At 43.0% G+C, this 144,179-nt stretch overlaps 5 protein-coding genes, 1 non-coding gene and 1 pseudogene across 6 annotated transcripts in view; 2 read left to right on the plus strand and 5 right to left on the minus strand.

Moving 5' to 3' along the window:
• The window catches only part of LOC124471859 (histone deacetylase 7-like), a 50,038-nt gene extending 45,503 nt beyond the window's left edge, over positions 1 to 4,535 (minus strand). Inside the window, exon 1 of the mRNA XM_047026484.1 lies at positions 4,364 to 4,535. Coding sequence (XP_046882440.1) covers positions 4,364 to 4,520 — 157 coding nt within the window. The 5' untranslated portion in view covers positions 4,521 to 4,535. The remainder of the gene's footprint in view (positions 1 to 4,363) is intronic.
• A 13,120-nt stretch (positions 4,536 to 17,655) lies between these two features.
• On the minus strand, positions 17,656 to 44,643 carry LOC124470726 (vitamin D3 receptor B). The gene is made up of 10 exons (XM_047024753.1): positions 44,061 to 44,643; positions 43,748 to 43,828; positions 29,425 to 29,572; positions 28,537 to 28,667; positions 26,751 to 26,947; positions 25,251 to 25,350; positions 24,256 to 24,439; positions 21,017 to 21,168; positions 19,277 to 19,393; positions 17,656 to 18,045 (listed from the first exon to the last, which is right to left on the minus strand). Exons 3-10 carry the CDS (start codon positions 29,568 to 29,570, stop codon positions 17,792 to 17,794), a joined length of 1,281 nt encoding a protein of 426 aa, XP_046880709.1. The 5' UTR covers positions 29,571 to 29,572; positions 43,748 to 43,828; positions 44,061 to 44,643; the 3' UTR covers positions 17,656 to 17,791.
• Positions 44,644 to 48,117: 3,474 nt separating this feature from the next.
• Positions 48,118 to 48,189, plus strand: trnaq-uug. The gene has a single exon. It is a non-coding gene; the product is annotated as a tRNA-Gln (tRNA).
• A 3,025-nt stretch (positions 48,190 to 51,214) lies between these two features.
• LOC124470761 (tensin-2-like) lies at positions 51,215 to 83,651 on the minus strand. The gene is given in 30 exon segments (XM_047024819.1): positions 51,215 to 52,876; positions 53,105 to 53,134; positions 53,622 to 53,690; positions 54,026 to 54,194; positions 54,746 to 54,823; positions 54,976 to 55,053; positions 55,273 to 55,365; positions 55,829 to 55,960; positions 56,309 to 57,375; positions 57,572 to 57,725; positions 57,862 to 58,735; positions 58,737 to 59,281; positions 59,502 to 59,618; positions 59,922 to 59,990; positions 60,585 to 60,633; positions 60,635 to 60,715; positions 61,089 to 61,164; positions 61,425 to 61,485; positions 61,866 to 61,947; positions 61,949 to 61,979; positions 62,195 to 62,278; positions 62,565 to 62,629; positions 63,334 to 63,456; positions 63,664 to 63,714; positions 64,363 to 64,546; positions 64,959 to 65,005; positions 65,196 to 65,255; positions 76,092 to 76,129; positions 76,624 to 76,729; positions 83,132 to 83,651. Coding segments are annotated over 30 exon segments (4,881 nt in total). The 5' UTR covers positions 83,255 to 83,651; the 3' UTR covers positions 51,215 to 52,731.
• Positions 83,652 to 92,640: 8,989 nt separating this feature from the next.
• LOC124470641 lies at positions 92,641 to 93,887 on the minus strand (annotated as a pseudogene).
• Positions 93,888 to 95,805: 1,918 nt separating this feature from the next.
• irg1l (immunoresponsive gene 1, like) lies at positions 95,806 to 103,044 on the minus strand. Its single transcript, XM_047025276.1, has 6 exons — positions 102,698 to 103,044; positions 101,886 to 101,940; positions 101,115 to 101,302; positions 100,867 to 100,959; positions 98,985 to 99,190; positions 95,806 to 98,293 (listed from the first exon to the last, which is right to left on the minus strand). The coding sequence occupies exons 1-6, from the start codon at positions 102,713 to 102,715 to the stop codon at positions 97,363 to 97,365; spliced, it is 1,491 nt and encodes a 496-aa protein (XP_046881232.1). The 5' UTR covers positions 102,716 to 103,044; the 3' UTR covers positions 95,806 to 97,362.
• A 124-nt stretch (positions 103,045 to 103,168) lies between these two features.
• On the plus strand, positions 103,169 to 109,966 carry si:ch211-153b23.3. Its single transcript, XM_047025275.1, has 11 exons — positions 103,169 to 103,245; positions 104,547 to 104,735; positions 105,558 to 107,036; positions 107,238 to 107,330; positions 107,530 to 107,634; positions 107,754 to 107,863; positions 107,970 to 108,158; positions 108,406 to 108,568; positions 108,767 to 108,932; positions 109,236 to 109,330; positions 109,434 to 109,966. Exons 2-11 carry the CDS (start codon positions 104,582 to 104,584, stop codon positions 109,517 to 109,519), a joined length of 2,640 nt encoding a protein of 879 aa, XP_046881231.1. The 5' UTR covers positions 103,169 to 103,245; positions 104,547 to 104,581; the 3' UTR covers positions 109,520 to 109,966.
• The last annotated feature ends 34,213 nt before the right edge of the window (positions 109,967 to 144,179 follow it).

Raw genomic sequence — 144,179 nt, forward strand, 5'->3', positions numbered from 1 at the left:
ACTAGGACACGCAAACCCCTCCACCGCGGTAAGGTGGTGACTCAAGGAGGGGATGAAAAAAAAATGAAAATGAAAATTCCTTGCCTAAGTTATTTTGAGTTGCTGCAGCTGTCACGTAATTTCTGTTCCTTTAGGGCACATTCTTTAGTTGATCAACGGTTTAAACTTGGGTTTAAATGATGGTTCATTGATGCCTAAATAAATAAATAAATGAAAATAAACAAAAAGCAAACCACCAGCTCAATGTGAAGCATTCGTGGCAATTTGACACCCCGAGGCCTGCAGGTAATTTGTAACAAATGGCTAACCTGTTCCCTTTTTGGAATACAAGGAACAAAATCGGGTGAAAAAGACGTCAGCGCAAATAGGAAGCAGGTTAGGAGTCCTTGAGGAATACAATGGGATCCGCATCATCTGGAAATATGAGGCACGCGTAGGCAGTTTAAAGACCTGTGGGAGGTGGAGGAGGAGAAAGGGTGGATCTCTTTATCTGGCGAATGACTTGATATGGATTCATAGTGGAGGAAAATTCTCAAAATGTAATTTTGCAGAACAAACCAAAATAATTGGCTGGATGCAGTATAGCCCAAATCATATCCAGTCAAAGCAAAGAGCAAACCCACTGAACAATAATACCTGGGGAGGACAGCACCTAAAAAATCACAGAATTTCTCGCTTAACCTTTTTGACTTTTAAATGATAAGACAATCGTTTCTACAGGAAAACCATGAAAAGGGCTTTAAGCTTGAATAGAATAGCTTTGACCTCCCCCCACATACACGATACTTTTTCAGATGCTTGTTTTTGTACCATTGAGTTCAAAACCACATGCACTTTTACTGCACACTGTACATTACTATCAGTATTCTCAAGGAACGGACACAGACAAGAACAGTGGATGCTGTTGGCTACAACAACCTCCCTGTGGAGCAAATATTCCTTGCTTCCCAAACAAACACACTTCCAGGAATTTTTGCTGTTGTGTTTTTTTGGCCGTCCATCAGCCGTCCCGACAAGCCGACCTCTCTTGCAACGACGGGACAGGAAGCGGGAGTTTCCGGAAAAGGTCAGGGTTGCGCCAGCCAGACAAAACAGATGCTAATTACGTTATTTGACTGCCTGCCTTCGATGTGTTTCCTTGTGTTGCCCTTTTCCTTTGTTTAGAATTCCTTAGGTTATTACCTGAGCCTGTGGCCAAAAAGAGGGACGATTGCAGGGTGGGAGGAAGTGAAAATATGAAGTCAGTGGTTGCAGCGGTTATCGGTGAAAGGCCCTAATGAGGCCCCACACTAGTCTTCCCCTCTCCATCTCTTTTCTCTGCTTTTTCCTTCTCTTTTTTTTCCCCTCTCTCACTCTATCAGTACTGTTTTCACTCATTCCGTCTCGCTCCCTCTCTCTGCCTTACTCCCAATCTGGTTCGGACAGGGCTAAAAATAGATTGAGCAGGAAAGTGCTTATGGGACCTGAGAGAGGGGGTAGGGGTCCAAAGGCACGGAGATTGGTGCAGTAATTTGCCAGAGACAAACAGCTGGGGGAAACACAGTGAGTGTGTTTGTCTGTGTGTGTGCTATGTGTGTGTGTGTGTGTGTTTGTGTTATGAGAATCAACTCAGTGCAGCTGTGGTCTGTCTTTCAGTGTCTGTATCCCCTTCAAATTGTTACATTGCCCATATCACACGCACATACGAGCACACGCACACAGCAGGAAAGAGAGTAATGGGTGCTTGACAACCAGAGCCCTAAAGAATGAAAGAATGTGCAACAAGAAGCAAATGAACAGCTGTAAAGTGGGAGGGTGAAGGAGAGGGGGAGACAGAGAGAGAGAGAGAGAAATAGGGATGTGGACAGTGTGAGGGAGGTGGGGTTAGAATTTGAACTTTTTCAGTGAGTATGGAGAGATGGAGAGGAAGGCAAAGAAACACAAAGAAGGGAAGGACACTGACTCGGGGTGTTATAAAATAGAAACATAAATGAAAAAAGTTCAAATTGATGTGGCAAAGAAAAACAACTGTGAGAGAAAGCAAGTGGGTCAAATTTGGAATCAATTTTTAGAACTTCCTCTGCCGAACGGAGAGCTCAGAGTTTGTCGGGGTCGGTTATCGTGGAACTGATGTGCCGTGATTCCCGACATCAAACCAGCGGAAGCCAAAATATCTGGACATTACCTCCAATTTGTGACGCCTTTACGCCAAAACAGCCTGGGTATCTGCGCTAAAAGGTGAAGGCTAGAAAAAAATCATACATGGCTAGAGAATAGAAAACTTCTCTCAATAGAGCCTGACAGATCCTGAAAAGAATAGAATCCAGTAGAAGCGGAGGGGGATAGACCAGCTCATCATGTTGCTAGACCACAGATCAACGTGTGTATGGGGGGGCTGGAAACACCGCCACGTCACGAAGTGGGACACTGGCTGTTTAGAGGCGATCAGTCAGGTGATTGTGTTGTTGCATTCACTGGAAAAATCCAGGTACAACTCAGAGCATACGTTGGCAATGCAGCGTGTGTGTGTGTGCTCCAAACTGCTGATATAGAGGAACATTTATCTCAATAAATGTATACAGATACACAAAGTAGAATCATGGTAATCAAGTTAAAGAAATGCAATTAAGGAACCTGCTTTGGTCTCTGTAACACAAGCTTTCATGAGAAAATGGACCCCGATGGTAAGAATCCATGACACTGAAACAATATTGAGAAATACACATGTAGACATATCTTCAAGGTCTTTCACATTGTCTTAACTTTTGGTGTGCGTTTATCTTCATCTCTGACAGAGTAGAGCCGAGAGCACCAGTGAACATCTGTGTGTGGTTTAGTCTCTATCTAGATACACACACACACACACACAACCAGACACCGCCACACAGAAAAAGGTGCAGCGTGTTTTGGGGGCTGCACATGTTCGTAGTAACTAAGCACGCGCAGTCTGGAGCCTCCTTCGTTAGCTCAACGAGGCAGACTGATGTCACCTTGCAGATAAAGCTGCTTGAAAGGCCCGTCTTCATGTGAAATCCCCTCTCTGTAGAAAAACGGTGGCTGCCTGGAGAGGTAGATGGGGCTTTATCACTTCATCAGTGTGTGTGTGTGTGTGTGTGTGTGAGAGAGAGAGAGAGAGAGAGAGAGAGAGAGAGAGAGAGAGAGAGAGAGACAGAGAGAGAGAGAGAGGTGAGAATGCCGACACACCTGCAGACTGCCGGAAATCAGCCCACCACAACATGCGTGCACACGCACACATGCACAATCACCAGCTGTGTTGACTGGCTCTTGCCATCTCTGGCGGTCTCACATAAAGACTTTGAAGCGCCATGTTCTCACACTTGTCACCACAGGTCTTTCTGTGTATCTCTATGTGTTGAGCATCAAACAAGGTTTCTCAGTAAGAGCATACATGCACACAAACACACACACATACACATCCAAAGAAGGATAGCATACCAAGCAATACAAAGTAGGTGCACCGAATTTTCCAGAATTCAATCATCTCATCCTGCACCTACTTCCTTCTCCCCTGACTTATCCTCAGGGATAGAGGTTGGGGAGGGGTACAGAGTGATATTTACAGTACAGGGTTGGGAAGGTCGGGAGGTGGAGAGAAGGATAGATAGGGTTGAATAGGTGGGGAGGGTAGAGAGGGATCCATACAAGGATGGGTTGGCCGGGAGGGGAACAGAGGGATAATACAGGGAGAAAAGTGACAGTTAGACCATGGCCGGTCACACTCCTACTTTGGTTCATGTCATTACGCCGGCACACAAGGGAAGACGTGCTGAGGTCACGCTCCATCTCTCAAGCTCTTTCTCTATTTTCATCATTTCACATGAAAATACACGGGGAGAGAGAAGAAACAAGCAATGCTGGTATTTTTCTAACACCCTCTCACGCCTGTGGTCTGCTAAACCATCTCTGGGTTGGATGGAACACGATCGACTGCTCACATATCTGGAGTTTTGTCAAAGTGTAGAAATGATATAATGAATAATCAGACCTCCTAAAAAAAACATGATTTGGTCCAATGAGGTTATGTGATGTGTGCAGACATACCCAATGTTTGGGGATCCTTTTTGGATTACATTTATAAGGTTTAGAAGCACAGTAACTTTTTCAACCATCAACTTGATTGACAAGCATAGACTTGCATGAAAATCTTGCTTGGGTAATTGAAATGATTTACTCATATTCTGCACTCAGGCAGACAATCCTAAAGTGATTCCCCTATTCAAACTTATCTGCTTCTCCCTATCTCACTTCTCTCTCTATCATCTCCCTTTTTTTCTATTGTTGCCAGGTCAACAAACCATTTGAATATCTCTCAATATAGCTTGAGCAATCTCCACCAGAAGCCAAAAAACAAGTAAAAGCTCACAGGTTTGGTGCACCCGTCGTTTGAAATGGAGCTTCCTTGTCTCATCGTTTGCCTTTTCCTTTGAACCTCTATGCGTGTGTCTGTGATGCATCTTGGGTGGTGTGACCACAGCGGCCGGTAGAGGAGCAAGAACAGGTGTCCCTCCACTTTCCCCCATCTGTGAAAAGAGCCCTGCGGTTTTACACAGAAAACACCTCGACGGCTACCCAATCCTGTGGCCCCGTCTGTAGCTCAACACTCCCACACGGACACCGACACACACTTCCCAGTCAGCCACCCCCCCAAGATAAACACACATACTGTATTTGGGACACACACACAAACTCTCCCTCTCCCCTCAGCAAGGTTGACCTGTTTGTGTTTCTCGCTAGTCAACTACCTGGTGGGAGAAAACCCCTATTCTCACAACCGTCCGTGGCACACGCTCACGCACGTGAACTATTTTCACTCGGTGTTTCGTCGAGAGTTCAGGAAACCACAGACGCACACAGCTACAGAATGTGACATTTAAGTGACACAATACTGTTCAAAGTAATAACCTTACAGTATTGGTTCTCATTTCATCCCCCCTATCACTCCCCCTGTATCTTGATGCCTTATTCCTACTGTATGAATAATACAATATTTGAAAAAGTGTTCATGATCAAATCTAGTGCATCTTTTTGGTGGTGGTAAAATTACATAGATGAGGTGTGAAGTGAGAGATTGTCAGTGCAGTCAATCAGCTGCACCTTCATCCTCTTCTGTTAGTCGCCACAAAGTTGTGGAGTCTTTACAACTTCCCATGAGCTCAGATGACAACGAAGTGATATGCTATCGTTTCCACTTTCGAGAACTAGCCTACACAGTCTCTCCTAACCCGAACCCCACTAGACACTCCAATACTGCTCTAGTCCAAACCTTTTTTTCCTCGTGCCATTTTCCCCCAGGAAAACCTCATTTTGTTGTTGTGTATTCAGACAGTTTATTTGAAAACCCGAGTGCAGGGCCCGAAGTAGGGGTTGATGGTAAAAGTGGTTTAAGAAGCAGACCCTCTGAGGCACCAAGGTCCAAGAAGACCACAGTCATTTTCTTGTTTCTGTGGTCAAAGCACAAGTACATTTACTAAGACTCCTTGAGGCAAGAAATAATTTTGAATGCAACCCAGCAGTAAAAAATACAAAAAAATAAAAGGTTCACTAAGAGGATGGTTCAGTTTGATGTGACGTACGTTTCTCCTGTAACACAAGTTACAGATGGTATTTTCCAGTCTCTAAAAGCCACTAGGTTTAGTTTTAGTTCCAGTACAAGTTAGTTTGTACACCAATAACATGGAATGAATGTTTAATAGCTGTAGCTGAATCAATAAACAGTGATAGAAATGAAAAGCTCTACGTGGCTAAACAGTGAACTCATTTGGTTTACAGCGGTGCACAGTACCATAACAACATTGGACATTAAACAAAGAAAACTGATAGACGCATAGTGTAAAGTATAAGTGTTTAAAGTACAAAATACAAGCATGGAGTTGAAGTTGGAGTTATGAGTTTAGCTGGTATCTCCATATTTGTTCTGTTTTAGGTATGTTGCTGCCCTGTACTATTGCAGAAAAACTCCAGACTGTCCTACAAACCTGGCAAGCTACCGAGAAAATTAATGGTGCTTCAGATGCGATTAGTGGAGGTGAAAGTTCCACACCCTCCCCACACAAATGTTGGTGGTAAGCTTTTTGCTCAGCCAATTTACCTAATGCCATATCATCTCCAATGAAATGTAGGGTCATGTACTTATAACTTAAATACAACTGTTATTACTTTTTCGTGTAGCCCTACATTGGCACCATGCTTTGAGCGGAACTGAAGCAAGAGTGAGGCCCAGTGCTTCTCTGCGACAGCCATGAGTCCAATGCTGATATCGAGTCTAACTACAACCGCATGATGTTGCCTGTATTCCCTTCTGTCCACAGAGCCCCGCGAACTCTGCTAAAACCACTGCAAAAACACAACTTTATTGATATTCTGTAAACGGTTCAAGTCTGTCTTGACCTTCAAGACTGAGAGGAGAGACTGTTATTTTGCCCCATCGAGGGGCCAGAGACTAAAGAAACATGCATGGGATCTGTGTGCGTTCCACACATTCTGCCGTCCACCACATGGTGGGCTTAGCAGTAATGATATTTGGATGACTTGCATAAAGGGCATCCAAAATCCAATCTAGATAAGTGGACAGGCGAATCAATGTAAAATGAGGGGGAGAAAAAAAAGGCCTCTCTCATTCTTGCTCCAACACGCACGTACGCAATACACATGCACACAGGCTGTCATTCAACATGAGCTTCACACACAGGTAATTCATAGCATGAGGCCAACATTACATGTCTTTTTAAATTTATTTTAATGCATCATCATTTTTCAATTTGTTGCCTTACAGTGTGCATGATAAATAGTATCTGCTGCTTGGACAAAAAAAACAAAAAACAAACCAAAAAAAACTGACAAAAAAACTATACACACACATCCTTATTATTACTGGAAAGCCACTACTGTTATACAATCTGGGCTGCACCATGCCAACTGAGCAGACATACCCAACACTAAACGGGCCACAAAAATAAAACAGTTCTTGTTATGCCCCGGCCCTTCTCAGTAACATGTACAGTTGCCAATTCCCCACGCACAGGGGCCTCTATCAAGCCAGCCCATAACCCCATCATGGCACTGAACACATCGGACTGTCTCTGATACTGAGGCAGTAACACCCCACTGTACGGTATTAATACCTTCTAGGTGGACAGGAATAAACTCATTTTAACCCAACCACGCCCTCGCTTCTCTGCACATCGTCCTCTCCCTTCTCTTCTTTATCTGGGAGCCTTTATCCGCCGGTGCCTCACCCAAAAAGACCCACAGTGCAAAGGCCTGTGGCGCACTTCCAAGAAACTGTCCTTGTGCGACCCTGAGGATGAGTCCTCAGAGAAAGAGAGAAGGGAGCGAGAGATAAAGGGGGCTATTGTGGAGGAAAGGCCAGTGCATGATGGCCGTTTGAGGTTCTCCCCCCGTGTCGGTTAATCATCTGGTCTCATGCATCGACTCACCTAGGCGTACAGAAGATTGTAGGTTCATTTGACAGTCTATCGAGAGAGAGCAAGTAGGAACCGTTTTTTTTTTTTTTTTTGATCCAGTCCAATACTAAAGAGGGCCCTCTTCTACCATCATCATCATTCGAGCGTACCTGATGTATTCTCTATCGAGACAACGGCTTAGACGAGTCTCAATGCAACGTTAGTCGTTTACCGTTACAAAAACGCCACAGGTCTCAAAGAGGCAGGAGCTGGTATGGAGATAATGCTCATTGCACTGAGAGCCCAGCCAACCGCCTCATCACCTAGATGATGAGCCTCAGCCCCGACTCAACTCCTTCCCCCTTAACCCCTGTGTGAGGTGGCGCAACGGCTCAGCAGACCGCACGGGCACTGTCTTATCAGCGCACAAAACAAGTGGCACCTCTCCGGACCAGCACTGACATTAACTGCCACAGCGATGACTGGATTTCTCTGATAACCATTTATTGTTCCCCCGACACGTCACATGTTGTACACAATCTCTCTCTGCATTCGGACAGGAGTGGGGGGGGGGGGCGGTGGGGGAATGAGGAGGACTGCAGTGGGGGAGGTGGAGACGTGACCAGAAATCTCTTCAGTATCTGGGGGCCATATGCTGAAATCAAACAGCGCTGTCTGTGGGGCTTCAGTGTGTGTGTGTGTGGGGGGACGGGGACTGTGAAGGCCAAAGAGCAGTTAGATGAATTTGAAAAGCTGTTCAAAATGGATGAGGTGCCTTAAATGTGGGGCATGTTCCAGTTTGTCACCAGCGTTACCACACACACCATACAGAAACTGCATTTATCTTCATAGCTTAGCATCTTGTTCAACAGGGAAAGTCAGTAGGTCAATGAGGTTTTACATGGGACAAAACACAATAAACGCTGCCCTCTACTGGCAACAGTCCCTTTATCCCTATCCAATACACTGCCAAAATATCAGCCACAACATGCATTCAAAAAGCATTCACTCATATCCCTCCAGAAGTCCTCAACAGACCTATTAACATTGGCTTATTCAGGCATTAACAAAGTCAAGTCACTCTTTGCTGGCTGTTGTTTTTTAAAGGGGTGATTGACAGTTTTTTGGGGGGGTATTTCACACTGTTCCTTAAGGTCTCCAAATAGGGTATGTAACGTGTACATAATATGCAATATGGGAGTCAGGTAGCTCGGTTAGGGAATCGGGCTAGTAATCAGAAGGTTGCCGGATCAATTCCCAGCCGTGCCTAATGCCTGTACTTACTGTAAGTCGCTCTGGATAAGAGCGTCTGCTAAATGACTAAATGTAACATTGGTTGGGCTGAAAATGGCCTGGGTGCTGTTCTATGCTTCCTGTGAATTTGTCCATGGAAAAAACATGAGTTTTTTTCCTTTAATGGTATGCTCATGAATATATAGATAAGCTGTGCGCTGATTGGTTGGTTTACAACGAGTGAAGCTGCGGAGCAAAGACGCAACACGGCCAACAGCACTCACTAAAACAAGAAGGTGGAGACTAGGGGTGCACAGATCCAATATTAAGATCGGATATCGGCCCCGATATTGACAAAATAGCTGGATCGTGGATCGGAAAAATTAACAGATCCACTGGCCGATCCATCCATAAGGTGGAAGGTATACAGTTTATTAATTCAACAACGGTATCGGATCAGTATCATGTATCGACAGATACACAAAGCCCAGGCATCGGTATTGGGACTGAAAAAGTTGGATCGGCGCATCCCTATTACAGACAAACATCATGTAGCAATGAAATTCTGCAAATTACCAACATTACAACGTCGAGCAACCTTGTTTAATTTGTTTAACATTTCTGAAAGTTTTTTTTTTTTACTTCAGTCAATAGAAAAACTAGCATGTTAACTAACGTTAACTCCAGATTAGTTTATGGTTGGTATGGCAATAAATAAAAAAAACAGCATTTTCTTTTTGTAGCTACTTGAAAAAAACATCCTTGTCATCACTTTCTGCCCGAAACAGACGCCTAGGTCTTAACACGGCCAAAAGCACAACATATTTCAGACCCAGATTAAGAAATCAAATGCTGTTCCACTTGAAATGCGTAAATAAAGTATGGTATTGCCTCGTGGTAGTTCTGGGTAATAGCTTGCTTATCGAGCTATAATCATGTTTGCAGAAGGATCTTTGTGACTTAATGCTATTATAGTCAGAGAATGTCTCATAAGGATGCTTTGGCCACTGAAGGGAAAACTTGGGCAACTCTGACTTACTTTCCTCTTCCTCGAAAAAAAAACCTCCTTATGTCCATCTGGTTTGTGGAACAGTCCATATCTTAAGTGCTAGCTGCAAGCGCGACGCTTCGATCAAAGAGTATGGGAGCTAAATCTGCGTGATTAAGCTGTAGAAAACCAGGATTTCTATTGCTATGGGTATTCCCCCTACTGATAACGTGGAACTGATTTGATTGTGGAGCAATGGAAAGAACACGGGAGTAGTAGACCAGTGAGCACTAATATTTTGATTGCAAATGTGGGGGGTTCCAAACGATTATTTTTTTAACTGAGGGGGACGACCCCCCCGCCCCCCAAATTATATTGTGGCGACGCCCATGCAAACAATGTTAGCTGGTCGGTTTTGCGGGGGAATCTCTAATATATGTACTGACTGTAAAATTAATCACGCGACTGAATTTTAGAGGACCTAAGCTTTCAAACAACGTAGGCCTATAACAAAGGCATATGCCCTGCAGTTAAATCGTTAGAACTTCTTTGTGGCTATGTAACGCCCTGCAATCTGACCGGCAAACGAATTATATAAACACTTAAAAGTCGTTTTCAAGCCATCCAGTGAAAGGGTGTATTGTTGACTTGTTGTAGCACACGAACATAGCACACCTGGCACAAATCCACCTAATTAATATTTTAGCAGCGGGACTTCTCGGCAGTTCTCCATTTGATATATCCCCGGTAAACCGGAAGTGCCAATACAACGGAAGTGCGAAAAGATGAAAAAAGTGGGCGGGGCGGAATAAGGCGCGTTAGTTCTACACAGGTTACATCTGCTCCGTTGCTTGCTTTCACTAGTGATGGGGGAAACGAAGCTTTCCGAAGCACGAGCTATTTGACACAATTGTGTCGAAAAAGTATTGCTTTTTCGAAGCGTTCGATACATCTTCTCCATAGGGACATCTGCTGGTCAGTTTATGGTAGGGCGACTGTATCGAGGGATGGTAGGAATCAAGTGACGTCGTCCTTGAGACGTCAGTCTCACCATCGTCATTGACAACTTGATAAATTAAGGTTATGTGACAAATGTTTCGATGTGCAATTGTCAAAAATATGTTATCATGTATCTTGTTGTATTATAAACAACTTAACGTCTTTTTCTACTTTACGTTCATAAGATATATTTTTAGGTTGTTATAACATTAATTTCACAATGAGAAATGATGAGTATGGCCCTGTGGTAAGAGCGCTGCCCCTCAGCTCGACGTAGTGAAATCGCAGCCCCCACCCCCCACCCGGTTTTAGTGGAAGGATATGCTAAATGAGTACATTTATGAGTAGGCCTACTCGACCTACGGTCTCGGTTAACAAACGTTTTAAACTTCGACAGAAATTTATTAATTCTCAACGTTTGAGATGAAATTGAACGTGATGAAATTAGATGTTGACATGTTGCAAAATGAATGCCAAGGCCACTGCGCAATATTGCCAATTATGTCTTTGACAACTCATGCCTTGTTTGTTAAGGCTCGGGAAGGAAAATAAACCACTAATAACCAACCACTATGTACAGCTGTTTATTATTTGATTTGCAACATCTGACAAAAATAGCATTACATGAACACCAATTTATAATAACTGTAATAGAAAAAAACATCTTAAAGAAGACAAAACATAGGTTAACATTAGAAATTTGATGAATTACTTTAATAATTATAGCCATATGTTGACATTGACAGGTAGTCATGGCAAGCAAATTCATCCAAATGTATGCATGTGTTACAAACAATACTGTAAGTGCTTTTGTTGTTTTCTGGCTTCCCATCGCACATGTTGGATTAAGCAGGTTTAAGAAGTTAGAAAGGTCCTGAAATTTCACTTTTTACTCCATTAAGACAGCTAAAATAGATGCATGATAACTGAAGTAATCTTTATAAGTGGCAGTCTTAATGAGAATATTTTCTGAAAATTGTTGTTCGACATAAACAAGATACCTAACTTTTTAATCCTGCTTTTGTGGAACATCCATCTGCTTGAGGTTCACACAGGTACTGTGCTCAGACTGTGAGAGGCAACAATGTCAGTATCCCTATCAAAAGCACTCCCTGTCAAAATTAAGCTCTTATTTTAGTTTTTTTTATTCCTAATTCAATTTAAGAAAATACTGTATCTCTTAACAAGGGTGTAGCACACTGTTTTCTCCAACAGTCTGGACAAGTGTTGTTGAACCTGCCATGGGTAAACGTACAGACACAATGCTAGGTGATGCTCTTGAAAGAAGCAGCATTAAATGGTTGAGCTTATCCTCACAGAAGGTCTGTCCCTTCCCAAATAAATCTAAGGATCAACGGGGAATGGTCGGATAAACTGTGGAGAGAAAGAGGGCGAGAGAGGGAGGAAGAAAAAATACACTGACTGGGGACAGGCAGTGGGTAAACTGGGGGGACACAGTGAGAGCTATATGTTGTGAGTAAAGACCATTGCTAACTGTACCAAGGGGAGCACACACGCTGGACTCCCAAACTGCAGCTCAATGATCCGTATGAGGTCACAGGCTGTATGGTCTCTGGTTGCACTGCATTCTGGGAAGTTCTATAATACCCTTTTCACTTGGTTCCAAGCTTATACAGAGCTGTTGGAACTGCTTGACTGTTGGACTGCTATCTATCGGGACCTACAGAGGATAAACCTGCCCCCCCCCCCCCCCCCCCCCCCCCCATCCCTCAGTCCCCCAGAAGCTGTGGATAAACTGGACCAAAAAGCAAAAATAACTTTAAAAATAATAAACAGCCTCTATATTAACGCATCCTGAACCTTGCAGGACAAAGTTCAGACATGATTTAAAATGACCCCGTGTTTGTGCGTTAAAAAAGGCCATGTTTATTTGATAAAAGGGGGTTAAAAAAAAATAAAAAAAAAAATAAAACACTATAAATGATTTTATTAGCTAGAGTCTCCCAATCTGCATGAGATATCTTTGAGGTAATCGTCAAAAGTATGATTCATTAGACAGCAATAAATATCAACATGAATACAAATATTACAAAAGTAAAAACAGAGGCAACTGCTTTAATGCTAAAGCAAATCTGTAGCTAAAAAGAGGTAGATTATTGTGCACATCCATCGTGGACACTCCTTTTTTATATTTGAAGAGAAAGAACTACATGAATTCATTCCATTACAATCCTCGTCCCTTTCTGGAAATGAATTGAAATGCATTTGATCAATAAATTGCGTATTGTGAACTATTAGTCCATCTGTGTTCAATGTCAATTCATTTCATTTAGGCAAGATTTGTAATGGTAGAGCTTTTACAACCTTTATAAAATAACACTTCAAAACTGTCCTTGGAAAAAAAGAGAAACTGTAAAGCTTGCTGGTGATAGATAGTGTACCATGATCTGTATTGTATGCATTCATTCTGTGTTTGTGTTTCAAATTCAAAACTAAAGACAAATGTCAAACTTCAAATAATTAAAGTCAAAATGATCCACGCTGTATTTGATATACATTGCCTTAAGGTCTTCACTTTCCAGTTTGGTGTTTAACAAAAATAAAAAACATACAGATAAGTTTAACTGTACGTTGAGCAGCTACAACTGTGCAAAACCAGAAACGAGAGATTTAGGGGATGCACGATATGTCCGCCATTGCAATGAGCAGAAATCGAATAAAAGATCCACGTTATGACAATTTTCAATTGGTTAAACAAGAGATTGTTTGAGTGGGAAAATGTCAAAAGGTTGAAATCTTCAGTCTGCAAAAGTTGTTAAAACATATTATGCATTTTCCATTATGTCTAAAATGACAAATAAGACAATTTTGTTGCTGTTGCATGAAACAAGCATATGCTTTCCGTTGCCATATTGGTCCAACACAGATATGATACCAGGTATCTCCTAACTGGTACTTTATCAATTGAAGGAACTATGGGACAACCATATTCGTGCATCCCAAGTGAATACCCTCCTTTACCCTGTACTTCTCCTGGCTGTGGCAGGTGTGTGTGTGTGGAGGGGAGAGGAGGAAGGGAGTAAGTCTGTGTGGCACTTGAAACCAAACTTCTCATACTATACAAACCAAAATCAATACTGAATACATACCTCTCACACCCTCAACCCCCCCCCCCCCCTCTCAATGTACACATTGATGTATGTATTGAAGAAAATCAACACCCAGACTTGAAAAAAATAAAATAAAAACAAAACATCTTCACCAAAGGGCGACCAAGCCCACTATAAACCTTCCCTCATCAAACTGACAAATACTCGTAAAAAGTGGTACTGAATAAGGAAATAAACTAGCCTATCGTCACATTAGATCACATGAGCTTAAAATGTTATGTACAGGACACAAATAATTATCAATCCCCTTAATGATAGCGGAGTTGTACTAAGATACTTGGTTCATCTGGTGCCTAGGCAGGTAAACTACTCCCACTATAGGTCTAATGTGACATGCTGGGAAATGTTGGCTTGGATCCAGCTTATAAACTAATCAACTTGCAAAATAAGTTAGATGCATCTAAAATGTTCCATATATCATTATATGCCAGCTGTGTTTGGAATATTTCCATGGTGAGTGACACAATAAGTGCTTCAACTAAGAGGCCTACTCTGTTCTCCCTCTCAAGTGGGAGTGAATGAGTGGGTTGAACAGGTTCTTGGAAGTACTACAGCTCTGCTTAATGTAAATGGCATGACAGTACAAAGCAATTACCAGGCATTCAGAGAAGGCCATCAGAGTTTAGGCATGCTCAAATTGATGTCTTTCTTTATCCTCCACAATAAACGTATCTGTGGTGTGTTGATCGTGTCATGATCAAGGTCCTGGATCCACAATTATTTATTTTTCAAAGACTGACACCCCCTTTTTTTTAGGTGTTCTCAAATAAGCTAAAAAGATTGCTCTTCCAAGCTCTCGTCTCAAGTGGAGAATAACTCAACTCCGGAGCAGATTGATGAAGAGTGGAGGACTTGAATGTCTCCAAGCTCATTTTGAAACCTCTTGTGTAAAAAAAAAGAAAAGAAAAAAAAAACAGCAATCATTGGGACCATGCAAGCAGCTACCTTGGCAAACAGCAAGGCCAACTGAAGCAGCATAAGCCTGCTGGCAAACATGATCAGAGGTCAGGATATACAAGATGCGGACCGCTGCCTGCTCATCTGAGTGATCCGTTTCCTTCTTAAAGGAACGTTTCCAGCTGAAGCAAATGATGTCAAGGCCACAGCAATGTTGCAATGAGTACTATTTTTTTTATTTTTATATATTTGTTATTTTTTACTACAATATTTTCTCTTTTTTTTGGATTCTCTGTGGAACTGTGTCTGAATGCGTACAATTAGTGGGCAGGCATATATTATATTATACTTGCTTACTGCTGCCACATTAAAAGTCTTACGGACCTTAAAGCCCTAAGCCATTTCATATTTTAGAGTAACTAAGTAAGTTCCATTTTGAGCTCTGCATAACATGATGATATCCATGATGCCCAAGCCTTATATGGCTCAGTAGTAAGATACTATAGGAGTCTTTCCCATTGTATACAAGTAATAATAGTCAGTGTTAGCCATAGATCTACATAGAGTACATTAGCTGTATGTATCTATGACCCTGGAATCATCAGCTTCATACCAAGTCGCCTAGATCTATATGGTGTCTCGTTTTGAACCCATTTGGTCATCTAAATGGCTTACATAAGAGCAGCACTGTGTGTCATTCAGCTTTGTAGACTCGAACATCCTCCTCTGAAACAGTTAAGAGAGAATGTCCCAACCGCCTCTACACCTCCGACTGAATCAATGTCACCGCAGACTAGGCCAACGCATGGCAAATTACTCATTCACACCCCAAAACATATACAAAGTCAAAAAAAGAGCATAGTGTCTCGAAGAGAGAGTGAAACGATTGGTGGAAAAAGGTCAATATCATATTTTGCATATATATTTGAGAATCTATCCGCCTTGGTAATATTTATGCAGCCCTATGTACAGCTGTGGACAGATTGACCTAGTATTTACACAATGCAGCCACTAGAGGGCCACTCAGTATACAACATCTAAACAAGAGGGCCTGAAAGGTAGGAGACGTGCCACGCGTCCAGGTCCTGACATTCTATCAAATCCACTTCCCAGTTGGAGAGAGGGGTGATATCTGAGGAGAGTTTTGAAGCAGCATGGAATACTCCGCCCGAAGACTCGCTGTACACTTGAGGAAAGAGGTACAATTCATAGAATTGTGTACGATGACGCCATGTCTGTAAAAGCATCCGTAGATGCTGAATCCTTATCTACAGTGCCTGTAGAAACTCTATGACCCCCCCCCCACCACCACCAATGAAAACATTTTCAGATCGTTTCCCAACAATCCAATCTGAATTAAAAAAATGGATTAAAACTAAATCTCACTTGTCAAACACACAATACCCAATTACAGACCCATTAATGCCTAATAAGGACAATTTGGAAAACATTGTATTAATGCCTTTAGCAGCGGTTACAGCGGGTCAAGACTTCTTAGGTATGATGCTACCATCTTTGTACACCTACGTTTAAAGTGACTGGTACAGAGTGTACTTTCTTTTCTCTAATTTCTCACACTGTGCTTCTGGGAACTTTCAATGCTTTGGAGATTTTTTTTAATCTTTGTCAAATGTCAAATACCTAAGAGAATAGGACAACATCTTACATTTTCAATCATTTGAGTTTTGTTTGAGTACTGTGAGTTGACTGGTGGGAAAACTCTATACCATTAACTCTCAAAAAGAATGTGTGGAAAAGAGTGGAGGGGTGTCGATATTTTCCATAGGCACTGTATATGCCAATTCATTGCATGGTTTGTGACTAACATAGAAATCTAGGCCTATTGACGTTTCAAATTGGCCGTCTTATACTATTCCAGTTAGATTTGGCATTGTAGCCCTTTGAAAACTGTGATGGAACACAAACATATACATATCAATACATAGGCAGCAGTAAATGTAATATAACAGTGCTTGGGATACATACAAGTGTAGCAATTTGTATTTACAGCGATAATTCAGAGGAAAGTTACAAACCAGAACACTGGCTTGGTTTGATTGACAGTTAACATTTAAAGTAGCTAGCACATTTAGTGGCAAATTTTTCACCTCAAAACATCTTAATTCACCCAAAGAATAAAATTGTACGCAGACTACAGACCTCACTGGGTGTGTTACACAAACCCGCATATAGACACTTCCTTCATTAATTCAGAGGGTAGTTAGCTAGCTAGGGCATGGCAACTTTGCATAAGAAGCCATTTTGTGGGTATGGTAGATTGGAAGCTTTGAAATAGTAGTTGATGATACCTTTGGCAACAAGGTGAAGGGCATTTGTTTGTAAACGTACTACCCTTGAGGGAAGCGGTTGAACAGAGAAACCCGAGAAAGTAAAGAATGTGACAGAAAATAATAGATAGGCACTGTTTTTGCACCAATAACATCGGAATAGTGACTGTATGAACCAGGTACCGTATCACAAAGCGTTTGTGAATACAGGAAAACAAACAAAAGTGATCAGAGGTAGGTCCAACTCAATGGCTAACTGTATGAGTGTGAATGAGTGAGTGTGCTTGTGCTTTTCCTGTGATTGGTGTTTGCTGCACATACACTGTCATGCAGAAAAGCACACGTACTGTGGTCTGCTGCACATAATATGCAATACTGGTGGCTTGTCTCTTTAAATACAGACATAAGCGCTATGTCAAATATCTATAGGCTGAAGGTCTATGTATGTCTGTATGTATGTATAGTTATAACAGTATGTAGGTTCCCTTGTTTGTGTTTCATCACCCTTATTTCTGCCATTCGTCAGTGGCTCTCGATCCAGCCCGGGACCCTCGACTTCAATCCCAAAACATGCACTAACGCACAGACACAAATCTCCGCCCTTCTCCTCTACTCCCTTCTTCGTCGCCGCTCTCCACATTCCACCCATCCCATTACCTCCCTCCTGACCACCGCCCACCCCCCCCCCCTCTCTCTACCCCCCACCCACCCACCCACACCTCCTCCTCCTCGCCACCAGGGATTTGGTCACCTTTTTTCCTTTCACGGTTCTGCCATCTCTCCAAAAGGTGACAGGGTGGAGGGGGGGGGGGGGGGGGGGGGGGGGGAGGGGCGGAAGGGGGGGTATGTTGTTTAGGACACCTCGCTGCCGAACACCTCCAGGACCAGCGGCGTGAGCTGCATGCTGTGCTCCGGCTGGAAGGACAGCGAGCGATACTGCTTGGAGTGCTCCTCGTTCAGGCTGCGCAGGTCGGCCAGCTTCTGGATCATCTTGGCGTAGAGGAGCCGCCCGTCGGGGTGGTGCAGCCGGATGTAGGCCTGGAGGGTCTCCGACATGCGGTCCTGGAGGTTCTCCACGCGGGCGTGGTCCTGGACCCCCGGGCGGTCTGCGGCGAGGGAGAGAGGGAGGAGGGTGAGCAGGGAGCATTGTGGTTCACCGTTGGGCGAGTGGGACCACTTTAGACCACGAGACAGGCTGTCGATACGGATCGCGTGCGCTTGTTTTTTGCGAAGACTCCTGGAAGTATAGGGTGTATTTGCGTTGCACGTGGTCGCTTATTTGTTCAAATCAGCTGATGGAAACTGCAGTCAGCCTATCTACGTAGAATCAAATCCAAATGTATTTGCATAGCCCTTTTTACAAGCAATGTCACAGAGGGCTTCACATATGCCCATAGAAGTGACCCTCAACCAACCTAAACACTCAAGGAAGACAAGGATTGCAGCTATCAAAATGATTCATTGGTTTGTTATTGCTCGTTTCAATTTGATTCCATTTCATTTCCACAGCCAGGGTTTTTGTACATATGTTAATATATAAACAGGGCCAGACAGAAACGTATTCCACTGGAATTTCTCCATCTTATATCTTATGTAAACGTGCCCATTAGATGGATTCCAGGCTGCGTGTTGGAGGGGGTAAAGCCATCTCTCTTCTCGGCACGCATGTGGACATTTGCATCCGCTTCCACAAGCTTTCACGTTTGCCTGCACATGCCTAAAATGGAACATGCAAGAGGATATGCATACTGTATAAGCTTTTCGGTCAATGGGAGCTGCACAGTTGTGACCTGTACAATAACAAAAAGCTAGTGTGTGTCATTCTAGACCTGCAGCGCCTTCTTAAAAGAATGTTTCAAGTACTGACACAAACATTTTAGATTGGAAGTTTTGAAGAGTAGAAGTCAATCCCTTTGATGACAAGGAGAAAGGCATACACCCCCGAAGCTCAAGATAGGCACGTAAACAACAGCATACAATTAAACAATTCATGAGGCGCGTTTTGGCACGTGAGCGCCACACGAAGGCCTATGCGCTGAGGCATGAAGTGGGTCGTGATTGAGCTGGTCACATGTCACGCGGTCACATGCATGTACTCAGCTTCACAAAGTGGGCCCAAATATGATATAGAACAATGTACACGTTCCATCCATGAACAAGCCATTTGTAGAAGGACTGGGTAAGGTAGCAGGCAAACGCATTCACCATTGGGGGGAAAAAGGAAATAATGCCGATTCATGCACACGTCCATACGCACAAACCTTTTCCTAAGGGAGTCAGTGGGTGGGTGGCGATGCGTGCACACACACACACACACACACGGAGGGATGTAGGTACCTGGGGACAGCAGACAGATGGCCATGAGCAGCACGTGTTCCTCCTCGTGAAGGTTGAGGTTCTTCAGGCCCACCTGGAACTTCACCAGTGGCTCCAGCAGCTCCAGCGTGTGGCCGGCTATGGAGGCAACCCCAGGGGACCATTTAGCTTCCCACTCTTAATCATTCCTTAGCGTTCCTTTGTTTGTTTGTTTTTTAAGGTAAAACCCTGGAGCTCTGTTTTGTGTGTGTTTGGATCTTATGAGTCAGACTACAGTAGGGCTGTCGATCTTCAACCCTTCTTGGAATAGGTACGAAAACGAAGATTTGAATTGCTAAATGAATATGACGAAATATTAACGTTACAATTATTTAAATGTGTGACTACAAGCTACGCAGAAGAGGTCGAGAGCCCGGACGACTTGGGACGAGTCGCAGTAGACCTCTAGAGTTCGACCTCGCGAAAAAACAGGCCTTTCGGATAGACGTTGACGCTCCGCAACAAGAGCTGATGACTTTCCTCACCTTGCACAGCTAGCACAGAGATCTCTGAGCATTCTCCGCACTTTTGTTGGAGAAGAACGGGCCTTTTCCTCTGCTGAGAACATTGTAACTTAAACATCTTAGCACTCGTTTCAAACCAAGTCGATCAACTTGTGTTTTGAACAATTTTGCTTTGTTTCAAAGTCAATTGACTTCAAAACAAAGGGTTAGCCACCTCAGTTATTTTTTAAATGACTGTCCAAGATTATATATATATATTTTTTTTTAACCTTCAGTTTAATGTTGGCATATCCACTTGTGTTACCTTCTTTTGCCATTCTACATGCCTCGTTGCTCCCCCCTGTGGACGAACCATGTACAACAGAAGTTGCCCAAATAATATGTTGGTTGTGCACATTAACTACGCATTTGAAGCCAATGTATGAAAAAAATATTAAAACGTCAACTCTTTTGAAATACAATAATAAATGCAATTTTGTTCAGTCCCGTTGACGACCCCAGACTACAATGTATTGAGCAGCATCAGTCTGAATGTAGATATCAAATGGATTTACACATAATTGAGTTGGGACTGGCTGACAGCCAACAATTGTGCAAAGGGAAGGGGGCTACCGGACTACAGAAATCAAAAATGGAGGGGTCTAGGGCAGTGACCTTTTGTGACAGCCAATTGACACTTATTTTCAGAGTGTGGAAGGACACCACTGGAGCTTGATTGGTATCAGCTACCCTCCAGGAGACAACAAGTGTCCCAGGCTGTCTCACATGGACATGGTTGCTATGCAGCCTGGGCTCTGTGGAGCACTTTGAGGTTTGTCTTTTTTTTTTTTTTTTTAAGTGTCTGCGATTACTTCTCAATCAGGAGACGGGCGGGGCTGTTTGGGAGGCGTACGAAAACCATGCCCTTGGGCTCTGCTGCAGATGCGTCAGACTGGTTTCGCAGCTCGTTCACTGCATTAGCGTACGTGTGGGTGTGCACTCACTGGCATCTTCCTCTAGGGTTGAGTTGTGTGTGTGTGTATGTGTGCACGTGCGTATCCAAGCATACATATTAGTATTGATCTATTCTACAGTTGTGGCCCAAAACTTTGGCACCCTTGCACTTGAGCATTGTAAAGAAAATGTCCAGTCAACATTTTACAGTGGAACCCAAAGTCATGTCTTAGTGGAGAAACGTAAAGCTTTCCAAAACACAGCTGGAACGCCAGTCACCGCGGGGGACACGGCAGACAGCGTGTGGGCTACGGCTGCCACCCACCTTTAGTGACGTCGTTGACACAGTACTTGAAGTCGGGGCCTCCACAGCTCCAGGACATGTCCTCCAGGTTGAAGGACTGGTTGGAGCGCAGCATGATCACCTCGATGGCGCTGGATTTGAGGAGGGCGATCTGGTCGTCTGCCGTCAAATCTCTGGTAGGAGGGAAAACAGGAAGTGAGCCTTGGGATTTGTTTTGCTGTAATTAATCATGATTGCTTTTTTAGACCACTCAAGGTGGTCTCAGAAATTGACCTCAAATGTTATTGCGAATGCCATTTCAAAGCATGTCGTTGGTTGATGGAGATTGTTTTATAATTTAGGTCCTTTTATTGAGTCTAGTCTCAGTAGCGTAGTAGTATTCCGAAGTGTCAGACAGCCCCACTTAGAGGTCACATGACATGAAAACTTCACTTTAGGAGGTTATTTAACATTAATACGAGTTCCCCTATCCTGCCTTTTGGTCCCCCAGTGGCTAGAATTTTCGATAAGTGTAAACCAAGCCCTGGGTGTTCTTCTCCGCCTTTGACAAAATGAAGGCTCAATTGCTCTGTTTGAAAACCTCCTCCTTGTGACGTCGCGAGGAGCAAGGTTACCTCCCCTCTCTCTGCTTTGCCCGCCGAGATAATCTGGCCCGCCCATGAGAAACTTACCTACGATCGTGCAAGGGCGAGTGAGACATCGTTTTTTTTCCTGGAGAGACATCATGGCTAGCAAACAAACGAAGCATAACAGTTGCTCAGTGCTTGGATGTGCAAATTAAAACAAAAGTATTTTTTTAGTTCCTTCATCGAGCCTCTGCACAACCAGTATCTTAATTTTATTTTCGCTGGAAATGTGCCGACACAACTTCCCAAAGTTTTGCATGTCTGCGCCAAACATTTCAGCCACCACTGTTTCCTTAACTTGAGCAAAGACAAAGTTGGCCTTGCTGACCGTCTGAAATTAAATTCTGGATCAGTACTAACTCTCCTTGGTCCAGCTACAAACCTCGGACAAGTAAGTCAACTAACGCTATATCATTTTGTTGCTTACGATATGGTTACCTAGCTTGCCACCCTTAGGATCTGGCTGTAACATTAACTCTGCAGCTAACAGCTGAGGTACTGTCGCTAATGTAAAGGTAGATAGCATCAAGTATGTGTGTGAATACACATTCTGTAACGCAGTGTTGTACACTTCTTTGTTAAGTGGATAACCGTTCTGCTGTTGGTGTTATGGCGCGCGCGATATCCGCCTTTCCCCACATTGAAATGACTGAGTGTGCAGCTCTGCAAACCAGGGTAATAAGATGAGAATGGGCAAATTCAAGGAATTTTACAGCAACGGGTCTAAGAGCCATTGCGTTACATCCACTGTAAACATAGCGCATGGTGCAGCCTCTCCTCCTCATTAGTATTTAAAGCTACAGACACAGAAACGGCACGTTCTGAGGAAAGCTTATTGTGGGACTACTCGTAGTGGCTATAATTCTGCACCAAGGCTGAATTTCGGGAAAGAGACTTCAGATACAATATTAGGGGACCACTAAGGCCTATATAACAGCATCCAAAAACATTTCATGAGACCTTTAAAGACGCTGTAAAGTGGAATTGAAAATGAGTTTTAAGTTCATCACACCACAGAAGAATGTGTTGTTAACTACCCATCCAAATTAGAATGGAAAAAAACAAGATAAGTATGTTAAATTAGGCTTTGAAATCGTGAGAAAATCAGCAGTCTTCTTCTGCTTGAGATGAGAAGCTCCGCCCCTCGAATTGAGCAACAACAGCAACACTAGCAAAATCAATTGCAGATATCCGAACAGACCTACCTGCAGTCTCTGAGCGTTTTATGTATTAATGACTTTGTCTTTGCATCGTACCAGCTGAGTAACAGAATGCAACCGTCTGTGATCTGACGTAGATAGGTCGCTGTGACGTAGCTGGGTTGGGTTTTTGCCCCGCCTATACAAAACCTGAGCTGGAAACGGGAGAGAAACTGTTCAACGGTCTAGCTCCACATTTCAGTGCGACAACGTTGCTTTCAGGAACTAATTTCACACGTACAGTGGGAAAATGTGTCTGCTACTGTATATAATGTACCGAGAAGCAAATCATGGAATTTGCTTTACAACATCTTTAAGGGATTTATTTAGTTAAGTGTCTTCAGACAACACTACTGGTGTCTGCATGTCTGTGGAATCTTCCGTGTAGCTGTCTGGTTAAACGTGCGTCTCTTAAGAGTGTGTCGGTTCGTTTTAAAGTGGTTTCAAAGATTGGAAACCAGATCGTAGGTAAACAAACATTCCAGAACTAATCCAGAGGGGGCCTCCCACAATGGGAATGTTAACATTCAGGAGCAACTGGTCTCTGCTCGTTTGAACTTCGAGTGAACTTTCTGACACTGAGTGATCATCCCTGTCAACAAACAATGTGATAAAGGGGGGGGGGGGACCTTGCAAGGCCTTGTTCCGCTCACTTAAAGTAAACGACAATGAAAAAATGACCATAATCTCATTATAAATGTCACGTTTGTCAAGTTTCATGTTTGAATGTGTGTGTGTGTGAGTGCGCGCACGTGAGTGTTTGTGCCCATCTAGGTGGAATTCAGAACTGCTTTGAAGAAGTCTGGACTTCTTCAATTAGCTCAAAATGAAAATAATATGACATTACTTGTTTCGCATTCTACCTCGAAGTGGTAGACTGCCAACAGGAAATCATGAGTAAGCTAAAGGACCTTGAGTGATGTTCGTCATCGCTCTGACCACCCTCCATCTGAAGAGGGGCAACATGCACATACATGGAGGAGCTTCCAATGGTTACCATGACAATCGAGAGACAAGTCAACGCCCGGGACGGCTAAAGGTTACAGTACTTATGGTAATATTTAAAATGACACGATCTTTGCATTTCCAAGTGTGACAATTGAAAGTCTAAAAATACTTTGCGTGTTACATGTGACGAGGGGGAAGACAGAAGCGGTGGTTCTGTCCATGCGGCTGTTAGTCGCTGCACTACTGGAAGCAACAAAGTCATTTTAAAAAGCTGCTTTGGATAAAAGCATCTGCTAAACAAATGTATTATCATGATTATTATGATAACGATTATTATTATTTTATTATAATATACTATTTATATTTTGAATATATATACACATATTAGCAATATTTAAACACCCAGGCACATGGGAATCAAATACAAAACATAAGATTAAAACAACGAATGGACAAGAGGATGCACATGTGGCCTCGGATGACATACCTGAAGCCCGGTATCATCTTGGCAAAGCCGATGACCTTCTGGATGCTGTAGCTGACAAGGTCGGCGAGGTGGGGGAGCATGGAGAGGCGCGAGCCTTCCTCATCGTTGGACTCCGGGCCGCCGCCCTGCTCCTGGTACATCATCAGCAGGTTACTGAAGTTCATCAGCTTGGTGTCCACAGACTCTGTGGAAAGAGCAAGAAGGGGGAGGGGGAGAGGGGTTGAAAAACATGTCACACGGAATTAAAACGCGCATGCCCTTCTGCTGTAAACTCCACTGACTGGGGTGTGGGTGGAGAGAGTGAGAGAGGGGAAGAGAGAAGGAAAAGTAAAGAGTGAGTGAAAAGGGAAATACAGAGAAAAAGGAGCGGGACGGAAAAAGCAAACATCCGTCCACTTCTAGGAAGTTCGCCCCCTCTAGACAGGCAGTGAAAGGAAGGCAGCAAGCATATAGACGGGAGGAGAGATGGAGAGGTTGTGGAGTTGAGAGCTAGTTAAGTACCAAAAAAAAATAAAAAACACTGCAGCAACATGTGCCCGCGCAAACACTTGCTGGCAATTAGTGCCTCCACACAAAGAGCAGACTGTTCCGGGGAAGAGAAGACACGAGAAGAAAAACAAGCGAGGTGAGCGAAGAGTGACTGTGCAGACCTGCGCTATTCCTCAAACAACATATGAATCATACTCGCTGAACACGGCCACCGTGTGCCGAATGGAAGCACCTGGCTGTGAGGCCACATCCTCGAGGTGTTTTCGGCCAATTAAAAGGGGATGCATTAACGGTCGAGTGTTTACTACTCACAGGGGGCTAACTGGGGGAGGTCCACCGAAAGCCCTTCGGGATTCGGGGTAAAACCAGCGTGGTGGGCTAACGCAATAACACACGCCACACAGGACATCGCAACCACCTCCTCTCTGGTGCTCTCTGTGCTTGTTACCTTTCATTTCCAGGACGGTGTGTGTGTGTGTGAGAGAGGGATTGTGTGTGTGTGTTACCTGGAGAGTGACTGAAAGAGTCCGAGGAGGCGTCGGACAGAGAGTGGAGAGAGGCGGCTCTACTGGCGCTGCGCGTCACTGGACCCTCACGTACCGGAGGCTGTGGGGGGGGGGGGGGGGGGAAACACTCAGTATCTCACGAGACACACACACGCTCTTCAAACAAACCTATTCAAAGTATTTGCCCACAAAATTCGATATTTAGTTGAATATAGATAGGCAGGAGTTCAACGCATGCCCATGCATTCTGAAAAAAAGATGTTGGCGGTTGTGTAAGGAGAGCCTGTTGACGCCAACCTTGTGCGAGTTCAGAATCTATGAGTTGAGTACAACACTGGAGGAGACAATGACCATGTAGTTCAGAGGACAGAGGGAGAGCCGTGTGTGAAGGTGTGGCAGCCTCCAGGCCTTCGTTTCTGTCCCTCCTTCCCTCCCTATCTATCTATCTCTCTATCTCTCCCATTCCATCTCTCTTGATCGCTCCCTCCCTCTGTCTCCCTCCTTCCCTTCCACACTCTCGCTCTCTCCCCTTCTTGCTCTCTCTTCCCCTCCCTCTCACTCTCCTTCCCTATAGCTGGTTAGGGGGTTGTGAACGTCATGTGACACCGAGTCAGGAGGTTTAAAAGAAGGCCCAGACCCAAGTCCCACCCTCTCCCTGCTCCCGAGAAACCAGATCTCTTCTGTTTGCTTACACATTTTCTAGCATTACACATGAACACACGCAGCCGTGCTGCTAGTGGTCCCACACCTTCAAGCACAACGATTCACTACCTTAAATAAACTTCAGGGTAGGGTTGCACGATTATGGTCAAAATGATCGTCACGATTATTTTGATCAATATTGAGATCACGATTAATTATCACGATTATTTGTTGATTTTAACCAAAACAAATGTTATTGTCACATGGGCTAATTATAACTGCTTTAACATCCACATTGTCCTGCTAATGTACAAATATGTGCGTCAAAAAAATATAGGTCCTCTTATTCACCAAAATTCAGTGCATCTCCTTAAAGAATAAAGAAAAATAAAGAAATCTATAAAGAAAATGTAGCAAAACTTCAATAGGGCACAATTTTACATTATACATTGTGTACATATATTTTAGGAAGCAAAAATATTTATATATATCTTGATATTGAGCATTTATGAACTGAATGACACATTTTAAATATTGCTCGATCACGCAAGTGACCGTTGATCGTGGGAGGCCAAAATCGTGATTGTGATTCAAATTTGTGCAGCCCTACTCCTAGGGGTTTCACTGGACATTGCTAGTAACCGTGAGGTCTCCCTTACTTGTAATGATTAGAAAGCTGACCCCCCTTGATGTAACGGAATAGGGACAGTCCCTGACAGAGCAAGGGGGGGGGGGGGGGCGAGGGGAGGGGTGGGGGGAGCACCACCGTGTGTGTGTGACGAGAGTGATGGGTCTCGGGAGCGCCCGGGGGGCCGTGTGAGGGGGGGGGGGGGGGGGGGCTCTGGGACGAGGACCCACCCGGAAGCGGTTGAAATCGGAGTAGGAGTCGTCGTAGGTCTTGTGGTGGGCCTCCACCAGCGAGGCGATGACCTGGCTCTGCTCCTCCGTCAGCCGGGGCTTCTGGGCCTCGCGCTGCGCCTCGCGCTGCGCCTCCTCGTCCTTCCTCCGCTGGATCAGGTCCTTCTTCCTCTGCACCTCCTCGTCCGTCAGGATGACTGGGGGGAGGGGGAAGAGAGAAAGAAAGAGCGAGGGGGAGGTAGAGAGAGAAGGAGAGGTGGAGGGAGAAGGTGAGGTAGAGAGAGGGGGGAGAGAGGAGGGGCAGGAGGTAGAGAGAAGGGGGAGGGAGAGAGGAGGTAAATAAGAGGGGGGGGGGGGGTTCAAAACCAACCCAGGCAGCATGCCATCCCCACTCTCTCTCTCCCTTGCCTTTACCGTCCTCTACAGGCACTATACAAATATGAAAAGTGTATTGTATCTTTAAAAAATATATATATATATAAAAAAAAAAAAAACATTTGGGTGGAGGAGAGAGAGATACACACACAGACACACACAGAGAGAAAGAAAAACAGTGGCTGCAAAGCCTGGACAGAGAAGATGGAAGGAGTGGTGTACATCAATGAAAGGTCTACAGGAAAGAGACTAGGAGCTGGTGTAAAGAGAGGGTGAGCAACGCTAACTTCACATCGTCCTCTTTCACAGGGAACCGTTAGGGCTGCCAACATGGGGACGTTAACAGCGCGGACCACCAGACCTGTGTGTGAATGAGTGTGTGTTCATACGTGTGTGTGTGTGTGTGTGTGAGAGAACATCATGTGTATGCAGCCATACTTGCGTGTATCTGTGTGTTCTGTGAAAGGGGGGCGTCCATTCGTGCATACGGTGCCTGATGTGTGCGCGCATGCCTATGTTGGTGTGCGAGTGACACAGTCTCTGTGGTCCAACGTGACAGGGCTGCACACATGCAGCGGCTTGTTGTTGCCGGGTGGTGTGTGCGTGTGTGTGTGCTTGTGTGTGTGTGGTGGGGGTAAGTTAAACAGACCCCCGTCGGGCTTTACGAACAACACGGCGCATTGTCTCCGCGCTCTCCCGCTCTCCCTGTTCCCTCCGTTGTTGTTCTAGCGGACTGAATTAGCTCACACGCCTCCCTTCCCCCTCACACCCCCTCCCCAGCCCCCGCCCCTCTCTCTCTCATGTTGTTGTCCTTATCCACAGCAGCGTTAAGTGCAGTTCCGCCAGTCCGTACAGTCGATGTGGGAGCGAGCCGCGTCATTCTCCGAGAATTAGAAGGGAGGATGGAGGGGGGGGGGGGGGGGCAAGTGTGTGTGTGTGTGTGTGTATATGTGTGTGGCGACACTATCTGGCATTGTCCTCGACTCGAACGAGAACAACAATATATGAATGATTTGGAGGGTGAGGGGTGTTCATAGAAACAGGGTGCTCGCAGAAGCTATGTGGAGGGGGGGGGGGGGGGGGGCATGCGAACATAAAACATAAAAGCCCATGTCTAAAGTTCAAAAGTGGTGCATGTTGTACACACACACACAGACATAAAAGACACAGTGTTTGTGGTCGCACAAACCAACATTCTAACCATGCTAACAAGGGGTCAACGATCGACCAGTGCTCGGCACGCTCCAAGCGTTGCATCATGTTTCCGGAAGGAGGGTGTGTGTGTGTGTGTGTGCGTGCGTGCTTTAGCAGGTGCAGTCAGGTGGGTTCTGCAGGGTGGGGGGGGGGGGGGGGATACCTCTGGGGAGGGGTAGGTGGGTGGGGTCATCTCAACAACAAATACGGTACTCACACTCTTTCATCATGCCGATGTCCACGCAGCGCTTGAGCCGGCAGGCCTGGCAGTGGCGCCGGTTGTCCTTGGTGATGGTGCAGCTGCCGTTGAAGGGACAGGTGAAGCTGGCTTTTCGCTTCATGCTCCGTCTGGGGGAGGGGAGAGAGAGGTTGCGAGAGAGGGAGTCGGATATTAGGGTCAAGGGGAGTCGTGCTTTTGTATCGATTGTGTACGTGCACCTGAGAGAACTGTGTGTGTAACTGCATATGCATGCGTGTGCCCACGGCTGTTCGTCTGTTCCAAACCGCTCGGGGCCAGAGTTGAACAGGTGTAAGGTTCGGTCGCCTCGACACTCGCGGAACGCAAACTTGTAATGGTGATCTAACGGTATAAACACACCCTTCAACTCTACTCTGAATCAGGGTCACACGCACAAACATGGAGACCTGCCAGTGCGGGGGAACCGAGAGGTGCAGAGAGAGGCCACACGGAGCATCGTAATGGACCAGACACACGCAACTCGCTTACAAAAAGAGCTGGCCAAAAACACAAAACACCACACGGGACCAAACAACGATAACTGCGAGGAGCAGCTGTGAGATAAGGGACAAGATGGGTCAACATCCCACTTTTCTTTTTTCTCTAAATCCACGGCTCTTTAAAAGGGAATGGCTTCCGTCGCTCTGAAGTGTAGACGGTTAGGGTACGCGCGGTTGTCATGTACAAACGCGGGTGGGCGTGCATCGCAGGGACACAAACGAGCAACAGCGTACGAGGGCACGCGCGGCCTAGGTAACTTTGGGCGGCTCGAATGACACGCGAGTGTGTGGGTTCGCATTGCAAATGCTACAGGATACATCATATGCATGACAGTGTGTGTGTGTGTGCGCGCGTTTGAAAGCACACCTGAAAAAGCCCTTGCAGCCCTCGCAAGTCATGGCGTTGAAGTGGAAGCCGGTGGCCTTGTCCCCACATACCCCGCAGATGCGAGGGGCGTTCCTGTCAAACTCATCAGGGGCCAGAGATGAGGTGCTCACAGCCGTAGACTCCATCACTGGAGAGCGGGAGGGAAGAGAAAGAGAAAGAGAAAGAGAAAGAGAGAGAGACGGGGGACGAGAGAAAAAGATTGATTAGTGGCCATTAACCATTTTTGCTGCATTCCTCCATGGGGGAAATGTCAAAACATCCCACCCAAGGTCAAATGTACTGCTGTATTAGCATCAGCATTTGCTTGTCAAACTCCTCAACGGCAGTTGGAAATTTCAAGTTCTCCGTCGAGGGGTTGGGTCTTGGAACACTATCCCTATAAGTAAAATGGAAAAACACTTTCTCCAGCCCAAAATGGTGGGGAACATTTGATTGCAGTGTGGCGAGTTTCTATTTCACTTAAGAGCTCCACGGGGGGAAAGAAAAGCATGTTGCAAGGGAAGCATCCCTACAAACAAACAATCTCTATCCTCCCTTTCAAAGCCCCCTTCCGGATCTTTTGTCATGAGAGGAGATGGATAGATATTAGGGGGCGCGAAGGAGGTAGGTGACAAGTCCGATATCAGCATGAACAAACTCACAAATCACGAGCGACGGTGTAAAGAGCTGAGCTGAATAATTCAAAACACTTTGACAGACCTATCCATCAACGGCTGCAAAGTAACTAATCCAGTTCAGCCCGAGGCTTGAAAAACAAAAGTGTTATGTAAATAGTAGAAGATCTAAACTATTCTGTAGTTGAGAGTCTCTTAACAGGTTATTAAAGCCAGTAATATAATTAATAGTGGCTTGCCAACAGTAAATCACCACTCCATTAAGCTGTGAATTGTATTATAAGAAATATTCTAGGTAAACAAGTTCTGGGTAAGACTACAGTGACAATGTAGGGCTAACATTACTCTCAACACAATAGCCTCAAATTAAGGGAGATGGTTAGCAGATGGCCTGTCCTGCGCCAACTGGGGAGGCACTAAATATTGACTTGTAAACACTTCACAGACTGTTTTGATACAATGAACAGATGAAATGCACCATGAGAAGTTGCCATGGTGCCGTACCACAGAGTGACAGATCTGTTGGACAACCACGCAGCACACTAACACAGTTGGATTCCTACTCAAATATTACCGCAAAATGGACATGGATCATTTGAGTCGACACAGTCAAACAAAGCTTAAGGCGAACGCACTCGAGGTGCAAGAAACATTTTTTGTCATTCGTAATCGAACAGCACTGGCTACAACATGATGAGCATTGGGGCTTACTCGCGTCCAGAGGGTGTTGATGCCTCAGCCCCGCAACATTTCACAGTTCTCTTTTACGACGAATGACCAACTAGTGTGCTGTGGTGCGCACCAAGGGTGTGGCCTTTGTCCCCTTATGTTTTCCCAGAGATCCTTATCGTTCCTGCGCATATCTTGTGACTTTCAACCTTTATTAGCCTCCATAAGGCTAACCTTTCCCCCACAGACTGCATAGACCTCACTTTCCATGCATGTCAAAGGTCACCGAGAATAACAACACCCTGACTGAGCAACACGGAGGTCATTTGGATGAAAAGTTAGGCAACTATGGAATGAGCCAATCAATCAGCGTTGAAAATAAATTAGGATAGTGCTGGGTCTAAATAACAACTTTGAGTGCTGATCAGTGACCACATCAAGATAAGGGTCCATATTTACTTTTAAATATGATTACAATGTTGACTGTGTGTCATACACACTGACAAAGAGGCTCAGATTACAATCAAGACAACAGTCTGTTGATTAGAGTTGCCAAACTATGCATTAATTGGCCTAATTTGAGTATGGCATTTTGAACTGGAATTCCAATCTAATCATATGAATCACCTAGCCCAACATGGCTTGTCACCAAAACAGGACATCCCCAATGCAAACAGGATGAAATGTGAAAATATTATTTTGTATACCAAGCTTCCCGTTTTCCTCCCAAGGTTGTAGGTTCCTCAATAACATAATTTTCATGGGAAAATGGGTTAATTTTGGGACAACAAACACCATGTTCCCTCCCTGGTCTGTCTCACGTACAGTGCTGAGGGGGAGGTCTTCCGGAGTCTAGCTGAGGTTTTGTATGGTAATGCATTTGAACATTGGTTGGTGCAGCGATAAACCCACAAAATAGAGAAATTGACCCATTTAGACACTGCAAATTTGGCACATTCCACACAGTCACCACAACTCACGGCACTCACTCAAACGTGAACCCACAAGCACTGACTTGAGCAAGGCCACCAAATGCACCTAAAACTCTGGTGTATTAATAATGCATTAGCATTAGGCTATAAACCTCTAGCCTAGCTGCTATTGCCAACCAGGGAAACTTAACGGACATAACAGGTAGGTTGCTACATCCTAATTATCTCAAGCAATGCTAGTCTGGTCAGGATGGGCTTGCATATCAAATCCGCCATAGCCATGTGAATGAAGTTGCAATAAGTTCAATCAATCTTAGGGAGAACAACTAAAGTGTCATAACACTATTCACTTAGCAGAATACTTAAAGCAATAAAGACTTACTTACACCATACTTGAGATTGTATAAAAGTCTTTGATCAACATTTCATAACACCGGAACCATGAACGTGGAGTATGTTGATTCTACTGATAGTATACGTTGTAATTGTATTACGTCCAGCCTACACCAAGAACTTTCAAAACAAACCCATTTTTAGCTAAACATTTATATTAAAAAGAGACTTGACTTCTTTTCGAAATTAGCGAGAACCAACAATCTTTATGGATTTGAATGTGGATTTGAATGTTTCTACTGTTTGACAGTAAAGTTCACCTTTAGCGATGAACTTTAGCGATCTAAAAACACTATAGGCCGTCACAGAACTTTTTTATTTGCCCATTTGCAACCATATCAACATTAAATTATATTATGCTTCTGAAAAAATACAATTTAATTAGAAACTGAAAACGATACAAAATCAAACAAATTCTTTACCATAGAACATATTCTACTATAACAACTGGATTGCTGTTTATCGAGCAAATGGCCAGTAGGTGATTGGAAAAACAACCAATTAGCCTACAACACGACAACAAAAATAACGAATCACAATAAGTCTTCAAAAGGTCAATCTTAAGAGAATTAAGTTATCAATGAATAAAAGAGCTTACTGTTTAGACACAAGTATTCTGTTTTCATCAATATACAGTGAATGCAGAAATGATTCACAGCGCTTCACCTTTTCCACATTATGTTATATTAATTTGTTTCCTCAATTCTACACACAATACCCCATAATGACAAAGTGGGGAAAAAAGTTAATTTCATGTTTTTTATAGATTTGCAAAAAAATATATAACATAAGTATTCACAGTCTTTGCTCATTACTTTGTTGTAGTACCTTTGGCAGCAATTACAGCTTCAAGTCTTTTTGAGTATGATGCTACAAGCTTGGCACACCTATATTTGGACAGTTTCTCCCATTCTTCTTTGCAGGACCTCTCAAGCTCCATCAGGTTGGATGGGGAGCGTCAGTGGACAGCCATTTTCAGATCTCTCCAGAGACGTTCAATCGAGTTCAAGTCTGGGCCACTCAAGGACATTTACAGAGTTGTCCTGAAGCCACTCCTTTGTTATCTTGGCTGTGTGCTTGAGGTCGTTGTCCTGTTGGAAGATGAACCTTCGCCCCAGTCTGAGGTTCAGAGTGCTCTGAAGCAGGTTTTCATCAAGGAGGTTTCTGTACATTGCTCCATTCATCTTTCCCTTGATCCTGACTAGTCTCCCAGTTCCTGCCGCTGCAAAACATTTCCACAGCATGATGCTGCCACCACCATGCCTCACTGTAGGGATGGTATTGGCCAGGTGATGAGCGGTGCCTGGTTTCTTCCAGACATGAGAGTTCAATCTTTGTTTCATCAGACCAGATTATTTTGTTTCTCGTGGACTGAGAGTCCTTCAGGTGCTCTTAAGTAAACTCCAGGCGGGCTGTCATGTGCCTTCTACCGAGGAGTGGCTTCGGTCTGGTCACTACCACACAAGCCTGATTGGTGGAGTGCTGCAAAGATGGTTGTCCTTCTGGAAGGTTCTTTTGTCTTCACAGAGCAACGCTGGAGCTCTGTCAGTAACCATCGGGTTCTTGGTCACCTCCCTGACTAAGGTCCTTCTCCCCTGATCGCTCAGTTTGGCCAGGAGGCCAACTCTAAGAAGAGTCCTGGTGGTTCCAAACTTCTTCCATTTACAGATGATGGAAGCCACAGTGCTCATTGGGACCTTCAATGCTGCATACATTTTTCTGTACCCTTCCCCAGATCTGTACCTCGATACAATCTTGTCTCAGAGGTCTACAGACAATTCCTTGGACTTGTTGGCTTGGTTTGTGCTCCGACATGCACGGCCAACTGTGTATAGACAGGTGTGTGCCTTTCCAAATCATGTCCAATCAACTGAATTTACCACATGTTGACTCCAATCAAGTTGTAGAAACATCCTAAAGATGATCAGTGGTAACAGGATGCACTTGAGCAAAAGTTTGAGCGTCATGGCAAAGGCTGTAAATACTTATGAACATGTGATTGTCGTTTATTTAATAGATTTGCGAAAACGTAAAAAAACACTTTTCACGTTATCATGGGATATTATGTGTAGAGTATTTAGGTAAAATTAATTTAGTAAATGTCGGAATACGGCTGTTACACAACATGGAAAAAGTGAAGCACTGTGAATACTTTCCGGATGCACTGTAATTATGACAAAAAATCCACTAGATAAGTTGAATGATTCGTAACGTGCTTCTACAGTATTCCCACCCCCATGTTGCACATATGCAAGCACAAATTCCACAAACTAATGCAAAGTGACTTGTACTTTGATCCTCAGTTCAGGGTTAAGGAGATAAACACACTAGTTTGAAGTCTAAGGAGATAAACATGCCTCCAGTCCGTCCAAAGTAAAATAGGTAAACGAGCAACAACATCAATGTGTAAATAAATACAGTATCATAAAGATATAAGTGTGTGGAAAAACAATTTACATTTAGTTAATAATTTTTTGTAATATGGCAGGCTTGATTATTCCACGTCATGCTATCTGGCCTCTTGAATGTCACTGAAAGGAACGGAAAGCAGCACAAGTGGTACTAGACTTGCACCTGAATCTAGGCCAAGAAACTGCCCAATATGGAACTTACAATATAGTGTGTCAATAATGTCACTGAGCAGCATTAAAGTGTCAATATACTGATGGTTGAAACAAATGTAACCAAAAAGTAGGTGACTAGTACGCGGTCTCAACAACCCACTGTAATGACCAAATAGTAAAACATTTTTTTTTACAAAATTGCATGTCTTACATACCCCACCGCCATAATTTAATTTATGTGTTTACCCAGAGATAACTCAAAAACGTTAAAACCATGTTTGAACATCAGCTGTGTTGGTTCTTGGTAAACGAAGGAAAAGTGCATCGAATCAATCTTTTTCATTGCTATGACCAAACTTTTATGAATATGCCTCGTTTTGCAACCGTGGTGAAAGTGGTAATGTGTACATCTGTTATTTCATAGCCCAGTGGTTTGAGTCACGAGGGGCTCGCTGAAAGTGAAGTTAAAGGCCGTCTCTGGATAAAACAATGTTGCTAACTGTGGCCACTTCTGGCTTGAGGCAGTATTGCCTTAAGAGGAAAAACTGAAGGCTTTGCAGTTGAGGTGTATGGGCTACACATTTACCATGGATTAGTCACATTAGATTTTCTGAAGGGCAGGACATTTTAGGATTATTGGTACTTCAGGGCAAAACTTGTATTTGTAAGTTTTGAGCTCTTGAGGAAAACAAAACAAGGAAATTCGGAAGCCTGAGCCACCCCAAAAAATTCAAATAATCATCAATACTGACACCTAAACCAAAATTAACACTTGATGCGATAAGATACGTGCTCAAATGGCATTTGTTTTGCAAAATAGACAGCGGTGTGGACACGTCGTTTTTGTTTTTAGCCCAATAGGATGATGTCACCAACGGCAAGTGGGCAGAAGTGAGGCGGTAGCAACCCAGAATGTGTAAGTTTCTTAGCAACAGTTTACCTCAGTTTAACAGTGCAGATGGATACATTACATAAACATCTTTGCCTACTCTGGTGTGTGGTTTGGCCTTGCTTGGAGTACCGGTTCTGCTAGAACAGCATCAAGGACCTTTGCTGCACCACTGTCAGGGAGAACTTCAAATCCATTGAGGAAGGGATCATTGACACTAACAAGTTTGAATAAGAAGACCATCATGGCTACCGCTCAGTATATTTAGAAGGACATGAAACGGGAGCTCATTTACAAACAAGCAGCTTGTTGCGAGTATCACTTTAGTTGAAATAATAGAATGGCAAGATAATTCACTACAAAGCAACAATACACTAATACAAAGCAGCTTAGAGATTTAAGCTACTTCAGCACCAATGCGCAGAACTACCTGAATCTGTTCTCCATTCAGACCAAACATGGATGTACCAATCACCATTGTCACGGTAGTGTGTGTGTGTGTGTGTGTGTGTGTGTGTGTGTGTGTGTATTTGTGTGTGTGTGTGTGTGTGTGTGTGTGTGTGTGTGTAAAATAGAAAGGAGATCTGAGCAGGACTCAAGCCTAATAATTGACTGGAATCTTGTAAACATGTTTTCAACATTCTTCCTTTAATAAAAAGATTCTAGTGCTTTACCAATGCAATGTTTCTCTTAGTTCTCATTGTGTGTGTGTGTGACATTCTTGATTTTTGGACCAATTCCAAGTCATGGTTTGACACTGGCTTCTGCTAGTTGTAGAGGAAAAAGGCCATATAGTAGCCAAAACAATACTTCAGTCAATTAGGAGACCACTGTGAGCTTAAGATCATCTCAATTAGTAAATCTCTCACCAACCTACTTAGCTAAAAGCCTGACACCAAAACATCGATAAAGCGAGACATGCAGTTCTGCACAACATTATGACAGGAATAAATTAAACTGATGTGCAAAAACACATTCACACCTCCTACGGTTCAATAGCAAAATTAAAAAAAGATAATGCGTTGAAGGTGTTTCAGGTACAGCTAGTGTTTCAGGTAACGTCTAGTGTTTCAGGTAACGTCTAGTGTTTCAGGTAACGTCTAGTGTTTCAATTTACTTTACAGCAGACATAGAGCCGTCCACTGGTGCCCTCTGATTTGTCTCTTGCTGGTAACGCCCTGGGAGAGAAGTACTGACTTCTGGGTACAGTGAGACAGAGGCTTGTGTAGGAAAGAATGAGAAAGCGAGGGAGAAAATGGGAGAAAAATAACAAAAGGCAACAAAAGGAGGCAGAAAACAATAGCTTAGTGAGAGACAGTGAATTTGAAGACAAAGTAAAAGGTAGATTCAGAAGAAAATAGAGAGACAATTATGATACTGGGATGGCAGAAGTGAAGAGGAAGAGATAGAAAACGGATAGCATGCGGGAGAGCAAGAGGTGGAAAGAGAGGGAGGGGTGACATTCGGAGCGTCACAAAGCCCCAGTGTGCCTGCTGCGGATATGAGAGCTGGAGGGAGACCAGAGAGAGAGAGAGAAAGAGACCAGAGTGAGAGAGAGAGACACCAGAGAGAGAGAGACCAGAGAGAGAGAGAGAGAGAGACACCAGAGAGAGACAGACCAGAGAGAGAGAGAGAGAGAGAGACCAGAGAGAGAGAGAGACAGAGAGAGAGAGAGAAAGAGAAAGGGAAAGAAAGTAAAAAACAACAGACAGAATGAGGAAAGCTGCATCCCAAAGAGGAGCAGTCAAGACAAACTGTCTGTTTTTGTATTTTTCAAATGCTAGCTAAAAATACTCGCTACCGCCAACCAGTTAAAACTACAATTTAAAAATAAACCGACATATAAACCTGACAACCGTTCCTCGAAAGATCTATCAATGGAAACTTGGTCATATATATATATATTTTCAGATAATATGTAATATATCTTTATATATATTCCTCCATTACAAATACCAACAAGGGGTTTTCAAGGGGCCCTTTTCCTCTGTCATCAGTAGAATCAAGCTGAAGTTGTGTCACATGTTCCTGCAGCAGAGCGCAGCAGTGGTCATGTGTGTCTGCGTGCCTCCAACAGAATGTGTCTGATGTGTGTGATGTTGATGGAGCGTTAAGGAGGTGCCCCCCTTTTTCTTTCTTTCTTTCACACCCTGGCCAATCCGGTCATGTGGAGATTGACTGTACAGGAAGCCCGATGTAGGGCAGAGGGGGGCCTGCGAGAGGCATGGTGGACATGGGGTGAGCGACAACCCCCGTCCCCCCCACCCAACTATGACTCATCAGGTCAAAAGGTCAGGGCGATGACACAATAGGACTCCAGTACAGGCTTCTGATTGGCTACGGCTGGGGGGAGGGAGGTTAAGAACATAATGACCCAAAATTTCGCCTAAATAGGCTTAGCCTGAAAATTGACAAAAGAACGTTGTCATGTAGTAGAGTACAGGTCCCCTGACAGCTGTGAGGTCGGGTCAGTTTGCCGTCTTGCCTTTTAATCAGGGACTGAATGATTCTTGAGTGTGTGAAATTCAATCGCTACCCAATCAATGACACTAATGGATTAATGAAGAATCAGAGAGCAGTTGAAAGCCAGCAGAACCGTCATGTCTTCAAGAGCAGGAGTTCTGCCAGCAAATAACAAAGGATTTAAAGCTGCAATTGAGGCAGGGATGAAGGTCTGCAGTAATTACGTGTTACGTCATAAACCGGACTCAGACTTACATTACATTTAGTCATTTAGCAGATTCTCTTATCCAGAGCGACTTACAGTAAGTACAGGGACATTCCCCCCGAGGCCAGAAGGGTGAAGTGCGTTGCCCAAGGACACAATGTCATTTGGCACGGCCAGGAATCGAACCAGCAACCTTCTGATTACTAGCCCGATTCCTTAACCAGTCAGCCACCTGACTCACGCCGACTTTGTCATTAAATCTCCAAAATACCAAATCTCAACTCCGTTTAGAAAGAGTCTGATGTCAGCAAACTAGTCAAGGGTATAAAAAAAAAAAAAAAATTTAAAAAATCTTAATAAAAAACCTTAGCATGTGACAGTGCATGTGTGACTAATCTATTCCTCTCGTGGTGTATTCCTTTTAAACTATTTAAATAACATGTCTCTTAACCAAGGCAGAGGACTATGTGCAGCTGGAGGCAGGCTGGGGCGCTAGAGACCAGTGCTTCTGGAAAAAGAGCTATCTTAATAATCTTGAAGAAAAAAAACTCAAAGTGAACAGAAATAGATACTGGCGAATCCGTGCTTGTAAACATACACAACTGTGGCCACATTAATGTCCCCGAGCTAGAGAGCAGTTGGCACATGCTCATCACGTGAAACACTGCGCGTGTTGTGTTCGTTTGAGGCAAACCTTCAGCCGTCTCTCTCTGCAAATATTGAGACAAATATTTGTCGAAGTGCTACCGATACTAATGTAGCTTAACTATGATCCTGAATTATTTAGTATTGCTAAATAATTCGGACTACAATTCGTCCTACATTATTTACCCGCAGGTGAAGCTCCAGCTTTGGACCAAAAGACATGCAGTAATCAACATAGGTCTGCTATGTCCTAATTGTAACAGGCACTCTTTGTGACTGTCACACCCACTAAGGTGGCATGATAGTCATAATACTCTCCTAATCACCAGCAAATCTAAAGCAACAAGTTTTAGGCAGAACGAGTTTGTAACCCAAGACACTTATAAGTAGCCAATATCTTGGATGAGGAAAATGTACTCTTACAGATAATAATAATATAATAATGTTGTGGAAAAAGGCATGGACATGTGTAAGTGTATTGCGATCTAGGTCTAATATTCCATGCTTTATCAGTATGAGAGGTAATGCAATGTATTCAATGTTCAAAGCACTAATTAGATTCCATGACATGCTTAGGCACTGGAATGTCAACGATTCAAAATGTCTGATGAGGTTCGGCATGAAATGAATGTGTCAATCCCAAATTGCAGTACATGGCCACTTTGTTTTTGCACAAGGAGCTTCAAGTAATTCAAATCAAACAAAAGTTTTAAGAGGGCAAACAGACTAGGATGAGCCTACCTTTATATTCCTCTGAGAACCATGTATAACCCTGATCTGCAAACGATTTGATCGGCCTCGTAAAGGTCAAATCTTAAATTGAGCTTTTTCCTAGTTAACAGCCTTTTTACAAAGGGAAAGGGTGGTGCTGCAGTTGAAATATTCTTGTTGTTCACTGTCCCTGGTAGCTGAGTTGTGGTCACTTTACACTATACCTAGAAAATACACATCATCCCTTGAGTCTGACAACTGAGATACTGTTAGAACTGTTCCCTTCTGATACTTGATCTTCTACTGTACTGCAATATTTGTATGTTGCCTTGGATAAAAGCATCTCCTAAAGGAATAAAAAGTAGCCTAAATGTAGAATGTAGGTCTGCGCCAAGGGTTAAAACTTCCACAAATGTCAGAATAAAGTGAGCATAAAACGTACTGGGCACTCTGTAAACCTGATGAAGCGCTGATAGCTAGCACATAGGTAAAGAGCGACTGCGGTAAAGGCTGTTAAAGATGGGGGAGGAGAAGCAAGAAAGGATAAAGGCAGGACTTCAAGTATGATCATTTACTTTAACTGCTCGCAGACACGCAGGAAAGGAACACAAAAGGAGGGGGGGGGGGGGGGGGACTCCAGCATCACGTCTCAAGAATGCCAGCAATGAGCCTCCAGACCACATCCCAACACACAAGAGTTGGAGCCCGAATCACATCCAGACCTATAACGACTCTGGAAAAAAAACAGGAGGACGTCCTCAGAAAGCGAGGGATAGGGCCTTCTCGGACAGACCAATGAGCATCCCCCGTCTCACGTCACATGACGCCATCCCTGAAACTGTTCCCCACTGCCAATATTTTCCAGAAAGGGGTTGGGGGTGGGGGGGGGGGAAAGAAATAGTAAGGAGGAGGAGAAAACCCAAGGCGAGGTGTTTTACTGCATACCTCTGGCTGGGTCACTACGAGTACAGAGGAGACATAAAACAAATCAGACCTGAAATGACCCGGGTTGTAGCAAGAACTGGGCTCATGGTAATACACTAGGCTGGCAATTCACAAAATCTAATGACAAGGACGCACACAAAGGCTTACAGAGAAAGAGACGGCGAGAGAAGTAAGGGAAGGAGAAACAAACAAGTTTACGAGGCAAGGAAAAAGGGGGGAGGCCAGGCGGGAGAGTTGGCGAGTACAAAAAGGTGAGGTTAGGCCCAAAACGAAGAAAGTGCCTACCGAAAAACTTTTTAAGTGACCACCTAGAGCTAAAAATGCAAACATGAAATACTAAGAAATACAGTTGAAAAAGAGAAAAGGGCGGGGGGGAAAAACTGAACACCAAAGCAGATATGCATATAGCTTACAGGCGATCTGTGCAGGCTAGTCCAATCCTGTCCACTCCTCATCCATCGCGCTCTTTTCTACATTCACACTCAGGGAGCATGCTTGCTCCAGCAGCAGCACATGACGAGGTGACCTATGCCCCACACAGGATGGTCTTAACTGGGGTGTGTGTGTGTGTGTGTATAGATGGGGGGGGCATGTCCCGTGGCCGAGCCGATGGTCTCTTCGACACTCCCCCTACCCTGTCCAGGCCCCAGCGTCCGCAAGGAGTGCGAGAAAGAGGCAGCGACGGCAGTGCTACCCCCTTACGCTGGGCCCCTCGCTGGACTCCGGAGAGGAGGGAAAGAGAGACGAGGCAGGGAAAGGCCCTGCTAACACACACACGCACACACACACACACAGGCAGTCCTGTCTCTGCAGACTTCAACGAAGATTGAGTGCATTTGGACACACACAAACGCGCGCAAACACACCACACAGGCAGACACACGGGCACTCACATGCACACACACGCAAACTGAGCAAACCAGCTCCGACTGGACCGGACAGACAACAGATACGGGGTGTAAAACCCCTCAGCTCATAGTTGCATAATACGTACAACCAGAACTAGCCTATTTTTGTCTGGGTACAACATTCTAAAGTCAACTATGAAACACGTCAATTAAACCTTTAAGTAAAATGTAATATTATACTACATTTGTGTCATTTGAATACTAAATTACATCGAAATTACTTTTTCCCTGTGGCTACCACCATTTTATGAACGCTCCAAAGTGACCAAAGCATACCAAGCTGGCTGCTGTCCCCGTGAACTGAGAGGATGATTCTTCCAAGAAGACTTCGTTCTACATGACCACATCTCTTCAAACACACACACACACACACAGTCAACAAACATTACCTGTGACGGGTTCAGTCCGGGCACTATCAACCCACGGGACGTAAAAGTGAAGTCCACTCGGACGGAGCTAACGTTACACTTCATTAGCCTCCACAACAAGTGAACACGTGTGGCGGGTAGTGCACACGTCGCCTCTGCAAACACGGGCAGGAGAGGAGCAGAGCCTGCCTAGTCAGACGCAGTCGTCTCTCGGCCCGATCTACTGCTCGCCCTACATGTGAGGGGAAGCAACCAATTACCAGTGTCACGGGGCTATACTGTTTCGTGACTGGCTATACTGTTCCATGAAAGGACGCCGAACTATACCGTGAGCTATAGCGAAGGTCTACCTTTATAAACAGCCTGCTATTGTCTGGAGAACGGCCAGAGAAACGCTGTGTGAATATAAGTGCATCCCTTACTCATAGAATCCCTTCAAAAGGCTGGCCTACGCTTGGTACGAATGTATAGCTTTAACTGAATAGGGGTTATGAGGGACTTATCACTTGCTATTGAAAAGACTTGGTGACCAGTCTTGGGAGTTGAGAAAACCCAAATGAAAAGGCACAAATAGGAGCAAGCTTGACAAAAAACCCTTGCCGGTGTCACAGTCTCTTATAATGGCAAAACGAAGGGTCCAAAATCAACATGCTAAGCCACTCTCCCAGCCCTTGGCGGCATGTGGGTGTTTCCCCCATCTGCTGGATCTGTATGGGTTTAGGTGTGTAAGCAATACAGCTAATGTTCCCCTGTGGGCTCTGAAAAAAACAAGTAGTCACAAGCATATTGCTTACTTTTCTTCAGTTTTGTCCCTTCAGATGTTGGGCTTTTCAAGGAACGGGGGGGGGGGGAGGGGGGGGGGGGGTGGAGGATGTTTTATAACTGTTCCCAGTGAGAGCCGGCCCCCGTTCTACCCATTTTCTATCACCAGACCGGTGAAGAAACCTACATTCGTTCTTCTGACCTACAAAACATAACAAAAATGGCAGCCCTCCTCCTTACTTCCCTCGTCTCCTGTGCCGCACCATGGCGGGTAAGTTTGTGATTGACCGTATGCGTGTGTGTGTGTGTGCGTGTGTGTGAGAGAGAGAGGGAGAGCGGGAGAGAGAGAGTATAAGAGGTTGTGTAAATGAACCTATGCATGGTCAGATAATCTTATTACACAGACATATCAGAACTGCACGTTCCACAACAAGAGTAATTAACTAAACTGTTGCCTTTTAAGTAAATCAGTTGAAAAGGTAGGAGCACTATGTGCTTTCCCTACTTCAGTATTTAATCATCTACTTGTAATGTGTCTGATGATAGCAGACTATTGCATAGATTGTGACATACAGATCCACTCTACAGACTAAAGGGAAAGTGATTCTATACAGGCACATCAAGTATATACCAACAATTGCTTACTTTTGAAATTAACTTTCTTGAATTGAACATTGTATTTGTGTATGTAACATCGCATTAACACAACTATATGAAGTGATAAATCAAGAAAATGGGTATATTCAAATAAACATTGCAAACACTGGTCTTGTATGATGATAATGTTGCAACATTAAACCTAATGTTTGGGACTACCTCGTTGTTATGATCAGTGACCTATGCTCTTTTGTAAAGCTATCTCATGGAAGTCGCTTTGGATAAAAGCGTCTGCTAAATGCATAAATGTAAATGTGAGCAGAAACGCAATACATGGATCAATGCATATTGTTTTGACATCATCATTCATTCTACCCGATTAAAGCATGCTTTTTTAACGGGACAGTATAGGCCAGTTGGCTCATGGATTGATAATTCTTATGACTGATAATCACAATCAACAATTAGAATCCAACCATTTGAATGAATCATTTTGGATATTTGGAAAAAGATATAGGCCTACTTCCCTTAATAATGGAGTACAAGGACCATCTTTTACAAATAGGCTATATGTATTATTAAAATAAAAAAGATAATAAAAGTTTCTTATCCGTTGTGAAAGTTTAAGGAACCTTACCTGAGATTTTGGCATACGCTGTAGGTTGGGGGGTAAGACTTTCACACCTTTCTTCTACACCAATTGTACCAATTGTTAATCCTGTAATCAAAAATGTATGCATCATGCACCGAACATTGTTAGTTTAACTGCAACATACAACCGTCAACACCTTAAAACCTCTGCTTGGGGGGAAATCTGCTAAATCAACTAAATGCAGGTTGTTCTGACGGTAAACGTAATTTAAGTACACCGTAATATTCGTAACATTGCGTTTGTTTTGAGAGGTAAAGTTTCAGCTTTCGCATTCCTTTTGTGCATGCGACTTTCATACCTGAGTACAACTTTTCCCATGAAGACCAACTTGCTCTAAATCCTTTAATATTCGTCGTCAATATGTAGCAAAGTATTTGCCGTCCATCTTGAGTTGTAAATGTAGCCAAGACCAGGAAAGACTGCGTAGAAGAAAACTCCGCATGGGATGGACTCAACAGAACCGTCAAAAAACGCCCTTTCGAAGGTTCCAAATGTTGGCTGGAGACCTGGTAGCTAGCGTGGCTAGCAGCCTGCTTAACCCTGAATTGCGGTGTCAAGTTAAGGCAACGTATTAACCATTTTCGAACCGAAGGCGACTGAAATCAAACGATCGCGCTTAACGAAAACGATTGCACCGGAGCTACAACATCACGGCATGCATTTAGGGGCGCTAAACATTAGGATTTACGATAGTCCGACGACAAATATTCCCTGACCAGACCCTAAATAGATGACCATTACTTTTTATGCCCCGCCTCCGGACCTCCAAAGAATGGGAGTATTTCTCCAGCCCCTCCAATAACCAATCACATGTGAAATGGACGTGTTTCCCGTGCTTTGGTTGGTGACATTTCATCCCAGCCTATTTTTGCTTGGTCAAATCCTACGCTCGTAACGTATGTGAAGCAACTTCCCCTCCCCCAAACAGGGGTGTGTCATGACGTCAGAGGTAACGAAGAGGTAAACAACTTTGACCGCGTGAGGTTTAAAGAAACATCGTTTCACGTACTGTACGAATTCATTGATGTATTATTACGACGTGTTGATGACAATACGACGGTTCAATAAATGCTTTCTATGCTGTAATAGTGTTTTTTCACGATTGTACTCTTCCTTTGTAATGGAATCCATGTTTTATCTCACGATTTTATTAATAGGTTTCGGAACTACAGCGTCTAAATTACGACAATTGTTGCTACGTTAACTAAAACATGGTATGGTATGTTATGTGATTTATCGTCTTAAAGCTGTAAATTAAATTCAAATTGTTTTTTTTCACTGTAGCCTATATATGCAATAAAGCGTGCATGTGAGAGGGGTGTGTCTACTCTGCAGTAGTATAATGCTGCTGCGGATAGCAATTCGCTGCCTATACAAAAACACACTCTTTGATCCACAGGAGCACTAAAACAACTTGACATATTTCCTTCTCCCCGAGGCTGTTTTACTAGAAGAGCACGGTCTATAATAGATAGAGTCTAAATCATATGGAGTTGTATCTTATTGCAGTCCTTGTTGAACCTGTTAATGTTTAAATGAACAACGCTAATTAACGTATCTGTTAACACAGGCAGTCTGGTTTCACAAAACGTAAGCATAGTATAGTATTTTTCAGTGCGTGACAGGCAGGCAGAGAGTTAGGCTGTGCGTGTGTGCGTGCGTGTGCCAGTGTGACTGGACTATGGGAAGGGGGGTTAGATGAAGGTCAGGGATATGAAGGGACGGATTAAGACATTTTGAGGCCTGGGGATGATTACCAGGATGAGGCCCCTATATCGCCCCGACGCACACAAACCCACGCCAGGTGCACTGACACATCAATGCTTTTAAGTCCACAGAACCACTCAATAAATATGATCAGTTTAAAGCCAAGGACAAAATGTACGTGTATAGGCTACACTGTAGACAATAATGTAAATGAACATATTTCAATTTATTCAAAAGCAAAAACAAGGCTAAATAGCCAGGGAATGACCATTATGGTTACTCAATAACCCAAACACAAGAAGGCAGACAGTCAGATATACAGTCTCCAGGGTGGAAAGCATTCGAATTAGCTTACATACAAACAAGCTATTTAAAAAACAATTTTACAATAATGGAGCCATGTTGAGTGTTGGCAGCCGCGGCCTAACGTTGAACAAACATGTGACTCACCATCATCACATCAGTGATATTAAAAGGCTCGTTTTCTGCTCTTTCTCTATGTAAACTCATCAATGAGCTCTTCAAAGTCCAGTTGGCGCAGTATGTCATTCTCTATTGACATTAAAGTCAAATTGCTCAGTCTGTCCTTGCACATTGATGTCCTCAGTCTATGCTTAATAATTCCTGAGGATGAACTGAATTACATGTCGTCTTTAGCCAAATAACATGGATAGCATATAGATAAATAAGATAAGTAACGAAATACCAAGGAGCTATATACTATACACTACTATAATTTGTGAATATTTTCCGAAATTCTTTCATTGACTATTCAAAATGAAAGTCTTTCTTGTTACAAAATTGTATCGTTAGAGCTCATATGCTACTCTAACAAATGAGAAGGCTTTATCTTGAAATGTGTGCTTTTCTTCCCAGAAAGGGAGGCATAACATGTCCTCTCAAAACCGCCAGTGTCATGATGTGTTCATCAAGCCCTCATCAGCTATATTGCAGTCTCATCACATCTCCACTTATCGCTGCATTGATTGTGCCTGCAAAATGCTGGGCACTTCCTCCTCCTCCCTGCCGCTGCTTTGATGCCACCGACTGTTTTATCGCTGATGGATACTTCCTTAAACAATAATAATTACATTCCAAATGTTTGAATCATGTATCGGTGGAAGGTGTTAAGAAAAGAAAGTGTTTAATATTTCATAATATCATTATCACAAGCAAACTAGCCAATAGGTTTCTACAAAAACCTGTTCTACTTTACTGCATATAGGCTATACGTCATAAAACATTAACAGTCTTAAACTGCCTGTTGATGCATTGTCATATTTCATATTAAAGTGTGAGGGTTCATTTGAGTCGCTCTGGCCACTGCTGAGAGTTGATCCTTGTCCTGTGGCTTGGTCAGTCTCCAACCTGGCACAAGCCCTGGTTCAAGCTGTTCTGTTAATGGGGATTTATTTGCCTCCACCAAAACTTCTGTCAGACATGTTTCGGGAACGGCCATTTTGTGTCCTCTGCTAGGCTACTTCAATCTCCCCTTGCACAGTTCAGGTTGGCTGGACGGGTACCAGGTTGACAGTGGGCGAAACTATAGCCCTTGCTCCACAAGAGTAAATGGGATGGGAGGTAAGGACCTACAAATACGTTTTTACATAGATTGAAAAACATCTTTAACAAATCACAATCACATTAAAGTTGCCTTAGATTTACTAAGGAATGTAATTCTGTAATTTTTGTTCTCATTGCCATATCACAGCACAGTGTTGCGTAAAAATGGGTATACCTGCATGATCTCTGATCTCCTGCAATATCTGTCCTTTCTGCTAGGCTTAGATTGCACGGATTCAAGAGTTCAAACCTGTTTGAAATTATTTCAGGGAAAGACTGACCTATTTCCTCAATGATAACTGACCTAGTGGGAAACATCAGATATTTGGGTAGTCAGAGCAGGGTTGGACAGTCAAATTTTGAACATCACTGATTAATGTGTAGAACGAATGGCCTTTGACGCCCTCTGTAGTCCTTGTGATTTGGTGCAACACTTACGTCCTGTTATCCCCAACAACACACGCACAACACGCACTGTGTCGTCTCACTGGCGTTTTGCAAGGACTCATTTTGCTCCGCGTCGACTGACTGATTTAGGCACGTTGCAAATATTTAACGAGAACTGTCGGTCAGCATTAGCGTCGTTTTAGTATTTTCAGTTTAACGTATGTATTTTATTCATCTGCATGACAGGTTAGCGGCGCACACTAACTCACGTCTTGCTAGCCAGCTAAAGCTAACAGGCTACATCTAGCTAGTTGCATCTTGTCATCGTATTTCTACAAATAGGCTTTTGCAACATGTAATTTTCAGGACCTAGTTGTTAAATCTTTTAATAGAGGAAAGCCAACCAAACGTTTCAGACGGTTTGCTTTAGTTTCAACAAAATTATATTGCTATAGGTAGCCTAGCTACCACGAGGATAGCTAGCATAGCAATAGTTGGATAGCGCAGTGCTTGTAGCACATTAGGCTATAGGAAGGGTTGGTTAATAGCTAACCCGATTGCTAGCTACCTTGACCACAGCAAAGTACGCACTCATTAAAACGTGCAAGCTGGTCGTGCATTCCAGATTATCGTCAAAATGCATGATTATGTTACGTAAACGTTCAAATACATTGATTTCTGCGGTTTCAACTGAGAGTGGTCCCATGGTGTAATGGTTAGCACTCTGGACTTTGAATCCAGCGATCCGAGTTCAAATCTCGGTGGGACCTCGTCCTTTTAAGATGTATTGTGATTATATAACGTTACTGATATGTAAAATATAACGTTACCGACAGGTAACGCTGCGTGTACGAAAATAGTTATATATACAAGGCTCTCAAATGTCACGCATTGACTGTGACAGTCACTCATTTCGGTCTTTTGTCATGCAAATTGTATGTATTTCTCACGCGGTAAAACTATTTAAACTAGAGAGGGTACATTTATTCATTTAGCAGACGCTTTTATCCAAAGCGACTTCCAAGAGAGAGCTTTGCAAAGTGCTTAGGTCACTGATAATGGCCGGGTCCACTTATTTTTTGGTTGTTCACAATGTGTGCTTGTTTTGGCAACCCGCAATGTTTTGGGGCTATCTTCTCGTTATTGGCCGGGTTTCCCAGATTCGTTAAGAAGCTCTTAACGCTAAGATCTTCTTAAGAACGTTCTAAGAGCGCCCTTAAGAGCGCGGAGAGACAGTCTGTGTCTCTGATGGAGGTGGGGAGTTGATTCCACCACTGGGGGGCCAGGCAGGAGAACAGCTTGTGTTGGGACTGGGCAGTCTTGAGCGGTGGGACCAATAGGCGGTTGTCTGAAGAAGACCGTAGGTGGCGGGTGGGGGTGTAAGGCTGCAGGAGAGACTTGATGTAGTCGGGTGCAGTCCCGTTCACTGCTCGGAAGGTCAGTACCAGGGTCTTGAATCTGATGCGGGCCGTGATGGGTAGCCAGTGGAGGGAGATGGGGTAACGTGTGAGCGTCTGGGTAGATTGTAGACCAGGCGGGCCGCTGCGTTCTGAATCCTCTGAAGAGGGCGGGTTGCGCATACTGGGAGACCGGCGAGCAGCGAGTTGCAGTAGTCCAACTTGGAGAGGACAAGTGCTTGGACAAGCAGTTGGGTGGAATGCTCAGACAGGTATCTCCTGATCTTCTGGATGTTTTAGAGGGTGAATATACACGACCGGGAGACCGCAGCAATGCGGGCTGTGAGGGATAGCTCGTCATCCATGGTAACCCCAAGGTTCCTGGCAGAGGATGAGGGGGTCACCGTTGCAGATCCCAGGGTGATTGAGAGGTCGTGGGAAATGGAGGGTTTGGCCGGGATGATGAGAAGTTCTGTTTTGGCGAGGTTCAGCTCGAGGTGGTGCTCGGTCATCCAGGTGGAGATGTCTGCGAGGCAGGCCTCAATCCTAGCTAAGATCCCCGGATCGTCGGGGGGAACGACAGGTACAGCTGCGTGTCGTCAGCATAGCAGTGGTAGGAGAAGCCATGGGAGGTGATGATTAGTCCAAGTGAGGTGGTGTACAGAGAGAAGAGGAGGGGTCCAAGGACGGAGCCCTGTGGGACACCAGTGGAGAGCTGGCGATTGTCTGACCAGTTGGCCTCCCCAGGAGACCTGGTAGGATCTTCCCGACAGGTAGGATGAGATCCACTGGAGTGCAGTGCCAGTGATGCCCATCTCAGAAAGTCTGTAGAGCAGGATCTGGTGGTTAACCGTATCAAACGCTGCAGAAAGGTCCAGCAGAATGATGACGGATGACCTCAAAGCCGCTCTGGCAGACAGGAGGGCAGTGGTGACTGAAAGGAGGGCAGTCTATGTGGAGTGGCCGGTCTTGAAGCCCGATTGGTTGGGGTCAAGCAGGTTGTTCTGAGAGAGACAGTTGGTTAGATACTCAAGCTTGTGCTTGGGTATACTGGGAATACTCAAGGGTACAATTTGTAATTGTACCATTTAAAGTTTTGACTCGTTTGATAGCTGGTGCTAGCTGGCTAGTTGTTTTCGTCAAAAAAATTCACTTAGTTAGCATACATTTTAACAGACCGGGAAGGCAACACGTATAGTATTCTACCTGCGCGTTGCTGTCTTGGGAATGTCGAACAAGTCAAAACTTTAAATAGTAGAGTAGAATAAACTGGTTTAAATAAGCCTAAATACAAAACTTCCTACCTAGTAACCAGGATAGCAACCATGACAGTTTCCTGCTAGCACGCGTAGATATCTCAGGAATTTAAGGTCAGCATAGCGACGGACGCGTCCTTGCTTCGGAACGGCATTGTGACGTCAGGTAGGACACTATTTGGCCCTAGGACATTATTTGGCCTGACAGCACCACTGAGTACCCTTTGTTGACACAAGGCAATTTTTTAAATGAAGATCATGGGGTGACTTTTTAAGGTGATGTTTGGATGTAGATCCATATATAAGTGGTAGTCACACGTTACTGTTGTTATGTTTGTTACTTTTATTTTGGTGCATGTTTGATATTTCTATTATGGTGTAAAATAGGCAATATTGCATACAATGAGATGTGGGCTATGTGGAGAGAAAATTTATGTAAGTACGGACCCATGTTCATTCGATTTAATTCAGTTTGTGTGTGTCAGTGTGTCGTATGGTTGTGTTTCGTTCTGTTCTCCCCTTTTTCCCCTATCAGCTGCTTGCACGGTGTCTCTGTCCGGTGTTTGTTGGTGGTTGGACCTCCAGTCGGCCCACCTCCAATCAGCGGTCCAGCAGCCCATTCAAAAGACCGGCGCGGTTCGCTATTCGGGAGGGCACTGGGGCAGTGTTCTTGGAGGGTTGAACGAGAGCTGTTGTTATTTGAGAGTTACACGTTTTGGTCCTTGTATGTACTGTTAATTGTTGCAACCCTGTTTTGTTCTCTTCAGGCCGATACACGGTATTGTGCTTGATGTTAGTTCGTTATTTTCCGTTCACTCATGCAGGGTTTGGAATAGGCAAGCTGCCCATGGGCTTACACTCTCTCAGAGTAAACCTCCTGTTAACCCACCAGGTAAGGAACGGATGCCACCCCATGTATATTTTGGCTAGGGACATTTATGGTTTCTTAGATGGGGACTCTTTTTTTCTGGCTTTTTCTTTGCCACCGCCGTTAGTTGTTCAATTGTTTTCTCCCCTGTGACGACCCTACAATAAACATCAGTGTTCCATTGCCACAGCGCTTCATTTCCCCCGCACCACCAGTCCCTCTGTGTTAGGCCAGAGGGGTCATAACAAAGTGCATCAGTGAACATTTGACACAATTGGTTTTACATTTTATTTGCTTCATTTTCAGTCAAATTACTTACTCTACTCTTCTACACTATACACTTTAACATAGGATGAAAATATATTAGATATTTTTGTCATATAAAGGTCCATATAAAAATACAAACAATAAACACAGTTGCTGTCTAAATCTTGCAAAGATTGTTTTGAAAAACACTTTATGGCAACAAGCAGCAGGCTTTCAAAAACTTGAGTGCTTCTTTATAAATGATTTTGGCTTGATTTGTGGCAGCGTTAAACACACTTGAATATAAAGCATTCTTTCTCAGTTGATTCACTATTTCGACATCTGACGAATAGCAGACTATGAAGAGTTGATCTATATCCAAAAACAAAAATGTAATACAAACCTAAAATAAGGGACTCAAACTTTGGCATAATGTAACTACATGATGTGTTGATGTAAATTAATAATACAGTGCAGTCACTGTAAGTCCTGCAACACTCGCTAACACTGATGTCATGTGTAGTTGTGCTTGAAATACCAAAAGCCTTTTTATGCTTAATAAAAAATGGCTAGTAACACAGTTTTTTAATTTAGTGTTTTAGAATCGTTGCACTACAATATAGCCTTCACTGTCACAATATTTGTCTGCTAAGGCCAATGGATTCCATCTGCATTATCTTTTAAGATTTGCTTTTTCAGAATCACCATGGTCCAAGTTTATTCTGATTAATTATAAGGAATAACAGCAAAGAAAGGCGCTTTTGGACATAATGCTATTTGGTATGCAAGGTGTTGAAATGTTGTATTATGTACTGGAGGATTTAATCAAATGTCTATCAACCCTATCACATTTTTCAATAAATTGACTTTCCTCTGTGTCTAAATACCACAAACAATCTTTGGTAGACTGATAAAAAAACTGCCCACAGTCCAATATTCAGAATACAAATGAATACATACAGTACCTTTCAACCAATACACATGTCCCTGCCTTGGGAGCTTCTGTGTTGACCTCTCAAAGAGGCTTACTTTAGACCAACTAAATACTGAAAGGAAAAATGTATATAATCTGCTCATGTGCAAATGGATTGTCAGTCACTAATCAGCTTGATAAGGCTTGCCCATGTCAGACCACATTCTTTCTAACATGACAAAGTTTTTGCACTTCATATCAAAATGGCAGTGTAAAAAAAACAACTAAACTAGACATTCTGTTTCAAAACTCGCTCAGATAAAAATACATTTGAATATTGAATTAGGATGAGTATAATTCTCGACCACCATCTTCGTGTGGCAAATAAAAGACCATAAACTCAGTCTTTGCCCATCTGCATTAAACAGCTTTCTCATGCCCACCCACACAAGGACTGACTGATTTCACATCCATAAACACGCGCACACACAAACACACACAATTCACCTCCACTGTCTTCCTCACACACATCCTCATCCTTTCACACAAACATATGCCACCACACGCACACAAAACGACAACCCGTTTGACCAAGAATCGTCGATAACCCTCCTGGTCTCCCCCTCCCCTCGTCAGCGTCTCTGCTGAGGCCCCAGCATGACCTTGTTAATAAAGTTGACAATGGCCACGGCAGGCTGATCGGGATCCATCTCCGCAAACAGGTGACACACGTTCTCCGACGCGCTGCCTGTCCGCCTTGCCACGAAGCCGAACACCCTGCGTTCGAGGAACACAGGAAGTGGGACGAGCGAAGGGAAAGTTCAATGCAACACGGTTAGAAATGCCTTGCAATTAGAACGGGACAGTTCAAGGGAGAGTCAGACAGTACAACATTATGCAGGGGTTTTCTGATTGACAGATGAAGAGAGTTTGCACAGAACGCCAGACTAGACTTTTGAAAGGACATATACACACACATACACATACAAGAAGACAAGCACTTACTTGCTTGACGTGCTATCAGACTTAGTCCACCTGAAGCACAGATATATAGACAAGAGGCACAAGGCTTAGAATTACACAGATCCACGGACACAAATAGCACATACAAAAAGAGTCACACATAGCAGGGACGTGCACAGGGTTATTCAACCTACAAGAGGAAGAGATGCACACTAAGAGTCTCAAACTATGGAACAAGATACATCAACACAAGACTCAGTTGTTAGTATTGCAGTATTCAGCCATTTTCCTTTTTTTTACAGAGACAATCAGCCGTGTCAAGGTTGGGATCAATACCACTCCCACTGGGACAACTGCCGAAATGGGATCCAGCCAGTCCCCCAATCACAATACAACACCGATTCTAAACCAATTAACAATGGAAATGAATTGTCTCATAAGTGCCTATTTAAGTCAGAGTGCTGTAGATACGCTCACGGCTCCCCTACGGGATGCGTAGTGTGGGTGAGTGTCTGCATGTGTGGGCTGGCACGGACATTTCCCAGCTCATCCCGCTCACCTCCGATCCTGAGGATCCACACTGCTGAATGTTACACTGTTGATGGGGTAGTGTCTCCTGAAAAACAATCTACAAGGACAGGAAGAGAAAGGGGGAGGGAGACAGGAGTGGTGGACAGGAGGAGAACGTTATAACAGAGTCTGGTGTGGACACAGAGAGGGCATTCTCACTTGCGGAAAGTTAAAAATAGGCTTCTGTTGTGGCCTGCATTTAAACCATATCAAATGAGGACACCTATGTTTAATAACAGCGTTATCGCTACAGTCATTACAGCCATCAAACGCATCACACAGGGCCAATTCGAAAAGCAGCGCAATCCCTACAAATGTATATGTCGGTGAGCGCTGGGTCTCGAAAACAGGTTCGGGTCAGTTTCCTGAGGGCAGAGCCCGGACCAGGTGTACCTTCTCTGGCTGTCCGTCAGTGTGATGCCCTGCGTGGACACCTTGAAGTGGACCACTGTGGGGGTCGGACGAGGACTCTGGGTCAAAGTGCAACTGGTCGCCTTGGAGATGGCCTGAGGGCCCGTCAATGACTCGGTCTCCACGGAGTTCAGGTACAGCACGTTACAGGCTGGGTGATTGAGGAAGGGGAGGTTGGAAACTATGGTTTAACCTGGATCAGTCGCATAGAGTTATTACATTAGACGAGTCATTTATCAGACGCTCTTATCCAGAGCGACTTACAGTAAGTTCAGGGACATTCCCCCGAGGCAAGTAGGGTGAAGTGCCTTGCCCAAGAACACAACGTCATTTGGCATGGCTGGGAATCAAACCGGCAACCTTCTGATGACTAGCCCGATTCCCTAACCGCTCAGACACCTGACTCCCCTTATTACAAATATACAACCGGGTCACACCGGTTGACACATGCTAAACGTTATTATAATCCACCGGGTATTAAGGTCGCTCGAGCAGCCTGCTGGTCGAAGTGAGCATCGCATCTGTATTTCGAGTGACCACATTCAAATCAGAAGTCAGATTTATAAACAGGCAACTCAGGTCAATCTCAGTATGACACCGTTTGGGAGACTGACTGGTTTGACAGGGGCTTTTGGAGCGACCTTTCCCAGCGAGCACTCATACGCAGTATATTCAGGGCTGAAAGGCCACGCGGGGACTGACCTGCTCCCTGCTTGAGAAGGTCTGCGGCGGTGCTGGTGTTGGTGGCACTCTGCATCAGCTGCAGCTCACCCACAAAATCTGAAAGGCCAGAGCAAGGACTCAAGGACACACCCAGGACGCCTGGTCACCACACAACCTTGGAACATGTGTGCCGTACCCACGTTTGAATTGAAACTGACGAGAGTGGATAAAAACGTTCCATTTCCCTTCGAAGAGTTGTGGTCGTTTACCTTTCTCTGGGATGCGCAGTGCACAGGGTAAGGAGATCGGAGTGATGGAGTGCTGGTAAACGAGCGCTGACAAACTTCCTGTAATGCGAAGAGAGGGAGGTAGACAATAGACGAATGCAGAAAACGAGTGGAAAAAATTTGCAAGGGAAAGAGCGGATGGGAGAAAATCTAATTGTGGGGAGATCCGAAAGCGCTCTTGAAAATCAGGAACATGTGGAGCGCTTGAATGTTGGAGAATCGGTGACCTCTAGTGGAAGAATGATGTACTACAACACTGTCTGCTATCTATCAGCTCACCAAAGCAGGACTCATTCTGACAGCCCTTAATCTTCACTCCACGAGAGCCAGTCTCAATGAGGAAGTGTCTGACCAGCTGCTCTTGAGGATCTCCTGAGAGAGAGAGAGAGAGAGAGAGAGAGAGAGAGAGAGAGAGGGAGACAGACAGACAGACAGAGAGGAAGGAGGGAAGGAGGGAGGGAGGGAGGGAGGGAGGGAGGGAGGGAGGGAGGGAGGGAGGGAGGGAGGGAGGGAGGGAGGGAGGGAGGGAGGGAGGGAGGGAGGGAGGGAGGGGGGAGGGAGGGAGGGAGGGATGGAGGGAGGGAAAGAGACCAAGAGAGCATCAACTACACAAACAGGTTCATCTCAAAGCTTTCCTACAATTATTGAAATCACAAACCTTTTTACTTTCCTCAAGAAACCTGCAAATCAAAGCTACAACATGTTGGCAAACGGACTCACCCAACTTGGGTGAGTCCGCATGCGTAGGATTTTACTTGAGTGGAAGAACTCACAGACCCACTGAAACCCAGACCCCGTAAACCCGTAACATGGAGTTGCTTTCGACCACCCTTACCTTTACTGCAGGTGCTGTTGGCGTTCGGGGGAGGAGTGGCCACCTTGAGTGCCAGGCCGTACGCTCCCTGGAAGGAGTTGCTATCTCGGATGAGGAAGGAGCCAGGCGGCTTGTCCTTCAACACGGCTATCGCTATGGAGAGACAAGAGCGTGAGGACAGGTTACTATAGATGGTCACCACAGGTGCTTCTATAAAGTTGAAATTGATGACCGCCCCCCCCCCCCCACACACACACTTATCTATTTTCCTTTGTCAAATGAAGGTGACGTTACCTTGCATGCATAAGCATGGTCTTAAAGAGTTGTGTTCAATAGATTTATATAACACTGTGTATTAACACACACACACACAAATAATAATAGCTGTAAAAGCAGAATAATAGCTGAATGCTATTAAATGTTCTGCAATTTATATTCCCACGTCACTACGAACCTCAACTACAACTTCAACCCCACTCCCTTTTGTAAAGTTCCACTCACCTTGGTCTCTGGAGATGCCAGGCTTGTACCAGTACTTGGAGCTGTCCTGGACAAATTTGGCGTTGACCTTGCTACCCATCTGCTCCTCCCTGCCACCCAGGGGCGCCATTCCCCACTTCCCAGCCGGGGGCTGCTCTCCTCCAGCGGGGGTCGAGAAAGTCACGTGGAGGGGGCTAGCGTAGGAAGACTGCCCCGCACCCAAATGACCCATGGAAGCTCTCAAGAGGGAATTTTGGGGGCCGTTTGGGGACCCCGGCAAGGAGGAGAGGCGTCGCTTTTCGGGGAGAGGGGGCTGGGCGGCGGGGATGGTGACGGCAGTGTAGCCCGTGTATGGCACGCGGGGGACGTTCAGCAGGGGGTTGTAGTAGGACGCCAGGGGGAAGGTAGGTGTGTTGTGCCCGTCTGGCACTGGCGAGGGCGGTTTCAGTTCCGATGTGCTGTCTCGTTCTGGGGTCTGTCTCCGCCCGGACTGGTCGGTGTCCAATGAGGGAGGCTGGGGGGCGGGACGTCTCTCCAGCTTGCCAATGGGAGGCTGGGGGGTAGAAGGGGTGGAGCTACTGGAAGAGGAGGGGCTAAGGGATGCCACACTGCATGCCCGGGGTGGCAGGGGGCTGCTGGAGGGGAGGGTGGAGCCGTTGAGCTGCACTTGGACAGAGCTGATTGGCTGGACGGCGACAACAACGGTCTGGGTTGCCGTCTCTAATTGGGCAGACAACTCTGTACTTCCTGTTAGCTTGGCCTCTCCTTCTTTCACTGTAGGTGGAGGTGAATTTACACTATGAAGCTGAGAGTCACTTTGGCTGATATCTGGATCTAGTGCAGACTCTTTGGTGGTGTTCCTTTGGTTTTGTACTTCTGACATCGTTTGGCTGTTTCCTGGTTGGGCAGGAGTCTTGTCTGTGCTGTTGCTGCTAGCGTTAGCCTCTACAACAACAGAGGGAGATGTTTCTTGGACCTCCTGGTGGCTTTGGCCTGGTTCTGGCTGTGGAAGAACTACTACAGATGCGGGGATAATTTCAATCTGCTTCTCCTCCGACGACACACTCCTGTCTGACTTATTTTGCCTGCTGAAAGAGAGTAAACATAAAGTAAACATTTAATTGTTATGAATATTCAAGCAAAACATTTAGCTTTTGTGTCAAAACTTTGTCTTGCTGTTATACCTGTGCAACAAAACAACTATTCCCAGACAAAAATCCATCTGTTAAATTATTGACGTGCATTATTGACGTTCTGTTTGGACAAACTAAATGGAATACCAACCTGTCATGAGTCTTTGGAGGACTACTGCTGATGGAAGTGTAATCTGAGTCAGTGTCCGCTACAGGTGTGGGACAGGCAGCCTGTCCATCAACCTTCCCCTCGGAAGCCTGGGAAATGGAGTCCACGGCACTTGTTTCATTTGTCAAGGCACTGCCTACAGCCAAGAGAAACCGAGAGAGGATGAAAACCAGATCCTTGGCACCAGCACAACTTCTGAACTTACAACGTTCAACACAGAATAACCCCAAAGTCGGACCAAGGGCACGAGCGGACTCGGTAATAATATTTACCCTTGTCTTTGAGCTTCTGCTGGGGCTCGTAGTGTGCTCCACAGGAGGTCTCTGCCAGCTTCGCTCTCCCAGGAGAAGCTCCCGGGTTGGGGGGGCCGCCAAGTGGCAGGGGCGAGGCCGATCCAGACTGGTACCCCGAGCCGTAGCCCCTGCTCTCGTGGCTCTCGGCCGGGGAAGCTTGGAGAGGGGAGCAGGGGCAGGAGTGGCGGGGGTGCGGGGGCGTGTGGTACCCGCTGCTGCCCCTGTCCCGCACGTCGACCAGGGAGTGGGGGACGGCGGGGTACCCCATGTGAGGGTCCATGACGAAAGGCGATTGCTCCAGCTGGGTTTGACCCTGCCCTGGGGAGTGGCACATGTGATAGGGTGGCATGGCCTGACGACGGTACCAGGCCTCGGCGTCCACCTCCCAGGGGGTTTCCATCTCCCACAGCGTTAGCCCCTCCCTCCCTTGCCTCAGTCCCGCCTCCCGAGCCCAGTGCAGGCTTTCGGATTGGTCGGGGCGCAAGGGGTGGAAATGCCTGGTTGAAGCAGACTGGTGCTCTCTCCTGTTGGTGCACTCCCTGCACGGACAGCTAGGGGGAGCTGGAGGGCCGAAAAACATCTCCCGATATGGACTTGAGGGCAGGGATTGGTGGGAGTGGCGAGGAGTTGGGATGTGGGCGGAGTAATGAAAGAGAGGACACTCCTCCCCTCCGCAGAACAGCCTATTGGATGCAGGGAGGGACAGGGAGTGGGGATGGGCGTGTTCTGGGGCGGGGTAAGGGTAGCACGGCCTATGAAGACAAGGGGGAGGAGGAGGCGGGCGCTCCCATGGCAACTCCGGTAATGGGTGGGCGCTATGGCGATGGCATGACTGAGGAGTGTGAGGGGGCGGGGGACATCGATTTGGACGGTAAGGCGGGGAGCGTTCGACTTTTAGGGTTGTTCTTGGTGCTGTTGCAGCGGTCCAGACAGTGACCGTTGGCCAGGCATGGTTCTCTCTCCCAGCCTGCCTCGCCGCATCTCTGACACCACTGGCCGCGCTCCGTCCGACCGCAACACGAGCGCTCGCGCCTCGACGCCGCCTCGGGCGTCTGCGGTTCGCCGTCGTCCAAAATGGCCGTCTCCCTGTCCCTCTCTTTCCGGCTCGCCCTCAGCCTGTCCCTCGCTCCGTCCTCCCCCTCCCCTCTCCTCAGCACGCAGCCCACCGCCTCCTCTCGCCCGGGGTCGGGCGGGGAGCCACGGGGGTCTTCCGGGTGGTCGGACGGAGCCGAGGAGTGACCCGAGTCGGAGCTCAGGGCCGAGGGCTGGGCTGGAGGCTTCACCGTGGGGCTGCCTGAAGGACCTCGGGGGGCCCCCGGGGCCATGGAGTCGGGGCCTCTGCGCTTCTTCACCTGGGCGTACAGGCTGCCGTCCAGGGGACCCCGCGTGTGGGCGATGTCTGGGGAGAGGGAGAGGTTTGCGGACGTGTGTCTGGAGGTTAGTTTGTGCGTGCCAGTGTAATGTAGCCTGAATACACGCATCTTCTGCGGGTATATGTGAGTGCTAGGACGGCATGAGAGAGGCACAGAGGGGAGACAGAACCGGGAGAAACCCGAAATGGGAGAGAAACAGACAGAGAGAGGAGAGGGATGGAATGGTCGAAGGCGGGCGTGTCTCACCTTCCATGCTGTCCTGGTGGCGCAGGTTGAAGTTTTCGTAGGAGTCCCAGCGCACGACGGGGTCGGCAGTGTTGTAGTCCACGGTGATGGAGGGGTCGTTCTTGTGGTGCTCTTTACCTGGCGGAAAGGGGAGGGGGGACAACAGCCATGTTGATTTCCAAAAGCAGGAAATCATAATAGTGGGGTAGTAATAGTAATGAACAAATATGCATATGCACACATACACGTTTGCTCAGTTTATACCCATACGAACACACACGTGCGCGACCATGTGCACATAGACACAGACACACACGTTGCATGCGTGCGTAGCCATGGCGTAACCAGAGCACGCCTATACAATATCCACACACACACACACACAGATACACGGGTAACCGTTTGCACACATACGCACGCGCACACCCTTCCGAGCGTCACCTTTCGTCGGCTCCGGGCCGCAGGAGAAGACAAACTCCACGGTGGCATCGGGAGGGAAGCGATCGTCTGCGGGGACCGAACGACAACGGCAGAATGAGAAGGCACGCACAGAGGCAAGCACAGAGACCTCCTTTGCTGTGCTCTCCCTTGAACCACGTGTGGAAACAGCCAGAGTGTCTCATGTATATTTCAGGCCGTTTGACACGGCATGAGGGCTTTTGGGTTCTTTTCAACCTACTTTGTCATTTTGTGATTTTTTACCCGCTTTGCGCTTTTACTAAAATCAAAGTGTTTGTGAAATGAGGCTTTGAATAATGTATGGCTTGTTTTATTAGAGGAAAAGTGATTTGACAGTGGATTTGAGGTCATCCTCGACTTGCACAGAATCATTTGTGTTATCGACGTCAGGGAAGATTGCGTTTCACATTTTCTTTTCTGCTCTAGCTACAAGCCAGAAGAATATTGTGATTTTTATCTCAAATAACTCATCTAGATTATGTCATGAAGATATATTCTCGAGGTCCCCAATAATGTGCACACAAAAGGCCAATCGTGGTCCTTTTACATACAAAACATGTTCACATGTTCTTCCTGAACCCAACCCAACTCGAATCCACATCCCTCCCCCACCCTTAGCATCCCCATCTCCTGGTAGCTACCTGTAACAGGCCATGTCCAGCTCTCCCTTCCCAAACCACAGCTGGGCTCCGTGACGTGACCGTGCACGTGTGGAACTGAAGCCTGAACACCACCTCTCTCTCTGGGCCTCCCGACCGTCTGTGGTAGCACTTCACCTGGAGGGACGGTGGAGGAGGAGAAGGTGGTGGTGGTGGTGGTGGGGGGGGTGACGGGAGACAAAGAAACAAAAGAAGAGATAGAAAAAAGGAAAAAAGAGGATTGGTGAGGAGAGAGTAGGGAATAGAAAGTAGTGGAGATACAAGAGTGGGGTGCAAGGGAATTTCCCCCTTTTTAACTTTTTCGAAAATCCATTCCTTACTACATCCTTTCGCACATACATTTCTGGTACGTTTCAGATGGTCGGGTGGTACGGTGACAGAACAGGTGGGTGGACAAATGGTCTGCAGACTGTGTCAAGAGCGTGTGTATGAGGGGGCAAAGTTGAAAACACGGCGGCCATTTTGGGAGCGACCACGTTGGTTCCCTCACCATGATGTCTCCTTTCAGCAGCAGGGCAGGCTCTATGGTCACACACAGCTTCCTCGCCCTAGAGCTCTGCGGATCACTGCGCCACACACACACGCACACACCAAAACACATGTACACTCCGTCAAAACGCACATAAAGCCAGTCAAAACATGTCTCAACGTAGTACAAAGGACGTAAACACAATTTGGCTTCAAGTAAACCCAGGCTCGCCACATACCTATACACAAACAGTCCCACGTATAAACAAAGTCTGGGAGGGGTGTGTGATGTTTGGAGAAGGGTGCAGAAACACACTACTGTAGCGTCATGAACAGGAGCTATTAATGACATACTTACTAGATGCCAGAAGTATAAACGAGCTGTAGAGACTGGTAAATCTTCAGGAAAGGATAGTAGCCTGCAGGGAGAGGGAGGGGGAGAGAGAGAGAGAGAGAGAGAGAGAGAGAGAGAGAGAGAGAGAGAGAGAGAGAGAGAGAGAGAGAGACGAGAGAGAGAGAGAGAGAGAGAGAGAGAGGGAGAGAACGAGAGAGAGAGAGAGAGAGAGAGGGAGAGAGAGAACGAGAGAGAGAAGAGAGAGAGAGAGAGAGAGAGAGAGAGAGAGAGAGAGTGTGTATGTGACAAAGTGTTTTAAAAAGAGGAGGGATGAGGGAAAGAGGGAGAGTTGTTTGATTATACCTCCACTGTATGACACTGAATGGAAACAGGCATGCCGCCGCTCATGTATACAGTACAGTAACATGCGGTGATATACGGTGTGGTTTAAGAGTCTGAACCGACCTCCGCCAGACTGGAAGTTGGGCAGGCTGGGGATGAGCACCTGGTGGAGGAAGAGGGGACTGCTGTTCATCTTGATGGCCCCCCGAAAGCAGGCCGCCAAAGTAGTAGATGTACCTGGAGGTTGGGGGGGGGATGTATTTTTGAGAAAAAAAAGACCAGACTTGCTACAGAATGCGGGCGAGGGAGAGGGAAAGAGGCAGACGCAGAAAGGAAGAGAGAGCGGGGGGGGGGGGGGGGGGGGGGAGAAAGAAAGAAAAGAGCGAGGGAGAGATTGCAAGAAAGAGATGGCAAGCGACAGCTAGTGGGAGAGAGAAAGAGAGAGTTCCTACCGGTTTTGAGAAGGCTGTAGAGAAGAGGACACTTTGTCTTCACAGAACTTCCTCATGGCCAGGGTGGTGAGAGCCTGATCAGCCCTGCACACACGCACACACACACACACACACCCAGGTAACGTGACTTAGAGCATGTAGCGTGGAAACACACACAAACATGTACGTGAAAACAACAAACACACTCGCACACCACATCTGCCAGTACTCTTCCCCACATGCACAACACATGTTACACCTTTCAGACACGCGCACACACATGCACACACACACACACACACTGAATATCTCCCAATCAAACACACACACACAAATGAACCCACAAGCACACAAACACACACAAGCCATCAAACAAACAAACTGGATTTACCCTGCAGAGATCTTGCTGTAGTGTGTGTAGGCCGCCACAATCACCCCCGTCTTCCCTTTGTTTCCCTTCCGGAAGAAAAAGAGACAAGGAGTGAAGAAGAGATGAAAGACAACCGAGAGTCGGGTGAGTGCAAAACAAGCGAATGACATTGAGTGTTGTTGCGTGGCACTTGCGGGAAAACTGCAGGACCCCTTCAAACACAACACAAGGCGGAATAACGACGAACGTAACAGTCGTCTCTTAATCGATGGTCTTCTGTCGGTAAACCATCCTGACCACTGAGTTCACGTTTCGTGGGACGAGGCCAGTGCAACCCCGGGCGATTGGAAAATTCCATCCCACGCGATTGGATCGACATCCAATCAGTCCAATGTGACAACCCAATCCTGTCACATGAACGCCGACCTCGTGCCAAATTAGAGCGCTTTGATTGGCCGGTCCCCAGACCTGGGGCTACATACTGGGAACTGGGATCCATAGAGTGAAACAGAACTCCACAGGTTTCTACAGAGAACCCTATGGCTTGAACTGGAACCTTTTTAAAAGAGGCTTCTGCTAGCATTACAAATGGTTCTGTGTACTGCAGCGCATTTTCCAGCCTGGGTTAGTCCCCCGCCCCACTTCCCCCCTCCCACCACCACCACCCCCGCCCACCCCCAGTCCAGCCAGGATGGAGGAGGGGGGACAGGTCAGGGTCGAGGACCAAACCGAGCCAACGGCACCGGCTGCTAAAGTGTTGAAAGCTGCGAGGCTTATTCCAGGTCCTGACCTTGCAGTGGAGGACCACCACGTTGCAGGGGTCAGAGGTCAGCCAGGTCTCCATGGCCTTGCACATGGAGCAGATCTTGTCCAGAGGAGGGGCGTGGAGGTCGGGCCACCCGTAGTCGTGCACCTGGAGACGGGCATTTAGAGGGACGGTCAACGCCCTGGCGGTTTTCTTTGAAACTATTCTTATTGGATGATATGTAGGTGCTCAACAAACACACAGGTAACAGTACGGTGTGTTCTGACGTCGTTTAGCTGGACATGCAACTTTGTGTGTCACTTCATGGTTGATAAGTTAGCCAAATGTGGTTCCTTCCTACACAGCTGTCCATACCTTGTGGTTGAGTCGTGTGATGTCATGACGCTTCTCAGACAAGTTTAAGAGCTGGGAGACAGAAAGGCAATTATTAAAGCTTGATTATACTTTAAGACAACATCGAAGACCTAATAACCCACGTGTTGGGGGACATGTCAAACTAATTTAATAGTGAGTCTTAAATTCATAGTGAATGCATTTGTACAAATAAAAATACAAATATGTTTAAAAGACAACTGGAATTTTGAGTCGTTCATTAGGTAATCTCACAGACTATGACTGAACACAAATCTTCGTCAGAAACACAAATTGTTATTCCAATACACAAACACATTTTATCAGATGGCAAAGTCTAAAATGATTAAATAAAAGCACGGAATGTTGAATAGTTATGAATCCTTAACAATGGATCAAGGTAAGATGGTAAGATCATCAAATTTTAACCCTAATGCAACACATTTGCATAACTCTGATTGTAGGGGGCACTATCAATTCTGGGTAAATACATACAGAATAAATCCAAATAATAAATGAAACAAGCTAGTGTTGAAGTCATATTAACACAATTTAAATGAACAGATATATATGCGTTATGTATATATATATATCAAATTCTCATTCAAAGACGTTAGCAGTTGCTACACAGACACAGTTTGTCACCTAATTGTGCCAACCGCAGATTCTTAAATTCCTTAAATTCCTGATTTAATGACTGACCAGGAACTTGTCTTGGTGTTTTGACTTGAGCATGGAGAACACTTCCTGCAGGTTGCGCCGGTAACGCTGGTTGTCCAGGTCGGGAAGGAAGAAGACGGAGATGATCCTCTCGGTGATGTAGGTCAGGTCGAAGTCATAGTGTCTCTCCATCACTCTCTCCATAACCCTCTCCACACTCTTGGTCCTGCAGAGAAAGACAGAGAGAGAGAGAACTCTTGTAGCAATGCGTTCACTTTAGTCAAGAATATTCCCCCCCCCCACCCTATCACTTCTTTCCACTTCTCATTGTGTAGAAAGAAGCAGAAAGAAGAAGGCGGGGGGGGGTTCTTTTCCCTTTCATGTTTTATGCTTTCGTCCTTCCCACTGAATTGCCCTCCTCAGCACCATATCTGCTCTAAAGCCCTTGTCAAGAATGCCTTGTCAATTTTTTAAGCGCCGAGAGTTTTGTACAAAGGATTCGTATGTCTTTCTCTTAAGTTTACTCTGGAATCGTTCGGAGTCCTTCTTTATGGAAACCCTAAAACCCAATCCCAATGATCAGCAGAGTTCTGGGCTTGTTCTCGCAGTTGAAGAGGAGCTTGAAGACCTTTTCGTACCTGGATAGAGAACCCCTCTTTTTGTGTGACTGAGACTTGGTGGAGCCCTGCTGAGAAGGAAAGAAAGAAAGAGGGGGAGAGAGAGAGAGAGAGAGAGAGAGAGAGAGAGAGAGAGAGAGAGAGAGAGAGAGAGAGAGAGAGAGAATGACATGGAGAGACAGGAAGAGAGAGAAACAATGAACTCCTTGTATGAAAAGATGGACAGCAGATTTTTTTTTATAGAAATATTCCACGCACTGCAGTGGGAGTTCCATGTAAACATACCAGGTCTGGGGCAGAAATACAGGGGGACGTCGCCTGAATGAGAGGAAAACAGATTGTTTAGAAAAGCCTCTCTCACACACACACACACACACACACACACATAGAGGCTGCTCTTGAGTACACACAGATGGGTTTACACACACCATCGCTTACGCACACCCATAATCAAAGCTACAGGAAGAAAAAAAACGGTCAAAGTTTCAATTATTACATACAGGTATACATCAGTACAGAGGCACTCACTCAAGCACCCATTCATAGAGGCACGTAAGCACACACACACACTTAACATGGCTGCACAGACACACTCATGCAGTGATGCGGGGGAGTAATAAACTGTCCACAGTAGATCATGTTTAAGTACAGCTCCAAGTTTTATGCGCTTATGGGCTACTTTGGCTGAGAAACAGCACTTAATATAATGATTTATTGGCAATGACTGGTAGTGAGTATGATGGAGAAAGATAGCGAGAGAATTATGAGGAGAGGGCTTCACATGTGGTGTGCAGTCTTCTGACAGCCTTGTTCAGAGTTACTGAGCCAGAACTCACAAGTGTGCCAAACCACCCACACACACACACACCCGCACACACGCACCCACACACCCACACACAAAGAGTTGTAAAATATGCTCCGTTGAGGTCATTTGTGCAGCCCTGGCTCCAGTGACTACATATTTAAAGGCAAGAGGACAACAGAAGGATAACCGATACAGCATTGAGACGCCAGCTTTTCCTAGAACGTGTATTGTGGATGCTGACAGACAAGGGTCAAAGTCGGTCACCTTTGACCTTTGAAGTATGCACAGAGAGAGAGAGAGTGACACAATCTGATCTGACCCTTTAGCCGATCCCATCTTATTGAGTGGGGGAATGCTAACTGGTGCATGTGTGGAATAACTCACAATAAGGTGGGTATTTATTAGCAGGGCGTGTGAAAAGGACAAGGTGCCAAACGCCACTGTCACTTCAGCATTCAACTCACTAAGAAGCTGTAAAGACGTTCGATCACTTTTCTATCTTGGCCAACTGGATTCATTTTTCAAATGGAATTCTTATCTTTGTTTCCCTTTCTGGAAGTTAAACGGAAACCTTCATGTTTCCTGATTCTGCCTTTGTGATGAATGAGATTAACATATTGGATGTAAAGTGGGAATTGGTGTTGAAATTGTAATAACTTGCATGTGTGATAGGATATCCTTGATTGAAAATACCTAATGGGACCGTCCCATTCATTCTTGTTGATGCGTTCGAGTACAACAAGCTATTCATAAGGGATTCCATTTTGACATCATTTAAAATGGCACCCATTGAATGCAGTTCATTCTTTTAGGGCATGCAAGATGGTAAAAATGGCACTGCTATGCCATCCCGCCCTCCCACTCTCCCTCCCTGCTCTCATCTGATGAAACTAGTGGATGGGGGAAGGATGGGGAGAGAGAAGAGCCAATATAAACACCAACAAGATTACATCTTCCTGGCTGGCAATTAGACAGCCGTTTCCTGAAGGCACAGAAACTTCCCTCTTCATTGCTCTCCCTCCCTCGCTCGCTCTCCCTCACCCACCCACCCACACACACAAACACGAAACAGACAACAGAGAACACACAAAGATGCAAAGAGATACACGTGAATCCTGGAATCTGTGAGTGCTGTAGATGTTTCTGTACACTGACACACTGACAGTGACGCGCTGGTATGTCAAGACACACACGCACAAATGCGTGCACACACACACATACATTCAAATACATTCTCAAATACACCAATAAAACAGACCAGATGTACAACAGTTCACCAAACTCTCAAATCAATACCACATGGTTAAGTCCTGTTATTGTTCAGGAGGATGGACAAACGTCAATGTACGGGGACCGCACCGACGCTGAAAAGTCACAACATGCCGACATTGACGGCCACAACGCCGTCTTCCTCCTCTCTTTAAAACATGGAACTATCAAATTTAATTTAACTAGGCCTCCTACAGATTGAGAACAAAACCAAAACAGGTTTGATTTGACCAATTCTTCCTGTAAATGACAGGACAGGATGGGAAATGTGTCCAAAAAGTTTCAAAACTCCCAGAAGTGATTGCAGTAACTGTAAAAGAGGGGGAAAAGAGAGATAGTATGAGTTGAGGAAGAGGAGGACAGAAAAAAGACGCGTGGCAGCGACCGGTGGGAAGAGTGAAACAGATGAGGAAAGGAAGGGAGGGGAGGCCAGCTCCTGATTGCTAACTGCTGAACAGAGCAGAGAGAGACGGAGAGATGAAGAGCAAGATAAAGAGATGGAGAGGGAGACAGAGCAAGAGAGAGAGAGAGAGAGAGAGACAGAGAGACAGAGGCAGAAAAGAGGCAGAGAGAAAAGGGGGAGTCCCAAAAGAAGGGGAAAGGAGACAGACAGAAAGAAAGAAAGAAAGAAAGAAAGAAAGAGAGACTTAGCGATAGGGAGAAAGAGAGCGAGAAAGAGAGAGAGGGATGTCGCTGTTATAGTAAACATTGTTATTAGCCAGTTTAACACAAAACAGCAGCAGGTCCCTGCTTAGAGACTTGAAATCACTCTGTCTCTATATGACGAAAAACAGATTAACACGCTATTGCAAGGAGAGAGGAGGAGAGAGAGAGGAGAGAGAGACAGAGAGAGAGAGAGAGCGAGAGAGAGAGAGAGAGAGAGAGAGAGAGAGAGAGAGAGAGAGAGAGAGAGAGAGAGAGAGAGAAAGAGAGAAAGGGGTAAGAGGAGGAGAGAGAGGAACAAGAGAGGGTGAAAGATATGGTCGGTGGGAGGGAGAGAAGTAGATGGGAAACGGTGGGTAGGGACACTAAGAGGAGCGAGAGAGATAGAGAGACGGAGAAAGACAAGGTATAAGACAAGGAGGAAAGGACGAAAGGAGGGGGTAGCGAGAAAGGACACGAGGGTCATTGCAGTGAATCAAATCTAATCTTGGACTCTGTTACGATGTAGGGGGTGGTCTGGGGCGGTGCATCTGCGTAAGCATTACTGTCAGTTCCGGAAACTGTTACATCATAAAATAGACACACGGTCAGCATCAACATGACTGCATCTCATGCTAGCCAAGCATTCTGGCAGAATGGTGGCACTATGACTCTCTATGACATAGTGGACCAGCAATCTCTCACACTCTCTATATTTAGAGAGGTAGAAAGAGAGGGAGAGAAAGACAGATTGTAAAGAGCAATATACAGTATTTGGTATGTATATCTACACACAAGTACTGTATGTATACAAATGTATACAGTATACTGTATATACAGTCACAGTATTATGTTATATCTCCATGCCATGTATAAACATCTAAATAAATAGATGTGTTGTATTTAATAAATATAGATCCATGATATTTCACTTGAACATGATTAAGATTCCATAACAACAACAACCCAATTGTTCCCACCATTAAGAACACAATTGGTTTAATCACATGAATGTGTCTTACATCCCCAAACTCACCCCCCACAGAAATCCAAAGGCATATCACGATGGCACAGCCCATGTAGAGAACACTTATTACACACAGGAAATCGAGTCAAGAGAGAGTTTTGAGGCCCATCCACAGAGGAAGTAGGCTTCTGTTAATGGACGTAATCATGGTGGTTAAGGATGCAAGGTAGGTGACTAAGCTTCAGGAAGGAAGGTTAGCGGACAGACATGATAGCATCCCCCCGGAGTGGGGCTGTGGAGCAAACTGGAGCTTGATGGGATGGTGTCTCCTGCATGGGCAACGTAAGAGTCAACAGGAAGCAATTTGCAACAGGACACCACGGGAGGTCGACCTTGTGCACGGGGCACGTGTGCACGTCCGCTTTGCGCTCAAGGTGTGCACATGCGTGTTCTGCCTACTGGAGAGGACCCAGGCGAGCAAGCTTCTCTCTCTCTCTCTCTCTCTCTCTCTCTCTCTCTCTCTCTCTCTCTCTCTCTCTCTCTCTCTCTCTCGCTCTCTCTCTCTCTCTCTCTCTCTCTCTCTCTCTCTCTCTCTCTCTCTCTCAACAAGAGGTACAGTGTCACCAACTAACACACACACACACACTCACACACACACTTACAGCAGACACCAACGTCCACCCGCACACATGCTCTTCACTGTCTTTCTTTGAACTCCTTACATGAAGAGGTTAAAACTATGACCTGAAGTCTATTGCATATATGTTACTATTACATGAAGTAGAGAATTGCTCACAGACACACACAGACACATGTTACTTACAGACACACGTATACAGTGTACACACACACTTAACTTAAACACTAACACACACTATTGGCCTGGGGGTGGCCATTAGTTCATGGAGTCAGTCAGTCAGGAACATGGCATGGGGCCATCTGGTTCAGTTTGCCTTGTTTGTCAGCTACTACTTACTGAGGTGCTAGCCTTCCAACCCCAAGGGACTGACTGGTTCACTGCACTGGCTGTCTGGCTGACTGACCGATTAACTGACTAGTTTGCTACATGTGGCTGTTCCTAAAACATGGGCTGTGTGCAGACCAACTACGAATACCATTTTTTTAATAAGAGCAGTGGATGTACAGGCAAACAGGACAACATCCATGTTTTTCTCAGTTGTCAAGAATGTCAAGTATCATGACATGAAACTTTGAGACTCAGTCTTTGTATTTGTCAGAAGCTTAAATTAATGAGCCTTCAGAATAAAAGCGTCTCATGCTGAAACATTGAGACTAATCTAGAAAGCAAGTGGGATGTATGAATAAGAGTGCTGGGACTAGGGACTGCATGTAGACTGTCAGAGTTTCACCTAAAAGTTCAGTCCATGTAGTTTCACTCTGACACTGCAGAGAGCGATCATAAAGCAAAAAAAAAGAGATAAACAGAGAAGGAGAGAGCGAGAGAGAGCGAGAGAGGGCAAAGAGTAGGAAGAAGTGAGCAACTTCTTTCCTTTCCTTAACAGGAAAGGTCAATAACCATGTCCTTATTTTAGAGAGTATTCCAGAAGTTTCCGTGACACCCCTGGTTTAGAAAGCTCCTAAGCTTGCCTCCTGGAAGCTGAAACCTAACATTCTCTGACGCCCTACCTCCTCCTCCCCTCTTGCTATCTAATTGAATCAAAGACACTGTGTTTCCAGAGAAAACAACAGACATGTCACAGTGCTTCATATAGTACACTGAGATGCCTAGGTTTAGCAGTTTGACACAGGCTCGCTAGGGAATGTCTCCAATCTTTAGGTCTCTACCTCCCTTTGTCGCTCTCTCTCTCTTCTTTCTTTCTCTCTCGCTCCTCTCCTTCTTACTTTTCTATGCCCCCTCTTCTCTCCCTCCTTCTCTTCTCCCTTCTCCTGCTGTCTGTCTAGTTCTCTTCTTGCTCCATGTCTGTCTTTGGATTGAACATCACCCTCTCCCCATTTCTCCCATCCCCCTCGCCCTCTTCTCTTGTCCCTTTCCTCTTTCCCCTCTCTCTATTCCTTCCCACTTATATTGCCGTCTCCCCCGTTTGTTTCCATCACACGCATTTCTCTCCTACTCTGTCCCTCGTTTTTAATTACATCCCTGTCCCTCCCCCTCTCTTCCACTCCCTCCCTCCTCCTCCGCCTCCCTCTCTATCTCCCTCCACCCTTTCTCTCTCTTCCTCCTTCACCCCCCCTCTCTCTCTCTCTCTCTCTCTCTCTCTCTCTCTCTCTCTCTCTCTCTCTCTCCTCTCCCTCTCCCTCTCCCTCTCCCTCTCCCTCTCCCTCTCCCTCTCCCTCTCCCTTTCCCTCTCCCTCTCCCTCTCCCTCTCCCTCTCCCTCTCCCTCTCCCTCTCACTCTCCCTCTCCCTCTCCCTCTCCCTCTCCCTCTCCCTCTCATAGGACCTTATGTACCGGGCCTCAGAGTAAACAGACTGACCACAAACATGCTCTGCATGGGAAACAGGCGTGTTACTCCCCCCCGAGTCAACATGACCATAACGAGATGACAACGGTCGCCCCGATTAAGATAACACAGGGGACGGGACGGGAGTCGGAGGGGTTAAGGCGGGGGTGAGGGTTAGGGTGAGGCGGGGGGTGGGAGGGGATATGATGAGAGATAATCAAGAGTGCAGTGGAGGAGGGGTATAGGGGGGGTCAAAGCGATGAGGGTTGATAGCAAGTGAAGAGAGAGAGATAGGGAGAGAGAGGGAGAGAGAGAGGGGGGGGGATGGACAGCACAGAGAGAACAGAGCATGTTCTTGGGGGAGGGGGGGGGGGCGGGCAAACAAAATAACAACAGCTGAAAATGCCCTGCGCCCACAGAGACTTCTGGCAAGATTTCCAGCGAGCTATTTTTGATAGAGCACCCTATTTTAGATGGCACGCTACTCCCGGACCCTCATCAGCTTCTTGGCTCGTTGGTCCGCCGTTCAACGTGTCGTCTGTGCTCGCTGCCCTCGCCCCTGGGACGCCAGGCGGCTCCACGAGGCCAACGCTGTCACTCCAAGTTTGAAACAACACCACTGCAAACGGCATCAATTAACTATGTCTACAAGACAAATGCACTCCCGAATCATGCACTTTTTATCCGACACACCGACTGACCCCCACACACACACACAACCTATTTTGCTTATACATATCAAATCTGACCCTTAGATGCTCCTTGTTCCTTTCACGAAATCGGGCGAAGCCTCATTTGTAGACGTCAAGCCCAATAATACGGGTCGGCCCCCTGCCCCCTTGCTCTTGCCCCTCAAAAAAACATCTGAACTGTCACACACACAAAGCCACATGTCAGCTTCCTAAATCCTTTAAGCCTAAATGGCAGGGAAGGTATTGTCATGGCCCGGAATGGAGAAAATATCATCAGCAAGCCGTAATCCCTCTAACATGAGAGGGGAGAGCCTATTGTGGTCTGGATCTCTGAGCTTTGACACAGGAAATGAAAGGAAAAAAAAAAACCTGCCTGAGTAAATATAAACACGCGCGTGTGTGTCCTTGTGTATGTGTGTGTATCTGTTTGCACAAGGGTGTGTGTGTGTGTGTGTGTGTTTGTATGCTCCATTTATTATTCCCCCCCCGCGTGGGGGCTGAGAGGTGCTTTAGCAAATCATACATTTTGACAGTTTATACATAAAACACACCAGCTTATTGTAGTCTATCATACAGTACAATCAAATAAGTTCACATTGTGACAGAGTCTGAGACTTAACACTGACAAACACTTAACGCTGTCTTCCTGTAGGAAATGACCGACGACACCGCTCAGCGTCAACTGCCTGTTTGTCGCTTGTCACCCACTGTCACCGGATCAATCCACTTAGCGAGAACAATCGGTATTGACACATTCAACTATTTCGGCCGCCCAATTGATCTTTTTTTTGTACAAGGTGAGCTTTAGGGTCTGGGTTGTCTATGCAACGTACTAGTGACTTGTTATGGTGTCACACTCCTCACCTTGCACCTCATAGTGTATACTAGATCACTTGTTCACAGTTCAAAGGCAAAACTTCAGACCTTTAGTGAATTCTGTTGGCTTGACAGAACCCAGGGTCTTTTTCTAATGTTCACAAACATTAACAAAGGACTTTGTTGCACGCTTATGAAACATTTTACATCATCGGTTGGGCTATATGCATCAAACCTAGAAGAGGGGAGGCTATATGTAATATAGTATAGCTATATGTAATAGTTGCATAATGCTCAGACATGCAGACTGTATCACTTTAATCTGGAACTCAACAGACATTGCAGTAATTGTGCCGATGGTGCACTGTTGCCATTGTGGTCATCAGTGATTCCCTGTGTAACATGAGTGGTTGTCACTGACACACACACACACACAAATGCAGACACACATGGACACACACAAATGATGTTAGGACAGCTGACCAGTTTCCTGACTCCGCTGTGGTCTGCATGGAGACCGCCCTGCTATCAAACACAACCGTCTGGACATGTACACACACACATGTGCACTTATACACATACCAACAAATACACACGCAGTCTAACATACACTCTATCTTTTTCGATTTCTCTCTCTCTCACACACACACACACACACACATACACTCCCTCTCATTTACTGTCTCTTACACTTTTTTTTTACACAGTCCTTCCAAGAAGTGTTTGAACACGCTGTCTATTCAACAACCTTAGCACTAACTTGAATAACAGTTATGTAGGAATCTTCTGGCTAGTTACAGTAGCTAAGACTAGAAATAGACTATTACATTCACTGAAGTCGACGACTCGTCTTAAAGATTCTAAAGCTGTCAGATTGGGGCTAATTCCTACTTTATAGATCAAACCATGAGTGAAGTGCACTCGAGGTCACGAATGAAAAGAAATCTTTTTGATTTAGAAACCAACACACACACATCTACGCACGCACACACACACAGACATACACACACACAGACACACACATATATACATCCTGTTTTACCTTTCAACACGAAGCTTCCGTTCCCTCTCTCTTCCCTCTCTTCGCTACTGAGGAGTTGCGCGTGTGGGAGTCTGGGATACAGTGGCTCCCTGCCTCTCCCTGCCTCTCCGTCCCTCTCCCTCGCTCACACCCTCTTTCCCCCTCCCTCGCTCGTTTGCTCTCTACCTCACACTCTCTCTATTAAACTGACACACACTCTCCCTGTACCGGCATACACCATGGTCTACCTCATTCTCAACACCATCCCCCCCCCCACCCCCTCCTCTCTCTCTCTTTCGCTCTCTCTCTTTCTCTCATTCTTCGTCACACACACACACGCTTCTTGGGCAGCACTTAAAAGTCAGAGGGCTTTGGTTTCTGACACCCTCTTCCTTGTCCTGGGGAAAAACACTGATAGAGGGAGGGAGAGGACGAGAAAACGGGAGATGAAACGAGGCCGAGTGGATAAGAGGGAGATTAGGCTCTGTAGAAAAGAAAGGACAAATGGGATGGACAGAAGGAGACATTCGTCCATACAAGGCAAAAGAGGGAAAGGAGATGTGTTGCAATATATTGTAAGGACAAGGAGGAGTGAGAGAAAGAGAATCTGAAAGACAACGAGAGAGGGAGAGTCACACACACAGACCCACACTTCCCAGATACACACACACACTTCCCTTCCGCACACACTCTCTCTTATAATAGACCTACACACACACACCCCTACCACCCAGACACACTCTCTCTTACCAGATGACCGACTCTTATTTGATACTCCCGCCAATCAGTCACACAGCGGCATCCCAAGTGCTTTCGTTATTTCTATATTTACCCGCTTGGAGTCTTCCCTGACTGAACATTACACGGCGGTGCCCGATTTACGCGCTCTGACCTCTACCTCACCCTCGTCACCCTCCTCCTCCATACCTCTGCGGTTGTTTTGGTCGTCCGATATGCGCGACAGGATACAGCCGAAATTGTAATCCTCTTTTTTTAAACGCAGTGACACAGCAGCTGGTGCACCGTCACATACTATAATGGCTGTGTGTGTGTGTGGGTGTGAGTGTGCGTGGGTGTGTGTTGGCGTAAGATATGCTTTCACCATCATAAATCCTAAAGGATTTGTGCTGAATTAAAGTGCTAAGTGATGGAGGGTGTGTGTGTGTGTGTGCATACATGCAGGGTCAAGGTGCTTGTGTGCCTCCTTCATGTGTGTATAATGGGTTTGCACCATATCTTCACCCAGTGTGTGTGTGTGAGTGTGCATCTGTTGCAAATGCAAATGAGCTTTGAATTTTACACACCTACATCTGGACCCTGGTACCAGGACACAGAGACAGTACTGCCAACTGCAGCCTGGCATAAGTCAGGCAACCGGGGGGGAGGGAGAAGACAACAGGGGGCAACCCATCTGTTCACGATGAAGGAATCCTCTACTTAACAAAATTCCCCCAAAATGTAATATTAAAAAAGAAAGAAAATACAAAATAATCCATGTGAATACATCCACTTGGCATCAAGGCCCGTCTGAACAAAAAGCACCACGAAGCGAGTCGAGAAACTGTGCATGCGTTTGAAATGAGCTTCAAACAAGCTCTACTTAGAGGCAGACTAGCTCATTAGTGCTAAAGCTGGCTAACGAGCTGCTGTGCCACAGGAGCCTGACTGGAAGTTGAGTCATCGTGGCCACGTTGATGCTTCTTCCTGTGTTTTCTTGACCTCTGACCCCTGACTACAGCTCGTGAACATTGACCCTCGACACTCAACACTGTGGCTGGCTGACAGCTCGGGTCATGGAGTTGAAACACCCCGAATCGGATGTCCTCTTGGACCAGTATCCTTTGCTTCTTTTTCGGTTCATTTGTGTGATGTTTTTCCTGTAATGACTGAATTGACGTGTGGATGAATGGACGGTTGGATGGAAGTTAATTATGAAGAAACTTAGTATTCAAGGGTGCTAAACTAAATAGCCCCTCACCACACAAACCCACACGCACGCACACATACACACGCTCTCTCTTTTTTCTTTCCAAAACCGAGAACCTCAGACACAATCTGACAGGTGCCGGAGATGATGCAATCCAAAAAAGTCATTTTGCATCGCTAGACATCACCAATCTTTGTGCTGAACCCTTCGCTCTTGAAGAGAGAACAAAAGTCAAGCCCTGGCATGAGGACTTTTTGATGACCCTCACAAAACAGCGCTGGTTGTCAACAAGACGACGCCCTCTCTTGAACACATATCTAGGCCACTGCACAGATTTGGCTGGCTAACGTTTTCAGACCGAAGAAACATTTTACAATAAATAATTAAGGTTCACTACACTGAGCATTACATCAACAGCACTTCAAAAGGCTTTGTATTTGACTGTTCATTTACTATAGCATGCATCATATTATAACCCGTCTAAACATCAAATCAATTGGGATGAATCTTTTCTGTGTACTATGACATTTATAGACCACAACAGAGCAGTGACAGGACAACACAGTACACTGATTCAATTTGAAGAGACCTACCTTAGCTTCACATTTCTTATGGACAGTTGCCTTGCACTCTACAACACGGGAAGGGGGGGGGGGAGACCAGAAAATTGAGTTAATGTTGTTTTCTTTGTCTGACTCTTCAGTCACTTTGTGACATCACTTGATCAGATACTGGCGTGCCGAGGGAAGACAGCCTGGAAGAAAAACCAGCTTTGCCGTCTGTGTTTGGGGCGCTGAGAGGTTGTGTGCATGTGTCTATGTTGTCCAACTCTTCCTTGCAGAAGGAAACAGGGCTCTGTGTGTGTGCAAAGTAAGTGTGTGTAAAGTGCAGGCGGCTCTTACAGTGTGTATGTGTCTGTACATGGCTGTGTGTTGGACTGTGTGTGTGTATGTGTGTCTGTACAAGGCTGTGTGTTTGACTGTGTGTGTGTATGTGTGTCTGTACAAGGCTGTGTGTTTGACTGTGTGTGTGTATGTGTGTCTGTACAAGGCTGTGTGTTTGACTGTGTGTATGTGTGTCTGTACATGGCTGTATGTTGGACTGTGTGTATTCCTCCGTACTCACCCTTGCAGAAAGCCCCTGGGTTGTCGATGTTCTGGCCACAAACCCCGCACACTCGCTTCCTTCTGAAGCTCTTTTCTGTGAAAGTGTGGCTGCCTCCTTTAGCAAGCTAGCAGAGACCAAGGAAGAAAAAATATTAGTTCTACAGTAGACAGATGCAGGCAGACAGACAGACAGACGGACAGACGGAAAGATAGATAGACAGATAGGTAGAACGGATACCATAGATCGGTAAATAATAATAATGCAATAGTAAATGATGTACTAATTCAGCAGACGCTTTTCCCCAAAGCGACATATACGAGACTTCTTGATCTGCACTCTAACGCAGAGCCTCCCTACTGTGTGCACATCTGTGTGTGTGTGTCCGTACAACGCCTATGTATGCCCCATGACAAGATAAACTTCAGTATCCTTGTGGGTTTTGATCCTATCACATCTGCACAAAGGGCCATGTGTCCCTGTGTCCTACCCTTGGGTACACAAAAGGCTGGGCTCAGTCTCTCCTTTCCTCACGCTTTCATCCTGGTCTTCTTTTCAATGTTTAGAGCGTTGTCTATAGCAACAATATCCCAAACCAAACCATATATTTGTTTGTTGAGAAACCCATTTTATCTGTCCAATCGCATCTCTCGTTGGAAGCAGCGCCTTTAAGGATGGAGAGGGCATCTTGGACCGAGTCTAGCTGTGCTGCTTAAAAATGCATTTGTTGCAAGTTTAGTTGAAGTCTCTTGGTAAGTGCAGATGACTTTGCCCAGTTGCCCCCTCTGTGCCTTCCTGCCATAGGTTTCTACTGAATGTTGACGGGTGGCAGGGATATTATGGTGTGCCCAAGCAAGGCCAGCTGTGTCAACATCCCCCTCTTCCTGCTCTGGGCGAAGGAAAATGGAGAAGTGGCCAACTCTCTTGTTCATGTGCTCCCTGTTGTACGACTCTCTCCATCCCCTCAATCTGTGATGTGCAGAGTGGAGGGTAGGTGCCGTAGAACAAAGGACGGGCTAAGTGACACACACGCGTGCATGGATACGTACACACAAACAAGTACACACAGACACCAGCGCATATGCGCTCACACACACACAAGCACACACACGCGACCCGTAACATAATGGGCATATTGAAAGAGGGACACCCCTTAGCAGCACAGTCACACACACCCTCCCACACAGGTAAACATGCGACACATTCGCTGTCTACATTCAGTTCATAATCACTTCGCCCTCACAAGTAACCCATTCACAGAACAAAATGCCAAGGAAACGTAAACACACGACCAGACACTCACCTAGAGTCCATACGAGGACAAAATTCCGGTCAAATCACAGGCATTATCCGCCTAATAAACCATGGTCATGCTTTTCACACACAAAAAGGAATGTACGCCAAACGTTAAGAGATCTTTATGACAGCGCTTCCCTAAAGCAGCATCTGACAGCATGTGAACTATATTAAACCATTAATTCATCCCAGAGCAGGGAGGAGACTGGGTAAGGCGAGCTGTTTGGTCACACCAACTGCAGCCTACAAAACACAGGCGTTTCTCTTCTTGCTAAATGGCTTGATGCATTTCTCTGGCCTGAAAAGCACATTTCTGAACTCGCTTTTTTTCCCATCGAGGGCGAGAAACAGTCGAGTTATTGAGTTGAACTGCGAAATCGAAAGCACCTCGTCATACAAGCGCATACACAAACTCTCTTGTCGGGACACACCCTCGCAAACACCTTTATTTATTCACTCCATCACACGGTATGGTCACACTTTCCCCCTTCATCCTTTCATCCCAACTTTCCAAGCCCTACTGGAGACATTTATAGTTTCACGGTGTGGCTAAGCCATGCCGCTGTAAGAAGAGAGAAATCTTATAACAGGGGGCCTCAATTGGAGCATAAAGAGTCTGTAAATATTTGATGGGCTTTACATTTACATAATCGTGTCACGTATGTGCTTCCTATGTTCTTAGCGGTAAGCTTGAGCTCTGCATATTGGTAGGCTATGTCACGCATATCATCTATGTAGGATAAAATATAGGACTACATAGCCTATTGTTGTCAAGAAACCTAAAGGCAAGGCCCACTTATTAAATGTTACTGTATTGTGCATATAGGTTCAGTGCACAGTGAAATATCAGAATGGCTGATGCAGTCTGAAACTTCCTACAATTTCTTACAAAACAAATGCATAAACTCAGGACTTTTCCGTGAGTTTTTAAATCAACTTTTTTGTTGCACTGTTGTTTCTATTTGACGTTAACTGAGTGCATATTTGCTTTAAGGGCTACGTCTGAATACAGAATAATTGTATAGTGCTGAATAGAAATATGTAAGCTTTGTCGTAAAATACTTACTACTTTAATACTTTAACTTTGTTTTCTCTTAGATAGACTAATAGTATTTTCTCACAGTCCCCTTGGCTATAGCTTTAAATAGGCATGGCACACGTGTTTTCAACTATGCTAGTCATTATTGACCTCTAGTTTGACAAAGTAGAGAGACTATTATTGATCCACTTATTGATGTTGCTATACAGTTTCGTCAAATTTTATGTTAGTTAGGTGCTAAAAACAAAATCCTGTTCATTTGTACATTAAATTGTAGGTTGCGTAAAATGTCCACTCAATGATAGTCCTAACAAGGATTTGTGACAAAATTTAGTGATTTATCACCACCTATGCGTGAACACGTTCTATGCGCGGTGTCTTCAAACGCGCTTATAATTCTGCTTAGGAGAAAGAGAGACGCAGTTTGTGGCTCGGATCCGACCTTTCTGTCTGTTCTCTACTGTCTGTTCTAGAGATAACTCAGGGACTAGTTACACAACTCGTGGAGTTAGTGATATCTATTGGATCAATGTGAGTTATGTAATGAATGAGACAGTGATATTGTCCTGGAGGGCTACTTTCCCTGTGGGAGCGGAGCATACATCAATCAAATAGAAAAAAGACTGTATAACAATGGAATTTTTATGAATTTGCCACACATAGCCTACACACGAGTAATTTGCTACAGAATATAGCTTTGGTATTAGCGAGCAACTATTAAAGAAATACTTTATACGTAAATAGCCAGAATATAAAGAAAACGATGTCCAAAAAGAAAGAAAAAACTGCAACACTGAATTAATTTCAAACACTGAATTCCATAAGAACAGAATGGCTTTTAAAGGAAGACGGGCTTGTGGTGAGACGTGAAAGGAATAAAAACTTACTAAAAATCAATGCGCGTTACTCCGACTATTATCCAAAAATGCGCACAACTCCGATGTGCTGCAAGATGATTGAAACTTAAACAGACGTTAAGAAACCAAAATAAAATGTAAAGAAACTGCTTAATATGTACCAACAAACCTGTTAATCGCTTCTGGTTGAGGTCAGGGACATCCTAAACAAATCGTATATGTTTTACGGTTAAACTGTTGAGTGTAGGTTAGCCTACGTGGTATGTCCACTCAATGATAACAGTCAATGCAGAATCCGAATAACGTAATTACATTACTGTAATGATAAACAACCCTTCCTACCTTACTCATCTTCTCACGTTAGTAGGTTTTTTTCTCCCAGCAATGTTGTGCGCTGGTGTCCAAAACAGTTTATTATCATACGGCATCAATTATCTCAAAATGAACTACTTGTGCGCGCCTCAACATCTTTAACCAATGTAGGAGGGGTCAAGGCCAATGCAATTTCTGATAACATATTTGCCAAAAGCGGTATTAATTATGTATTCAAAGCTCGTAATGTTTTAACTAAGTTAAGTAAATAATGGAAGCCAAACATACTGATCCTTGTTGCCCAATTGTGAATGTATTGTGGTAACAACAACAAACTAGGAAATGTTGTCACAGCAACTTTCAACTTTCCTGAAATTATGTTGTATACAATAGTGACATCTACTGGTAAAAAGTTGCAACGACAGATACATTCTAAAACGTCAACAGGAGAGGAGACACTAATCGAGACTGGAGTATACCATCCAAACTGGCACACATTACCCGTCATCTCTACACGTAAAAGAAACTACATTGTCGAAACATTCAAATCGGATCAAACTTAAGTATTAGGGAGTATGAGTGTCTGTGTGTAAGAGATAGAGACTCATATAGAAAGAAAGAATGAAAGAAAGGCAAAGAAAAAGAAAGACATTGAAAACTGTGTTCTGCTGGAGAGGCCCCAAGTTGTCCAGAAAGCCTTGCATAGATGTTTGTAAAATGGCCAATTTGTGCACCCCACCCCAGTTCTAATACTCTGGCCAACGTCTTGCTCATTCCCCAGGCATCTTGGACAGCTCAAACTCCAGAGCACATCGGCTCTAATATGGGGATGGGAAAAGATTGGGCTATGAGTCATGTTAAATGGATGTCTTTATAACTTTCTGGTTGCATCAAAACTCAGAAGTGCTTGCCTGTGTCTTTAGGTTCCCTTACTACTTGGGCTACATTTGGGAAATTCTGAGGAAATGGGGTATTGTCTATATGTTCACATGACAATTTGTACTGGTAAACTGGACAACATGTTATTATCATAACTGCTGTTGCAGTTTACCAGGAAGTTGGTGAGTCTGTGTTTGTTCTGTGCATCATTCCCTTTCGCAATCAACATTTTTAGGTAAAGGAACATTCTAGACCGGCTGAATGTTTGTCCATAACTTGCACATAATCCATGCACCAGATGAAAAGGAAAATGTCGATACTGCTTGACATTATAACATTCAGTCAAGACAACTCTTGGTAGCTGACAAAAGATTTTAACATCTATGATGTAAAATGTCTATGCTTCTACTTACCATAGGTATTTTAAAACGCCACTGCACTTAAAAACTCCTGCTAACACACCATATTATTTTACTGTCATGTACAGTCACACATCACACGGGAATAAACCCTTGCAAATCCACATAACAAGCTCATGAACGACAACCACATCCACAGGCGCACGGGCACCCCATGCCTAAAGCTTGAAATGGACACACCCCTTCGCCGACATAGACGGCGGGTGTGTTTCCCTCAGTGAGAAGGTACTGACGATGACATCCTGCCGTGGTACACACGAGCCTTGGCTTCGGGTGTCACACACAACCACACACACAAAAACACACACACATTCCACTCAGCAAGGGACGGGAGCAGGTGTGGGGCCTGAGGTATGCTCCTACGATGACAGAGTATTTATATCCTTGCTTTTCCCAGAGTAAGGGCTGTCACCTTTAAACTGCCATGAAACTCTCAATATAAGTTTGGGAAAAGTGTTTGTGCGTGGATGTGTGTTTATGTTTGTTGGAGTGTGTAACCACCTCTCAAGGCAAATAAAAACCCAGAACCGGTAAGGTGTGTGAGTACACAACTTAGTTCCTCTTTTCAAAGTTAAGTTGAACCATTAATTCAGGAACCTTTACATCACCATATAAACAAAATTCTGTTAGGATACATCTTGTCCTACAGTGTAACCCAGTTTAACTTCAAGAAATACCACTTCATGTTTTTGCACACCTGCATAGCTGTTACTGGATCTTTGGTCTGTTGGGAAGCTATATGTCCCAGTTTAGTAGTCTACACATGAACTGCGCCCAATAGAAAGTTGTATGATACAAAGGCAGCGCCATGGTAGCTTTGTTTATATAAGCGAATAAACTCAAAGTTCCATCAGAACATTACAATCCCTGCAGTAGGCGAAAGCACATGTAAACCTGCCTCGGTGTTAAACCTCCGATCGGGTGGGTCATGCGGGTTCTGAGACTGTAGTAAACAGCCAACTGGTGCCATTCACAAAGCAATGTAGCAAATGGAGCTAAATCCAGCTAGCAGACACTCAGACGACAGGACTCAACAGGACAGTAACCTACACCACTTCCTCCTCAACTTTGAACCCCCCGAGAGGCAGCATTCACACCCTTACAGTTCAATCTCCCTCCCCCTCTTCTCACATCCTCCTCCCTATCTTTATTTAGGGCTCGGGATCCCAAGGTTGTTGCCTCACCTCATCTCCGTTGTTGTTCCGTTGCCGGCAGCACTTTCATTCAGCGGACTGGACATGTCTTTTTTGTGTGGATGTTTAGTTTACGTAGTGGTAAATCAAAATAGGGAGAGAGTGCACGAATGAGACGAGGTAGAAGAAATGGTAGAAGCCCAACCCCAGACATACAGTACCTTACCGATTCTTAACATCGACCAACTGTCAAAGACATCACCTTCTGATGCCAAGTCTGTTTATGTAGACTGAACACTAGACAATGTACATGTCCATGTACACACACTGTATGTTCCGATACCATGATAAAACAGATGATAGCTCTCACACACACACACACACACATACACGCAAACCGGATGTTACCAAGCAAAATCTGGGTTCACATATGGTTACCTTGAACAAACACTTGTAAAATGCCGAGCAACTTAATGGCAGAATTCTAGGGTCAGGGCTGCTATTTTTCAAACCCCTGATAAATGTGCATTAATCAACAGGCAAAGTAACCTGTGTAGAGGGAGTCTATGTTTTACCAGCCGTCTCCTGCCTCACCTCAGCCAGCTGCAGGATCTCTGGTGGGACATCATGGACCTCCACGTCTGGGATTCCCTCAGGTTCAGTTTTGGGCTCCAGCTTCTTAGCCCCGCGGACCCGGGAACTGTGAACGCACCCCATGAATCCAATCAACGGCTCTCTCTCGCGTTGAAAAAAGTCTGCAAGTGATCCCCGGAATCTGGTGAGTTTCCCTTCTACTCAGGTACCCTCTTTTCTTTAATAAAGGGGGTGTGGAGGGGGGGTCTCTTTTCTTTCCCTTTCCTTCTCCACTTTTCTCTTCTGACCCTTCAGTTGTTCATTGCAAGGCGGGCTTTAGACGTCTTAGACTTGTCTCCTCCGTGGCCCCCCCCCAAACCTATTCCCTCTCCCCCAGTGAGTCCTCTCACACACCCCTCTGCCCTCAGTCTGCAGGCAGGGCTCTCTCACCCTCTCCTCTCCTCTTACACGCTCTCTCTCTCCCCCATGCCTGGAGTCACCAGTCTTTCTCTCTTGTTCCCTCACCCTCACCGACTCCCTTCTCTCACTCTGGAAGTCCTCTCTCTCTCTCTCTCTCTCTCTCTCTCTCTCTCTCTCTCTCTCTCTCTCTCTCTCTCTCTCTCTCTCTCTCTCTGTCTCTCTCTCTCTCTCTCTGCGTGCATAAACAAGCCGCCTCAATCCTTGCCCTTCATTAGCACTCTTGCTAATCCCGGGATCTCTCTTCCTCTCTCTCTCCCACGTCTCAAATGCCCTCTCTTTTCTACCTTCACCGACCTATAACGCGCTCTCTCTTCCACCCTTCTCCCTTCTCTCCCCTCTCAGCCTGCGGGTGCGCACAGACTCTCCACTCTCTCTCTCTCCCTGTTTTCCCCCTCTCTCTCTCTCCACATGGGAGAGGGGGGCAGCTGTTTTGACCCGCTGACGTCAGGCACTCCCCCCCCCCCCCCCCTATTCGTTGGCCCGAGCTCAGACTCTCTATCTTTCTCCTCCCTCTCTCTCATGGGGGAGCGATTAGATTGCGCCTCTCTCCAACACCATGTCCTCCCAGTCCCCGTGACTTCTGCATGCAACGGGTGAACACACACACACGAGAGAGAGAGATGCAATAATCAGTTTTCCCCGCCCACCCCCTTACTCTCTCTCTCTCTAGGGGGGGGGGGGGGGGGCATAATAGAAAACACAAGACACTCCTGAACCTTGTGGACATGGACTCCACAGCTCAACTCAGGGAGAGAACTTCCACTGAACACTACTCTTTCCTTTGTATTTCCTTCTTTCCCTCTTTAAATGGTTCTCTTTGTCTTGAGAAAGAGACGTGAAAGCCCCTAACATCCGTATTTTCTCTGTGCACCCAGGGAAGGAACATGGATGGGACCACAACATTGATGTCATCTTTTTCTCTCTCTTTCTTTCTTTCTTTCTTTCTTTCTTTCTTTCTTTCTTTCTTTCTTTCTTTCTTTCTTTCTGTCTTTCTTTCTTTCCTTCATTCGTTCTTTCAAGTGAACTCCTTCAGTCCATTCAAAATTGACAACAACGATAGGCTCTGTTGAGATCTTTGATTTAAGTTGCCTGACATGCCCCACCCACCCACCAACACCCAACTTCAGCACACACACAAGCACGTTTGCACACAAGCCACACACACACAAACCCTTGTGCTTCCCCTCAAACCCTCTTTCCTAGACAAAATATGCATTTAAGGGGAATGCTTGAAGGAAGGAATGAGGAAAACTCTGGAACAATAAGGTCTTTGTAAACCATGTTCTTATTCCTAATCCGAGGGGCAGACGTTAGTGTTTGAATTGGTTTATTTATAGGATATGACATGAAGCTAATTCAGGCTCTTTTTCCTTCGAAACATCATGTAAATTGCTTTCCTGAAAACAAAGCCTAAGACAAGATAAAAGTTGTCATAAATTATGACAAATTAAAATGAAAAACATTTAAGTGCAAGAATAAAAAGTTGAAATTTAGACATTCCCACTGGAACATGACACAATACATCAATAATGAAACATGCCAAAGAAAACATTTGGTCATGAATCCAACTATAATTCAAGACAAAAATAATAACTGGTGGCGTGTCTGGCAGATAGTGTAGCTAGCCTGGGGAGAGGCCCCCCCCCCTGGGTGGGTGGGTCACATGGAGATCAGAGACCTCCAGGGAGGCAAAGACGGGGCCAGCTGCTAGTCAAGAGCCCCAGGATGGGGGGTGAGGACTGGGAGAGCTAATACTCAACCTCCCCTTCCAAAGCATCTCCACCTCCACTGGTAACATCACACAGCCCTCACTGTTCGGATGAACCAACAAATACACAAACACGTGCGAAGCTACTACCGCTCTCACTCATTTGTTCACAAAGAAGAGATTACCTGGTGCACTAGAGTCGGCGGTGACACTTACTGCCAGATTAAAAGCACGCTGACAAGCTCAAACACAAAAGCAGTCACCTGATAGCCCTACTATCACAGTGGAGAGAAGCGGCCACTCAAGCTGACAATCGATGTAAACACCTAAGGAAGCTGGCAAGATGCAGACACAAACAGACATTTGTGAACACAGGCAGATCCATTACTTCCACTGGTGCGCTCTATGTGCCTCATGCAAGGGAGAGGTCAGGCTGATAAATATACATGTTAACACTTACTCCCACCCCCCACTTGCTCTCTATCTCTCTCTGTCTCTCTCTCTCTCACACACACACACACACACACACACACACACACACACACACACACACACACACACACAGTACAGTTTATATCTTAATCTAGACACTGCCAGCTGTGTACTTTTAAAAGTTCGGCCTGCTGAATCAGATTACTTGAAGATGTACAGATTACTTGTTAATTTGAAGATTTTAATTTAATTTTGAATTGTCTTAATTTCCCACAAACCAGACATACCCCGACACACATGCAGTGTACTTCCCCTTGTTATAGAAGTGATAATGATTCTGATAATAATGACACATTAACACTCACTCACTGTAAGCTATACTACAGGTTAGCTCCATTAACCGAGCTCAGTCGATGGAGGAATGCCCCTCAAGCACTCTTCCCCTACAAACAATCTGTCCAGTCAGCATTCCAGGGTTCAAACACAAACATGCCGATGACAGTTTTGGGCAGGAGGATTCCTGGTCAGACAGGGGAGGGGGGGTGGGGGGGGGTTAGTAGGTGGGAGGTACACCAGTAACTTACACACCTGCTGGAGGGGAGGGGGGTTAAGGTCCTGAACACTGCAGGGGGTATTCTCAGAGACGAGGGTCATGTCGGTGGACCACACAGGTGGCCGCTCTCATTAGCTGGTAATCCTACACAACCAAGGTCTTGTACCCATTAAAATCTGAACATTAAAATCAATTGGGTACCACTTTCCGTTAATGTTAACTACCATGTTACTGCCTCGTACTCACATTTATAGTTACATAGGAACTGCTATGTGTAGTTAGTTACACTTCATTACAGTTTAGCAGCAGGCCTCAAGAAGGGAAACTTGGTATTGGGAAGGTTAGCCTTTCCTTGGGTGTGTGAATGTTAATGATCTCATTTTGGTAAAAACAGCAATCTTCTGCCTCTTTACAACATAAAACCTTCCCTATACCGTGCTTTCTTAAACTTTTGCAAAAACCAATCCTGCTAACACCTCATGCATTTAATGATAGCCATTCTCATGTACCTTCATAGTTTTTACTGTACTGTAGGTAGGCTTTTGCTATTTAACATGGAAGTTTAAGCAACTTTGCAAGTTGTGGTATCCTGATCTAGGATTATCTAGTCTAGCTTATCTAGTTCACATATATTATGTATATATTATTGCAATACCACCCCATTCCATTAGGAGGTACAGTTAACCCTAGAGGTCAATATTGATAGCAGATAAAAAGAGAGACTCACAACTGAGCAACGTATGTGCTAACTGCAATCTCTGTGCATTCCGAGATTAAAGAATGAATGTTGTCATATCGAGTGAATCATCTCTTACTGAGAACTAAGTTATCACATATTGGCGACGAGGATGAAGTGTTTCCTAAATATAGGCCTACATTGACAAAATGATTGACACCCCTAACTTAATGTTTGGTAGGACAGCCATTAGCCAAAACTAACTGCAACCAAGAACTTCCTGTATTCAGTGAAGGGTGAGATTCATGCACCTTTCTACTCCTATTTTGATCCCCAGAGCAAACTGCTCCCATTCCTCCAGATTTGAAGAGTGCTTTCTCACAAGATGTCTTCACAAGTTTTCAATATATCTGAACTGGTTGCTTGACCCTTCAGAACAGTCTTACTAATCAGTTTGAGCTTAAACCTTTCCAGGGTTCCTTAAACTGGAACATGATACATGGCTAGTGTTTGACCTCAGACGATTCCTATATTCTAAATGTTTTACATGTTTGGCACACAGTGACGCAAAACAGAACAGTAAGTATTTTATACTAAAACGAGCAATAAAAACAATTTGTGTGATATCTAAATTGCAGGCAGTGAGTTCAGATCAAAAGTAGGCTACATTAGAATGCTCTGATGGATATATCCAGTTTTAACTTGGAAGTGTTGAAGTTGAAGTTTTAGAATATGCAAACATTTTGCCAGATATTCAGTTTAGTATAATTGGTGCTAAAACCCACTACTTCCTCAACAAAATTAACTCTGCCTCAAACCCCCACAAACCTTTCTCTACCTTCTCCACCCTTCTTAACCCACCCCCCCCCCCCCTCCACCCTAACAGCAGACGACTTCTCCGTCTCTGAGAAAAAAGTCGCCGACATTAGCAGTGGGTTCCCTAAACCCACCTTTCCCACCCTCTCACCCTCTATGACTAGACTGAGGGGACTTTGATCCAGTCCCCTCCCCTCTCTTTCAAACCATCTCTGCCTCCATCATAACTTATATTCTCCATGTCCTCAACTCTTCTCTTGCTTCCGGCACTTTCCCCTCTGCCTTCAAACAGGCCAAAGTTAGCCCTCCACTCAAAAAACCCTCCCTTAACCCAGCCGTTCTCCAGAGCTACAGACCAGTATCACTGCTACCCTTCTTTTGTAAAACAATTGAACGTGGTGTATCTAGCCAACTGTCAACTGTCAACTGAACTATCTGCTTGACCCCAACCAATTGGGCTTCAAGACTGACCACTCCACAGAAACCGACCTCCTGTCAGTCACCACTGCCCTCCAGTCTTCCAGAGCGGCTTCAAGGTCATCCGTCATCATTCTGCTGGACCTTACTGCAGCATTTTATACGGTTAACCATCAAATCCTGCTCGCCAGACTCTCTGAGGTAGGCATCACTGGCACTGCACTTCAGTGGAACTCATCCTACCTGTCAGGAAGATCCTACCAAGTCTCCTGGGGAGGCAAAGTGTCAAGCCCCCGCCAGATCTCCACTGGTGTCCCACAGGGCTCCGTCCTTGGACCCTTCCTCTTCTCCCTGTACACCACTTCGCTTGGACCTATCATCACCTCCCATGGCTTCTCCTACCACTGCTACGCTGACGAAACGCAGCTGTACATGTCGTTCCCCCCCACTGATCCGGGGATCTCAGCTAGGATTGAGGTCTGCCTCACAGACATCTCCGCCTGGATGACCAAGAACCACCTCCAGCTGAACCTCGCCAAAACAGAACTTCTCATCATCCCGGCCAAGCCCTCCATCTCCCACGATCTCTCAATCACTCTGGGATCTGCGACGGTGACCCCTTTATCCTCAGCCAGGAACCTCTGGGTCACCATGTATGACAAGCTCTCCCTCACGGCCCACATTGCTGCAGTCTCCCGGTCGTGTAGCTTCACCCTCTAAAACATCCGGAAGATCAGGAGATACCTGTCTGAGCATTCCACCCAGCTGCTTGTCCAAGCACTTGTCCTCTCCAAGTTGGACTACCACAACTCCCTGCTCGCCGGTCTCCCAGCATGCGCAACCCGCCCTCTCCAGAGGATTCAAAGGGCAGCAGCCCGTCTGGTCTTCAACCTACCCAGACGCTCCCATGTTACCCCACTCCTCATCTCCCTTCACTGGCTACCCATCACAGCCCGAATCAGATTCAAGACCCTGGTACTGACCATCCGAGCGGTTAACGGAACTGCACCCGACTACATTAAGTCTCTCTTAAGCATCTGCTAAATGCATAAATGTAAACGTAAATGTAAAATAGCCTACATATGTATACAAAAATGTACATTTTTACTTACTGGAAGAAAGAAATTCCGAGCTCCGACTTTTGCGGTACATTGGCTAGGCCTGCCTTTTTAAAGAATGGCCATTTGTGCTGAATTGTGCACATTAATGAGGTGGATCAAAAACTTGGATGATGCAAATAATATCTTTTGTTGAAAAATTATTGACGCCATGTTTATAAATCACAACTCCTTACCTTTTACGTCATCAAGGCTAAACTGTTCTGTCCATCATAAAACGGAGCATGAGGTTTTTTAGGCTGTTCTGAAAGATGTGATCTTCTTAATGGTGAAATGTTTATTTTATTTTTAAGGTCAACTGTTACCTAACTTTCCGTGCTGGAATATATTTGATACACTGTTGAAGTTTAGATGTGTTCAAAATTAACATATTGTGTTCTTACAATGGATTACAAGTGTGCGTTTATGTTAAGCCCTTTCTCAATGATAGGCATCCAATTATAATTCTTTACACAATGACCACATATCTGTGGAAAAGATGACAGCAATTTATTATAAATTAGAGGACATGTTACAAGTCTCTTAGTAAACCTTGCAGCCTGCCATGTGGCGCTTCTCACAAATGTTTGAATCATTTCCTTGAGGAAGCGTAAATCACTGCAACAGCTGTGCATTTCTTTTTTTAAGACTATGGGAAACTAATGACTTGTGGTCATCATTTTGGTGGTGAGAAAATATAGAAACATCTGTGGTGTAATTGAAGATAATCAGGAATTATACTGGATGTTGAATGAGGTGTTTTGATGGTCGTTTTTAGGAACTGGCCTCACAGTCCCACCAAGGTCTAACAAAGTGTGTAGCCGTTGTGAAAAGCAAGTGGAAATGGGAGGACCAGTGAAAAATGGAAGTCTGAACATCTGGGATTAGCTTTTTTTTTCTTATGACAGTTTTGCCTACATTTACATTGCAGCAATTAGTTCATGTGAAACTAAATACAAGCACTATCAGTGTTAACATCTGGCCACTTGTACACCATTACCTCATGCTATATCATAACCCGAATAAAGTAATCTGACTGTATGCAGGAGCAGCTGGGATTTCATTTAATTGCTACAAAAACTGTTCTTCACACTCCCGCATGCAAATAACTCCCAAACTTTCTTGCTCCTCAAAGGGCAAAAACACAAATTATTTATTTTGTAGTCACCCCCCAGGGACAGCGATTCAACCCAGGGTTAACTGTTCTTCAACCAACAAACATCCTGATCACCTCAAACCTGCTAACGCAATAGATGAAGACTCAACCCGATGCTGAGTCACAAATATCCTACCAAACAATAATCCCCCCACCCACTTTTTTAGTGATTAAAAAAATATATACAGAAAATCTATCCTTTTTTCCATAAAAAATAAGTCCAGTATGTGAAAAATTGTTGCGACACGGTGGTGGGTCACAACAACCCCAGGACAGCGCGACGATGGCAGCGTCGTAATAAACAACGCAGACACTGCTGAGGGTCACAACGACACATTTTACTGACATTGTGTATGTAGTGCAAACATAGAGGGACTAGTTAGGATAGGGAAATAATAACAATAAAGAATATATATGAGAGAGAACATCAGAATAGTTTTTTATTGCCATGTAAGTTAATACAAACACAGAATCTACTGTGGCGGGAATCTGCAGTACCAGATGGTGATGGAGGAGGTGAGGATGGACTCAATGATGGCTGTGTAGAAGTGCACCATCATTGTCTTTGGCAGGTTGAATTTCTTCAGCTGCCGTAGGAAGTACATCATCTATTGTGCTTGTTTGGTGAAGGAGCTGATGTTCAATTATCACTTGAGTTCCTGGGAGAGGATAGTGCCCAGGAAGCGGAAGGACTCCACTGTGTTGACTGGGGAGTCACACAGGGTGAGGGGGGTGAGTGGGGCTGTATTCTTTCTTTCTGAAGTCCACAACCATCTCCACTGTCTTAAGAGCATTGAGCTCTAAGTTGTTCTAGCTACACCAGGTCACCAGGTTGTCAGCTTCCCACCTGTAGTCAGACTCATCTTCACCAGAAATGAGCCCAATGAGGGCGGTGTCGTCCGCAAACTTCAGGAGTTTGACGGACGGATGACGGGAGGTGCAGCTGTTTGTGTACAGGGAGAAAAGCAGAGGGGAAAGGACACAGCCCTGAGGAGATCCGGTGCTGATCGACCGTGAGACAGAGACTTGTGTTCCAAGCTTAACGCACTGCTTCCTGTCAGACAGGAAGTCTGTGATCCACCTGCAGGTGGAGTCGGGCACGCTCAACCGGGAGAGCTTGTCCTGAAGCAGGGTGGGGATGATGGTGTTGAAGGCAGAGCTGAAGTCCACAAACAGGGTCCTGGTGTAAGATGCTGGGGAGTCCAGGTGCTGTAGCATGAAGTGGAGGGCCAGGTTGACTGCGTCGTCCAGACACGTTGGTAAATAAAGCAAACTTGACCAAACAAAGACCACAAACATCGATGCAGAGCACTGCAAAAGCTCTACTAATTCAGTAATCTGAAGATCTGTGTTTCTCCATCCAATCACAGCAGTGTTTACTTTTGTCTCCATTCTTACTACGTAATTGTGTTCAGTAATCTGTGGTCTGCACCTCTCTGTGTCACTGACCATCTCTGGAGGAGGGGATTTCTTGTTGTTTCTTCTCTGAATTTTCCTAGAAGTTTTTGTCTTGATAGTTTAGGTTGGTTTAGGTGCAGTTCTATGGGAGTATGAGAAGCCCTCTGTGACATTGTTTAAAAAAAGAGCTGTAAAAATCTAATGTGTTTATCGACACTGTATCAAATATTTACAATGATGACTCAATGGTGTGTCATGTAGCCAGAACAATGGAGGCAAGACCAACAGATGAAGGGAGGGCAAGAAGTAAGAAGTAAAGAGGGATGAAGGTAAGGAGTGAGAGGAATGAGGGCTGGGAGGGTCCAGATATTGTGTTTCCAGAGTGAAATCAATCCAAATGACCTGTGTGATTGCGCGGCCCTCTGGTGGTCAATGTGCAACGTTGCATTGAAAGAGAGAGAAGGAGTGATGAAGAGGAATACAAAAGAGTGAGAAAAGGAGAAAACAGGAAAGAAAGGGAGGGATGGAAACAGGGAGAGAGGCTGTAGAATAGGAGTTAGAAACACAAACCCTTCTTCAACAGTCTAAATAATGAGAGATGGTCAGCTTCACATGTTTTTATTCAGCTGTTCAGGTCCACCAAGTAGCAGAGAGACAACTATGAACTGATCACTTAAACAGCAGTCACATACAATCACAATATAATAATTTACAGCTGTAATTATAGAACAAAATAACAATGATCAAAACAGGGTTTTGTATGATGGTATGAAGGAATCACGCCTCTACAAGACCCTCTACCACAGCTTCATAATCTCTGCACTGTTATCATAGTAAAGCCAAATCCCAGGGTAGAGTGTCTGGGTGAAGGTGGTCTGGACTCTGTGGAGGAGGGTCACTGTGTCAGAGACAACACTGTAGAAGGACAGAGTACCTGCCTTGTGATTCAGGTACACTCCTACTCTGGAGGACTGATACTGCAGTTTTAACTGTTATGTGTGAACCTGTAACCACCACTAGAGCAGCGTAACATCCAGGACTTGTCATTGAAACCAAAGTAAGAGTTCTCGTCTGTTCTGCTTATGTCTTTACATGAGACTGCTATGTAAACATATTCACCTCTCCACTCCACCTCCCAGTAACAGCGTCAGACAGAGCCTGTCTACATAGCACCTGACTGAATGCGGTGAACCTCTCTGGATGGTCAGGATATGGCTGCTGCTGGTACTGCTCTGTCACCTTCCTGTACTCCTCAGACAGAGAGAGGTGTGCATGTGCTGTGTTTGGGTCCAGAGTGAGCTCACAGGAATCTGTGAGCAGAGCAGAGACCAGATCAGAGATAATAACACGTCCATTCATGTGTCCCCATGTTAAAGCTACTGTTGTTCTGGATCAGATTCATCATTCAACACGTGTCATTGGAGAGAGACCTGGACATTTCAGAGACTCACATTGTAAGAGGTCTGTTCTGGTCTCGGGCTCTGGAGGCAGGAACACATCCACTGTGGAGACTAGAGACACAAACACACATTCATATTTATATACATACACACATACGCATTCACAAACATGTCACCCCCCCCCCCCCCCCACAGACACAGAGACACACAACAAGCACAGACACACATACACACAGACATACACACACAGAAATACACACACAGAGAAACATACACATACATAGACACACACACACACACAACAGAAACAGTACAACAAACACATTTATTATCAGAGTCAAGTTGGTACAAACATATGATGTGCTCATGTTATAGGTCTCACTGCTATTCTTAGAGTGTTGTGTCTTAGTGTGTCATACTTATTAAGCCAGACATGATATCTGGGTCCATGAGGCTTAATGTGCTGTTCCTCCAGACCTGCTGAGTTTAACCAGCTCACCTGTGGTGGAGATGTTGGAGCACTCTCTCTGGATCAGCTCCTGTAGTTTCTTTCACAGCTCAGAGACCACCTTAGTCACACGTTTGAAGTACTGAAGAGGAGGAACAGAGAGGCTGGGGACATCTGGAGGTGCAATAAATTGCATTTTACCATTTGCAATTCTAGAAGGTGGGTAATATACATCTCCGTCACTTCCACAAATCTAAAGAATTGTAAAAACAACCTATAATGTCCACTAGATGTCAATATAAGATTGGTATTTGTTAGAGAACAGCCTCAGTGAGCCTTTGAATTATTGGCAATCTGCCTTTATTTCTCACAGTCTAGGTGGTAGGATTCGATTAATATTTGTAGAATAGCCACCTTGAGCCTTTTAAATAATTGACATTCTGACTTTCTCACACTTACTAGATGGCAATATTTGTGTACTTCTTCCAGGGGAATCGTAAGGCTTTAAGTTATGGGCAGCAGAAGGTCAACCTACATGAGGTGGGCAAGGAGTTTGAGTATAGCCATCAATCCATGAATAAATTATTGGTAGGTTAATAATAAATACAGCAACTGGTCAAACATTGTGATGAGACAACAGTTACAGTCAAGCAATCATCCAGCTAGGCAGTGTTCCTTGTTCCTTGTTCCCCACAATTAGCCACACTTTCATTAATGTTTTGTTGTGAAGGGGGAAGGAAGTTGTTCCATGAACAATATGAACTTTATTCCTAATGCCAATGATGTCAGAGAATATCATAAGTAATGATTTCCATAAAAGGAAAAATACAGTGATTCATGTTGACCCAGAAAATAAAACATCATAGGTTCAGCTTCAAACGCAGAAAGACAAAGCACATGCACACGCACACAATCTAAAGCTTTGTTTTATGCTTTGTCATTGTATACGGTAAAATACTTGAGTTTAAACTTCCAGGAAACTCCCACGCTATCAAAACAGAGATCTGGATGCTGCAGTGTCATTGTGAGAAACAAGCTGAGGGAGGGGCTCAGCACAATAGCCTTCAGCTTGTGTTGCTACCTACCACTGAAGGGATTGTGATGATCAGTATTGTTTTACAAATAAAATCTTCAGGGAATTGATGGAAATCAGGAAATGACACTAACAGGCCAGGCCATCCAAGCCTAGTCACGAAGTGATGGTTGGGTGGAGGTGAAGGCTGGGTATAAAGAGATGTAAGGAGGTATGAGGATATTCCAACATTGGCTGTACCCCAGCAAAGCACAGTTTGTTCTCCCAACATTCATAAAAGGCTCTTTAACTGCTTTATTAATATGAGCTTAAAGCTGCACAGGGCACCTCTTTGTTGATACAACTGTTCCAACATGGTGTGGTCTAATAGTGCTAGCCTGTTACAGTGTTAGTTTTTCCCCAACACAGGGTAGGGCAGACACACTAGCTTGTGACCAAACTCATTCTGTTTGGAAAGTGCCCCCATTTCCTCCTGTCTAGATTTATAGTCACATATTGACTTTAAAAATATTTTCACTTGGACAGAAGGGACAGCAAGGAAGGAGGAAATGTTTCACCATCTCTTCCCATCACCCCACCCCCTCCCACAACAGTTTAATATTGTACTCTTTACACAACATTGACCCTGATCCCTCCCCTTTTTATGTCTGTGGGCATTTTCCCCTGAACTTGGCTGTTGTGTAACTATGGTTGTCTATGGTTCTTGGCCTAGCAAAAGGTGTTACATTCAAGTCCATCGAAGGTTAAAGACAAGTCTGCCGTAGCAAGTTCATAGTTAATCTTATTTTAGTTCTTATAGTAATGGTCCTCTTGGTTACCTATTAGATCAACCCTTCAGTTCCCCTTTGACACTTGTTGAGTGCAAAATGGGGGAGAGAAGTTGATACATCCACAGTGTGTGTATTTTGGATTACTGTTAGAGTTTTGTTCACAGGCTTATTAAACCAGTTATGTTGTGTGTTACCCTGTGATGTTGATTGATTAAGAAAAACACACAGACAGTATGTGGTTCACTGGCTAACTGTAATAATAACAATCAACAATCACAATAATTCACAACAGATTGTGTTACCCTGCACATTAAGTATATTGTTAGACAACACGATGTGTTAATGGGTCAGGGTAATGAATTGTTTGCTTACTATATAATTATTTGGATTGTAATGAAAATCAATTCCATCTGACTCCAGCAATTTCCTAAATTTTCTTATAAAAAAACACGTATTAATTTAAAGTTTATCAATGTTTGTTATATTTGTGTAAAACAAAAAAAGAATGCTAATGATAACATTCAGAAACTTTGAACTAAGTGATGCACTGATATTACATACAGTTAATCTATTGGATGTTATAGCAATGCAAGTTACATACAGTAGTGTGCAAAAACAAGTGGAAAATACAGCTGAAATCACCAATGAAGATGATTCACCATGGCAACTTGATCTGATCATGTCAAAAGCATGGCCATAAGCACTGATAGGAAGTTTTGTCTTTTGACCAAAGACCAAAGAACAGACATGAGCTCACACCCTGTTTGGGTTAGTTTGCCTTTGATTTGGTTGTAATGGATGAATGTTTATGAAAAGCAAAAATGCGTCCGAGAACTTTTGTGACGACTAATTCTGAAGATGATCTGTGCTGGGTTTTGTGAAGGTTGGATAAAATGTGTTGGTATTTGAATGTCTTTTGATAAAAGCGAATATGGTAGACATCTCAATGAAGTCTGTCTCAGCTTTGATATTTACCAAGGTATTCGCATGCTAAAGAATATATTTTTTATGCAAAATACTTGTTAACAGTTATTAGCCAAATCTCATTTTTGCTTGTTGCAGCGCCCCCCAGGGGATGTTTCATAAAATCCAACGTGGCGGACCAATCCAATAAAGTGGAAATTAGGGTATGACTCAAAAGCGTTGAAATTGGTTTGATTCAAGGAATCTAATTGTACCTAGTAAAAAATAATCAAGTACACGGTTGCATAAGTAAGTTAAACAATCAAGCCATGGACCTCGAGAGAAATAAACGTGCACGCATTTGTAGACGGCCACTGCCTAGGAATAAACTCAAAGGCAGAAACTCAATGGCTTTGCTGGCTTTATTTATATTATCTACAAAACATCCTCTTAGTTTTGGTGGTAAACCTGTGAATGAACATACAAATAGGAATGTGTTTGGCCCACAATTCTAAAAGAAAATCTAACAAAATATTTAAAACAATTTCTAATATTTATTAGAACCAATACCAAACATAGTCTTATTAATGTTAGATATTTCCCACCACTCACATTTGGAGTACGTCCGCAGTCATACAAAACAAAAATATTGTGATATATAGTATATATACAGTATAATGCTACAGTTTATTGTACATTAAATCTGAAGTTTAAAATGCTATAAGGAAAGTTCAGACATATGCTGTACCCCAACCATCACCAAGCTCTTTAGCACTCTTTAATGTAATTTAAGTATTCATGTTGCAGATGCTTTTATCAGAAGCAACATAGACAGGGTAAATTTGAACCTCCAACCTTTTGGCATGCCAGTCAATTGCTCTACCACTGTAACTGTGTCCATACCCTATAACCCGTGCACTGGCACTAGCCCTAACTTTAGCCCTAAATCTAGCCCTAGGCCAGTCTTACAGCATATGACAGAGTAGAGGAGTGCAGTCCCCAAGCCTCTCCAGATCCTCCACTGTTTCAATGAGATGCTCCACCTCCTCTTCAGAAAGTACAGCCCCTGCGTTGTTCCGGAACTTTCTTTTCAGGCTCTCATTGGTCAGTGGATTGCGCCAGTGACCATAAAAGGTGTCACACCGCCCCTTCAGCACATCCCCACCCACTAGGGTTACCTGGACCTCAGCATACATAAGATCAAAGTTGGCAGGGTTATCGTGGGGATGCTCTACGCGGACTCTGCCTAGAAGGTCGCTCAGTTCCGGGCGGTGGAGAGCAGAAGGTGAGAAGGATTGTACAGTCACCTCCCCATCTAGCAGGGCGCTACAGGCATTAAACTGGAAGGAGTGACGTGCCTGGTGCTCAGATTCTGGGAAGGGCCTGTTTATGTATTTGGAGCGGGGGACCTTGAGCAAGATGTCTTGAACCATGCCAGGGGCCATAGGGCCCGATCCCACACCCATTAGCATTTTGTGGACCGAGGCAGCAGCATCGGCAACCCAGTGCATCCCAAGGTGGGCAGGGAAACGTTTGAACGCTATATCCTGTTCCTCCAGCAAGAAGCTGTGATATGCTTCCTCCTCTGGGGAGATTAAAGGTTGGGGGACATAATCTTCATAGAAGGCGCTAAAGCCAGCAACTCCAGGGATCGCATCTAGGACTTGTGGACTGGCCTCAAGCCCCCTGGAGGCCAAGAGGGCAGCCTCCAGGCCCAGCCGTGCAGCGTTGCCGATGTGGAATGGTTTGGACTGGGTGGCAGCATTAGCCATTGGAGCGCCTGACAGAGATGCGGCAATGGCAAGAGCGTGGCTACACTGTGTGTGCTCCAGAGCCAGAAGGCGGGCACAGGCAGCAGCACTGCCCATGGTGCCCACCACACTGGGGGGGTGAAACCTGGATGTGGTGGCGAGAGGGTGAAAGAGGAGCAGAAAGAGAGAGATACAAGTTAGGTCATATTATGGAGCTACCAATTTTAAAACTATGACTATTTTGCAGGTTTGGAAAGGTTTGTCTTTGGTGTGTCAGCATGTCAGTCATTCATCTTTGTGAATGATGTCCACTGTACAAAATTAACATCATGCTCTGCTCTAAAGGCACTGTGCATAAATGCACAAGGAAGATAATTTTAGGGGCATGGAAAGGAAATAACAGATTTTCACTGTGGTTTATTTTCATAAACCAAATAAATGGAGAGAGGGTTATGATGGTCAATTGACTGTGTGTAAACACAGTGTCATTTCTGGAGGCAAATCTGATGGGGTGATGCATACAGCCTCTCCCAGTGCAGGCAGGCAAATAAGTTTAGTTAAGTGTCATATATAGTTAGTTTCTGGGCGTGGGACTATCACTTTACCCCATATTAACGCTAGTTAAAGACTCCACGCCAGACTAACAGGGACACTACACAAACCTTCCTGTCTAGACTCCAATGCACTGCTCTGCACAGGCTGGACACTCAGTACTTGTTTTCAGAACATTTATGACACTTGACTGACTGCCATGCAGATTAAACTGAGTCTTATAGGTCTTTGGGTGAAAGAATATTTTAGCAATAAGGGTTCTGGACGTAGACACTCGGACTCACCTCTTAGGAATGTTATGTGCCTCGCTGGAGAACCTCATCAGTCGTCCCTGAATCTCAATCCCTATGTTAAAGGCCACCAGGAAATCCAGTCCACTAGGCTTGCTGCCTTTGGGCAGCATGTCGCTGATTGCCATCAGAGCAGGAAGTACAGCACCTGAGGGGTGGGTGGCAGGATGCCAGGTGTCGTCAAAGTCCATAGAGTGAGCCTGGAGACAGACAGGAGGAAACATTGTGTTTGCGGTTATAAACAGTGGGTATCGGATTTGGCTTCATAATTGTAAACATCATGGGGAACGCTTTCGTTTCGAAAGCTTCAAAGTTTGAAGACCGGAACGAAGTGTCACAGGAGTCATCGGCGATGACTCATCACATATCTTATCATTAACGCTTCTACCCGCTCCAGTTATGGGTCTTGGATCTTCTAACCATGCACACAATTGATCACCTGTCATTAACACCACCTTAGCCAGTTATGCCCCAAAAACAGAACAACTTGACAATGCACCTAATCACCCTATGGATGTTGCTTAAGCCAGCAATACCAGAGAAAGATTTGCAGTTTGATGACATGGAAAAATGGTTATACTAAAGAATGAGTTTAACCTTTTCAGCACAACTAGTTCATGGGATTCAACAGCACCAAGCAACAATGTTGTGAACAGTGTACTTCTCTGTACTTTGATCTTTTTGTCTGTTTCTCTGTGTTCAAGCAGCCCTGTGGTTCCTCGCTTAACATTATATTTCTCAGTTATCAAAGGCCTATTCTTCCCCTGCAGGCCAAATATAGAAAAGAAGGAGATCACTCATTGAGGTGAGACTTTCATGTTATGAATACTGTATCTTTTTGACATTGTAACTTGGGAATGCCATAGAAGGGGACGGAGTAGGGGAGGGAGGGATGAGTTTGTGCATTAAATGTGTTGTATCAGCAGATCAACACTCATCGTCGTAGGTCTTAATTGCAAACTGGAGAAGGTAGGTTGGTTTTAATTGGACCTATCAAGGGTATGTAAACTGGCAAACTACCCAGACAGTGTCTAAGGTTTTGTCCCGAGACGAAGATGGCACACTGCCATTGCCCAGATTTGTTCTAGGTCTGTCATGGGTAGGGTACGGTCACAATGGCAAGGATGACCTTGCGCCTTGTAGTCGGGTGTAAGAAAGGGACATGTGAGGGTTTGCTGGTGAGGGAAAGTTTCCTATTCTGTCATCACCAACCAGCAGATGGTATGCTCTTACTGTGATGTTTCTGGAAAATTATACTTTGTTTTGCTTGGGTGTGTATGCTGGTGGAGGATTTGACGAACAATGTCTGCCTCTAGCATAACAGGCTAGACTGACAGAGTTTGAATGAAACAGGGTTTAAAAAGTGATCATATTTTGCATACATGTGCATCCCCGTTTTCAAGGGGATGCACATGTACAGATAGACAAAGAAGACATTCCCGTGTGATGTGGAGTCATGTTTGTTTTAAATATGTAGACACTTTGATTGTGTAGACATATTGGAATATGAGGTATGCCTCCTCAAGTTGCTGAATGTTATACTTAAAGATTATGAAATGTATTTGAGGCATCAATCTTGTATCAATATATGTTTGTGACATTTTCAGACATGGTGGTGGTTTGGTCGGCACTCAAACCATTTAAAATCTGTAGAAAAAAGATTTACTGTCACACCTGTCACAATGTTTACGTCATATAACAACCAATTGCAAAGCTTCTTGGAACATCAGCTCACATTGGAAATATTCCACCACTGGAAAATCGGTAGAGGTATGGTTGCAGTGATCATTGGATTGTTTTGTTTTTTTAATGCATTTTCAATAAACCCTAATTTAACAAAAAAAAACTAAAATGTCGTTATTTTGTTTCTACTCACTGCCACTCCATTGACAAAAGCTGCTAACGTGGGTGAAAGTCTGGTGCCCCTGCGTCCGTACACAGAGCTGACATTATCAGGGGCGTACATGAGCTGAGGGAAGAGAGAGAAGACAGAGGATCAAAAAAGTGCAGTAGGATTTAAATGAAGTCTTTGGTTCCAGCTCAAACCATTCTGTCACTGATCTACCACGGATTGATTGCTAGATTGATCGACCTGTCTGTTTGTCTGTCTGTCTGTCACCTCACCTGGCAGTGTTTAAGGGCCAACTGGAACACGTCAGTTGTGCTTCCCAGGATTCCCACTCCGATACTGTCCAGCACCATCCTTTTACTGCGATGGAGGAGGGTGGAAGAAAGTTGATGGTTCTGCACTCCCTGGATGAATTTCCCAAAGCTGGCCGTCACTGTTTCCTCTGGGGCTGAGTGCTCCTTCACTGAAGAGGAGAGGGAAAGAGGGGAAGGGAGAGAACATTTAAAAAAATAGTGAATTTGAATTCATGCTGTTAGTTAGTGGATTCCTCCCCCCCCCCAACCAGGCGAGTTTTCACGGCTGTTCGCCTGGTTTCACTGTTGCTGCTTCACTCCGTGAACCTGCGCCTCGTCCGTTACTGTTTACAACGTTAACAGGGCTACTTGGTTGGCGTTGCCTTTTTGAGATTGTGTGAAATGGTTGAAATGCGTGTGTCTAATGCCAATGCATGAGAGTTGGCAGCCTTGTAGGTTATATCAAATGCCTGGAGCGCTCATTTGACAGCTGTTTAACATACGAGAGGGAGCATAGTCGCGAGGAATGTTTAAAACATACTCAGCACATTTACTCGTATCAAGTCAAAGTTGAGGTGCAGAACCAACATTGATGTATGTAAAGATTAAACTAATATTGACTGTCAAAGCACAGCTTCCTTACAGCTGAGTCTAGAAGAAAGACTTAAGGATTAATTTGAAGCAAACAGTGACAGTCATTCTTTCACACTGAGGAAAAGCAGGGGAGAGAATAGACAGGCGAGTTCAGTTTACCGTCCAGGGCTGACTTGTGGAGTCCTCTCATAGAGTACACTGGCCTGATGGTTCTCTGACAAAGAGAGAACGAGTGACAAAGAGCAGAGAGAGAAAGTGTGAGAGAGGGATAGAAAGACAGAATGGGAGAGTTAGCTGATAAAGAACATCACAATATTGATTGAACATAGTTTTAAATATTTTTCACGTCTCTCTGTGCTTAGAGATTAATCAAAACAGGGAAGATTATAAAAGTGTCCTTCTGTTCCTTTCAAAAATGCTGACAGGTGTGTCATTAGAGGCTTTGGCACAACCACACATTGTCTTCATCAGCACAAGAAGACCCTTCAGTACTTTAGTGTCACAAGACTGGCTTTCAACAAGAACTTTGTCTTTTGTTGGGATTTTTTTTAGGTTTCTTGTAAGATTAAGCCCAACAATCCTCAGAGTTTTTTATTTATAATAATAATTACACCAGTTTTTTACCTGTTTCATTTTACATTATTGTGTCTTATCCTTTACTGCTGTTGACTGGCACAACTCATCAGGGTGTGTTTCAGCAGAGCAAACAGATGTCATAAATAGTGACAGAGGCTAAGACTGTAGTCATACCAGGTGTACGAGGAAAACTCCTCTTATCAACACGCGGCTTATAAACACAATTACTACAACTACTTATCCATTATTAAGAAACTGAAACCTAAACTGAATTTCACAGGAAATACAATAGAAAACCCTTTTTGTACATTAACTCTGTTTTCGTAAGGACTTGGTATAAATATAAATAAAACACATTATGTAATCAACAATGGATTTCAACAATACATGCTTACCTGTACTTTAGAAAGCATGTTGATCTGCAGTATCTATTGTAGATGTTTTAAGTGTGGTTTTTTTTGGTCTGTTTTGGCTTCAGTCAGTTTGTCCTCACTTTTCACTTTGTCCTCCGTGTTCTCAAGTAAGACTTATTGCGATGCCAAAGTCTGGAGTCTTGAAATTGGTTGGATGCTTCAGGTGATGTTATGTCTCTCAGGTGAGATCCTGCCTTTTATACTCTGTACAGACAAAGGCCATGGATACACACCTAACCTAAAAAAAAAAAAAAAACCTAACAAAATTGCCTAACAAAAGAATTTCAATCATTCCTCAGAACCTTCATCACCCTCATTGTCACCATCACACTCACAGGAGGAAGTTGATTGCTTGAGGTGTGAAGATCTCATGACTCTGAGAAGAAGGGGTGGGGCTGGGGCTAAGGGGGTGGTCGAGATCACCGGGGATTTCTGTAACTCCTCCCCCTTCTCCCTACTCAGAGATCAGCATATTTATCATAAACTTTCCTTTTGATTCCAAACTTCATCTCAAAGAGCATCCTCACTAGGTAAGTGCCTACTCTATTATTTAACAGGCTCTTCATGTTTTTTTTCTATGTCTCCCAGTGAGTACATCATATTCTCTTTGTCTGTGACATGTCATTCAGTGTGGTTTAGATATACCCTCTCTACTCTCACTTCTGTTTCTGTCCTTTCCTTAGTCCTGTACTCCAGTTTTATTTTAACGTTTAATAAGAGCAACACAAACAGTACCTGTCTGTAGAGTAGCTTGTCCCACACTTGTACTGTGGCAACTCAGATGTCTAGGGTATCAAACTGTATTGTCTGACACAGCAGAAAAAAAAATGGATGGAAAAGAGGCATCTCCCTCCTTTCCATAAAGGGTGTGAAACCCGACAGCACACCTATGACTTAGCACTGCAAGGAGTTTAACTGGGACTTACTGTTCATTTTGAGGGAGAAAGGGAAAGAGGAAAGAGTGTGTAGAAAAAGTGTGATTTTGTGGAAGAGGGTATTTTTCATAATTCACCCTCTTAAATTGGAATTCCGATTTAGCAAATGTTTGTGATTTTATTATTTTCACACAGAGATGTAGAGGGCGCTATCATCATTGTTTTAGGTGATTTAGTTAATCAACTATGATATAAGTGGCATTATGGTGTCTATCTGTTTGTATGGTCTGGGTATAACGTTTAACAGTAGTCATCAGAAACCTATTTTAAGTCCAACTCTATTTTAACTCCATATTGTGGATACATCTACAATATGCAAATGTAAATGTTATACTGAAAAGGACAGGAATTCTGGGCAATGACTAGGATCTTAGGTAAGGTAATGATGATTGATCACTCTCAGCCTTGTATGTAGAACTACTGTCCAGCTTATTTTGGAACATCATTCATATTACAGAGCTGGCCAGAAATTTGAGTCATTCACTCATGTTGTCCTTTCTTCAGGATGCTTGTCAGATCTTGTTATGTTGTATCACACTTTCAGGCCCCTTAGATCATCAAACCAGTTCCTTTTAGCCATTCCACAGACTCGGATAAAAAACAAAAGGGCCCTTTTCAGTGGTGGCCCTTACTCTGTGGAATAAACTGACAATTTTTATCAGGTCATCCCCCATCACGAGCCATTTAAGTCTTGTCTTAATCTAAAAAATATTTTTATTCTTTGGCTGTCGAGTCAGTTTAGGGTCACTCGTGCTTATTGTAATTGTGTTGGTTGTCTGTTGTTTTGCCTGATTTGATGATTTTGTATAGTACTTTGGTCGCCATTGGCTGTTTTTAAATGTGTTTATAAATAAACTGACTTGAGTTCCTGTGGCCTTATATTTTGTATTTTTCAGTTAAACAAGATCAGAAGCTTGACAATCAATTCATCATGTCATCGTCAGAATTTCCAGCCAGTTTTTATGGCGAGCCGGGAGTTCTGGGCATGTTAGCCAATGGGATCAGTGCATTCATTGTCCTTCTCCAGAACTTTCAGACGGAACACACTGGCATCCCGCCGAAGGGGGTGGAGAACATTTTGGCAGGTAGTTCTTCCAAAAAAGAATTTTCTTCATCAAAGTTAATTATCACATTCAGATTCAGAACCATTTCTTGGGCCCCTGTTAAATCAATATGCAGCCCCTTTACAGTTATTTTAAAGACTTAAGTCGTCCCTTCACTTCCCTATATAAAGGAAACATTTGAAGTCCCTGTAAAGTGTTTTTTGTCTAAACACATTAAACATTTTAGAAATGTATTGCTTCAACACATTAGACGGTGACAACACATGGTTCACAGTCACAAGACTATGAACTATGTAGTCAGGGCAGGACTTAGGGCGGTGGGGGCTTGAGTCTTTTTCGGGCCCTACCTTCTATACATGACTTAAATTGAACAAAATGATACATACACAAGCAATGTATTACAGCTACACGATTCTGGATAAATTGAGAATAAAATAGAGATCACGATTCTGAACAAATTATTAACAAATTATTGTTGTAGAGTTGTAGAGTTTTTGTTGTAGAGTCTAACCCTTTTGCTTTAACTCAACGGACATGGCCCCAGCTTTCGCGATCTGAAAAAACGTCTACATTTTCAAGATTTTGACAACTTATTTTTATGATTTTTTATCATTCAAATTTGGCTGGTGGTCAGGATATTTTTTTTTTGTAGCGTGAAAAACTCAACACATTTTATTGTCACTTTACAGGGACTTTAATAGAAGACAATTAAAAATAAGTCCTACTCACCACATAAACATTCTGCTCTTATTCTACTTATAGTGTACTGTGAATGCAGGAATGCCATATTGTTATATACACTTGGCCGTATTTAAGAGGACTAACCTGGTGTTTGTATTGCAGGTGTGCACCTCATCCTGATTGGTGGCATATGCCAGTTGGTGGCTGGTTTTCTCTCTTTCCGCAAGTATGATCACCTGAGTGGGACAGCCTTCATTGGCTACGCCAGCCTGTGGGGCAGCTACGGTGCCACACGCATATTCCTTGGAGCCAGGGACCAACTAAGCAACACAACCCTGTTACCTGTCAACATAACTCTCAATGTGTCCATGACCACTGCCCTTCTGAACTCCACCTTAGCTTCTCCAGTCTGGCTGTCCTCTCTGCCAATCAAAGAGACTGCTATATCAGGCCTGGTCCCTTACATCCTCCTCTCCTTCCTACTCTCCTTCTGTTCTGCTACCGTCAACTACATCATGCCCTTTATATTTGGGGCCATCACAGCTACTTTAATCTTTGAAGCAGTCGGGTTTGTAGCCGGCTGGGCCCTTGTGGTCTCTGGTTTCTTTGAGCTTCTGATCCTCCTTTTTGCCATGTATGGCTCTGCAGCGCTGCTTGTCAAAGGTCTGGGCCAACGATTGATCCTTAAGGGCTTTGGCACACCTCTCTTCAATGTGCTCCTCCTAGGAACATCCAATGCTGGCAGCGTCCAAAGTTTGGGACAGGAGAAAAAGAAGAATACAAAGTATGCCGAGCCAATGGCACTAGGGTTCTTCTGTGATACTGTATCATCCTTCATTCTGGCCTTCTATAGCTTTGGGTATGTGTCATCCTTTGCTCTCGGGGCCGTCTGGATCTCCATTGTCTCCACTGCCCAGCTTTTGTCTTCCTACTATGCTCACCTGCGCCTCGACGGGTATCACACCACCAAATTTGGCCTCCATGCCTCGTACTGGCTGATCAAGTCGTGGGAAGAGTTTGTGGCATCAACTCTGATTGTGCATGACGTCGCAAAAGAGTCTGGTCGGTCACCGATGGTGGGTGACTGGTTCTTTGTAGCATCAGCCCTGGTTTTGATCTTGGTGAGCCTGAACACTGACACCCTGGAGTTGACCCACAATCTTCTATTCCTCCTTCTCTGTATCTCCACCATCCCCCAGATACCCCTTCAGGGGTACTACATCTTCTTCGGGGTTGCCTGCTCTATCTTTACCGCAGGCTCTCTCTATGGAACCTTCTGTCGTCTCATCAACACTATTGCAGAGAAGACCCTGATTCCTGTTGGGCCACAGCCCGTGCCCAGTGAGCGACTGAGGGCAGCTCTGGGTGGTAAAACCCAGACCCACTCCATCCCTAACCAGATCCCAGATGCTCTATTTTACTTGACCAATGGGGTGGCAGCACTGTCAGCCCTCCACACCAGCTTCTCTAGTCAGAACAACTCGTTCCTCCATCTTACCATCCCCTGGGTGTTGATCTCTGGAGCCATCATCCAGCTCTACATTAGCAGGCTTCAGGTCAGGGGTGGCCTGAGATTTGGGTCAGTCATTCCATCCTTCTATGTAGCTGTATGGGCCACCTGGACATGGTTCAGGTTTGCAGGTATGATCTTACATGATTCCATAATATAAATATATCAACATATATCAATAAATTGTCATTGATCATGATATTGTTCTTGTAGGGAACATTTTGTAATAGCCTTAAATGTCCTAAATCCATGTATTGAAATATACAGTGATGAATTTTTCCAGTAAGATCCTATACAACAAGACTTTTCTACCTCTCTACAACCTCTTCCAGGCCACCTGCTCAGGCTATCTGAAGACGCAGTACATGGCTTTACAGTTGGAGCCATTGCCCTCCTGATAGTCAATGCTTTCCTCATGCTGATTGGTGAGTGTAATTTTAGATTTATTGGATTTAAGACAGAGGACATACACATGAACAGACAGTTAGACAGAACAGTAGACAAACAGAACAACAATCTACCCTACTAACCAGTAAACCAAACAGACAGAACAACAGACCAAGATTATTTTGAAGTTTAGTACTAATTACCATTTCATACTGCCTCCATGTCTTCTTCTATCAGCTGCTTACAGGAATGTGGTATTGCTGCTCCTGACCACCATCATGGAAGTGATCCTGGTCTGCTTCCTTCTCTCCACCCTCAAAAAGCTGCCTTACCAACTGGAGAGTATGGAACACTTCTAATCTATCTCACACCACATAACACATTGGTTTGATAGTTATACATAATGCATTTGCAGCTGCCACTCTGATTCTGAAAAAAACAAATGGTTGTAATTCTTGCAGTTGCTATGCTGGCAGTGTTCTCAATGATATGTCTGTATGGAGGGCTGGCATGCCTGGTTAACAACATATTTGCCCAGAGACTGCTCCCTATGGGCCCTCCACTTCTCAAGGTGAGGCACTAATCAGAAGACCAGCAAGCCGTTTATCGGATGATAAAAGATCCTCTAGTGTTTATTAAACCATGACTTTCTTATCTTATATTTCTTCTTCTATCAGTTTGAAAAGAAGGAGAATGCTCCAGTGCTGCCATGTGAGGTGGCTGACTCTCGTCTGACTAGCAGTCTCCTAAAGATTGCCAAGGTATTGGATGAGGGTGGAGTCTGTGGCATCCCCACGGACACGGTCTATGCTCTGGCTGTATCCTGTAAAAACCCACAGGCCATTGAGAAAATCTACTCCATTAAGGTAAGATTTGCAGGGATGATGACATAGAAGCGTCATGACATTGGTGGAAACTGGTGGATAAAGTAATTACGTACTGTTTATGAGGAGTAGAGACAATTGCATATTGTGTAAGATGTGTAAAACATTCTGTACCATAATAATCAATACAATCCTCTCATTACACAACTGACATTTAGTGATAAACCAGATGATCCTCGTGTCTTTGAAACATTTTAACAAATTAAAGTGTCTATGTGACATATTGTAGGAACGTCCAGCAGAGAAGCCGATCTGTATTTGCATCTCCAGTATAGAGCAGCTGATGGCTAGCAAGCCTCCCTTCAGCCCTCTGCTCTGGGAGTTCATGAGAAATGTCTACCCTGGGGGAATAAGCTGTATAGTCAGCAAGGGAGACTGGCTCTCAAAATTGGGTATGGAGGATATTAAATTACATAATATTTTATGTACATGGGCATTCAGAGGAAGAGTGTGTCTCAGACAAGTTCAAACAAGTACTAATCTAAAGTGGTGTACAGTTCTCTGAATATCCATGAATGATATTTGGTTTCTTAAAAAAAATCTATACTAAGAATTTTCAAATTCACTGCTGCTTGCATGTGCATGTGTAGGTGTGGGCGCAGCCTACGATCGTGTGGGTACCAGGGACAGCATCATGATTAGAGTCCCAGACCATACTGTGAACCGACATCTATGTGACATCACCGGTCCTCTTGCTATAACCTCAGCCAATCCTAGTGGAGAAGTGGACAGTACACATCATGATATGGTCATTAGGTGAGTTTATACTGTTCATGCAAAACAAACAAAACAAAAAATCAGTTCAATCCAGTCCTGGAACCATTATCTGTGTGAAAAATGTGTTGTTAAATGACAAAAAGTCTTAAGGCAATACCCACCAGAAGCTTCCCAGTTCTCCATTCCTAGTTTGAAGATCCAGTCCATCTCGTAAAATAAGCTGCTGTGCAGTGCCTTATTTTAACCTCTCAGAGCAATGGTGTCACACCATTGCATTAAATCGGCTAGCAAGGTCATAATTTGATCCATGACTAAATGTGGTTCTGTCTGTGTTTGCTGTAGCCGACTAGGACATAAGATCCAGGGTGTTCTGTGTGATGGGGAGTCCAATGAGGTGGTAGCCTCCACTGTAGTCAACTGCTTGAAGATTGATGAAGGTATGTTAACTATTCAAGTTAGTTCATCCTTACATCACAAACATAATAGGTACTCACACAACTTTAAGACAATGCTTTGTTTATGTCCTCTTTTCCACCTCAGGTACTATCACCATTCTGAGAGAAGGCTGTGTTCCTGCTGCCAAGGTTCACCAGATCTTTGAAAGGGTAAAGAGCAGGATGCTGTGAAAATCTGCCTCATCCCTTCATTCTCTCTTTCATCTATTCCTCTAGTACCTGTCTTTGCCTGTTTCTTATCATGGTCACCAGGAGTCAGAGGCTCCTAACCACTCATCTATAAATACAAAATTAAGTATTTATTGTGTGTTTGGTTGAACATTTATTCAACCTTTAATTGAATAAATAGGAATTTCAAATCATTTAACAAATAATGTGTGTAATAATACAAAGACACAGATGGAAAAAAAACATTTTTCCAGCTTTTAGTTAGTCAAAGGTGTTGTTACTTATTATGTATTTAGTAACATTTATTGGATTTTATTGTTTACTATGTGGAATATGACCAAACAGTCTGTTTGTGTTGTGGTTTCGGTGTGGATGGTGATGTTTGTAGGTTTTTTCTACTGCATGTCAACATGAGCACCTTCAAATTGTCAATTTGTGAGAAAATGAATGATGATCAATAAACAAAAGTTAATAATGAAAAAAAGCTGTGACCCAGTAACTTTTATTCTTATACATTTGAATCCGCTAAAGGAACATGTTCATATGTATAATAATTTTTTGTATGGCATCTATTCTTTGTCTGACAACATGGTATCCATAGCGTTTTGCATAGCATCCTCTGCACTTTTGTGATCACATTTAAAGCTGACACAGTGTGCGGGTTGCACGGCCATTGCACGGCCGTGAAGCATACAATGTTGTCAGACAAGCTTTGCCCACAAAGTCTGTGTCATCTCTACCTTTTTATCATTGGTTCCCAATTGGGGTGATGGCGGCGACATAGCGACGTAGTAAGCCTACGTGTGGGGACTTTGGTAGCGGCGATGTAGCGGGGACATTTTAAGATTATGTAACGGGTGTGAATCCATGAAACTCACTCCTCAAGAAAATAATATATAAGAAAATATATAAGCCACCCGTGTTGATGAAGAGCTAGCTTTTCGTTGGCGTAGCTGGTAGCAGTCTTGCTTGGCAAGTCAGAGGTGGCGTGTTCGAGCCCGACAAGTGGCGAACATCGGTCCGTAGACCTTGGTGACGGAGCGTGGCCACGTCTGTTACATACCTGTCACACATGCAAGAAAAAATATAACAAAGAAATAGTCACTTACATAAAAAAGGAGATACAAAGAAAGAAAAAAGACAGAATACACATTTAGATCAGATTAAATAATATTTCTTTAGGATAGCATGTTTTGCCTGATTTTTTACTTAAAGTGTTACATAAACACATATGTTAAAGTCATTTATAAAGTGTGTGAAATTTGGCTCAGACAATGACCATTTACATTTATGAATATGAAATGTATCCATCAGAATAAGTAGTTGGATAAAGTAAATACAATCTGCATCAATATCTGGATTGATAAAATAAAAATAATATCAAAGCTTTTCATTGTTATAACATGACCTGTTATGTTTTGAATATGATGAACTAAAGTAGACAAAAAGGATTTAGTATACAATTGCAAAACAAATGAATGATTGTTTCATTGTCAGTATCACAATCAACACATTTAGGATCAATATTCTATTTAAAAGGGAGTTCACTGGATATATCCTGTGTACGATTTTAAAGAACACTTCTTTAACAAATTCAGAAGCCCAATAGAATCTTGAATTCGAGACGTAGCGGCGACGTTATTGTAAACATTGCATTAGCTTGTGTGATATGGGGGGTGATTAGTGCCAGGTCATTTTAACAAAACTTTCAACCGTCGCTACGCCAAACAAAGCAGACAATAGGTGCGTTCGACATGACCCGACTTCATGCGGCGCTGCAGCCGGCTGCAGGCGGCTGACTTGAAACAGTGAATTCTGGTTAGACAACTTGAGACGGCGCCGAGGACACGTCACTGTGATGTAGCCATCAAAGTACCGTGAGATCGATTCGAGAACTCAAGGGCAACTGCACGGGTTCTATGGAAGCAAATCGTGACCAAAATTCAAATGAATTTCCAGAAATGCATTTTCATTTTAAGAATGTGGCTGCATTATTTGACTCGTAAATGAAATTAGTAATCAATCATCCTATTTGCATTTTAATTTTCTTCCTTAAGACTGCTCATTCTTTCACTTAATTAAAATGAAAACGAAAAAGACATTTGAAATTTAATTTTCAAAATATGCCCCAGCAAATAGATACCAAAATTCAATTTGAAATGTAAAATTTGAAAATGAAAATGCATTTCCAGGAATGCATTTTCATTTTAAGAACGTGGCTGCAAAATCGTGACCACAATTCAAATGAAAATGCATTACCAGAAATGCATTTTCATTTTCAGAACGTGGCTGCAAAATCGTGACCACAATTCAAATTCAAATGCATTTCCAGAAATGCATTTTCATTTTAAGAATGTGGCTGCATTATTTGACTCATAAATAAAATTAGTAATCAATCATCCTATTTGCCTTTGCATTTTCTTCCTCAAGACTGCACATGTTATGCCATAATCAAAAAAAAAACTGAGCGGACATTGCATTGATTATTGATTATGGCATAACATGTGCAGTCTCGAGGAAGAAAATGCAAAGGCAAATAGGATGATTGATTACTAATTTTATTTATGAGTCAAATAATGCAGCCACATTCTTAAAATGAAAATGCATTTCTGGAAATGCATTTTCATTTGAATTGTGGTCACGATTTTGCAGCCACGTTCTTAAAATGAAAATGCATTCCTGGAAATGCATTTTCATTTTCAAATTTTACATTTCAAATTGAATTTTGGTATCTATTTGCTGGGGCATATTTTGAAAATTAAATTTCAAATGTCTTTTTCGTTTTCATTTTAATTAAGTGAAAGAATGAGCAGTCTTAAGGAAGAAAATTAAAATGCAAATAGGATGATTGATTACTAATTTCATTTATGAGTCAAATAATGCAGCCACATTCTTAAAATGAAAATGCATTTCTGGAAATGCATTTTCATTTGAATTTTGGTCACGATTTGCTTCCATAGGGTTCAAGTGATGACACAGCTATTTCATTATGGCCAGACTCACACACGACAACTTTGACGCGTGTTTTGTAATATTCTGACACCTTCAGTTTCGCCAATGCTCAAATCCGGACCAAACAGTTGAATTGAATTAAACATTTATGGAAGAAAGGGTTTTATTCCGCCTCTTCACTAACGGAAATACTACGTTTAATTATAAATAGAGTAAAGTAAGCAAACAGCCCTTAATCGGCCGTGAATGACGTCAACGCAGCAAACCACGAGAAACTGAAATGTCCAACTTCACAGAGCTGTTTTCAACTCCTCCCCGACTGCAAGCGGCCACTCTCGCCGGTCATTTCATGCAGCCGCAGTCCATGTCGAACGCACCTATTCACTGCCACCGCTATGTTGCTACGTCTGCTATTATGTGGATAGCTAGGTTGATAAAAAGGCAGCCAGCAAAGCTAGTGTAAGGTGTTTTATTGTGAAACTTCTCAGTTGACAGAAGTTATAGTATAACTACAGAGCTTTCATTGTGACAAGGTTTTTTTTATTCGTACGGTCTCTCTCTGTGGAGTTCGAATGCTATGTCTGAGAGAGAAGTGGCAGAACGATACAAGTTGTGCAAAGAGACCATGTCCATGTTTATTGTCCACAGGACCACATAAAGTTATGTCGAATGAACCTACAAAAAGCTTGGCTACATTGGTGACAGCGGTGGGATTGTCCGGACTAAACGGATAGTGCAAGTCAGTGTGCGAATTATACAATGACAATCGGGGGGATCAACTCTTGCTCCGGCTTTAGCTGTTGGATATTCGGCAGCGTTGCCACAACGGACTGAATGGCTTGGCTCGCATCTTTCTCCGCCGCCATTACGGAACTACAACACAACCTAGCGCACTATATCAACGTCATCGTTCTCAGCCACTCCCTCTGTTCGCTGATTGGCCGGTTCAAAAGTAACCTGCAAAATCTGACTTACCTACTGAATGGCCAGACCGAGTACTAGGGATGGGCATAATTAATCGACGATCGATTATCGATCGTTAAGAATTTAGTCGATAACATTATTTGTTCATCGATAAAACTAATGCGTGTTCTGTTGCGTAGTGTGAGTCTTGAAGTATTGCAATGGATTTCGCTATGTGGCAGCAATTAAACATTTTACCAAATGAAGCCAATGTTTGGAAAAAAACGCCACAGGCCTACTCAATTACCGGCAAGTTTCCATGTAGCTATTTCAAAAGTAAATATGAAGAGGTCACGGCGAAGTGTAGCGTGAGACCATATTGACTAAAAAATTACTTTGTTCACTGCCAACACTGCAAAGCTGAGTATAAATACAACTCCTCCACGACTCAAATGATGTACCACTTGAAGAAAGTACATCCGACCCTGGTTAGTGGCGGTGCATCCTGCTCTTGGTGCTAGCACGGAGGAGCTGCGATGCACAACGAGCAGAGAAAATTACCCAACGGATCTGTAAGTCCATCGAGATGGATATGCTACCCTTAAGTATTGTTGAGGGCAAAGGTTTTTATGAAGCTTTGTTAATTAGCCGGAAAAAAACAAGGGTCAGTTGAGTTTGAACACAGGCTTCTAGCTGTCGGCTCCGCTTCTAGGAGTTACAGAAATAGTTGTTTTTGTTGAAATACCTAGTAAGGGGTCCCATTATCGTCCACCTAGTTCTCGACGCTCGTTAGCAATGTTACCAAAATGTCGTTATAATACAAATTAAAAACGTTAGGCCTATGTCACAGCATTATACTTTAATATATAGATACACACCGGATTGGATCCGGATATGCCTAGAAATGTTACTTTCCTGATTTTAGCAGTTAGCCAGGGGATCCCATTATCGTCCACCCAACCACTTTCAATGGAGAATTGTCAGTTTGACGCTGCGGAAGGCAGATGCTACACATACGGTTTGAGAGCGTATTTACATACTCAAATCTCGAAGTAAGAAGCTGTAATTCGGTGTGCAGCAATATAAGATGTGTACATATCGATGAGTTACTTTCTTTCGTTGCTGCTGCATATCTTCTTTAAGAAATTAACGGAAGAAACGGTTGTGGACGATAATGGGGCCCCGAACGTTGGAAATTTAGAGTGGACGATAATAGGGCCCTTTACACCACAGATCTCAATGCGGAAACACGTTGTTTTTTCTATTTTCACTGCATTTGAATATAGCCTATAAATTGTGAATTTTAATATAAAAATTGTAATGATTAATCGAAAATCGATCGTTAATTCTCCCGACGATTGATTAAGACAATTTAGTCGAATGCCCATCCCTACCGAGTACAGAAGCAAAATCCAAATTGAGCGGAAGTACGTAGGTCGGCAGAGCCAGGCTACCCTGTTCTTTACGGTGAATCACAGCGTATGACAACTTCTCAGACACTGTTAGCCTATTGGTGGAGCCCGAAAACTCCGAAAAGGTGGTGGCCTGTAGATCACCAATTAAAAAAAAACTGTGCAGTGGCGTCAACTGTGCCAGTGATACCGCGAGTCGAGATACCATTTGAAAACAAAAGCGCTTTGTTATGAACAGTAGATTAAAGTCTGGACTGATAACGAAGATGTAGAGTGTAGCGATTCACGAGAGCTTAACGACTGTATTTCCAGTTTTTGACACATGAGGATATTTGCACAGTATAAAATAAATATATTTAGTTATACACTGTGTTCTGCAGTTATCTAAAGGTAGCATATGGCGTTATCCTGTATTCCATGCAGTCGGGGAATCTCCCCCTCCTGCACCCCCGTAGTGGACAATCTGATGGTAAGGAAGCGCTGAATTTTGATTTAAAATTTGAGTTGGATTGTACAAGGTTTTTATGGAGCAATTATCACTCAGTACAAGCGCAATCAACACTGCTGGATGTAATCTTCATGATAATCATGAAATTGAATGAAAAAAAACGTGTACGAGGAAAACCAAATATATGAATATTACGAGTAATGTTCTTCCCACATTCAATTTCTGCAGTCTGACTACAGTACGGTCATCTGCGTTGCCAATTCCAACTGTTTCCAAAATGTGTGTAGGCCTACGGGAGGGTCAGAGTTTGCGTGGAGGACCGCACATTCTCCCGTGAAGTTTGTTTTTTATAAATCACAACCTTTGCGTGGAAAGTGGCGTACGCACATTTTCAGCCCCGTTTTGTGCGTACGCAAGCTTTATAAATGAGACCCCTGGACCGGGCTCATCCTTTCCAACGGCCCAATACCGGAACACGTCTGAATTACGGATCAGAGACTCAAGTTTTGTAATGTTTTCTTAGCCTACCTCAAATCTGACTTGTGTGCCGAGTCCGACACCTGGGGGGTATTCCAGAAAGCAGGTTATGTGACAACCGGGGTAAGTTAACTGACAACCAGCGTTGTAGCAACATTGTTGGTGGGCTAACTTACCTGGTTATGTTTCATAACCTGCTTTCTGGAATTACCCCCCTGGACTTCTGTGTCCGTGCTGCAGTGGCTATTTGGCAAGCTAAAACCTTTACAAGTGTTGATTGGGATACTGTGTTGATTTTTTCCGGGATTATCAATCTCAATTAATGCACTGACTAATGAAACAAATTGTTCAAACTCAAACTTTAGATTTTACTGGGGCACAGCAGATTTATACTGGGGCACGTGCCCCGGTAAAAGGGTCTAAGGACGCCCCTGTACACAACATAAAGTGATATAAAACTAACCCATAAACAGACGGCTACACTAGCATAGCTATCTAGCCTCACCATTATACCATGCCAGTATTATCATCTAGCAAGATAAAAGGCGGCGCTTCGCAGCTAATCGCGGCCAGAGCCATATAAAAAGACAGTTACGACACTCTTTGATCTCGACAACACGTGATCACGTGGTTCAAGTTGCTCGCTGTAATTCCAAAAAAACCCACTGCTGTCAACTTGTTTGAATGGTTTTTGACAGACAGGACAGACAGCAGCACCATCTCGATTTACTGATATTTTTGGTATATTAACACATATCAGTTGGTTACTGGTGTATTGTATTATGTATATGTCTGATACTTTAACATTTATGTATTACATTAATTTATAACACTAGGAAGCAATATTGTAAAACAGAGCTAAAAATGGCAATGCTAGCTACCATACTGTAGCCTAATGTTGAGGACTATAGACCAATTATCACTCTACGTCACACGACTGTCAAGCAGGCTCAACTGCGCATGTCGGTTGCAAAAGACGAACTTCTCCCGGGTCTACTACACTTGGAGTGTCGATCAGGTCATCAAATATCTCTGGCCACTGGATTGCAGGGCTTGACATGAACTGTTTGAGGCACTTGTCCTTTGGACAAGTACATTTACGTTTCACTTGTCTATGCACAAAAGTCACTTGACCCCGATACCTTTAAATAGCCTGACCAAGTGATCGGGCAAAACTAGCCTGGCTAACAGAGGTCGCTTTCTCAGGGAAATGATAAATGAAAAAGGTTTGGTTATAATAAATCCGAGATGCTGGCTAGCAGGCTCGTATCTACAAATGGCAGTCCTCCCAGACGTTTCTGGTGTAGAATGGAGTGAAATACAACATGGTGCAAACTGCCAGTGAGTGACCCGAGTCTGACTGATGCTAACGTAAAAACGAGGACGCAGTCTTACTCAGAATGCCAATTGTAAGCAAATCACAAAAATAATCGGACCAGCTGGCTAAAAGCAGAATTGCCATTTCTCTTGAAAACTGCCCTGCTCAACATTTTAGATGTAGAATTGACTGTAAAACTGTAAAATTATGAACTTTGTGACATGATGTGATGACACTGCTGCCGCCCGACTATGCGGTCTACCGGGCGACATTCTCACTAAAATTTTAAGACTTTCGTGATTCAAATCAAAATTCTGATGTGAAAGATCAATGGGGAATTGCTTTCTCTCTTTAAAGCTGTCCTCCTCAACCTTTTTGGCCTTTTTAAATCGAACTATTTGTATGATCCACGTGGTCCTTTTGACGTTTTAAATGCTATCCTTTCCCGGTTTTCTGCAACCACATTGCGTGCGCATCCCGAATGTTTACAAACAAATAATTGTTCTATTGTTCTACTGAACCGAGGCCGAATCCCAAAACTCTGTCTTTCCCCTACCCCTTCCCCTAGCCCTTAGTTTACCCCTAACCCTTGTGTCTCGAAACTAAGGGGTAAGGGCTACATAGCCCTATGAAATGAGACACGGTTTGGTACCGAGGTCACTGAAATCAGTTTCATATTCGAGATTCAACAGACATTCATATTCGTACCTCCGTTCGGGCTCCGCGTCATATTTAGGGACCGGGGTAAAAGAGTAGACAATCCGAATGTTTCTTCAATATCTGTGTCAAAATCAACCATACAAACTTCAAACTTGTTGCACATTCTTCTACTACTGACTAACCAATTTGTCCAAGCTTTGGTTTGGTGATAATGTTAATGAATGATTAACCCATAGCCAATAAATCAATAAATTCACACATTATCCAGTATTTCATCAATATCTTTGTCAAAAATTACCACAGAAAATTCAAACTTGTTTCACATTCTTCTACTACTAGCTGACCAAGTTGTCCAAGCTTTGGTTTGGTAATGAAGTTGATTATTGATTAACCCATAGCCAATAAATCAATAAAAATACACATTTTCAAGTATTTCCTCAATATCTTTGTCAAAAATGAACATAGAACCTTCAGACCTGTTTCACATTATTCTACTACTATATGACCAAGTTGTCCAAGCTTTGGCTTGGTGACAAAGTTGATTATTGATTAATTCATAGCCAATAAATCAATAAAAACACCAATATTTCAGTAATTCCTCAATATCTTTGTCAAAAATAAACATAGAACCTTCAAACTTGTTGCACATTCTTCTAATACTAGTACACCAAGTTGTCCAAGCTTTGGTTTGGTGATAAAGTTGATTATTGATTAACCCATAGCCAATAAATCAACACAAACACACATTTTCAAGTATTTCATCAATATCTTTGTCAAAAATGAACATAGAAACTTCAGTCTTGTTTCACACTATTTTTACTCCTAGCTGACCAAGTTGTCCAACCCTTGGTTTGTTGATGAAGTTAATTATTGATTAACCCATTGCCAATAAAATAATTAAAAACACAAATATTTCAGTATTTCATCAATATCTTTGTCAAAAATGATCGTAGACCCTTCAGACCTGTTTCACATTCTTCTACTAGTAGCTGACCAATTTGGTCAGGCTTTGGTTTGGTGATAAAGATTATTATTGATTAACCCATTGCCAATAAATCAATAAAAACACAAATATATCAGTATTTCATCAATATCTTTGTCAAAAATGAACATAGAAAATTCAAACTTGTTGCGCATTCTTCTACTACTATCTGACCAAGTTGCCCAAGCTTTGGTTTGGTGATAAAGACGATTAACCCTGGACAGCTGGCTAGTCTTGCTGTTTGGAGATTATAAGGCTGAATCCAAACACTCTCCCTTACCCCTTACCCTTAGTTTACCCCTATTTCTTGGCCCTCGAATCTGTCAACTTTGACACAATCATCTCATATCCATTTACTATTAGCTTCCACAGGCTGCGGCCTAGCCTAATCTAGTAAGCCTATGGGGCCGATAATTTGTTTGTGAAATTCTTGATATTGATTTCGGGACAATGACATAGCTGGCCGACTAGATAGTCTTCTTGTCAAACATGCTGTCAAATTATATTTACTGTTTGTCAAGCCTACACATTGTTATTGCCTTAGAATCTTGCTAGCACAACGTTACCTTTCTATTAAGGAAAGCCGGTATGGGTTTCATGTGCTGAACGGACTAGAGATATCAGAGTTGGCTAACGTTGAAAAACGTTAGATTTCTATTGCAAAACGCATGAAAACATAAATTCATGTTTGTAGCTCTAATACATAGCTTGTGTATGTATCATTCAGTTCTATTTAAAGTCTTGGGTAAAGTCTAAGGTAGGGACCGAAAATTACTCGGTCAAAAGACCAAAAAAAAAGACAACAAAAAAAAGACTTTACAGGGACTTTAAATGTTTCCTTTATATAGGGAAGTGAAGGGACGATTTAAGTCTTTAAAATAACTGTAATATGCATATTGATTTGACAGGGCCCGAGATATGGTTCTGAATCGATAATTAAAATTCTTTTTTGGAAGAATTAGCTGCTAAAATGTTCTCCACCCCCTTAGGCTGGATGATCTTGGACGTCATCAGACCTTGGGATGGTCTGTCTCTCTACTGGATATTGTGTCCTCCCATTGGATATTCTGCCCACCCTTGGATTTACATTTACATTTAGTCAATTAGCAGACGCTCTTATCCAGAGCGACTTACAGTGAGTGCAGGGATATTCCCCCCCGAGGCAAGTAGGGTGAAGTGCCTTGCCCAAGGACACAGCATAATTTGGCACGGCGGGGAATTGATCCTGCAACCTTCTGATTACTAGCCCGACTCCCTCACCGCTCAGCCATTGGATATTCCGCCCCCCTTTCCCTGGACATCATCCGCCCCCATTCCCCTGACATCAACAGAAATCAACATATAATATACTAAACCTCCTAATATATTATATGTTAGCTTATCATAGGTATAACCTATGACCTGAGTACTTATATGTGTGGCAGCCAGCGGAAACCCGTCGGATGTCGCGGCCGCTCATTGTTGGCTAATGATCGAAATGTGTTTTCTGTCAAAATTTGGATTTTTGATGTTTTGTATAGTTAACACCCTAAACTTTATAATAATGTACATTAAATATATGATTACTTGTGAAAAACAGCTAATTTCAAAAGTTCTCGGACATATCAGCTAACAAGATTTTCAAGCCATGTCAAATAGAATTATGAAACGGAGTGGAATCTTTGAATGCAGTTTTCTCCCATATCACTTTTTGACACAGGTCAACTTTTAAATGATTGAACTTCAGTTGTAATAAAGATAACTGAGTGATTTAAACAGATTCGTATTCAGGATAGTTTTTATTTTCCAAATATGTCTAATACCCAGAAAGTCAAATTTTCACCATGTGAGTTTTCCGCAGGCTGCCACACATTTCATGCTGTGCCAGGTTGCTTTGCATTGTCTTGTCCAAAGAATTTCAGTGCCCAGTCTGACCCTGTGTTGTTCTGTGCATCTGACAATAAAAGACTTGAACTTGAACACCATTGACGTCTCAATCTAGATCAGTGATACAAATTGATGTTACCAGTTTCGCTTTACAGAGTAGAGAAAACGAACAATGGTGTGCTGTATTCATTGTTTGATTGCATCATTTCTGAACTTGGTCTGGCATTTAACCTTCTTAACACCTCCACCTAGATTAACAACACAGTAAACGAAACCAAGTAACTTAACCTCACAGGTAAACACCTATATGATTGACAGTGAATGTGAATTATATAACAGACCCAGAGCTTACTTTTGACAATGCTGGTGATGAAAACTGAAAAGAGTTTACGGGAACAAGTGACAATAGGTTACACAAAAATGGAGTGGGGTCCTTTGACAGGAATAGTTAACTCTAACATGGATTGAAAGCACATTAAGTCATACAGTCGAATGTTGGAAATTTGCTAAATACAAAAACGGTCTAAATAATACCCTACTGTCAGCCATCTAACTGATACAATTTCTTCTGAATCTACACTCTAACTACATATTATTCTATACCCATCCTTTTCTATTAAACAGATATTAATAGCAATGTGTCTTTTTCTATATATCTCCATCCTATACTGCAATAGCAATCATCTGCTTTTAAGAAGATTTACGTACTTATCCATTTGTTTGTATTCAATTCCAGAGCAGATGCCATTTATTCTTATACTTCATAGCTGATATAGCATGTAATATATTTGTTTTTAATCGTATTGTATAATTATGCACGTTTTTTACTTAGTGAATTTTTTTCCCTTCTGGATCATAAAGGGAAAAAATAATCTCCTGACCAGTCAAGAAAATATGGAAATGCAGAAATACATATTAGCTTTCTATTAAGGAGATATCAGAGTTGGCTAACGTTGAACATTTTTTGATTTATTTTGCAAAACGCATGAAAACATAAATTCATATTTGTAAAAAAAAATTGTTGGCAAGTGACCATAGTATAAACGGGATCATGCCCTTCGAGGTGTCCAATATCATCCAACAATGCCACTCCACGGAAGCAACCACGCCTAACGTTGAGTGAAGTATTTGAGAGTAATTGAATCATTCATTCAAACCAAGGTTTTTTAATGATTCAGATTAAACATTTTATAGACTTCAGCAATTAACATGTATTATGTTTTTATTTTGTTTAGTTGTTTGTTCAGAATCGTGATCTCTATTTTATTCTCAATTTATCCAGAACCGTGTAGCTCTAATTAATACATAACTTGTGTATGCATCATTTTGTTCTGTTTAAAGTCATGTATAGAAGGTAGGGCCCGGAAATGACTCAAGCCCAGTGGCTCCCACCGCCCTAAGTCCTGCCCTGACTACATTGTTCACAGTCTTTGTAATTTGTTGAAGCAATACAATTCTAACATGTTTAATGTGTTTTGACAAAAAAAAAATACAGAAACTTTGAATGTTTCCTTTATATAGGGAAGTGTAGGGACGACTTAAGTCTTTAAAATAACTTTAAAAGAGCTGCATATTGATACCATACCAGTGTATGCCATGTGAAAGTTCTTGAGAAGGACAAGGAATGCACTGATCCATTTGGCCAACATGCCCAGAACTCCCGGCTCGCCATAGAAACTGCCTAGAAATTCTGACAATGAAACATTTTAAATAGAATTCAGTAATGAACATCAATTATGTTATTAGGGTTCCTCCGGTAGGAGGAAACCTATTGTTTTTGTTAGTATTCTTCTTCTTCTTATTATTATTTTTCTCCGCTAAATGTCCCAATAGCTCAAAAAGTCCTGGACCCGATTTCTTCCTATTTGGCCCAATGATTCAACAGGTCACTCATTACTCCCAGACGGCTAGTGGCCCATGTGCGCCCATAGGTGGCGCTATAAAACACGCCCAAAGTCTACGTGATTTCCCCAGCGCTCCATTACTCCAAAATGCCTGGACATTGGAATACATGCCTTATTTCTCATGGGGAACAAAAAAGCCTCAAGGACCCATATTGTCAGACTTATGAATTTTCTTGTACTATCCAAATTTGGTACAACCTTCAAAACCCTTCTACTCATAAACCATAGACCCAATCGACTTGAAATTAGTTACAGATGTGTAGAAAACATGTCTTTACATAGGGTGACATGGAATAAAAAATGCAATACAAAATGGCTGAAAGAAGCCAAGGTTTTTTAATGATTCAGATTAATTAAACATTTTATAGACTTCCGTAATTAACATGTATTATGTTATTTTGTTTAGTTGTTTGTTCAGAATCGTGATCTCTATTTTATTCTCAATTTATCCAGAACCGTGTAGCTCTAATTAATACATAACTTGTGTATGCATCATTTTGTTCTATTTAAAGTCATGTATAGAAGGTAGGGCCCGAAAATTACTCAAGCCCAGGGGCTCCCACCGCCCTAAGTCCTGCCCTGACTACATAGTTCACAGTCTTTGTAATTTGTTGAAGCAATACATTTCTAACATGTTTAATGTGTTTAGACAAAAAAAAAGTTACAGGGACTTTAAATGTTTCCTTTATATCGGGAAGTGTAGGGACGACTTAAGTCTTTAAAATAACTTTAAAAGAGCTGCATATTGATTTGACAGGGGTCGAAAATAGTTCTGAATCGGAATACGATAATTAATTTTGATTAAGAATATTCTTTTTAGGAACAACTAGCTGCAAAAATGTTCTCCACCCCCTTAGGCTGGATACCAGTGTATGCCGTGTGAAAGTTCTTGAGAAGGACAAGGAATGCACTGATCCAATTGGCCAACATGCCCAGAACTCCCGGCTCGCCATAGAAACTGCATAGAAATTCTGACAATGAAACAATTTAAATAGATTTCAGCAATGAACATCAAATATGTTATTTTGTTGTTGTTGTTCGTTCTGAATCGTGATATCTATTTTATTCTCAATTTATCCAGAACCGTGTAGCTCTAATACATAGCTTGTGTATGTATCATTTTGTTCTATTTAAAGTCATGTATAGAAGGTAGGGCCCGAAAATTACTCAAGCCCAGGGGCTCCCACCGCCCTAAGTCCTGCCCTGACTACATAGTTCACAGTCTTTGTAATTTTTTGAAGCAATACATTTCTAACATGTTTAATGTGTTTAGACCAAAAAAAAACTTTACAGGGACTTTAAATGTTTCTTTTATATAGGGAAGTGTAGGGACGACTTAAGTCTTTAAAATAACTTTAAAAGAGCTGCATATTGATTTGACAGGGGTCGAGAAATAGTTCTGAATCGGAATATGATAATTAATTTTGATTAAGAACATTCTTTTTTGGAACAACTAGCTGCTAACATTTTCTCCACCCCCTTAGGCTGGATACCAGTGTATGCTGTGTGAAAGTTCTTGAGAAGGGCAAGGAATGCCCTGATCCAATTCGCCAACATGTCCAGAACTCCCGTCTCGCCATAGAAACTGCCTAGAAATTCTGACAATGAAACATTTTAAATAGATTTCAGCAATGAACATCAAATATGTTATTTTGTTGTTGTTGTTCGTTCTGAATCGTGATATCTATTTTATTCTCAATTTATCCAGAACCGTGTAGCTCTAATACATAGCTTGTGTATGTATCATTTTGTTCTATTTAAAGTCATGTATAGAAGGTAGGGCCCGAAAATTACTCAAGCCCAGGGGCTCCCACCGCCCTAAGTCCTGCCCTGACTACATAGTTCACAGTCTTTGTAATTTTTTGAAGCAATACATTTCTAACATGTTTAATGTGTTTAGACCAAAAAAAAACTTTACAGGGACTTTAAATGTTTCTTTTATATAGGGAAGTGTAGGGACGACTTAAGTCTTTAAAATAACTTTAAAAGAGCTGCATATTGATTTGACAGGGGTCGAGAAATAGTTCTGAATCGGAATATGATAATTAATTTTGATTAAGAACATTCTTTTTTGGAACAACTAGCTGCTAACATTTTCTCCACCCCCTTAGGCTGGATACCAGTGTATGCTGTGTGAAAGTTCTTGAGAAGGGCAAGGAATGCCCTGATCCAATTCGCCAACATGTCCAGAACTCCCGTCTCGCCATAGAAACTGCCTAGAAATTCTGACAATGAAACATTTTAAATAGATTTCAGCAATGAACATCAAATATGTTATTTTGTTGTTGTTGTTCGTTCTGAATCGTGATATCTATTTTATTCTCAATTTATCCAGAACCGTGTAGCTCTAATACATAGCTTGTGTATGTATCATTTTGTTCTATTTAAAGTCATGTATAGAAGGTAGGGCCCGAAAATTACTCAAGCCCAGGGGCTCCCACCGCCCTAAGTCCTGCCCTGACTACATAGTTCACAGTCTTTGTAATTTGTTGAAGCAATACATTTCTAACATGTTTAATGTGTTTAGACAAAAAAAAAGTTACAGGGACTTTAAATGTTTCCTTTATATCGGGAAGTGTAGGGACGACTTAAGTCTTTAAAATAACTTTAAAAGAGCTGCATATTGATTTGACAGGGGTCGAGAAATAGTTCTGAATCGGAATACGATAATTAATTTTGATTAAGAACATTCTTTTTTGGAACAACTAGCTGCAAAAATGTTCTCCACCCCCTTAGGCTGGATACCAGTGTATGCCGTGTGAAAGTTCTTGAGAAGGACAAGGAATGCACTGATCCAATTGGCCAACATGCCCAGAACTCCCGGCTCGCCATAGAAACTGCATAGAAATTCTGACAATGAAACATTTTAAATAGATTTCAGCAATGAACATCAAATATGTTATTTTGTTGTTGTTGTTCGTTCTGAATCGTGATATCTATTTTATTCTCAATTTATCCAGAACCGTGTAGCTCTAATACATAGCTTGTGTATGTATCATTTTGTTCTATTTAAAGTCATGTATAGAAGGTAGGGCCCGAAAATGACTCAAGCCCAGGGGCTCCCACCGCCCTAAGTCCTGCCCTGACTACATAGTTCACAGTCTTTGTAATTTTTTGAAGCAATACATTTCTAACATGTTTAATGTGTTTAGACCAAAAAAAAACTTTACAGGGACTTTAAATGTTTCTTTTATATAGGGAAGTGTAGGGACGACTTAAGTCTTTAAAATAACTTTAAAAGAGCTGCATATTGATTTGACAGGGGTCGAGAAATAGTTCTGAATCGGAATATGATAATTAATTTTGATTAAGAACATTCTTTTTTGGAACAACTAGCTGCTAACATTTTCTCCACCCCCTTAGGCTGGATACCAGTGTATGCTGTGTGAAAGTTCTTGAGAAGGGCAAGGAATGCCCTGATCCAATTCGCCAACATGTCCAGAACTCCCGTCTCGCCATAGAAACTGCCTAGAAATTCTGACAATGAAACATTTTAAATAGATTTCAGCAATGAACATCAAATATGTTATTTTGTTGTTGTTGTTCGTTCTGAATCGTGATATCTATTTTATTCTCAATTTATCCAGAACCGTGTAGCTCTAATACATAGCTTGTGTATGTATCATTTTGTTCTATTTAAAGTCATGTATAGAAGGTAGGGCCCGAAAATTACTCAAGCCCAGGGGCTCCCACCGCCCTAAGTCCTGCCCTGACTACATAGTTCACAGTCTTTGTAATTTGTTGAAGCAATACATTTCTAACATGTTTAATGTGTTTAGACAAAAAAAAAGTTACAGGGACTTTAAATGTTTCCTTTATATCGGGAAGTGTAGGGACGACTTAAGTCTTTAAAATAACTTTAAAAGAGCTGCATATTGATTTGACAGGGGTCGAGAAATAGTTCTGAATCGGAATACGATAATTAATTTTGATTAAGAACATTCTTTTTTGGAACAACTAGCTGCAAAAATGTTCTCCACCCCCTTAGGCTGGATACCAGTGTATGCCGTGTGAAAGTTCTTGAGAAGGACAAGGAATGCACTGATCCAATTGGCCAACATGCCCAGAACTCCCGGCTCGCCATAGAAACTGCATAGAAATTCTGACAATGAAACATTTTAAATAGATTTCAGCAATGAACATCAAATATGTTATTTTGTTGTTGTTGTTCGTTCTGAATCGTGATATCTATTTTATTCTCAATTTATCCAGAACCGTGTAGCTCTAATACATAGCTTGTGTATGTATCATTTTGTTCTATTTAAAGTCATGTATAGAAGGTAGGGCCCGAAAATTACTCAAGCCCAGGGGCTCCCACCGCCCTAAGTCCTGCCCTGACTACATAGTTCACAGTCTTTGTAATTTTTTGAAGCAATACATTTCTAACATGTTTAATGTGTTTAGACCAAAAAAAAACTTTACAGGGACTTTAAATGTTTCTTTTATATAGGGAAGTGTAGGGACGACTTAAGTCTTTAAAATAACTTTAAAAGAGCTGCATATTGATTTGACAGGGGTCGAGAAATAGTTCTGAATCGGAATATGATAATTAATTTTGATTAAGAACATTCTTTTTTGGAACAACTAGCTGCTAACATTTTCTCCACCCCCTTAGGCTGGATACCAGTGTATGCTGTGTGAAAGTTCTTGAGAAGGGCAAGGAATGCCCTGATCCAATTCGCCAACATGTCCAGAACTCCCGTCTCGCCATAGAAACTGCCTAGAAATTCTGACAATGAAACATTTTAAATAGATTTCAGCAATGAACATCAAATATGTTATTTTGTTGTTGTTGTTCGTTCTGAATCGTGATATCTATTTTATTCTCAATTTATCCAGAACCGTGTAGCTCTAATACATAGCTTGTGTATGTATCATTTTGTTCTATTTAAAGTCATGTATAGAAGGTAGGGCCCGAAAATTACTCAAGCCCAGGGGCTCCCACCGCCCTAAGTCCTGCCCTGACTACATAGTTCACAGTCTTTGTAATTTGTTGAAGCAATACATTTCTAACATGTTTAATGTGTTTAGACAAAAAAAAAGTTACAGGGACTTTAAATGTTTCCTTTATATCGGGAAGTGTAGGGACGACTTAAGTCTTTAAAATAACTTTAAAAGAGCTGCATATTGATTTGACAGGGGTCGAGAAATAGTTCTGAATCGGAATACGATAATTAATTTTGATTAAGAACATTCTTTTTTGGAACAACTAGCTGCAAAAATGTTCTCCACCCCCTTAGGCTGGATACCAGTGTATGCCGTGTGAAAGTTCTTGAGAAGGACAAGGAATGCACTGATCCAATTGGCCAACATGCCCAGAACTCCCGGCTCGCCATAGAAACTGCATAGAAATTCTGACAATGAAACATTTTAAATAGATTTCAGCAATGAACATCAAATATGTTATTTTGTTGTTGTTGTTCGTTCTGAATCGTGATATCTATTTTATTCTCAATTTATCCAGAACCGTGTAGCTCTAATACATAGCTTGTGTATGTATCATTTTGTTCTATTTAAAGTCATGTATAGAAGGTAGGGCCCGAAAATTACTCAAGCCCAGGGGCTCCCACCGCCCTAAGTCCTGCCCTGACTACATAGTTCACAGTCTTTGTAATTTGTTGAAGCAATACATTTCTAACATGTTTAATGTGTTTAGACAAAAAAAAAGTTACAGGGACTTTAAATGTTTCCTTTATATCGGGAAGTGTAGGGACGACTTAAGTCTTTAAAATAACTTTAAAAGAGCTGCATATTGATTTGACAGGGGTCGAGAAATAGTTCTGAATCGGAATACGATAATTAATTTTGATTAAGAACATTCTTTTTTGGAACAACTAGCTGCAAAAATGTTCTCCACCCCCTTAGGCTGGATACCAGTGTATGCCGTGTGAAAGTTCTTGAGAAGGACAAGGAATGCACTGATCCAATTGGCCAACATGCCCAGAACTCCCGGCTCGCCATAGAAACTGCATAGAAATTCTGACAATGAAACATTTTAAATAGATTTCAGCAATGAACATCAAATATGTTATTTTGTTGTTGTTGTTCGTTCTGAATCGTGATATCTATTTTATTCTCAATTTATCCAGAACCGTGTAGCTCTAATACATAGCTTGTGTATGTATCATTTTGTTCTATTTAAAGTCATGTATAGAAGGTAGGGCCCGAAAATTACTCAAGCCCAGGGGCTCCCACCGCCCTAAGTCCTGCCCTGACTACATAGTTCACAGTCTTTGTAATTTTTTGAAGCAATACATTTCTAACATGTTTAATGTGTTTAGACCAAAAAAAAACTTTACAGGGACTTTAAATGTTTCTTTTATATAGGGAAGTGTAGGGACGACTTAAGTCTTTAAAATAACTTTAAAAGAGCTGCATATTGATTTGACAGGGGTCGAGAAATAGTTCTGAATCGGAATATGATAATTAATTTTGATTAAGAACATTCTTTTTTGGAACAACTAGCTGCTAACATTTTCTCCACCCCCTTAGGCTGGATACCAGTGTATGCTGTGTGAAAGTTCTTGAGAAGGGCAAGGAATGCCCTGATCCAATTCGCCAACATGTCCAGAACTCCCGTCTCGCCATAGAAACTGCCTAGAAATTCTGACAATGAAACATTTTAAATAGATTTCAGCAATGAACATCAAATATGTTATTTTGTTGTTGTTGTTCGTTCTGAATCGTGATATCTATTTTATTCTCAATTTATCCAGAACCGTGTAGCTCTAATACATAGCTTGTGTATGTATCATTTTGTTCTATTTAAAGTCATGTATAGAAGGTAGGGCCCGAAAATTACTCAAGCCCAGGGGCTCCCACCGCCCTAAGTCCTGCCCTGACTACATAGTTCACAGTCTTTGTAATTTGTTGAAGCAATACATTTCTAACATGTTTAATGTGTTTAGACAAAAAAAAAGTTACAGGGACTTTAAATGTTTCCTTTATATCGGGAAGTGTAGGGACGACTTAAGTCTTTAAAATAACTTTAAAAGAGCTGCATATTGATTTGACAGGGGTCGAGAAATAGTTCTGAATCGGAATACGATAATTAATTTTGATTAAGAACATTCTTTTTTGGAACAACTAGCTGCAAAAATGTTCTCCACCCCCTTAGGCTGGATACCAGTGTATGCCGTGTGAAAGTTCTTGAGAAGGACAAGGAATGCACTGATCCAATTGGCCAACATGCCCAGAACTCCCGGCTCGCCATAGAAACTGCATAGAAATTCTGACAATGAAACATTTTAAATAGATTTCAGCAATGAACATCAAATATGTTATTTTGTTGTTGTTGTTCGTTCTGAATCGTGATATCTATTTTATTCTCAATTTATCCAGAACCGTGTAGCTCTAATACATAGCTTGTGTATGTATCATTTTGTTCTATTTAAAGTCATGTATAGAAGGTAGGGCCCGAAAATGACTCAAGCCCAGGGGCTCCCACCGCCCTAAGTCCTGCCCTGACTACATAGTTCACAGTCTTTGTAATTTTTTGAAGCAATACATTTCTAACATGTTTAATGTGTTTAGACCAAAAAAAAACTTTACAGGGACTTTAAATGTTTCTTTTATATAGGGAAGTGTAGGGACGACTTAAGTCTTTAAAATAACTTTAAAAGAGCTGCATATTGATTTGACAGGGGTCGAGAAATAGTTCTGAATCGGAATATGATAATTAATTTTGATTAAGAACATTCTTTTTTGGAACAACTAGCTGCTAACATTTTCTCCACCCCCTTAGGCTGGATACCAGTGTATGCTGTGTGAAAGTTCTTGAGAAGGGCAAGGAATGCCCTGATCCAATTCGCCAACATGTCCAGAACTCCCGTCTCGCCATAGAAACTGCCTAGAAATTCTGACAATGAAACATTTTAAATAGATTTCAGCAATGAACATCAAATATGTTATTTTGTTGTTGTTGTTCGTTCTGAATCGTGATATCTATTTTATTCTCAATTTATCCAGAACCGTGTAGCTCTAATACATAGCTTGTGTATGTATCATTTTGTTCTATTTAAAGTCATGTATAGAAGGTAGGGCCCGAAAATTACTCAAGCCCAGGGGCTCCCACCGCCCTAAGTCCTGCCCTGACTACATAGTTCACAGTCTTTGTAATTTGTTGAAGCAATACATTTCTAACATGTTTAATGTGTTTAGACAAAAAAAAAGTTACAGGGACTTTAAATGTTTCCTTTATATCGGGAAGTGTAGGGACGACTTAAGTCTTTAAAATAACTTTAAAAGAGCTGCATATTGATTTGACAGGGGTCGAGAAATAGTTCTGAATCGGAATACGATAATTAATTTTGATTAAGAACATTCTTTTTTGGAACAACTAGCTGCAAAAATGTTCTCCACCCCCTTAGGCTGGATCCACCCCCTTAGGCTGGATACCATGCCGTGTGAAAGTTCTTGAGAAGGACAAGGAATGCACTGATCCAATTGGCCAACATGCCCAGAACTCCCGGCTCGCCATAGAAACTGCATAGAAATTCTGACAATGAAACATTTTAAATAGATTTCAGCAATGAACATCAAATATGTTATTTTGTTGTTGTTGTTCGTTCTGAATCGTGATATCTATTTTATTCTCAATTTATCCAGAACCGTGTAGCTCTAATACATAGCTTGTGTATGTATCATTTTGTTCTATTTAAAGTCATGTATAGAAGGTAGGGCCCGAAAATGACTCAAGCCCAGGGGCTCCCACCGCCCTAAGTCCTGCCCTGACTACATAGTTCACAGTCTTTGTAATTTTTTGAAGCAATACATTTCTAACATGTTTAATGTGTTTAGACCAAAAAAAAACTTTACAGGGACTTTAAATGTTTCTTTTATATAGGGAAGTGTAGGGACGACTTAAGTCTTTAAAATAACTTTAAAAGAGCTGCATATTGATTTGACAGGGGTCGAGAAATAGTTCTGAATCGGAATATGATAATTAATTTTGATTAAGAACATTCTTTTTTGGAACAACTAGCTGCTAACATTTTCTCCACCCCCTTAGGCTGGATACCAGTGTATGCTGTGTGAAAGTTCTTGAGAAGGGCAAGGAATGCCCTGATCCAATTCGCCAACATGTCCAGAACTCCCGTCTCGCCATAGAAACTGCCTAGAAATTCTGACAATGAAACATTTTAAATAGATTTCAGCAATGAACATCAAATATGTTATTTTGTTGTTGTTGTTCGTTCTGAATCGTGATATCTATTTTATTCTCAATTTATCCAGAACCGTGTAGCTCTAATACATAGCTTGTGTATGTATCATTTTGTTCTATTTAAAGTCATGTATAGAAGGTAGGGCCCGAAAATTACTCAAGCCCAGGGGCTCCCACCGCCCTAAGTCCTGCCCTGACTACATAGTTCACAGTCTTTGTAATTTGTTGAAGCAATACATTTCTAACATGTTTAATGTGTTTAGACAAAAAAAAAGTTACAGGGACTTTAAATGTTTCCTTTATATCGGGAAGTGTAGGGACGACTTAAGTCTTTAAAATAACTTTAAAAGAGCTGCATATTGATTTGACAGGGGTCGAGAAATAGTTCTGAATCGGAATACGATAATTAATTTTGATTAAGAACATTCTTTTTTGGAACAACTAGCTGCAAAAATGTTCTCCACCCCCTTAGGCTGGATACCAGTGTATGCCGTGTGAAAGTTCTTGAGAAGGACAAGGAATGCACTGATCCAATTGGCCAACATGCCCAGAACTCCCGGCTCGCCATAGAAACTGCATAGAAATTCTGACAATGAAACATTTTAAATAGATTTCAGCAATGAACATCAAATATGTTATTTTGTTGTTGTTGTTCGTTCTGAATCGTGATATCTATTTTATTCTCAATTTATCCAGAACCGTGTAGCTCTAATACATAGCTTGTGTATGTATCATTTTGTTCTATTTAAAGTCATGTATAGAAGGTAGGGCCCGAAAATGACTCAAGCCCAGGGGCTCCCACCGCCCTAAGTCCTGCCCTGACTACATAGTTCACAGTCTTTGTAATTTTTTGAAGCAATACATTTCTAACATGTTTAATGTGTTTAGACCAAAAAAAAACTTTACAGGGACTTTAAATGTTTCTTTTATATAGGGAAGTGTAGGGACGACTTAAGTCTTTAAAATAACTTTAAAAGAGCTGCATATTGATTTGACAGGGGTCGAGAAATAGTTCTGAATCGGAATATGATAATTAATTTTGATTAAGAACATTCTTTTTTGGAACAACTAGCTGCTAACATTTTCTCCACCCCCTTAGGCTGGATACCAGTGTATGCTGTGTGAAAGTTCTTGAGAAGGGCAAGGAATGCCCTGATCCAATTCGCCAACATGTCCAGAACTCCCGTCTCGCCATAGAAACTGCCTAGAAATTCTGACAATGAAACATTTTAAATAGATTTCAGCAATGAACATCAAATATGTTATTTTGTTGTTGTTGTTCGTTCTGAATCGTGATATCTATTTTATTCTCAATTTATCCAGAACCGTGTAGCTCTAATACATAGCTTGTGTATGTATCATTTTGTTCTATTTAAAGTCATGTATAGAAGGTAGGGCCCGAAAATTACTCAAGCCCAGGGGCTCCCACCGCCCTAAGTCCTGCCCTGACTACATAGTTCACAGTCTTTGTAATTTGTTGAAGCAATACATTTCTAACATGTTTAATGTGTTTAGACAAAAAAAAAGTTACAGGGACTTTAAATGTTTCCTTTATATCGGGAAGTGTAGGGACGACTTAAGTCTTTAAAATAACTTTAAAAGAGCTGCATATTGATTTGACAGGGGTCGAGAAATAGTTCTGAATCGGAATACGATAATTAATTTTGATTAAGAACATTCTTTTTTGGAACAACTAGCTGCAAAAATGTTCTCCACCCCCTTAGGCTGGATACCAGTGTATGCCGTGTGAAAGTTCTTGAGAAGGACAAGGAATGCACTGATCCAATTGGCCAACATGCCCAGAACTCCCGGCTCGCCATAGAAACTGCATAGAAATTCTGACAATGAAACATTTTAAATAGATTTCAGCAATGAACATCAAATATGTTATTTTGTTGTTGTTGTTCGTTCTGAATCGTGATATCTATTTTATTCTCAATTTATCCAGAACCGTGTAGCTCTAATACATAGCTTGTGTATGTATCATTTTGTTCTATTTAAAGTCATGTATAGAAGGTAGGGCCCGAAAATGACTCAAGCCCAGGGGCTCCCACCGCCCTAAGTCCTGCCCTGACTACATAGTTCACAGTCTTTGTAATTTTTTGAAGCAATACATTTCTAACATGTTTAATGTGTTTAGACCAAAAAAAAACTTTACAGGGACTTTAAATGTTTCTTTTATATAGGGAAGTGTAGGGACGACTTAAGTCTTTAAAATAACTTTAAAAGAGCTGCATATTGATTTGACAGGGGTCGAGAAATAGTTCTGAATCGGAATATGATAATTAATTTTGATTAAGAACATTCTTTTTTGGAACAACTAGCTGCTAACATTTTCTCCACCCCCTTAGGCTGGATACCAGTGTATGCTGTGTGAAAGTTCTTGAGAAGGGCAAGGAATGCCCTGATCCAATTCGCCAACATGTCCAGAACTCCCGTCTCGCCATAGAAACTGCCTAGAAATTCTGACAATGAAACATTTTAAATAGATTTCAGCAATGAACATCAAATATGTTATTTTGTTGTTGTTGTTCGTTCTGAATCGTGATATCTATTTTATTCTCAATTTATCCAGAACCGTGTAGCTCTAATACATAGCTTGTGTATGTATCATTTTGTTCTATTTAAAGTCATGTATAGAAGGTAGGGCCCGAAAATTACTCAAGCCCAGGGGCTCCCACCGCCCTAAGTCCTGCCCTGACTACATAGTTCACAGTCTTTGTAATTTGTTGAAGCAATACATTTCTAACATGTTTAATGTGTTTAGACAAAAAAAAAGTTACAGGGACTTTAAATGTTTCCTTTATATCGGGAAGTGTAGGGACGACTTAAGTCTTTAAAATAACTTTAAAAGAGCTGCATATTGATTTGACAGGGGTCGAGAAATAGTTCTGAATCGGAATACGATAATTAATTTTGATTAAGAACATTCTTTTTTGGAACAACTAGCTGCAAAAATGTTCTCCACCCCCTTAGGCTGGATACCAGTGTATGCCGTGTGAAAGTTCTTGAGAAGGACAAGGAATGCACTGATCCAATTGGCCAACATGCCCAGAACTCCCGGCTCGCCATAGAAACTGCATAGAAATTCTGACAATGAAACATTTTAAATAGATTTCAGCAATGAACATCAAATATGTTATTTTGTTGTTGTTGTTCGTTCTGAATCGTGATATCTATTTTATTCTCAATTTATCCAGAACCGTGTAGCTCTAATACATAGCTTGTGTATGTATCATTTTGTTCTATTTAAAGTCATGTATAGAAGGTAGGGCCCGAAAATTACTCAAGCCCAGGGGCTCCCACCGCCCTAAGTCCTGCCCTGACTACATAGTTCACAGTCTTTGTAATTTTTTGAAGCAATACATTTCTAACATGTTTAATGTGTTTAGACCAAAAAAAAACTTTACAGGGACTTTAAATGTTTCTTTTATATAGGGAAGTGTAGGGACGACTTAAGTCTTTAAAATAACTTTAAAAGAGCTGCATATTGATTTGACAGGGGTCGAGAAATAGTTCTGAATCGGAATATGATAATTAATTTTGATTAAGAACATTCTTTTTTGGAACAACTAGCTGCTAACATTTTCTCCACCCCCTTAGGCTGGATACCAGTGTATGCTGTGTGAAAGTTCTTGAGAAGGGCAAGGAATGCCCTGATCCAATTCGCCAACATGCCAACATGAAATTCTGACCAGAACATCAAATAACTCCCCGTCTCGCCATAGAAACTGCCTAGAAATTCTGACAATGAAACATTTTAAATAGATTTCAGCAATGAACATCAAATATGTTATTTTGTTGTTGTTGTTCGTTCTGAATCGTGATATCTATTTTATTCTCAATTTATCCAGAACCGTGTAGCTCTAATACATAGCTTGTGTATGTATCATTTTGTTCTATTTAAAGTCATGTATAGAAGGTAGGGCCCGAAAATTACTCAAGCCCAGGGGCTCCCACCGCCCTAAGTCCTGCCCTGACTACATAGTTCACAGTCTTTGTAATTTGTTGAAGCAATACATTTCTAACATGTTTAATGTGTTTAGACAAAAAAAAAGTTACAGGGACTTTAAATGTTTCCTTTATATCGGGAAGTGTAGGGACGACTTAAGTCTTTAAAATAACTTTAAAAGAGCTGCATATTGATTTGACAGGGGTCGAGAAATAGTTCTGAATCGGAATACGATAATTAATTTTGATTAAGAACATTCTTTTTTGGAACAACTAGCTGCAAAAATGTTCTCCACCCCCTTAGGCTGGATACCAGTGTATGCCGTGTGAAAGTTCTTGAGAAGGACAAGGAATGCACTGATCCAATTGGCCAACATGCCCAGAACTCCCGGCTCGCCATAGAAACTGCATAGAAATTCTGACAATGAAACATTTTAAATAGATTTCAGCAATGAACATCAAATATGTTATTTTGTTGTTGTTGTTCGTTCTGAATCGTGATATCTATTTTATTCTCAATTTATCCAGAACCGTGTAGCTCTAATACATAGCTTGTGTATGTATCATTTTGTTCTATTTAAAGTCATGTATAGAAGGTAGGGCCCGAAAATTACTCAAGCCCAGGGGCTCCCACCGCCCTAAGTCCTGCCCTGACTACATAGTTCACAGTCTTTGTAATTTTTTGAAGCAATACATTTCTAACATGTTTAATGTGTTTAGACCAAAAAAAAACTTTACAGGGACTTTAAATGTTTCTTTTATATAGGGAAGTGTAGGGACGACTTAAGTCTTTAAAATAACTTTAAAAGAGCTGCATATTGATTTGACAGGGGTCGAGAAATAGTTCTGAATCGGAATATGATAATTAATTTTGATTAAGAACATTCTTTTTTGGAACAACTAGCTGCTAACATTTTCTCCACCCCCTTAGGCTGGATACCAGTGTATGCTGTGTGAAAGTTCTTGAGAAGGGCAAGGAATGCCCTGATCCAATTCGCCAACATGTCCAGAACTCCCGTCTCGCCATAGAAACTGCCTAGAAATTCTGACAATGAAACATTTTAAATAGATTTCAGCAATGAACATCAAATATGTTATTTTGTTGTTGTTGTTCGTTCTGAATCGTGATATCTATTTTATTCTCAATTTATCCAGAACCGTGTAGCTCTAATACATAGCTTGTGTATGTATCATTTTGTTCTATTTAAAGTCATGTATAGAAGGTAGGGCCCGAAAATTACTCAAGCCCAGGGGCTCCCACCGCCCTAAGTCCTGCCCTGACTACATAGTTCACAGTCTTTGTAATTTGTTGAAGCAATACATTTCTAACATGTTTAATGTGTTTAGACAAAAAAAAAGTTACAGGGACTTTAAATGTTTCCTTTATATCGGGAAGTGTAGGGACGACTTAAGTCTTTAAAATAACTTTAAAAGAGCTGCATATTGATTTGACAGGGGTCGAGAAATAGTTCTGAATCGGAATACGATAATTAATTTTGATTAAGAACATTCTTTTTTGGAACAACTAGCTGCAAAAATGTTCTCCACCCCCTTAGGCTGGATACCAGTGTATGCCGTGTGAAAGTTCTTGAGAAGGACAAGGAATGCACTGATCCAATTGGCCAACATGCCCAGAACTCCCGGCTCGCCATAGAAACTGCATAGAAATTCTGACAATGAAACATTTTAAATAGATTTCAGCAATGAACATCAAATATGTTATTTTGTTGTTGTTGTTCGTTCTGAATCGTGATATCTATTTTATTCTCAATTTATCCAGAACCGTGTAGCTCTAATACATAGCTTGTGTATGTATCATTTTGTTCTATTTAAAGTCATGTATAGAAGGTAGGGCCCGAAAATTACTCAAGCCCAGGGGCTCCCACCGCCCTAAGTCCTGCCCTGACTACATAGTTCACAGTCTTTGTAATTTTTTGAAGCAATACATTTCTAACATGTTTAATGTGTTTAGACCAAAAAAAAACTTTACAGGGACTTTAAATGTTTCTTTTATATAGGGAAGTGTAGGGACGACTTAAGTCTTTAAAATAACTTTAAAAGAGCTGCATATTGATTTGACAGGGGTCGAGAAATAGTTCTGAATCGGAATATGATAATTAATTTTGATTAAGAACATTCTTTTTTGGAACAACTAGCTGCTAACATTTTCTCCACCCCCTTAGGCTGGATACCAGTGTATGCTGTGTGAAAGTTCTTGAGAAGGGCAAGGAATGCCCTGATCCAATTCGCCAACATGTCCAGAACTCCCGTCTCGCCATAGAAACTGCCTAGAAATTCTGACAATGAAACATTTTAAATAGATTTCAGCAATGAACATCAAATATGTTATTTTGTTGTTGTTGTTCGTTCTGAATCGTGATATCTATTTTATTCTCAATTTATCCAGAACCGTGTAGCTCTAATACATAGCTTGTGTATGTATCATTTTGTTCTATTTAAAGTCATGTATAGAAGGTAGGGCCCGAAAATTACTCAAGCCCAGGGGCTCCCACCGCCCTAAGTCCTGCCCTGACTACATAGTTCACAGTCTTTGTAATTTGTTGAAGCAATACATTTCTAACATGTTTAATGTGTTTAGACAAAAAAAAAGTTACAGGGACTTTAAATGTTTCCTTTATATCGGGAAGTGTAGGGACGACTTAAGTCTTTAAAATAACTTTAAAAGAGCTGCATATTGATTTGACAGGGGTCGAGAAATAGTTCTGAATCGGAATACGATAATTAATTTTGATTAAGAACATTCTTTTTTGGAACAACTAGCTGCAAAAATGTTCTCCACCCCCTTAGGCTGGATACCAGTGTATGCCGTGTGAAAGTTCTTGAGAAGGACAAGGAATGCACTGATCCAATTGGCCAACATGCCCAGAACTCCCGGCTCGCCATAGAAACTGCATAGAAATTCTGACAATGAAACATTTTAAATAGATTTCAGCAATGAACATCAAATATGTTATTTTGTTGTTGTTGTTCGTTCTGAATCGTGATATCTATTTTATTCTCAATTTATCCAGAACCGTGTAGCTCTAATACATAGCTTGTGTATGTATCATTTTGTTCTATTTAAAGTCATGTATAGAAGGTAGGGCCCGAAAATTACTCAAGCCCAGGGGCTCCCACCGCCCTAAGTCCTGCCCTGACTACATAGTTCACAGTCTTTGTAATTTTTTGAAGCAATACATTTCTAACATGTTTAATGTGTTTAGACAAAAAAAAAGTTACAGGGACTTTAAATGTTTCCTTTATATCGGGAAGTGTAGGGACGACTTAAGTCTTTAAAATAACTTTAAAAGAGCTGCATATTGATTTGACAGGGGTCGAGAAATAGTTCTGAATCGGAATATGATAATTAATTTTGATTAAGAACATTCTTTTTTGGAACAACTAGCTGCTAACATTTTCTCCACCCCCTTAGGCTGGATACCAGTGTATGCTGTGTGAAAGTTCTTGAGAAGGGCAAGGAATGCCCTGATCCAATTCGCCAACATGTCCAGAACTCCCGTCTCGCCATAGAAACTGCCTAGAAATTCTGACAATGAAACATTTTAAATAGATTTCAGCAATGAACATCAAATATGTTATTTTGTTGTTGTTGTTCGTTCTGAATCGTGATATCTATTTTATTCTCAATTTATCCAGAACCGTGTAGCTCTAATACATAGCTTGTGTATGTATCATTTTGTTCTATTTAAAGTCATGTATAGAAGGTAGGGCCCGAAAATTACTCAAGCCCAGGGGCTCCCACCGCCCTAAGTCCTGCCCTGACTACATAGTTCACAGTCTTTGTAATTTGTTGAAGCAATACATTTCTAACATGTTTAATGTGTTTAGACCAAAAAAAAACTTTACAGGGACTTTAAATGTTTCTTTTATATAGGGAAGTGTAGGGACGACTTAAGTCTTTAAAATAACTTTAAAAGAGCTGCATATTGATTTGACAGGGGTCGAGAAATAGTTCTGAATCGGAATATGATAATTAATTTTGATTAAGAACATTCTTTTTTGGAACAACTAGCTGCTAACATTTTCTCCACCCCCTTAGGCTGGATACCAGTGTATGCTGTGTGAAAGTTCTTGAGAAGGGCAAGGAATGCCCTGATCCAATTCGCCAACATGTCCAGAACTCCCGTCTCGCCATAGAAACTGCCTAGAAATTCTGACAATGAAACATTTTAAATAGATTTCAGCAATGAACATCAAATATGTTATTTTGTTGTTGTTGTTCGTTCTGAATCGTGATATCTATTTTATTCTCAATTTATCCAGAACCGTGTAGCTCTAATACATAGCTTGTGTATGTATCATTTTGTTCTATTTAAAGTCATGTATAGAAGGTAGGGCCCGAAAATTACTCAAGCCCAGGGGCTCCCACCGCCCTAAGTCCTGCCCTGACTACATAGTTCACAGTCTTTGTAATTTGTTGAAGCAATACATTTCTAACATGTTTAATGTGTTTAGACAAAAAAAAAGTTACAGGGACTTTAAATGTTTCCTTTATATCGGGAAGTGTAGGGACGACTTAAGTCTTTAAAATAACTTTAAAAGAGCTGCATATTGATTTGACAGGGGTCGAGAAATAGTTCTGAATCGGAATACGATAATTAATTTTGATTAAGAACATTCTTTTTTGGAACAACTAGCTGCAAAAATGTTCTCCACCCCCTTAGGCTGGATACCAGTGTATGCCGTGTGAAAGTTCTTGAGAAGGACAAGGAATGCACTGATCCAATTGGCCAACATGCCCAGAACTCCCGGCTCGCCATAGAAACTGCATAGAAATTCTGACAATGAAACATTTTAAATAGATTTCAGCAATGAACATCAAATATGTTATTTTGTTGTTGTTGTTCGTTCTGAATCGTGATATCTATTTTATTCTCAATTTATCCAGAACCGTGTAGCTCTAATACATAGCTTGTGTATGTATCATTTTGTTCTATTTAAAGTCATGTATAGAAGGTAGGGCCCGAAAATTACTCAAGCCCAGGGGCTCCCACCGCCCTAAGTCCTGCCCTGACTACATAGTTCACAGTCTTTGTAATTTGTTGAAGCAATACATTTCTAACATGTTTAATGTGTTTAGACAAAAAAAAAGTTACAGGGACTTTAAATGTTTCCTTTATATCGGGAAGTGTAGGGACGACTTAAGTCTTTAAAATAACTTTAAAAGAGCTGCATATTGATTTGACAGGGGTCGAGAAATAGTTCTGAATCGGAATACGATAATTAATTTTGATTAAGAACATTCTTTTTTGGAACAACTAGCTGCAAAAATTTTCTCCACCCCCTTAGGCTGGATACCAGTGTATGCTGTGTGAAAGTTCTTGAGAAGGACAAGGAATGCACTGATCCAATTGGCCAACATGTCCAGAACTCCCGGCTCGCCATAGAAACTGCCTAGAAATTCTGACAATGAAACATTTTAAATAGATTTCAGCAATGAACATCAAATATGTTATTTTGTTGTTGTTGTTCGTTCTGAATCGTGATATCTATTTTATTCTCAATTTATCCAGAACCGTGTAGCTCTAATACATAGCTTGTGTATGTATCATTTTGTTCTATTTAAAGTCATGTATAGAAGGTAGGGCCCGAAAATTACTCAAGCCCAGGGGCTCCCACCGCCCTAAGTCCTGCCCTGACTACATAGTTCACAGTCTTTGTAATTTTTTGAAGCAATACATTTCTAACATGTTTAATGTGTTTAGACCAAAAAAAAACTTTACAGGGACTTTAAATGTTTCTTTTATATAGGGAAGTGTAGGGACGACTTAAGTCTTTAAAATAACTTTAAAAGAGCTGCATATTGATTTGACAGGGGTCGAGAAATAGTTCTGAATCGGAATATGATAATTAATTTTGATTAAGAACATTCTTTTTTGGAACAACTAGCTGCTAACATTTTCTCCACCCCCTTAGGCTGGATACCAGTGTATGCTGTGTGAAAGTTCTTGAGAAGGGCAAGGAATGCCCTGATCCAATTCGCCAACATGTCCAGAACTCCCGTCTCGCCATAGAAACTGCCTAGAAATTCTGACAATGAAACATTTTAAATAGATTTCAGCAATGAACATCAAATATGTAATTTTTTGTTGTTGTTTGTTAAGAATCGTGATATCAATTTATTCTCAATGTATCCAGAACTGTGTAAAAATGACTCAAGCCCAGGGGCCCCCACCGCCCTAAGTCCTGCCCTGGTGACACCACACCAATCACGTTTTGTGATTTCAGTCACATAACATCCATCTTAAAGCTAGAGTCAAAGTTCTGTGGACTAGACATTGTCATAGTAGGGAAGAAAATGCTCTGGAGTTTAGGTGTCCACACTAATTGACAAAACTTGTCAAGACGCACTGCTTAGTTCAGGCCTTATTTTATGTCAATTAACCGAATGGCTTTTGAAAACAGTGAAAGCAACATTATTTCTTAACTTGTTCATATAAATTAATACATTGTTTGGAAATGACGTACTGTATTTTTCAAAAGAAATAAGGTAAACATGTAAATTAATTAATGCTGGGTCATATTGTGAGAAAAAAAGTCTGCACTTATGGGACGCACGGACGGAACAAAAGTAGCCTAGTCCTACCAGACTCTCGTACATTTCATTTGTACAGAGAGTCTGGGCTTGCTCCATTGACAATCGTTAACTTCCTTGAAGGCGGGTACTCTGTTAAAGTTCTGCCCAGAGTCACTCTGGATCTGCTATAACCAATCGCTAGAGTTCACCCTATCCAACTCCCTCACCACTAACGGAGCTAACTGGAAAATCAAACTAAATCAAACTTGACCACCAAGAAAACTCAGCAAAGACTTTTCTTGCTCCGGCTTTAACTTCTGGATATTCCTTCAAAATTATGTTCTTATTCCTCATTATTTAATATCCCTTTCACCCACACTTATCATGTGACTTGTTCTTTATATGACATGTTTTTTACTTTGCATTATATGTATCAGCAAGGTGTGTCAGCATTGGAGAGGAAAATATTTAACTTCCTTAAAGTAAATGGTATGATGATGTATGGTCCTATGATGTACATTGTTTATATAGTTGTGTAATGTGGAGGAATGAAATCTATACTGCTAATCTATGCTGCTATTTTATATGTTCTATGTGTCTATTTATAAAGAACAATCAATACCTCCGATTTACTAAATGTGTAATGACAACGCTGAACATGCTGAATAATCCAAATGTAATCAATGCTTCAATTAGAACAGTGGGGATGAACTTATGCACCAGGATGTTTCTAAGTCTGTGAAGGTTGTACCATATACTGGGGAATGTACCTTTTGGTGTGAGGAGGAATGCAATAAATCAGCATGCTGTCAGGGGAGGCGAAATGGTAACTCTATGGGACTGGAGCGCGCACAATGGGCCTCACAACTCTTGAAAGTAAAAGTGTCCTCATTACGAGATAAGAACTATGCAGGCGGTGGAGGATGTAACCCTTTGCTCTTGGACGTCATCAGACCTTGGGATGGTCTGTCCCTCCACTGGATATTCTGTCCTCCCATTGGATATTCTGCCCACCCTTGGATGCCCCCCCCCTCTTGGATATTCCGCCCCCCTTCCCCTGGACATCATCTTCCCCCCTTCCCCTGACATCATCAGAAATAAACATATAATATCCTAAACCTCCTAAATATATTATATGTTAGCTTATCATAGGTGTAACCTATGACCTGAGTACTTATATGTCATGCTGTGCCAGGCTGCCTTGCGTTGTCTTGTCCAAAGAATTTCAGTGCCCAGTCTGACCCTGTGTTGTTCTGTGCATCTGACTGTAAAATACTTTAACTTGAACGCCATTGATGTCTTAGTGTAGATCAGTGATACCAGTTGATGTTACCAGTTTCGCTTCACAGGGTAGAGAAAACGAACAATGGTGTGTTGTATTTGTTGTTTGATTGCATAATTTCTTATCAATAAACTACAAATAACTTGGTCTGGCATTTAACCTTCAAATCATCTCCACCTAGATTAGCAACACTTGACAGTAAACAAAACCAAGTAACTTAACCTTACGGGAAAACACATATCTGATTGACAGTGAATGTGTATTACATAATCCAGAGCTTTATCCAATGCTGGTAATGAAAACTGAAAGTAGTTGATGGGAACAAGTGACAATACACAAAAAGGGGGTGGGGTCCCTTGACAGGAATAGGATGGGTTGAAAGCACATGCAGTCATACAGTAGAATGTTGGAAATACAAAGACACTGTGTTTAAAGCAATCTCCGAGTGCAACAAAGCATATAGTAATACAAATGAAAAATAATCAAAGTTTAATAATCAACACTTAAAAAAAGATAATCAAAATATAATTAAAATCAAAACCTATAAAACACATTTAGTGAAAAGCTTTTTTTAAAAGACATGCTTTTAGGTTTCCTTTAAAAACATCTGTTGTCTGAGGCGTCCTAGATGGTCAGGCGTTCCACAGCCTAGGCGCAGCAGACGCAAAGGCCCTATCACCCATGCTGCATAGCTTGGTTGTAGGGGCTTTAAGGGTGTGAAGGGTTGCAGATCGGAGGGTGTGTGAGGAGGTTTGGGGGGTGAGGAGTTCCTGTAGGTAAATGGGGGCATGTCCGTGAAGGCACTGG

This window comes from Hypomesus transpacificus, chromosome 9, assembly GCF_021917145.1.
Source record: "Hypomesus transpacificus isolate Combined female chromosome 9, fHypTra1, whole genome shotgun sequence".
NCBI lineage: Eukaryota > Metazoa > Chordata > Actinopteri > Osmeriformes > Osmeridae > Hypomesus > Hypomesus transpacificus.

What these genes read in the sequence shown, in the direction of transcription:
- LOC124470726 (XM_047024753.1), bottom strand. Translation starts at nt 29,570, where the DNA reads ATGGAGTCTACGGCTGTGAGCACCTCATCTCTGGCCCCTGATGAGTTT. An exon ending in CTCTTTCAGTCACTCTCCAG is followed by an intron (nt 24,440 to 25,250) that starts GTAACACACACA and finishes CTCTTTCCACAG; the next exon opens with AGTCTGTGGACACCAAGCTG. An exon ending in AAGATGATACCGGGCTTCAG is followed by an intron (nt 21,169 to 24,255) that starts GTATGTCATCCG and finishes CCCTCCTACCAG; the next exon opens with AGATTTGACGGCAGACGACC.
- irg1l (XM_047025276.1), bottom strand. An exon ending in TGGCCCTTAAACACTGCCAG is followed by an intron (nt 100,960 to 101,114) that starts GTGAGGTGACAG and finishes CTCTTCCCTCAG; the next exon opens with CTCATGTACGCCCCTGATAA. An exon ending in CTTTTGTCAATGGAGTGGCA is followed by an intron (nt 99,191 to 100,866) that starts GTGAGTAGAAAC and finishes GTCTGTCTCCAG; the next exon opens with GCTCACTCTATGGACTTTGA.
- si:ch211-153b23.3 (XM_047025275.1), top strand. Translation starts at nt 104,582, where the DNA reads ATGTCATCGTCAGAATTTCCAGCCAGTTTTTATGGCGAGCCGGGAGTT. An exon ending in TGCTTTCCTCATGCTGATTG is followed by an intron (nt 107,331 to 107,529) that starts GTGAGTGTAATT and finishes TTCTTCTATCAG; the next exon opens with CTGCTTACAGGAATGTGGTA. An exon ending in GCTGCCTTACCAACTGGAGA is followed by an intron (nt 107,635 to 107,753) that starts GTATGGAACACT and finishes TAATTCTTGCAG; the next exon opens with TTGCTATGCTGGCAGTGTTC.